Source organism: Meriones unguiculatus, chromosome 9 (genome assembly GCF_030254825.1).
Source record: "Meriones unguiculatus strain TT.TT164.6M chromosome 9, Bangor_MerUng_6.1, whole genome shotgun sequence".
NCBI classification, from domain to species: Eukaryota; Metazoa; Chordata; class Mammalia; order Rodentia; family Muridae; genus Meriones; species Meriones unguiculatus.
In genome coordinates, this window is record NC_083357.1 from 12,536,564 (window position 1) to 12,680,742 (window position 144,179).

General features: G+C 42.1%; 2 protein-coding genes across 5 annotated transcripts in view; both read left to right on the top strand.

The window, feature by feature from the left end:
- The first annotated feature begins 260 nt into the window (after positions 1-260).
- Wapl (WAPL cohesin release factor) lies at positions 261-73,212 on the top strand. Of its 3 annotated transcripts, XM_021635969.2 has the most exons (20): positions 261-683; positions 952-1,115; positions 3,501-4,021; positions 16,384-17,424; positions 20,708-20,826; positions 45,092-45,187; positions 47,221-47,373; positions 47,638-47,774; positions 48,443-48,554; positions 51,460-51,687; positions 55,171-55,282; positions 55,975-56,072; positions 58,335-58,411; positions 61,172-61,347; positions 61,860-61,975; positions 62,451-62,615; positions 63,609-63,816; positions 65,720-65,808; positions 70,294-70,389; positions 70,858-73,212. In XM_021635969.2, exons 3-20 carry the CDS (start codon positions 3,523-3,525, stop codon positions 70,921-70,923), a joined length of 3,588 nt encoding a protein of 1,195 aa, XP_021491644.2. In that variant the 5' UTR covers positions 261-683; positions 952-1,115; positions 3,501-3,522; the 3' UTR covers positions 70,924-73,212. The 3 variants fall into 3 exon arrangements, with proteins under 3 accessions (XP_021491644.2, XP_021491643.2, XP_021491647.2); XM_021635968.2 differs by lacking the exon at positions 952-1,115; XM_021635972.2 differs by lacking the exons at positions 261-683; positions 952-1,115 and having other exon boundaries at positions 20,726-20,826.
- A 52,488-nt stretch (positions 73,213-125,700) lies between these two features.
- Positions 125,701-144,179, top strand: part of Grid1 (glutamate ionotropic receptor delta type subunit 1) — a 734,712-nt gene continuing 716,233 nt past the window's right edge. For both annotated transcript variants that reach the window (XM_060390904.1, XM_060390905.1), the window contains exons 1-2: positions 125,701-125,925; positions 128,109-128,264. In XM_060390904.1, the coding sequence (XP_060246887.1) occupies positions 125,847-125,925; positions 128,109-128,264 (235 nt within the window). In that variant the 5' untranslated portion in view covers positions 125,701-125,846. The remainder of the gene's footprint in view (positions 125,926-128,108; positions 128,265-144,179) is intronic.

Below are 144,179 nucleotides of genomic sequence, written 5' to 3' on the forward strand. Positions count from 1 at the left end.
GGCTCCCGAGCCGGTGAGGTCCAGCAGGCCCGCAGCCAGAACCCAGATCGTTTGTCTGCTCGGGAACCGGGATTTGGACCCCAGGACCTCGCAGAAGAGAACTACAACTCCCGTCGAGTCTCGCGGCCCGACCAATGGGAGCAGCCGGCGCGTGCGGGGCGCGGCGCCTGCGCGGCGGTTTGAGTAAGCGGCCTTACGATTGGCTGCGGGGTCGGGCGGCCGCGCGGGGACTGTGGGAAGCGGAGTGACGGAGCGAGCGGCTGTTGGAGGAAGGAGGTGGGGGCCGGGAGCGCAAATGGCGTTGAGATGGTTCAGGGCCCTGTTCAAACTCCAGCGCTGACCATTCACCGGCGGAGGCGGCGGCGCAGGAGGCGGCGGCGGCCCAGCGGGGGCACGTAGCGGGTTCGGTACCGGCGGCGGCCGCCAGGGAGGCCTAGGCCCTGCCCGGCCGGGGCGCCTGAGGTGGGGAGGGAAGTTGCGGGGCCGCCGCTCCCCCCCCTCGCCCGGGCTTCCTATTTACCGAAGCGGAGCCGCGGTCTGTGACGGCCGCCGAGCCCCCGGCGTCTCTCGGCGCACCGGTCGTCACTGTTCTCCCGCGCGGGGCTCCTGCGCCCGCCCGTGGGCCGTTGGGAGCGGGAGAGGCGGAGGCGGCCCGAGGCCAAAGCACCCGCCAGGCGCCTAGGGTAAGTGAGGTCTCGGGCGGCCGCCTAGGCCGGGAGCTAGCTGGGGCGGGTGGAGGAGACCGGGGCGCTGCGAGTCTCGTTGCTCACCTGGCTTCTAAGGAAGTTGGGCGCTGAGGGGTTTGAAGAACTCTCTCCCTCCCCACCACCTCCTATTTCCCTTTTGAGTTCTTTTCCGGGTGGCTACTTGATTGACTTCTCTCTTCCAAACCCGGTCCGGCTGACTTCAGTCCTGAATTCTTTCCCCCGTCGTTTCCTCCTCCTCCTCTAGCAGTCACCGAGGCCTTGCTTTGGGGACTCGGTGGCAGAAGCTTCCGGGGCGTCCAAAGCGACGTCCCTTTCCTGGGCGTTGGGGGTTGGGAGGAGAAAAGTTGCCTGAGTGTCCAGCGCGAGGGGTGTCTCGCCCACTGCCTCCTGGCGCACTCGCAGCCTCAGGTGAGGATCTCTACTTGCCTCTGTTTGCCCCTTTCACTTTCCCCAGTGCCCTTGGTGGGTGGGGGTGGGGGTTCCTGGAAGAGGCTGGGTTTCTGTGCAGCTTAAGTGTAAGGAGTGCCCCCCCCACCCCAGGTTTCACTAATTTAAATCCCTATGCACTTCCCTCAAAAGTAAGCTGGGCTTTAGGGTGAGGCCAAGTCCCCAAAGGTTTAAAAAAACAAAAACAACACTTAGTTGTGAGTCCTCATTTTCTTTTTAGTCTGGAGTGTTGGTGAAGTTTGAAGCCTGAACAAGATAGTGTCTGAAATGTATGTAAAATGTCATGCCAAACATAAATGCCTACTTTTGAATTTGTATATATGCTTAGATATGCTAAGATTGCAGCAGTCTGGTAACTTTTTTTTTTTTAAATGGACGTTATGGAAAACAAAAACAATCACATAATGAGCTCTTGTATTCATATCCACTGGATTCAGTAGATAATAACTCAGCCATATTTGTCTTAGCTACAAGCCTCCCATTCCTTAATATTAAGAAAATCACTGATATTTCATCAGCATTTAATGATGTTACTACACAGTGTATATTTGAGACATGATCTCTTAAAAATACACATTTAACTCAGTATCAAATATACATTTGCAGACCTTAATCTTGCAACAGTCAGTGCTTTATGTTTTTAGGACTGTTTTTACGGTGAGTTTTTCAATTGTTGCCATAAAGGAAATCAAGTCTAGATTTTTGGTTTGGTCTTTAGTCGTCATTTTTTAGATGATTGCCATGTGTATGTGTTCAAAACATTCCAGTTTTGTTGTAATATATATAAATGAATTTCTGCATATCACACTTAAAGAAATGACTTTATTTTCTTGTCTTTGTTAGCTGCCCAATTATACTTTGTTGTGTTAAATAGGCAGTATTTAACAAGAAGGACAATAAAAGCTTGTTAAGTGTTCAAAACTACAAAATGGAAACTCTGAGGGAAGCCAAATTTTCTCTTAGTACAGATGTATATGATGACTAAATTATTAGTTTGTCCAGTCAGGATTGATTTCCTTTCAAACTTTAGGGGGGTGGTGAATCTACTGAATATTTGCTGAACTAAATTAGATAGTGATTCATTAAATTGTAAGGACTTAATGAAAATATTAAAAGTGTAGCTCAAAAACATTTGAATTATATATAAGTTAAATATTAGTCCTATTGTAAGTTTCAGAGTAATGAAGTTTTTTTTCCAAGTTCTTAAGCAATTGCTCACCTTCCCCCTAGAAGTGATAAATTGGTATTTAAATTGCAGAAGGTCCAAGTGTTTAAAAATGGATAAGGATTGACTATGTTGTAAAAGTATTGTAACTTGTATTTTTAAAATGTTTGATTTTTTTTTTTTTAACTTCCCCTGGAAAAAATTTACCAGTATATTTATTTTTAGGTACATCAGTTAAATAGGTTTGTTTGTAAATTGGAAAGAAAAAATAAGGGTTATGTATTTCTACATTTATATAATAAATTACCTTTGTACAGTGGAGTTCTCCAACTTCAGAAATGTCACTCAGCAAATGAACACAGCAGTATAGAAATAAAGAAGATAGAAGAATAGTTTCATCAATTTAGGCAGATGACCACCGAAGGACTTTTGTTTGTTTTGTTTTTCAAGGCAGGGTTTCTTGTGTAGTCCTGGTTATCTTGGAACTCACTTTGTAGACCAGGCTAGCTTCAAACTCAGAGATTCACCTGTATCTGCCTCCCAAGTGCTGGGACTAAAGGTGTGTGTCACTAGGCCCAGTGAAGGAATTTTTCTTTTTAAATCAGTTAAAATTACTTTAGACCAAGAAGAAGAATCTTTACGGTTGGGTAGAAGCTATAGGTTGTACTATATAAGAAAATATAAACTATATAAGAGTTTTTCTGACTCTATCTTTGTATGAAGAGCTGTAAAAATTTCAAAGAACTAAATTTAGTCAACTGACATTGTTTAGATCCTGGAAAAAATAATATAATTTGGTTAGAAATATTATATTTGGGTATTTACTCTATTTAGATTATTTTTCTGGTTAAATTGTGTATGAGAACAGTCAATTTGGAACTTGAAAAATGTTTTAAGTTAGATTTGTAGGGTTACTTCCTTATAACTTGGTTAGTAGACAGCTTTTTTTAATTTTGCAAGTTTCATATGAATATGTACTTACTGTAAAACAATAGCACTACCAAATGTGATATATGGAAGTAAAGGATACGTTGAGCCTCTTCAACTTATTTATTTAAACTAGTTTAATAGTTTGTATACTGAATGATGAAAACTATATAAGAAGTCATAGGATCTTTTATAGAATGCTTAAAACTTGTTAAAAGGTTGTTAATTATATTTTCTTAAATTTCTTTACACAGGGAATATGAAACAGGTGTCAAAATGACATCCCGATTTGGAAAAACTTACAGTAGGAAAGGAGGAAATGGCAGTTCAAAATTTGATGAAGTTTTTTCCAACAAACGGACTACTCTTAGTACAAAATGGGGAGAGACCACATTTATGGCTAAATTAGGGCAGAAGAGGCCCAATTTCAAGCCAGATATCCAAGAAATTCCGAAGAAACCTAAAGTAGAAGAAGAAGATACTGGAGATCCTTTTGGTTTTGATAGTGATGATGAGTCTCTACCTGTTTCTTCAAAAAATTTAGCCCAGGGTAAGGGTTCATCTTACTCAGAATCCAGTGAAGCTGCTCAGCTGGAAGAAGTCACTTCTGTACTTGAAGCTAATAGCAAATTTAGTCATGTGGTGGGTGAAGACAGTACTGCTTCTGATAGATGCTTACTTGTGGAGGATACTTTGATCGGGAAAGAAAAGAGCACAAATAGAGTCCCAGAAGACAATGCAAACAAAAGTAGTTGCACTAAATTAATAACTTCAGGTAAGTTTTGATTTTTTTTTTTTATAAGCCAAGAGAGCTTTCTGTAAACCATTTGTGTGAAATGAAATTTTAATTTATTATTTGTGTGTGCATGCATATGTTTGGGAATTACGGGACAGTATTAAGTTGTTTCTTTCCATGTTTATGTGGGTCTCAGAGATCAAACTCAGGTCGCCAGGCTTGCATTGCAAGCACCCCTGCTGAGCTTATTGGCACCTTAAAAGGTGTGCATGCTCAAATGTCTGCATGTGTTTGTCACATTTGTGTATTATTAATACTTTTTTTTTCTCCCTGCATTTGCGATTATTTGGGGCTATTGATAAGTTTATATTTTATATATGGGTGTTTTGCCTGCATATATGTTTGTGCACTGTGTATACAGGGTGCCCTCAGAGGCTAAAAGAGGAGCTTCTGGAGTTTCTGAACTCCAGTGAATTTTTACTCAGCTCTCCTCCCTTTATAGATTAAAGCTCAGAGAGGTTAGGTGACTTTCTGAGATCAGCTAGTGGTAAAATTGAAATGAGATTTAAAAAAATTTAATAGATTTATTATTTTATACCTGTTTTTGCCTGTATTTATGTATGCATACCACATGCATGCTTGCTGCCTGCCAAAGTCAGAAGAGGTCATGTGATTCCCTGGAACTAGAGTTACAGATAGTTGGGAACCACCAGGTGGGTGCTGGGAACTGAACCCAGGTCCTCTGTAAGAGCAACCAGTACCTTAACCACTGAATGAGATTATTGATTGTTTAGATGTTGTTGAGCCTGTTTGTTCAGCTCTGGGCTAGGCTCTTGAGAATACTGTTCACTTTGAATTGGGTAGTATTCTTAGTGTCATTTCTAGCTGATTGCAAATAGTTGTTTTACATATGAGGCAGGTGGCCAGGAGAAGAAAGAAACTGGCGAGTTCTTAAAGTTATCATGGAGGATCAAGGGTACTGTCTTGGAGTATGGGACACCGTTGTCAGGAAGAGTGCCCTGGTAGCAGAGGGTTGAGAAAAAGATAAATGTTTAATAAGAGGAATACGAGCATTTGTAGGAGGTAATTAATTCCTTAAGTCCCTTTGGTGATGATGTGTCTTTACATATGTCCAAATTGCTGTTGGAAATTGCCAGAAACTGAAAAACACAGTTTTCTATTGCATGAAATAGGTTCCCACTCCAGTGTAGTTCTGTTGCCAGTAGTTGGATTGACTCTGAAGTCAGATTCCATTATAATGAATTTTGAGGAGAAAAATATATACTAAAATACAGATAAACAGCTCTTCAAGAAAAAAAATCATTTTGATTCCATTTGTCATGGAGGCACACTAGTAGGAAGGGAATAATATAGCAGCATGGGTTTTTTTCTCTTTTCATTGACTTTCTGAAGCTGCCAACTCTGGTGACTATAGGGTAGAAAGCAAACTTTGAAGAAGCGTTTTTAATTTTTGTAATAGTCTTAGCCTATTCTAATTGTGCATAATTTGGTTATTTTTATAAATCATGTATAAGTTCACGTATTTAAAAGTTTCTGAAAGAGACTTTTGAGCTTTGTAGATTTTCTTTTGATAGCCTCTTCATCTAAACTTTTTGTTAGGATTTTCTGTTTTTTTTTTGTTTTTTTTTTTTTTTTTTTTTTTTGCATGTTTGTCATAGCATCAGTGCCTTTACTTTCACTCAGAAAGCTATTAAAAGTTTTATCAACAACTTGTTCCAAGTGCACAGACTAAAAAGTTTCATAGTGTCTTATCAGTCAGGTAACTGTTCAATCTCACCAGCTTATCCAAGCTTCAATTTTATTTTTTCAATAGTACATGTTAAGTGCATCTTTTTCTCTGTAGAGAACTATGTGATTAAGTGTTTGATGATATTACAGTTCTTTGTTTTAAATACTTTTTAATGCGTAGTACTTTTGAAAATTATGGTTAATTTGGAGAGGAATTCACGACAAAGTCATGATAAAACAGAAAGGTTTAGCTAGTAAGATAGCCTAATAGGTAAAGCCTAAAAACTTGTTTGACTTTGGGAACCATGTAGTGGAAGGAGAGAACCAACTCCTGCAAGTTGTCTCTGACCTCTCTACACTCATGCATACCATGACTTGTGTGCCCCCACACATGTGCACATACTCATATACAAAAATAAAGGAGTAAATGTAATAATTTTTTAAAACATAAGTGGTTGCCATTTTAGAAACAAATACTTAATAGATAAGGTAAAAGAGCAGAAAGAATTACAAACTATGCCTAAGAACTTTCAAGACATTATAAAATTTCCAGTTACAAAAAAATAGAATATTGAAAGAACTTTGGGTATTCAATAGTTGGTATATGGAAGGCATCTCTTCTCTCCTTGTGATACTGGGAATTGAACCTAGGGCTTTATGCATGCTAGGCAGTCATCTACCACTGAGTACCCACTACCTCAGTGTATGGCAAATTGTGTATTATCTGTTCTACCTACTACTCGACCTACCTTCGATTATGCACTACTCATCCTGCCTTCCATTAGGTATTCATTTTCAAGTGAATTCAGTAGTTCTTGTTGTTATCTGCAGATTTTTCCTCTTAAATTTTCTAAACAAAACATTCTGATTTCATTGGCTTTATAAACTAGTCAATTAGATAGACACTAAAAAGACTGAGCAGGAGTTGGCGTTCATCTTTCTAAGACATCTATAGTATTATATTAATAGATTTACTTGACCTTTTATTTATTAATTTTCAAAGACACATTTTCACTATGTAGCCCTGGTTGTCCTGGAACTCACCATATAGATGAGGGTGGCCTCTGCCTTCTGAGTGTTGGGGCTAAAGGCATGCACCTCTATGCCTTGCTTAAGATTAATTTTATGTTTATGTGTCTGTGTTATGTGAGCATGAGTGCAGGTGCCAGAGGTATTGGATTCCTTGGAGCTTGAGTTATAGGCAGTTGTGAGCGATCTGACATGGATACTGAGAACTGAACTCAGTTTCTCTGGGAGAGAAATATTTACTCTAAACCAATGAATCCCCTTCAGACCCTTCTTCCCTTCCTTCTTTCTTATTAAAGAAATTGTGTGTATATGTGTGTGCATGAGCATGGTTAGAATGTGGAAGTTAGAGGACAGTATTTTGGAGTCAGTTCTGTCTTTCTACCATGGGTTACAGCAAATGAATTCACTATCAGGCTTGTGTGATAAGTACTTTTACCAGCTAGCTAACCCACCTCATCCACTCTGTGGGGGTTTGGTTTGTTGAGACAGGATCTTGTGTATCCTAAGCTTGTCTTGAGCTTACTGTGTGAACAAGGATGACTTTGAACTTCGGAGCCTCCAGCCTCCACTTCCTGAATGTGAGGATTCAAGGCAATTTGCCAGAATACCTGGTATATTTGGTATTGGTGATTGAACCAGACAGGCACTCTACCAATACTTGGCAAGTAGTCTCTAAAGTTTGAAGTCCAGGACTGTGCATTAAAACATTTATACTGGGTGGTGGCTGTACACAGCTTTAATCCCAGCACTTGGGACACAGAGGCAGGTGAATTTCTGAGTGAGGCCAGTCTGGTCTATAGAGTGAGTTCCAGGACAGCCAGAGCTACACAAAGAAACCCTGTCTTGAAAAACAAAAGCTACCAAACAACAACAAACCTATGCACCATGTGTGTGCAGTGTCTGTAGAGGCCGAAATAGAGTGTTGGGACTGGAGTTACAGTCAGTTGTGAGCCACCAAGTGTACTGGGGCCCCTGGAAGAGCAGCCAGTAACTCTGAAACATTTCTTAGCCTAGGAGTTTTTAAAAAGGTTGCTTTCGATTTTTATTGAGGTTGCATCCAGTTCTCCTTTGTTAGTCTGGACTCGTGAAAAAAGTATGTAGAGACTTATATTTCTGCTTGGCACACTTTTCATGCCAGCCAGCTGGGATTCAGTCTACGTATCCTGCCAAATATTGAGATAACTATAGCATAGGCTCTTAATTTGCATGGTTGGTTTTGTAGCCAATAAATTCCCATTTGCTTAAAGCTGTAATAAGTGTGTGAACTTGTTGGGGGTTATTGTCAGGACATTATAAGCTTTGATTTTTAGAACCAAAGTTGGTTTTCAGAAATTCTACTTTTTAACAGTTTTTTAAAAAGATTTATTTATTATTTTATATATGTGAGTGCTCTATCTGCATGTACTCCTGCATGCCTGAACAGGGCATGAGATCCTAGTATAGATGGTTATGAGCCACCAGGTGGTTGTTGGTAATTAAACTCAGGGCCTCTGGAAGGGCAGACAGTGCTCTTAACTGCTGAGTCGTCTCCCCAGCCCCTACTTCTTACAGTAAAGTGAGCTAGAAATGGGCTGGAGAAGTGGCTTAGTGGTTAAGAATGCATATGGCTCTTGCAGAATACCTTAATGGCTCCAGGACCTACTGGCAATTCCAGTTCCAGGGGGATCCAACGAACACCTCTGGCCTTCATGAGCACCTGCACTCTGTATATTTATCTATATACAGGCATAGAACATGCATATATTTAAAAAACTTTTTTAAAAGGTGGCCTACAAACTTATCTGAGATACTGTTTTCTACTTTTATTGGACATAGATTATTAGTGAGGATTGTTAGAGAATCCTAACAATAGCAGGAAGTTACTTCCCTTTAGATAGTGACTATTATTTTTTTTTTATAAAATATATTTGTCATATCTCAAGTTCAAGAAAATTTGGTAATCTTTTTTTAACTTTTTTTTTTTCAGTTACAGCTTTGTGCTAAGCCTTTCATATATCAGTCAATTTTTTTTTTTTTTTTTTTTTTTTTTTTTTTTTTGAGATAGGGTTTCTCTATATAGTCTTGGCTGTCCTGGACTTTGTAGACCAGGCTGGCCTCAAACTTAGCCATTCACCTGCTTCTGTCTCCGGAGTGCTGGGATTCAAGGCGTGAGCCGCCCTGTCAGGCTTATCAGTCAATTCTTAATCATAGCCTTGTAAAGCTGGCCTAATTTCTATTATGTTAAGGGCAAAGCATCATTCAGAAGTTGGATAGCTGTGAAACATCCAGATTGTGCTTTCATATGGTGTATAGTATTTGTTGTATTCTAGTAGGAATGAACTTAATAATAAATAAGGCATGGTTTTAGGATTAAAACAGCTGCCATAACATACATTTTATCTTGATGTTGAAGCAAATTAAAAATTCCCCTTTGTTTCAGTGTAAATAATTTTTTAAAAGGTTTATCTCATTTACATGGGTATTTTGCCTGCATCCGTACACATGCACACCACGTACATGCCTGGCGCCGTGTATCACATGGACTTGGACTTACGGACATTTGTAAGCTACCATGCTAGGAATTGAACCTGGGTCCTCTAGAGGAATATCTAATGTTCCTAACCTGAACCATCTCTTCCAGCCCTTGAGACAGATTAAGTGCTTTTTTTGTTAGAATTTGCAGTTTCTGGGGATTGTACGCAGGACCTTGTACATCTACCATATCCCCAGCCTTCATTTATTAAGTAGATTTTGATCTCTGTCTGGAGACTATATAGCACAGGCTGTCCTCACACTCAAGATATAGCTGAAAATGTTCCTACTGCCTCCACTTCCCAAGTGCAAGGGTTACAGCGTGTACATCACACTTTTTTTTTTTTTGTTGTTGTTGTTGTTTTTTTTTTTTTGCGACAGGGTTTCTCTGTGTAACCTTGGGTACCCTGGACTCATTTGTAGACCAGGCTAGCCTGGAACTCACAGTGATCCACCTGCCTCTGCTTCCCCGAGTGCTGGGATTAAAGCATGTGCCATCTACACTTTTATTTCTTATCCTTCACCCCTACCCCAAAAAAGCAATGTTGCTCTCAAAATTAATAATTAACAAGAGTAAAGGGTTCAGGATGCCACTAACATGTTTTCCCTCAGCTCCAGGAGAATACTAGCTATGTGATAAGAAATGAAAACTGTAAGCATACTGTCCTCATGTATGTTGATTCAGGAGGCATGCCATTGAGGTGTGCTGAACATGGTGACATAAATTTTTATAATATTTCACAGAATATTTTTCCTGCACACATATTCTGTACCCTTAGAACTTAGAGCCAGTTTAAAGCATGAACCACCACACCTGATTATATTGGGTTTTGAGAGGGGAGATCAAGGATGGAGCTTAAATAAGCCCTGATTTCCTGGGTGTGGTGGCACAAGCCTATAATCCCAGCACTCAGGCAGAGGCAGGTGGATGGATCTCTGGGTTTGAGGCTAGCCTGCCTTGTCTACAAAGCAAGTCCAGGACAGCCAGGGCTACACACAGAAACCCTGTCTCAAAAACAAAAAACCTTGATTATATTATTATATTAAGTATATAAATATTTGAAAATGTAGAAATACACAAAGTCATTAAGTATTTGAATTGAGTTGTGAAGAAATTTCTGTACTTAAAGGGTAGAGAAAAGAGGAAGAAACTAAAAAAGAAAGCTAATATGAAACAGCCAGAGTTATTGAAGAAAATGTGCCCCAGAAGCCAGCAGAAAGTTTCATGAATGGCTCAACTGAATTGAATTGGATTGCTGATACAAAAGTTAACTAAATGAAGATTTCACAGGAAGGTTGTAGTGACCTAAGGATTTAAAAAATTCACGTATGTAAATGTACATGTTTTAAAGAGAAAAGAACTATGACAGTTGGAAATAGGTGTCATGCCCAAATTCGGTAATATGAGGAGGGGTTATTTTATTTACAAAGGTATAGGAGGGATGTAGGAAAATCACGGGGATGAGGCCCAACCTTGCTTCTTTACAGTGGCACTATTATAACCCAGACCCAAATGGATTAGGAGTTACCTAAGCCATGGTGAAGAGGCCTGCTTCAAGAGGAGCAGTAGCCCTCTTTTGAGGATGTGGACACAGGAAGAAGTTCAACTTTACCCTAATTCTGTTGTCCTCCTGAGGGCATCAGCTTCTTATGGGTAGAACCCTGTAAAAACCTAAGGATAAAGGCTGTTTTGTTGATGAATGATAGGGAGTTGATTTGATTTTGATTGTTTTGTGTAGTGGGCATGCTAAGTGGTGGTACTGGAAGTGCTGCTGGTGGTTGTTGTTGCTCACAGTGGTGATAATGGTAATGCTGCTGCTGCTGTTGATCATGATCATCATCGTCATCATAATCATTATCATCATCATTATTCAAGGTCTTGTTGATCAGCTCCATCTCCCGAGTATTGAGATTTTAGGTACACCACTATGCCCAGTTTTTGAGTAGTGTTTTTGAAATGGTTTTCAAAATGAACCTTTTTTTTCCCTCGGTGCTAAATATTGAGCCTAGAGCAGGTAGGCAAGCACCGTATATTGAGCTACATTCCCAGTCCTCATTTACTTACTGTCTTATCTTTAAAATGACATAACCTTGTGTTTATTAGTATATTTTATATTCCAGTTGAAAGAGAATTTACCTTTCAAATTTTGATATAAAGTCTATTCACTGAGGAAGTTGGGAGCTTATTTATCTTTTAGACAGTTTCTAACCCAGAGTGGCCTCAAAATCCTTCTGTAAAAGAAAATGACCTTGAATTTCTGATTCTCCTATCCCCCTCCTGAGTGCTAACATTACATTCATGCACCACTCTTCCTGAATTCAGTGCTTGAAATTGAACCCAGGGCCTAGTACATGCTTGGTAAGCTGTCTATCAATCAAGCTATATTCCCAGCTCCTTGTTCACTAATAATGGTTCATTCTGTGGCTTTTTAGGTAACTGATATCTACATGTTTCTTGACAGTGAAAAGTAACTTTCCTTCACTTCAGAATCTATGAATACTTTCTCTTTTGGTTCTAGAACCCAAGACCTTGAATATATGTATGCACATTCCATCATTGAACTATAGCCCTAATCTGCCCTTCCCCCCATCAACTTCTACACTGTTTATGTCTCTAAAAACTCATACTTGTTGAGTGTAGTAGCATGATTATAATCCCAGGATTTAGGGCAGTAAGGCAGGATAATCTCTTAATCTGAAACTAGCCCAGATTACATAGTTCCAGGTCAGCCTTGGTTACACATTGAGGTCTTGTTTCAAAACATACACACATTGTGAGATAAAATATTGCTGTGTAATTATGATATATTATGCCTTTATTGCATTTAAAGAATAATTTTAGGATGTACATCAAACAGTATTGGTAGATAAACCTTGTCCTTTTTAGCAGCCTCATTATTTTCCCATTGTGTAGGTGGGATGACCATGACTCCTAATCTTCTTGCCTTTACCTTTCAAGTGCTTGGGTGCCACCATCCCCAGCAACTATTTTCTTCTAATGGACAATTTGTTCAGAGACAGGGCTTCTGGTATAAAATTAAGAATCTGTCAAGGGCAAGGGTCATTTAATCTTCCTAGAGGAAATGAGAGTTGAGATAGAGTCACTGTAACATGCTGGTTTTGAATTCACAAGCCTGATTCACAATCTTGGTATTACCAGGCTTGTGTCCTTACACCTGATACCATTTAACTGCCCGTTTGTTTAGTTTTTTGAGACAGGGTTTCTCTGTATAGCCTTAGCTGTCCTTTGTAGACCTTGAACTTACAGAGAATCTGCCTGTCTCTGCCTCTTCCAAGTGCTGAGATTACATGTGTATGCCAGTTGCGCCCAGCAAACTGACCCTTTGATAAGGCAGAAGGATTTAAAAATTGTGTGTGTGCACGCGTGTATATTCATGGAGGTCAAAAGGATAACTTGGAGTTAATTCTATCACAGAGGTCCCAGGGATCAAACTTAAGTCTTCAAACTTGGCAATAAGTGCTCTTAACCACTGAGCAATCTTGCTGACTTATGTCTTTTGATTTGTTTTGTTTTCCTGTGTAACAGCCCTGGTTGTCTTGGAACTTTCTGTGTAGAACAGATGGACCTGGAGCTCACAGATTCATCAGCCTCTGCCTCCCAAGGGCTGGGATTAAAGGTGTGCACTACCATGCCTGGCTGCTGGCCTGTGTGTTTTATTTAAGTTGCTTACTGGTTTATTTTTTGGGACAGGTCTGTCTGGGAATTAATCACTGACTAAATGTTCTATAGGCTTGCTTAACAGTCCAGCCTTATGGAGATATTTTCTTACTTGAGCTTCCTTCCTTTCAGATAATTCTAGCTTGTATCAAGTCCACATAAAAAATAGCCATCCAAAGAGAGAGCCCAGGTTGGACCCGCTTCATTGGGTCCATAGGGAACTCCACAGAAGGTAGGGAGAATTGTGGGAGCCAGAGAGGTCCAGGATACCAGGAGAGCACAGCCTACAGAAACAACTAAGCAGGGCTCACACAGGCAATTGCCAAATGGGTCTGTGCTATGTTCCTGCATGTATGTAATAGTTGGGTTTTGGGGGACTCCTGACAGTGGAAGTGGGGTTGTCTCTGACCTTTTTTTTGTCTGCTTTTGGGACCCTTTTCTTACTACTAGACTACTTCGTCCCGCCTTAATGTAAGGGTTTGTGCTTAGTTTTATTGGATCTTGTGCCATGTTTGGTTGAATCCTTCTATTTTCTGGAGGGATGATCTTAAGTGGATCTGGAGGAATGGAGGGTGGGGAAGCTGCAGTGGTATGTATTGTATTAAAGAAGATTTAAAAACAAACAAAAAACTAGTCATCATACTGCCCCCTTGCTCCTCCACTGGAACTTGTGTACAAATGACTTTACCTGTTAGGAAACTGGTTTTGATGTGGGAGGACAGTTAAAAGTAGTTGCGATCTGCAGTTTTGGATAAGATGGTCATAACCTTTCAAAAGCAAGTCAAGATTTTTTTGTTGTTGGGAAGTTAGATAATAGAGAAGTACAGCACATATTTTACATGCTAAAATACTGCTGTGGAGAACTTGGGCAGGTTTTCTTATGTGCAAGTCTGTTGGTTAGCTTTTACCTACTGTGTAACATTTTAGAAGTTTAAAAATGTACTAAAGTAATAATTCATTTTTTTCTTTAGCTATAACATGGGTTGTTTGCTAGTAACTTACTGTATACTATTTCCTTACTGAACAATGAATGCTGAAACTTCCTTACAGAACTATCACTGTTCCTTACATGTTTACATGCTAGCAGCAGTTACTCTTTAAATCACATAAAGGCAACTTCTGAAGTGCATAAACACAATACATACTCTGAGTATAGGAGAAATGAGGCCAATAAAATAATGTTTTTAAAATTACAATAAAGCTTATTTTTAGATTTGTCTTTTTTCCGAGACAGGGTTTCTCTTTGTAGCCTTGGCTGTCCTGTCCTTGGCTTTGTAGACCAGACTGGCCTCAGAGATCTGCCTGCCTCTGCCTCCCTGAGTGTTGGTATTGCAGGCATGTATCACCACGCCCAGCTAGATCTGTCTTTAAATCAGAAGAATGTTTATATCTAAAATAGAAAGTATTCATTTTTGAGATAGTAAGATAGTAGAAGCAGGTATTGTGCACATGAAGCAGGAAGATCACTAGTTTGAGGCCATCTTGGGCTCCACAGGGAAACCCTGTCTCAAAAAACAAAAACAAGCTGAGTGAGGTAGCATATAATTTCAGCAGAGGCAGGTAGATGTACATGATTTTAAGGCCTGTTTGTTTTACATAGCAAGTTCTAGGCCAGCCAGTAATACATAATGAGAATTTAACACCAAAACCAAAACATAATACAACACATTACCCCCATGAAGTCCCAATAGTGGAATACTATACAACTATAAAAATGAGTTGATGGTTAGAGAGATGGTTCACTGCATCGTGGCACATGTGTTCCCACACATGCCCAAATCAGTAAAAATGAGGTAGTTTAACTTAGTTACATCTTGTAGACAGGTATATAGTTTAAGCATATCAGATGTTTACTAAACAGAGGCTTTTATTCCAGTAATTCATTCTGGCACTTTGAAGTAGATAAGCTTAAAGGTTCTCTGCTGAACACAGGAGGAAATTGAAGTTCTCAGGAAAACTTCAGAAGAAAGAACTCTTGGCAGGAGATCTGTAGAACTAGCTTAACCTTGGTATCACACTCCTAGACTCAGTTACCAGTACCCTTTTCGTTTATAGAAAGAGTAGGTTTACTTTTAGACTTGACTTTGCTTATTATGGCTCTCCAAAGTGTTTCATGTTATGGTTTTTAGCTTTTTAGGATTGCTGATTGATATTTTTAGTTCATTGTCCATAGTGAGGAAAGTATGTAAGAATAAAATGTGTACCTTTGTTATATATTAGGTGTCTCCTAAAGGTAAGCAAGTATGGATTTTAGGTAAATGATTGATGGATTGTTAGTGATTGAACTTAGGGCTTCATGCATGTTAGGCAGATGCTCTACCACTGAATTCAATTAGTTTACTTCTTTTTACTTTTTGAATAAGTGTCTTAAGTTTCCCAGGCTTGCCATGAACTTGGAATCCTCTTGCTAGGATTACAGGCCCGTGACATAGTCAAATTACATTTAAACTCACTGAGTTCCATCAAAAATTATATAGTGAATCCATCCATGTAAAACATTCTTTTCGACTGTATTTGAAACTGTTCATTAAGGTATGTAAATAAGCTGAGTGTTACGACACATACCTTTAATCCCAGCACTTGGAAGGCAGGGGCAGGTAGATCTCTGAGTTTGAGGCTAGTCTGGTCTACATAGTGAGTTCCAGGACAGCCAGGGGTGCATCATGAGACTCTGTTTCAGAACAAAACAAAAGATTTGTAAATAGCTTTTCTTAAGGCAATTTTATTATTTGACATAGAATAAATATTTGTTGGTGATATTTCCTTGAATCATATTGCCATTTTTTACTTGGAAGGTAAAAAATGTAATTGCTTCTGATGATAAAAGTATAAAGCAACAAAATGAATTCCTTACATAAAAAATAGTCATGTTAAGTTTCCAATACTGGTTGATATTCATAAATAGGCACTATAGGCTATATAGGTACCAGAGCCATTGTTAAAAATCATGTGGTAGTGGTGGCTTTTGGGATTAGAAGAAATGCAGAAATAGCCAGAGAAGCTTCCTATAGGCAGGTTTCTAGACAAAACTAATATACTATATAAACAGCCCTATTTTTAGGTTAGTACAAAAACCCCCGAAAGGTCTTCATTCATTGTTACATGGGTTTCAATTCTACTAAATACTTCCTAATTTAAGCATAGTTACTTGAAAGTAAAAGTGTCATCTAAGTTTCTTAATAATGCTAGCATCTCTTCTTAGTTCAGCGTAACAGTTTTAAGAGGATTGGGTGCCCATGGGCATGGCAGCTGTACATACTGACAAAGGTAGGAAAGCAAATAAAAAAATACCTGTAAACTTTTTAAATATATAATTTGAAGTTATTGCAGCTATTTCAAGATTATTCTGCACTACTGTTCAGATAGCTCTGCTGTTTGTTTATTTGCATACTGATGACATTCATGTTTTTAACCTGACATTTTCATTTTATAGATAAAGTGGAGAATCTTAGTGAAGAACCTGAAAAAAATAGTCACCATTTTCACAAAAATGCTGAAGATAGTACTAAGAAACCCAATGCAGAAACCATAGTGGCTTCGGAATATAAAGCTGATGAAATTAAGGAAACAAATGATACTTGGAACTCCCAATCTGGAAAAAGATCAGAATCTCCATCCGAAAGTTGTCCAGTCAAAGGATCTGTAAAAACTGGTTTATATGAATGGGATAATGATTTTGAAGACGTCAAATCAGAAGACTGTATTTTAAGGTTGGATAATGATTCTCTTTTGGAGATGAAGGATGAAGATTTAAAAAATCGATTGGAAAATCTAAATGAAGCCTTTGAAGAAGATATTATACAAAGTGTTCTTAGGCCAAACAACTGTAGGACGTACTGTAGGGCCAATAAAGCGAAATCTTCACAGGGAGCATCAAATTTCGATAAGCTAATGGATGGCACCAGTCAGGCCTTAGCCAAAGCAAACAGTGAATCAAGTAAAGATGGCCTGAATCAGGCAAAGAAAGGTGGTGTAAGTTGTGGGACCAGTTTTAGAGGAACAGTTGGACGGACTAGAGATTACACTGTTTTACATCCATCTTGCTTGTCAGTTTGTAATGTTACCATCCAGGATACTATGGAACGGAGTATGGATGAGTTCACGGCATCCACTCCTGCAGATTTAGGAGAGGCTGGCCGGCTCAGAAAAAAGGCAGATATTGCAACTTCTAAGACCACTACTAGATTTCGACCTAGTAATACTAAATCCAAAAAGGATGTTAAACTTGAATTTTTTGGTTTTGAAGATCATGATGATACAGGAGGTGATGAAGGGGGTTCTGGAAGTTCTAATTACAAAATTAAATATTTTGGTTTTGACGATCTCAGTGAAAGTGAAGATGACGATGACGACTGTCAAGTGGAAAGAAAAAAAGACAAAAAAAGAACTAAAACAGCTCCAACACCTTCCCTACAACCTCCTCCTGAAAGCAGCGACAATTTGCCGGATAGTCAGTCTAGTACTAATAATGCAGGTAAGAACTGTAAGATATGTGTGTATATAATATTATAATGTATATTTAGTATTATAATTTGTTTTTCAGATTTTAATCAAAGGCTAGCCTCTCCCTAGATACTAAGCTTTTTGTGTTATACACATATAAAATGGAATTTATTTTTAATTCTATGTAGGTGTATGCGTGTGGTTATGTGCGTATGAGTGTAAGTACTCTGTGAGGCCAGAGGCATTGGATCCCTTAGAACTTTGGCTTGGATGCCAAGAACTGAACTCAGATCCTTGGGAAGAGCAGCAAATGAGCCATCTCTCAAGCCTTAATTTGTTATATTACACTTAAGTAGAAGCATCTATTTAGAACCCATAAATTGTCTTATGCACAGGTATAGCACTTTACATGTAAATGATTAAGTCTTAAATTGTAAGGTAGACTAGGGAGTCTTACATGTATTAAGTCGGTGACTATCATTTAAAATTTTTGGTTTTGAATTGGGCTTCCATCTGGGACCTCACACATAATAAGCAAGCTCTCTCACTGAAATACAACCCTTGGCCAGCGCATGTTAATTTATGATTTTAAGCTGTCAAGTTTTTGGGATAGAGGTACCAAACATCTTGTTTTAGTTTTGAAAATCCAAAATTCTGGACATTTAGAACTGTACTGATAACAGATGGTTTTAATGGGGGGAAATATTCAAAAGAAATTAATAAAACCTTTTGTAAGTAACACAAAGCTATAAAAAACATTTAAAACATTCTCAGCTTCTTAAATTGTGGTTTATAAGATTAAAAAATACTAGTAGGTAAGTATTCTCTTTTAATAATGAAAATTTGTCTCAGGATTGTAGGCTCTGGGGCTAGAGAGATGGCTCAGCAGCACTGGCTGCTCTTCCAGAGGTTCTGAGTTCAATTCTTAGCAGCTGCTTGGTGGCTCACAACCATCTATAATGGGATCTGGTGCCCTCTTCTGGCATGCATCATATATGCATACGTATATAAAGATTGTAGGCTCAATGATAAGGTGCTCTTAGGAGCTGAGTCTAGTGAGAACTAGGTATAGACAAATAAAATAGGTTAGCTCTGCTGTAATTAAGCCTTTACTTGACCAGGGCTATGTGTAGAGGATTCACTGTTGAGGGAGCAAGAATTTGTGGAAGCTTCTGGAGTAAAGGGTCTTGTCAACTAAATACAGCTTTTCTAGATTGGTTTGTTTAAAAAAAGCTTTTGTCCTGCTAAGGTTATAGAAGTTTTTAATTATGATGAATTGAGTTTTCATAGTATTTGTGAATTAAGAGTCTCAAATAGATACAGCATACTTGACATTACCTGCTGCTTAGTTTTATTGGACCTAAAAATAGTTTACTTGATTAGAATTACAATTTTTGGTTTTGGAGGTTGATTTGTACAGGAAAGACATATTCTACCATTGAGTACACCCTCAACCCCAGGTGAGATTCATCTTTTGTTTTAAAATGGAATTGAAACAGGAGCTTTTTGAGCCTTTTTCACCCCCTTCCACCTCAAAAAAAAAGTATATCCAAAATTTATTCAGTGCTGTTATCAACCTCTTCTAGAAGATCGCAGTTTGCAGCAGCCTCACAAGACACTTGCAATTTGTCATGCAGTGCTGTGCAGTACCTGCACTGTTGTCCTGCTGCAGTTTATTTGACTTTTTTTGAGACAGTGTTTCTCTGTAGCATTGGCTGTCCTGGAACTTGCACTGTAGACCAAGCTGGCCTCGAACTCACAGAAATCTGCCTGCCTCTTGTCTCCTGAGTGCTGGGATTAAAGGCATGTGCCAGACCTTTATTTGACTTTTAAGGCTCACTTATATAGCAAGTTATTATTCTCATCTGCAATTTAACATCTCGTTTTTACATCTTGGAATAATTTAAATTCTGAAATGTTAAAAAAAAAATACTCACTTTGAGAAGTGAAGTTGTTGGGCTGGAGAGATGGCTCAGCTGTTAAAGGCTAGGCTCACAACCATAAATACAAGAGAAAGGAAGTTGACAATGAATAACATTTGCAAACTAGAGAACTCTTGGATGAGAAACACCAAGTTGCAATTGAGTCTTAAGTAATGTGTGAACCAGTAATCATTTTTAAAAGTTGAGGTAGAGAAATGTCTTCCTTACGTTAGAAGAAAGTGTTTATAATCATTTGGGAAGTAGTCTAATCCTTCAGTAGTTTTTATGTGAATACTTACAAGTCATTGAACTGCATTCTACTAGCCAAGGATAGCTATCTTTGTTGTTTTATATTCCTCCTAACTCAGCCTCCCAAGCTAGGAGTATTGGAATGTGCCATTATACCCAGATATTTGGCTTTTTAACTGAGCCATGGAGAGATGGCTCAGTGGTTAAGCATGTTTGTTGTTGCTCTTGCATAGAGCCTGGGTTTACATCATGGGAACCACATCATGGTTCGCAACCATTCATAATTTCAGTTCCAGAGGATATGATGCCTTATCATCTCTGCAGGCTCACAGGCAGACATGTGGTTCACGTACATACATACATGTAGGCAAAACACTCATGTACATAAATAAATCTTTTTAACAGTGGTTGTTTTTGTAGAAGTCAGCAGCCTTTTATATACCTTGAATTATGTCTAGAGTACTTAAAACTTTGACTTTTGAGATCACACCAAAAGTTACTTGTCTTGGAACAAAGCACTCTATAGTCCCAGCCAGCACAAACACATGCAGTGGGTACTAGAAGCATACATCACTGACCCTAGACACCTGGTTTGGATTCTGACTCTGCCACATTAGCTCTGCAAGTATTTTTTTAAGGCATCATGATGTCATGAACTTAAAAATCTAGAAAAAATGTGAAATTTAGATAAATTTGATGTTTTTAAGAGTTCATATAAATTACTTACCAGAGTCAGTATCTGTAGATATCTGGCAGTTACACGATCTATGAAGTTTAAATTTTGTTTTGGAAAAAATTTTAAGCCAGGCATAGTGATACCTGACTATAATTTTAGTATTTGGGAGGCTGAAGCCAGAGGATTGCCATGAGTTTGAGCCCACTTTGGAATATATAATGAAGTCCAGGCCATTCTCACTAAGAGAAAATGTTTGATATTGCTGTTAACACAAAATAAAATTAGAGCACACATGTAACAGCCAGGTTTTGAAGTCGAGGGTGAGAGGGTTAGGGTACTTTATCAGTCATTACTGCTTTTAATGCTTTATTTATTTTTTTTCTCCAACAATACGTTTTTAAAAAGGCCTTAAGTTTTCTGATAACTTGAAATATTGGAAAGCTAGCTAGTTTTGGTTACCATTTCAGAAAACTTGGATTTTACAGAGGACTTGCCTGGTGTGCCTGAGAGTGTGAAGAAGCCCATAAGTAAACAAGGAGATAAATCCAAGGAAAATACCAGAAAGATTTTTAGTGGCCCCAAACGGGTAAGTAAAGCACTACTATTGGTGATTTTTTTTTTTAATTACTTATTTATCATTAGAGGGTTCAACCTTTAATTTTTTATTGGGAAGACCAGCAAGCCATTGTGGCAGTGTTTCTCACAGGTTATCTGTTAATTTTTTAAAAAACCAATATATACTGTAAAAAAATGTGGTTTTATATCTATCTGTTTAGTTTTGTATATCATTAAAAGTAATTTTTACATGCTCTAAAATATTGGTTGTTTGAACTGACATCAAGAAGCTAGTTGGGAGCTGAGTCTTACTGCTGTTCTGTCTTATAATAGTGTTCTGCCACATACTGCTAGTCCAGAAAAAGACCAAAATTCAAAATAGTTTCTACTGAATTCCAGTTGCTTTCATGTAATCCTTAGATTGAACATATATAAGTCAGGGATCTTCTGGGTGTTTTGCCAACATTTACTATTAGATAAAAGCTACTAGCTGGTTGTGGCTCATGCCTTTAATTCCAGTAGCTCAGAGGCAGAGGCTGACACATTTCTGTGAATTTGACACAAGCTAACCTGGTCTCCATAGTGAGTAGAAGGCCAGCCAATGATACATAGTGAGATCCTGTTACAAAAATAAATAAATACATTAAATAATAGCCACCATAATAGGTATAGACTAGTACTTTGATTTTCATTTCTATAGTGACTACTGAATTAGAAACTTACTAGTCATTTTGTGTGTATATATGTCGTGTTTGTATGCTTTCATATGTTTGTGTGTCCAGGCCTGCAGATGCCTGAAAACCGTATTAGCTATCTTCCTCTGTTGTTCCTACCTTATTTCTTTGAGAGAGAAGCTGACTCAACCTGCAATTCACTGATTCAGCTAGATTGCTACTGGCCAGCAAAGCCCAGGGATACTCCTGTTTCCACCTTTTCAGTGCTGGGATTATAACGTGTTGCTGTGCCCAGCTTTTATATGGAAGTAGGAATTGAACTCTACTTGGTCGCACTTGTATGGCAAGTGCTTTACTGACTGAGCTATCTCCCTAGCCCATTTGTCTGTATTTTGAGAAATTTCTAATTGAGTCTTTTTAGCCCTTTTTAAAATTAAGGATTTTTTTTTTCTTAGCTAAGATAAGTTCAGTAGATTTTGCAAAACAAACATAACACAAAAATTAAGAATAGAACTGCCCTATGACCCTGCTGTCTCATTCCTGGGCATATACCCAAAGACCTCCATACCCTGCTATGGAGATATTTGTACCCCCGTGTTTATTGCTGCTTTATTCACTGCAGCAAAGAATTGGAATTAGCCTAGTTGTCCATCAGAGATGAATGGACATTTGTTATCTATAAAAAACAGAATACTATTCAGCTGTAAAGAAAACTATAATAAGCTGTGTGGTGTGATGCATGCCTGAAATCTCAGCACTCAGGGAGGCAGAGGCAAGTGGATTTCTGTGATTTCAAGGCCAGGCTGGTCTATAAAGGGAATCCAGGCTACACAGAGAACCCTGTCTTGTGGGGATATGTAATTGTAGGGAACAGGTGGACGCAGATAGAATGTGTATAACTCCAGAAAGAAAGCCCTATTTTTCTGCTATTTGAAGATGAGCTAGTCATATATGCATATATGCAAACATGTTCATGTGGACACAGTATAACATGTAGGAAAGAGAAAAATAATTGCCAAAGGTTAGGTGATTAGAAAGCACTGAATTTCTATTCTAATCTATTCTGTATAAGAGAAACTCACTGAGTTATATACTCTTGGCTAGTTTTTTTGTTTTTTGTTTTGTTGTATTTTTTTGATTTGCAGTGTTTTGTGAAATTTAATTAAAAAGGAATTCCTTATCAGATACATAATTTGTAAATATTTTGTCCAGTTCTTCATGTTGCTCCCCCTTTGTCAAGTTTTTGATGAAGCCCAATTGTTTTTGTTGTTGTTGTTAATTGTTGTTGTTTGTGGTTTTGATGTCATAGCTAAGAATTCATTGCCAAATTTGGTGTAGGTTTTCAAAATATTTCCCTCTTAAGTGTTTTATAGTTGGTTTTTTTTTTTTTTTTTTTTTTTTTTTTTTTTAGTTTTTGATCTATTTTGAGTGATTGTTTTTGAGACAGGTTTTCTCTGTGTAACAGTCTAGTCCTGGAATTTGATTTGTATAAGACTGGGCTAGTTTTGAACTTACAGAGATCCACCTGCTTCTGCCTCCCCAGTGCTGGGATTAAAGATTAAAGGTGCGCACTACCACTTCCTGCCTTGAGTGGATTTTCATGTATGCTATAAGGTTGTGATTGTGGTCCACTTTCATTTTCAGTCATTGTGGCATGTAATTTATTATGGCCTAGCTCAGTTACTGAGAATATTTCTTATATTTAAAAAGCTTGCTGTGTTTTGTTCTTATAAATCTGAGTTAAAGTTGTCTGCCCCTTTGTTCTTGCCAGTTGAATTAATTTTATATAGCTAGAATGTAAATATATTTTTATAGTCTTTTTTCTTTTACTTTTGTAAAAAGCCCATTTGTTATCTTCAAAGTAATTATAGCTGCTTAGATGCACTTCTAGTTCTTATAAAATTCTTTATGAAATATGTTAGTTTTCAGAGCAGTATTTATCAGTGGGCAGGGGAGGTCTCAATCACTACATTTTTTTAAACATTTATTTTGGGGGTAGAGGATTCTGTATATAAGTACTGTATTTACATAATTTCTACCTATCCCTTTCCCTCTCTTCCTTTGTACTATCCCACTCCTCTACATCATGACTTCTTTTAAATGTCTTGCTGAGTCCTTTAGATTTGCTCATATGTATGTGTATTTAGGGATGATCACTTTACATTATTAACAAATTATTGAGGACCCCAAAGAGCTTTTAATTACATGGCTACTATCAGTATGTATCAGGTTAGAGCCAAGTGTGATGGCATACATCTGTGTTCTTAGCAACTGGGGGACTGGTGCAGGAGCATTACAAATTCTAGACCAACTTGGGCCACATAGCAAGACCCTGTGTCAAATAAGCATGGTAAAAGAGGAAAAAAAAAAAACCCCACAGATTAGAAATGTTAAACAAACCCCAAATTATTTATTTATTTATCTACTAAAGTAATGAGCCAGTGAAAGGGTAACATAGTTTATTTGAAAACTTAATTTCAAACAAAAAAATGTAGAAAGAATAACATTGTTTTACTTTTATTTTTGTGAATCCCTGTAAAGGCAAGCTCTTTAAAAGAAAAAAAAAAAGACACTTCAAACCTTGGTGTGGTGGCTCCTGCCTTTAATCCCAGCACTGGGGAGGCAAAGGTGGAGAAATACGAGTTTGAGGCCAGCCAGGACTATCTATGTGAGACCCTGGGTTGGCAGGTAGAGAAGCAGAGAACAGTTGAATTCTCTTGTCTTTGCATTCAGTGTATTTTGTTGTGCTAAATTGTTTGAAATACTTGAAGAAAATCAAAGGTAGACATACAATATGGTTGTGTTTTAGATAACCTTTTCAAATGATTTTCAAATATTTGCTGTACTACACCAAAACTTAAATTTGAATCTTTTTTGTCTCTGTCTTTTCTTTTGAGTAAAGGTTTTCCTGTGTAGACTTGGCTATCTTAGAACTTGCTTTGTAGATCAGGATAGCCACAAACTCAAAGATCCACGTCTGCCTCCCAAGTGCTAGTAGGATCAAAGTCATGTGCCGCCACCGCCTGGCTAAATTTGAGTTTCTTAAAGATTAACCCATGTATGTCAGCCTTTCATACTGTTACATTAGAATCTGTTACTCTCCCTTATGTTTTGTTTTTTGTTTGTTTGTTTGTTTGTTTGTTTGTTTTCTAGACAGGGTTTTTCAATGTTGCCTTGGCTGTCCTGGAAATGGTTCTGTAGACCGGGCCGCTTTGAATTCAGAGAGGTCCACATGCCTCTACCTCCCAAGTGCTGGGATTAAAGGTGTGTCCCACCACCACTTGGCTTCCCTTGTATGTTTTGAACAGGCATTTTACCCATAACTTTATATGTTGGCCGTTTGGAAAATATACTAGTCACTCTTGTTATGCAGGTATTTCTAATGTGACACAATTCATTGTGCTCAATCAAAAATCTTGTTAATAACATCATCAAACCAAAAAGTTTTGATAGTACTAGAAAGCAGTCATGTTCACAGTAATAAATCAAGATCTCCAGAATTTTAATTTTTGCTAGAGTTGATTTTGTTTTTCTCATTGGCACCAAATGCCGTAAGGAAATTAGCTGAAAGTGACAGTCTCACTTTATTCCTTTACACAAATATTTTTGCCAGGTACCCAAGTTTGAATAAGAATGTTGTCAGTCTTTGAAGTAAACAATGATTTGTCTGCCATGTGTGATGGTGCATGTCTGTAATCCTAGCCCTCTGGGAGGTAGAGGCAGGCAGATCTGTGTGAGTTCAAGGCCAGTCTGGTCAACAAAGTGAGTCCAGCACAAACAAGGCTACACAAGAAACCCTGTCTCAAAAAAAAAAAAAAAAAAACAACAGTGATTTTTTTTTTTCCCTGAAAAAAGTAGTTTAGGTATACAAAAAAGTTGTATATGGAAGTGTTTTATGCACATTTGTTTTGTCACACAGAACATTGAGTTTTAATAAAGATGGTAATTCTTAGGCTTTATATTTGAAAGTTTTATAGATTCTTGCCAGGACACCATCAAACTGTGGCTTCAGTACCATCCATAGGAATTTTAATACACTGAGAAAGATAAATAACATAATACTGTAATTATGAAAATAGTTTTGAATTTGTAGTCTCTTGAAAGAGTTTGAAATATCACTAGTGTCCATGGCCTATACTTTGAGACCTGATAATCAGGTAGTATTCTGCATTTATTCTGTGTTCCAAAATTTTTATTCTGAAAAATTTCAGGTATATAAAAAGATGAAGTAGCAACGAAAACCCGTATATCTCTGCATGTATTTATTTCTAGCTAGCATTTTTTCCTCTACTTATAAGACTAAAACATATTAAAAAATCCTTTTAAAAAATAATTAACACCTAATTCATATTCTGTCTTCATCGGAGGTTCACAGAATGTCCTATGTTCCCCTCCTTACCTCTTCCAACTAGAATCTTGTAGCAATTTGGTATATTTTGTTCTTATGTAGACCTTATTTAAATAGATTCTTATTTAAAAAGAATTTCCTTTCAATTATTTTTATATTTGACTTTAGGACTGTTCCACATTTAGAAGCTATCTATTTCCTTGATGTTATTTAACTTACTCTCCCCTGTTGGTTTAGGAAGCTGTAAATTAGTAAATCTGCATCCTGGACTAGAATTAGATTAAACTTTTTTCAGAGCACCACTGGTGATAACTGCATATATTCCTTTTTTTTCCCCCAGTTTTATTTTATTTTTATTAATTAAGTTTATTCACTTTGTATCCCAGCTGTAGCCCTTTCCCTCATCCCCTCCCAATCCTACCCACCCTCCCTCATCTTCTCCTATGCCCCTCCCCCAGTCCAGTGATGGGGAGGAGGTCCTCCTCCCCTTCCATCTGACCATAGTCTATCAGGTCTCAAAAGGACTGGCTTCTTTATCTTCCTCTGTGGACTGGTTAAGGCTGTTCCCTCCTCAGGTGGAGGTAATCAAAGAGCTAGCCCATGAGTTTATGTCAGGGATGGTTCCTGTTCCTATAATTGGGGAACCCTCTTGGACACTGAGCTGCCATGGGCTATGTCTGTGCAGGGGATCTAAGTTATTTCCATGCGTGGTCCTTTTTTGGAGCATCAGTCTCAGAAAAGACCCCTGTGCCCAGATGTTTTGGTTCTGGTGCTCTCCTTGTGGAGCTCCTGTTCCCTCCAGGTCTTTCTAGGTCCCCCTTCTTTTATAAGATTTCCTGCACTCTGCAAAATGTTTGGCTGTGAATCTCAGCATGTTTTGATAACCCTACTGGGTAGAGCTTTCAGAGGCCCTCTGTGATAGGCTCCTGTCCTGTTCCCTGTTTTCTCCCTCTTCCGATGTCCATCTTGTTTGCCTTTCTGAGTGAAGATTGAGCATCTTACCAGGATCCTCCTTCTAGATTCACTTCCTTAACTGTACAGATTTTAGTATGTTTATCCTGTATTATATGTCTGATATTCACTTATAAGTGAGTATATACCATGTGTGTCTTTCTGCTTCTGGGATACCTCACTCAAGATGATCATTTCTAGTTTCCACCATTTGACTGAAATTTCCATGATTTCCTTGTTTTTAATTGCTGAGTAGTATTCCATTATGTAAATGTACCACATTTCTGTATCCATTCCTCATCTGAGGGACATCTGGTTTGTTTCCAGCTTCTGGCTATTACAGATAAAGCTGCCATGAACATGGTTGAGCAAATGTCCTTGTTGTATACTTGAGCATCTTTTGGATATATGCCTAGGAGTGGTATAGCTGGATCTTGAGGAAGCGCTATTCCTCGTCTGAGAAAGCACCAGATTGATTTCCAAAGTGTTTGTACAAGTTTACATTCCCACCAGCAATGGAATAGGGTTCCTCTTCCTCCACATCCTGTCCAGCATGTGTTATCACTTGAGTTTTTGATCTTAGCCATTCTGGTGGGTTTAAAGTAAAATCTCAGGGTCATTTTGATTTTTGGCTTGCTTTCTTATTTTTAATCAGGTAAACACTCCAACTGATGCAGTGGTCCATGTTGGGTCTTCCACCTCTTACAACCATCTCTGGAAAATCCTTATGTATACACTTGGAAGTTGGTGGGTTATATTGACAGATTTTCATTCACTGAACCACACCTGCATGCCTGGGATAAAGGCTGCTTGGTCATGGTGGATGATATTTTTTATGCATTCTTGGATTTAGTTTGTATTTTATTGAGTATTTTTCTATCAATGTTCATAAGAGAGATTGGCCTGAAATTTTTTTTTTCTTTGTTGGGTCTTTGTGAGGTTTAGGTATCAAGGTGACTGTGGCTTCATAGAATGAGTTCGGCAATGTTCCTTCTGTTTCTATTTTGTGGAATAATTTGAAGAGTATTGAAACCATCTGGTCCAAGGTTTTTTTTTGGGTGGGAGACTTTTGATGACAGCTTCTATTTCATTCGGTGATATAGGACTATTTAATTGATTTACCTGTTCTTGATTCAGTGTTGGCAAGTGGAATTGATCAAGAAAATTGTCCATTTCTTTTACCTTTTCAAATTTTGTGGCATATAGACTTTTGAAGTAAAACCTAATGATTGTTTGGATTTCCTCACTGTCTGTTATGTTCCCCTTTTCATTTCTGATTTTGCTCATTTGGACAGTTTCTCTTTGCCTTTTAGTTATTTTGGCTTAAGGTTTATCTATCTTGTTGATTTTTCTCAAAGAACCAGCTCTTGGTTTCATTGATTCTTTGAATTGTTTTATTTGTTTCTAATTTATTGATTTTAGCTCTGAGTTTGATATATTCCAGCCATTTACTCCTCTTGAGTATGCCTGCTTCTTTTTTTTTTGTAGGGCTTTCAGGTTAGCCTTTAAGTTGCTTGTATGAGGTATTTCAAATTTCTTCTTGAAGGCACTTAGTGCTCTGAATTTTCCTCTTAGCACTGCTTTCATTGTGTCCCATTAGTTTGTGTATGTTGTGCCTACATTTTCATTGAATTCTAAGAAGTCTTTGATTATTTCTCCCCTGACTCAGCTGTGTGGGTTGCTCAGTTTCCATGTGTTGTAGGCTTTTTGCTGTTTATGTTCTCGTACAGGTCCAGCTTTAGTCCATGGTGGTCAGATAGGATACAAGGGATTATTTGAATCTTCTTGTATCTGTTGAGGCTTGCTTTGTGACCAACTATGTGGTCTATTTTGGAGAAGGTTCCATGAGGTGCTGAGAAGAAGGTAAATTCTTTTGTGTTTGGGTGAAAGGTTCTGTAGATGTCTGTTAGGTCCGTTTGATTCATGACCTCTGTCAGAGTCATTGTTTGTTTAATTTCTGTTTAGATGGCCTGTCCTTTGTTGAGAGTGGGGTGTTGAAATCTCCCACTATTAATGTGTGGGGATCCATCTGTAGTTTAAGTTTTATTGATGTTTCTCTTACAAATGTGGGTGCTGTTGTATTTGGAGCATAGATGTTCAGAATTGTGATGTCTTCTTGGTGGAATTTTCCTATGATGAGTATGAAATGACCTTCCCCATCTCTTTTGATTAATTTTGGTTGAAAGTCCATTTTATTAGACATTACAATGGCTACTCCTGCTTGCTTCTTGGGTCCATTTGCTCAGAAAACTGTCTTTCAGCCCTTTACTCTCAGGTAATGTCTATCTTTCTGACTTAGGTGTGTTTTTTTGTATGCAACAGATTTTTGGATCTTGTTTACATATCCATTCTGTTAGTCTGTGTCTTTTTATTGGAGAGTAGAGTCCAAAAATGTTGAGGGAGATGAATGACTGAGGGAGATGAATGACCAGTGGCTCTTAGATGCTTTGATTTTGCTGTTGGTTGTGGTAGTGTGTTTGTGTCTTGACTACTTTTAGTTTTTTTTGTAGTGAGGTTGTTTCCTGTGTTTTCCTGAATGTAGTTAGCTTTCCTGGGTTGTATTTTACTTCTAGTCTCTTCTGTAACACTGGGTTTGTGGGTAGGTATTGTTTGAATTTGTTTTTTGTTGTTTACTGTATTGTTTTCTCCATCTATGATGACTGAGAATTTTGCTGGGTATAGTAGCCTGAGCTGACATCTGTGTTCTCTTACGGTCTGCAGTATATCTGTCCAGTCCCTTTTAGCTTTCATAGTCTCTGTTGAGAAGTCAGGTGTGATTCTGATGGGTTTCCCATTATATGTTCCTTGGCCTTTTTCACTTGCAGCTTTTAGTATTTTTTCTTAGTTTTGTATACTTACTGTTTTGATTATTATGTGGCAGAAGGATTTTCTTTTATGATCTAATTTATTAGGTGTTCTGTAGGCCTCTCCTTTAAGTTGGGGAAATTTTCTTCTATGATTTTGTTGAAAATATTTTCTGGGCCTTGGAGGAAGGAATCTTCTTTTTCCTCTATTCCTATCATTCTTAGGTTTTGTCTTTTTATATTGTCTTAGATTTCTTGGACCGTCTGTGTCAAGAATTTTTTGGATCTAACATTTTCTTTGACGGATACATCGATTTCTTCCATTGTATCTTCCACACCTGAAATTCTTTTTTCCATCTTTTGTATTCTATTTATTATGCTTACCTCTGTAGTTCCTGTTTTCTTCCCTAAGTTCTTCCTCTCCATGATTTCCTCCATTTGTGTTTACTTTAATTTTTCTAATTCTATCTTCAGATCTTGAGCTGTTTTTTTCTTTTTTTCTTTCCCTCACCTGTCTAAGTGTATTTTCTCATTTTTCCTTCAATTCCTTCAGCTGTTTGTTTGAACATTCCTCTGTTTCTTTATTTCTTTCAGTGATTTAATAATTTCCTCTCTAAAGGCCACAAACTGTTTGGCTGCGTCTTCCCGTATTTCTTTAAGGATGTCCATAATCTTTTTGTTTTTAGCTTCCTCCATTTCTTTATGGATGGCCATAATCTGTTTGACTTTATCTTCTGTTTCTTTACCCATTTTATTTGTTTCCTCTATTATCCTCTTCATAAGCATAGATTTAAGGTCATCTTCTTGAATTTCAATTATGCTGGGGTGTCCAGGGCTGCTTGACCCTGGGTACTGGGTTCTGGAGATGCCATATTGCTCTGTCTTGTTGGTTGAGCTTTTACACTGGCCTCTACCAATTGGCCTATCTTAGGTATGGGTTGTTAGTTTCTGGTTAGCTTCCTTGAATACTGGGCCAGGGAGAATCCCCTTGGCAGGAAATGATTTTTCCTGAAGGAAGCCTCCTCAGCTTTTTGGGTATGGTCACTGAATGGCCTGTGTTTCTCAGGAATTGCCACAGCTCACCTCAGGCGTATAGACCTGAGTGGTAACTGTGGTCTTTCTTATTAAGGGGGGGTCTCCTCTCACCGTAGAATTCCTAGAGACAGCTGCCCTGCTGCTGGGTTTCTTGCTCTGAATTTAGTGAGCTGCTGCTGTTGTTCTTACTCTGTTTTCTAGGTACAGCTCTTTTGAAGAACCTGGGAGCCTGCGGTTTGGTCAGTTTAGCTATGGAAAACTGATTGCCCCTTGGAGCAGCATCTGGGGGCTGATCTTGGGGGTCCCAGGCTTCTTGTAGGTCTGAGGTTAGAGTTCTGTGCCCCAGTACCCAAGTGCTAATCAGTGGCAAGTGAGCACAGCTTTCAGGCGTGTAGCAGGAGGCTAGAGCCTGGAGCCTTCGGGAACCCAGAAACTAAACTTTTTCTGAGCTGGGTGTTTACCCCCTACTGTGGGGTGTACTCCCAACAGGGAGGCCCTGTCTGTGGTGTTTTGGGTCCACAGTTTCGTCTGGAGTGGAGTGTAGAGTAAGCAGGTGAGTAATGACTCCAAGCTGGTGACTGAGCTCTGCTGCAGGAACCCGGGAACTTTTCCCAAGAACTTCTCCGTGTTTGTGTGTGTGTGTGTGGGGGGGGGTCGAATGAAAGCTCTAAGCTCGGACCTGCTGATTCCCTCGTTGTAGGGTTTTCTCCCAACAGGGAAACTCAGTCTCTGTTGTCCTGGGGCCCATAGTTTTGTCTGGTACGGTGATTCAGGCGAACAGCAGGTCCCGCTCTGGGCTGGTGGCTGTATACCTGCCAGTCCCTGGGACCTTTTCCAGGGATAGACTGGGTGACCTGAGGTCAGTTCTGATTGATTCCTACAGTTGGATTTCCTCTCATCCAAGAATCACAATCGCTGGTGTTTTAGGGCCCAGAGTTCAGTCTCCTACGCTGTGCAGAAACTTCTGTCCTGTGCCTCAGACACAGTGTTCTCCCAGCGCCGCTATCTTGGATCTCCTTGCATATATTTCTTTACATTTGAAGTTCTGTAATTTTTGGTTATTCCACTCTTAATATATTTTCATTTATATCGTCACCTAATTTCCATAGTATGGGAGGACTCTTGGGCCTTATGTGTATTCTTGGCCTTTACTATGTTTGAATAACTAACAAGGTTATGATCATGAGCTTTGCGCAAAACAAAGGCACCACATTTTCCTTTTATAATTTAATTAGAACTATTCTGGCACCATGTGAAATCCTATTCTGCATTATGTCTTTTAACTCATTATTGTTTGCATCTAGTATTAAACCTTGTCTTAATTACTGTTTATTGCTTTGAAGAGACACCATGACCAAGACAATTTATAGAACAAATTTGGGGGCTTGCTTACAGTGTCAAGGGTTAGTTCATTATCATGACAGAGAGAGTAGCAGCAAGCATAGGAGTGGTGCTAAAGAAGTAGCCAAGAGCTCATCTCTTATCACAAGTTGCAGGCTGAGAGAGAAACACAGACACACATATACACTCAGTTCCTCTCTTCCTTTGAAACTTCAGAGCCCACTCCCAGTGGCAGCCTTTTGTAAGGCCACAGTACTCCAGCAAGGCCATACCTTCTAATCCTTTTCAAACTGTTCTCAAACTGTAACTTAAGTATTCAGATATGAACCTATGGGGACCGTTCTTACCCAGACAATCAAAACCTCTATTGCCCTCATTTGTTACACTGACAGTTGCAGACTGGTAAAAATTTTCCAATTGTTTCTTCTATATTTAGTAAATAGAATACTAAATAGTCTCTTCCCCATCATTGACAGAGTAAATAATTATTATTTTTTAGCATTGTGCATAGTAAAATAAGCCATGCATGACATTGCTTTTATGGCAAATCTAAAAGAAGTAAAATGTCAAAATAGAATAATGACACCATGCCTGGCTTTGTTATTCCTTTGCATAGAAACAAAGGAAATGGGGAGCTGTTGGTAAAAGGTACAGTGAAACAGAATTAGTAAATCTAAAGTCTAATATGTAACAGAAATACAGTTAATATTCTATATTGAAAATTTCCTAAAAGTAGGTTTTAGACTCTAGGTCATACTGCAAAAAATAATAGTTGTATATACATTAATTTATTAACTTGTACTAGTCATTTCACTGTGTACATGTTTATTAGAACATTATTTGTATTCTTTAAATATATATGTATATTAAACTTTAAAAATATATTAAATGTACTATGATAAGTTTTGACTTTTCTTGTGTGCCATAGGTGCTTTAGATATGACTAGTGGAAACTATTTCTAGCTTTTGTTTCTCTTTTATATAACCACAACATCTTTGCATACTTCTATGCTTTCTGCACAATAAAGTGACTGAGATTCATCATGTACTTTTTTTTGTTGTTTTTTGATTAAAGGATTTATTTTTCTTGGGACTCTTGGTTCTTTTTGAGGAGGCTAAATACTTAAAATACCTGAGGGCTAACTCTATTCATTGCTGATAAGCTCTGTCATCAGACAGGTAGGAAATACATTGAAAAATAAGCTGTAAGTTTATATTGATAGCTTTACCTTAAATTTAGCATAGCAGAGTTGGAAAAAATGTTTTTAGTGTATTGGGGGAGAAGCCATTCAAATGTAATATCCTTCAGAGGACAAAACTCTCGTGTTAGTTCTCTTATTTTGGGATCCAGGAATTGAAATCCTTATCAGGTGTGCATAGCAAAGTGCTTCTACCTGCTGAGCCATTTTGTGAACCCTGCCTGATGTGATGAAATTTTGTATTTGACAACCACCTTGTAGTGTTACTAATGATTGTTACTGGCAGTAGCAAATAGTGAGATTGTATTTTACTAAGGGTACTGGTCAGAAACTGGGCAAGGTGCCACTCACCTGTAATATTTAGCACTCATGGGGCTGAGACAGGAGACTGGCTATGAGTTTGAAGCAGACCTGGCTACATAGCAGAGACCCTGTGTGAGTGTAAAACAAAACAAAGGCATGGTGGCACAGGCCTTTAATTCCAGCAAGGGCATGTGGATCTCTGAGTGCAAGGCCAGTCAATCTGCAAAGAAAATTGTAGGCCATTCAGGGCCATAAAAGTGAAATCCTATCTCAAAACAAAACAACTCCTTGATAATTTTGTTTTTTCCTTATGTTACTTCAGTATTTAATTGACTCATGTGTGCTTATTTGTATTTAATTTTTTGTTATTGTTTTGTTTTTATAGTATAAGTGATCTAACCCAAGGCCTCATGTGTCCGAGATAAACACTCTACCACTGTAGCCCTGTGTTCGGTTTTTAAATTTAGTTTTAAACTTAATCTTGAGAGCTTTTACTTTGCTCTTGCAGCTTAAGAAGGTAATACTGTACATGTACTTGACCTGATTTTAAAGTAATTCATCTGGCCTAAAGTAAATCAGGTCATGGAAAACAAATCAGCAGAAGACCTATTTGCTCCTGTATTGACGGACATGATATTATAGTGTCAGGAAAATTAAGGAAATTATGCTGAATTTTTTTTTTTTAAGCTTAAAAAGCAATGGATTGCACACACTTGAAAGACAGTGTGAATAAAGCATTCTGGTAACAATAACTCTAGTATTTTATTTCCTGAAGAGAAATAAATCCTCCCTCTCTTTTATATGAGTAATTAGGATTCACAGAAAATGAAATTCTCCAAGATTTTTATATAAATTATCTTTCAGCTACCCTAGGAGAGAAGTGGGTGTGAGTGGATGTAGGAAATGTTCTCAGCAGTTGTAGAGTGGCCTCAACCTGTATTTATTTGTCTAATGCTTTCTCTGTTTCAGTTTAGTTGCCATGTTTTTGGTAGGAACACTAGAGAAAATACTGTGTTCTCCTCTAGAGAAAACTTTGGTATATGTAAAAAATATACACACACCTGTTGTTGTTTTATTGTTAGCTATGGACTTTAACACCTTGTACTTAGGGCCTTGCTTATCTTCTACTTATGATCAATATATTTTTACACACACACACCCCCATTGTGTTTTTATGTATGATTGCACATGTAGTTTTTTATAGAACCTAGAGTTTACACTGGTACTTGTGGTTTCACTTCTGGTTCAATACCAGTTTTATTCTGTCCTTAATGCTTTTGTATGTCTGGTTGTTATTATCTTCAGTATGTTTGACCATTTATTCAGTCTTTAATATTTGTCAGTGGCTTCTCACTTTAGAGATAGTTTCCTTTTCTCTACCTCGTATTAGAAATATAAACTTTCTTTAAAATGTTTTAAAAATATTTACTTTATGTATATGAGTGTCTTACCTGAATGTATGAATGTGCAAACCATTCATATGCTCGGTTGCCCAAAGAGGGCAGACGAGTCTGTCAGATTCCTTGAAACTGGAATTAGAGATGGCTGTGAACCACCACATGGTTGCTGGGAACCAAACCTGGGTCCTGTTCAAGTGCTCTCAACTACTGACCCATCTTTTCCAGCTTTGCATTAACTTTATTAGACATGTCATCTATACAGTTTTTGCCTTACCATATATGCAGTTGTTTTTATTAGGATTGAGGGCTGTCCGGGAGGTTACATGCTATAGAAAAACAAGAAGGGTGAAGAAAACTGGTTTAAAACATCTGTTGAAATAATGGCCGTCATTTGTGCTAGAGGTGGCACACGCCTTTAACCCCAGCACTTGGGAGGCAGAGGCAAGTGGATATCTGTGAGTTAGAGGCCAGTCTGGTCTGCGAAGGGAGGAGATTTGAGAAAGCCAAGGCTACACAGAGAAACCCTGTTGCAAAAAAAAAAAAACAAAAAAACAAAAAACCACCAACAAAAACAAAAGTCATTAGTGTTGGAGGCAGGTGGTTCTCTGTAAGTTTGGGGCCAGTGTAGTCTACAAGTTCCAAGACAGCTAGGGCTACACAAAGAAAACCCTATGTTGGGGAGTAGAGGAGTCATTTGCTGGACTTGAGAATGTGGCTCAGAGTTTAAGAGCATTATTGTTCTTCCAGAGAACCAGGTTTGATTCCCAGCACCCACATGGTGATTCTTATCATTAGTTCAGGGATCTGACACCCTCATCTGACCGCTGCAGGTTCTAGGCATGCATGTGGTGCATATGTATAAATGGATGCAAAACAGTTATTAATACATATGTTTAAAAAAAGTTACTTGCTAGTTAGAAAAATGAAAGGATTTTAGGAATCAGACTTGAACATAAATGGATTTAAGTAAACTTGGTTAGGTTTTAGTGATCATTTGGAAATTTTGGTGCTTTTGTTCATGAAATGTTAACCAGTTTCTGGTTTTTGGCTACTATTTCCCTACCTCCCATATTTTTAGCTGTCATACATGTGCTGATTTACAGAGATGATTTCTTCTGCTTGCTCTGCCCATTTTACATTCAGTTCCTCCTTACCCCTGTTTGCTTCTAAGGCAATGTTTTCATAATCAGTCAGAATTACCTTCAGTGCTTTGAAGGTTACATTTTTCCTGGGATGTTGGCTATTCTTGTTTTGCAAGTAAGACTGCTTCTCGGTCTTTGAAGAAACTAATATAAGATCAGTTGTGGTTTCAATTCTCAAATTTCAACCACTACTTTTCAGTGTTTTTCTGTAGTTTAATACTGGGCCCATCTGGGCCTATCTTTTGTCTGTTTAAGGAACATTTTGGACTTAAATTTTTTTCTCTCCTTCTGTCATTCAATATGACACTTGATAGTAACCTTTAGGCAATTGGATTTAAAATTTACTTCTCATTATAAATCAAGAGTATATACTAATTTGCATTATAAAATTGTAATTGTATGAGCCTATAATTTTAAAGTTGTATAGCTTTATATTTTGTAAATTATTTTTACTATCTGAAATTAATTTAGGTTCTCCATTTTAAAACAGAATCTTGTAACTGAAGAGACTTTAAAGGACAAGCACTTCTACCTCTTACACAAGAACAAATGTTCTTCCACGCAGTGCTTGTTTTAGCAGTTAGAATTCACTCTCCCCCAAACAGCTTATTTTTGTCTAATGTATTTACTGAGTACTGCTTTTTTCCTGTATTTGATGATTTATTTACCATTTTAGGATTCAGACATCTAGGTGGTGGTGATTTCTAATAATCACACAACTAAGATGTTAATGCACATGAAGCCTAAATAAAAGAAAAAACTGGAACTGGTGTGATGATGAGGAATGCTTGCAGAGTATAAAAATTAAATCATGGCTGTCTATTTGCCGTTGGTAGATTGATGATCCAGAGTAGTTTAATAAGACATCTGGCTGACCCTGGGTGTGGGAGAAAGTCAGTTTGATTGGCTTTTTGTCCTTGTATGATCTCTGTGCTATCTGATCAGGAATACCCGAAGAAATAAAGAGAATATTTTTTTAAAGCTTGCTAGAATGATGTTTTTCCAAACTAGAATTTTAAATAGTTTTAGCATTATCTTTCTCTTAGAGCAATAGTATTTGAATACCCAAGTGGGTATTCTAAATTGTTGATCTATGCAAGTAATAAGGTAAAAATACTTTGGAAAGTTAAAATATTTTTCTATGTAATTCCCTTTCTCATTAATGTCTCATTTAAAATACTATAAAGTACTGCTCTTAGTTTTCATCAGTTTAGGTGCTCTTTTGTTTAAGTGTGTGTTAGTGTTTGCCTGCGTACATATAAAGGCATTTTGTGCGTTCCCGGTATCCATAGGTGCAGAAGGGATCCTCTGGAACTGGAGTTACAGATGATGGCTGAGTCACCATATGGGTGCTGGGAATGGAATACAGGTCCTCAGAAAGAGCAGCCGGTGCTCTTAACTGCTGAAGCATCTCTCCAGCCTCAGTTTAGGTGGTTTTAAAATTAGAAAATAGGGCCTGGAGTGATGGCTCAGCAATTAAGAGTACTGGCTGCTTTTGTAGAGGGACCTGGGTTTGATTTCTAGTACCCACATAGATGTTCACAGTCACCTGTAACTCTAGCTCCATGTCCCTCTTCTGACCTTTTGGGAAACAGGCATGCAGATACTGGCTGTTTGGTCCCTCTGACATGACTATCATTCTGGAAAAACTTCTCACACTCTGAATAACAGGTTCATCTTGTACTTTCTGCTAAGTCCAGTCCTGGGAAGTAGTTGGTGATGTTCCATGGGACCAAGTTTTGTGCACTAGCTATGTTCTCGTTAGTTTTTGACTCCTTTAACAGAGTTGGGGAACATACATGTATATAGTCATATACGTATAAAATACACACTCATATAGATTGAAACATGTGCACATGCCTTGATTTCATACAGATATCTTCAGTATCTCTATCCCCCAATTTTTTATGCCTTTTGTTGACTGAGCTTTAGCATCATACTTACTCAAAGCTGTAACATTTTTAAAGTATTTGCTTATTCACTGCAGTAAAACAATTAAGATATTCAGGATATGGGGCCGAGGAAGATGGCTTAATGGTTAAATACTTTCTGGGCAACTATAAAGATCAGACCCAGCACGTATAGGGAGAGGTTTGGGGAAGCCATGCAAGGTAGTGCCTATAACCCTTGCACTGTGGAGTTAGTAGGTTAAAGGTGTGAAGTCAAATACTGTGTTTACAAATTAAATGAGATTAGTTTTGTGTGCCTGCTTCTTGTTCAGTTGGTTTGTCCTTTATTTATCTGAAATATAAATAGCTTTCTAGGTTCTAGTTTGCTTTAAATTTTACCTTTTTATCCCTTCTGTTTTTATTTTTAGTGAATGGTATGTACAATATTAACATCTTTCTAAAAGTAAAATCTATAAAAAGGTAAAATGTAGTTAAAGATCATTTCATTGAGATCTGAACCGTCCTATTTCCCACCACTTATAGGTTATTAGCTTTATTGTCCGTTTTTCTTTTTGTAAAAATAACCAAATGCTTTCTTATTAGCTGCTGTTATAAAGAATATTCCAATCATTCAATTTTTATCAATAAAGACTCAGGAGCCAGATGCTGGGGTGAAAACTTGATAGCTCAGAGAGGCAGAGAAAGCACCCAGATAGTCCTCCTACTGAACCCACAAGGAAAATCCAAAAGTCCCTTCTCCACAGTACTAAATAACCTCAACTCATTGTCCTTCCTTTCTGTTTAACCCCTGTCAGTTGGCTTTTTGCTCCACCTCTTGACCTAGGGTTAATTTTATTTAGCTCTGAATTAAAGGTCTATGATAGGGCCAAAACTACAAGTATTTGTTTACAGTAAACAGAAAGCTCTTGGGTTAAAGGTGTGTGTTAGGCTGAGCCACATCAAACTGAAACGTTTTTACAGTTCACAATCTCAAGGTTCACAATGGGATCAAATATCCTGCAACACTTGGGTTTTTCTGTGTAGCCTTGGCCTCAAAGCTAAAATTGCACCAAGCTAAAATTGCTTTGTTTTTCAAGACAGGGTTTTTCTATGTTGCCTTGGCTGTCCTAGAAATCACTGTAGAATAGCCTGATCTCAAGAGATCCACCTGCCTCTGCTTCTCAAGTGCTGGGATTAAAGGTGTGAACCACTAACATAACCTGTTTGAACCTTTTTTAAAGAAAGGGTCTCAGCCAGCCAGTGGTGGCCCATGCCTTTGATCCCAGCTGGGGAGTGGGTGGGTGGATGCGGGTAGAGGCAGACAGATCTCTGTGAGTTTGGGGAGTCTGTGAGCCTGGTCTACAAAGCTAGCTCGAGGACAGCCAGGACTACTCAGGAGATCCTATCTTGGGGGAGAGGGGCGTGATAGGCTGGAGAGGTGGATTATGGATTAAGAGTATGGGCTGTTCTTCTAGAGGACCAGAGTTCAAGTCCTAGTACCCACATGTTAGCTGACAACTCTCTAACTCCAAAGGATCTGATACCCTCATATAGACATACATGCAGCCAGAACACCAATTCACATGAAATGAAAAAGAAAGAAAAGAAAGGGTCTTATTCACTGTATCCTAGGCTGACCTGAAACTACTGTGTATCCCAAAATCATCCTGAGTGCAAACATAGGCTCTTCTTAGATGGGCTTTTTGTTTTGTTTTTGAGACATGGTCTTAACTAGGTAGCCTTGGTTGCCCTGGAGCTTTCTATGTAGACTATAATAGAAAGCTGCCTGCCTTGTCCTCTGGGTGCTGGGATTAAAGGGTGGGTGCCGCCATGACTGGCTTATGAGATTTTTGTACTTTGCTTAGTAATATATCTTGGAAATCACTTTATTGGCTCATATACTTTTGAAAGTATTAATATGTAAGAAGTTGACTTAAGATTTCTATTTTACTTTAGTCTCATTCTCTCACATGCTGATTGTTTATGTTCTTTAAATTGCTTCCTTTAAAACATTTTTTTAAAAAATTACACTTGTATGTTGGTGTTTTGCCTGCATATGTATCTGTGCACTGTGTACATGCATAGTTTCTGTTGAAGCCAGACCACTGTGAGTGGTTTCATGGAATTAAATCTGGTTCTTCAGAAAGAGCACCCAGTGTGTTCTTTACCCTTGAGCCATCTCTCCAGCCCTGACCCTTTTAAAAGTATGGATATGTAGTATTTCCATACACAGTGTTGACAAATAATTGTCTATTCAGCATAATCCTAGCCTCAAGGGAATGTTGTTTAAAATTGTTGTCTTGGGTTTGATATAGCTGCCATCAAATAGATCCTAAAGTAATTTTAAGTTGGTAGCATTTTTGTCTTTGACTCCCCAGTTTATCTAGATATCCCCCATCTTGTTGACTTTTTTTTTTCCTTTCCCCTTTCTTTTTTTGCACATTGCTACTAAGGCACTATACCTAAAGGCGCACAGTTATATATTGCAGCACTTTGAATGTTCATCTAGATGTGCTTATGCTGATAGAATTACTTGCTCTGTTTATGAAATTTTTGTAGATAAAACTTGGCCAAAATATAGCCAGCTTACTGTTTTTGTCTTTACTATAGTCTTATTTAAAACTTAAGAATTTGATTTTGCTAAAAAAAAAAAAGAGAGAGAGAGAGAAATCATGATATAAAAATGGTGCAACTCTCCCTGTCCTCAACACACATGCTTTTAAAAGCCAACTCAATGGAGAAATAGCAAAATGCCCTTACTCTTTGTTCTTCATGAAGGAACTCTACTTTAAAAAAAAATTTTTTTTTTTATTTTCTGTGCATTGATGTTTTGTCTGAATGTATGTCTGTTAGATCCATTGGAACTGCAATTACAGACAGTTGAGAGCTGCCATGTGGGTGTTGTGAATTGATCCCAGGTCCTCTGGAAGAACAGCCAATACTCTCTACTGCTGAGCTATCTCTCTAGCCCCAGAACTCTTTCTTATCATTTATAATTGTAACTCAGTGAAACAGTCTGCTAAATCACTCTTGACTTTGTCCTTATAAATAAACACTTTTTTACATTTTCATTGAAACTTCACTCATATATAAGTGACTCTTGTCGGTTGATCATTGGCTTATTTTTTTCTTTAACTGTAGTAAATTACTGCATGTAAAATTGTTATTTGTCATTTATATTCCTGGAGAAATAAATAAAAACAAACATAAGAATGTTGTAAGATGGCTCTTCTGAAACATGCCTACATGGTTCTAAATCTTTAGAATGTTATCATGTTCATAAAAGCTCCCTACCATTTCCATTTGTTCTAAGTATTTTTTTTTAGATTGAAGAGCAAACAGAAGGCATAAATTGTCGAACAGAGTAAAATTAAGAAATTTGGTTACTGTGCTATGTATCTGCTTCTAAACTTAAAAAAATTTTTTTAAGATAACCCTGGTGGTATAGTATGAATGACCTAGACTTAGCCAGATTCCTTCATGGTGTTCATGATTTTTATTTTTCAGGAAAAGTTGATGGCTCTGTAGTTACTCTTTCTTTAACCCATTTTTTGTTAATTTACAAAATCACATTTACTATGTAAAATTAGAATATGACATATCAGATGTTGTAGTGTTTACTTACACAGTTCACATTTGAAGCCTGTGGAATTCTTGTACAGAATGCTGCTTTGAGTTCAGGACAGTGTGGTGTTCTTTCCCATTCTCCCTCCCTATTTAATACTCATATGTTATTTATTTAGTTAGGTGTATCTTTTAGTAGTTCTATTCCCCTATAATAAGCCCTGCAACTGGTCAGAGAGATGATGGTTCAGTGATTTCGTGGTGACATACAACTATGCATAGCACGAGTTCCAGGGCATCTAATACCCACTTCTGTCCTCTCTGGGCACTAGGCATGTACATCTACAGACACATACATGTAAACAAAACATTAACATAATTCTAAAAAATGTTAAAGTCCTATGTAAAATTTGGAATTTTTTTTTTTACAGGCATGATAGCACATGCCTGTAATCCCAGCACTCAAAGAGTTAGAGACAGAGAGACATTTAAGGCCAGCCTGATCGACAAAGCTAGTCCAGAAAGGCTACACAGAGAAACCCTGTCTCAAACAACAACAAAAAGGAAATAAAAGTCAAGGAAAATTCCTGTCAGATCTATTTTTTACACTGCTCTACATTAGCATTAAAATGGTAAGCATCAGAAACTTTAAAATTACAGGTTCATTGAATTACATGCTGAATAATATTAACTTTTCTTATTCTGACATAATACCCAACAAGAAGGGAAGGTTTTGGCTTTCATTTTGAAGGTATAATTTGTCATGGTGGGGTAGTTCTAGCGGCAGGACTTTGAAGCAGATGGCCACATTGCATTCCCATTCAGGAAGCAGAGATGGATGCTAATGCTCAGGTCACTTTCTCCTTTTTTGTGCAGTCCTAGTGCCCAGCCCTTGGAATTGTGCCCCTCATTTTCAAGGTGGGTTTTTTTACCTCGAATTAGATAAGTCTTCACGGACGTGCCCAGCAGCTTGTTTCCTAGGTGGTTCTAGGTTGCATCAAGTTGATGGTATCAGCCAACACACAGAATAAGAAATGGTTTGTTTTCTTTTGTTTTTTTCTTGAGATGGGATTTCTCTGTGTAGCCTTGGCTGCCTTGAACTTGCTTTGCAGACCAGGCTGCCATTGAACTCACAGAGAACTGCCTGCCTCTGCCTCCCAGAGTGCTGGGATTACAGGCGTATGTGCTACTGTGCCTGTTTTGTTTTGATTTTTGTTTTTTGGTTTTTTTTTTTTGTTTGTTTTTTGTTTTTTGTTTTTTGCTTTGTTTTTATGTGAGAAAAAGTTCTTGTAGCTCAGACTGGCCTTGAACTCTCTATGTAGGAAAGACTGGCCTGGAACTCCTTAATCCTGTTTCTCCTGGGTGCTAAGATTACAGGCATACAATACCATGCTAACTAAAAAAAAATTCTAAATCTAGTATGACCTAGTTAGTGTAAGTTACTCAGTATATTATGCTTCAGTCCATTTTGAGATGTGCAATCTGCCTTTTTTCCTAACTCTTCATTATAGAATGTTTCAATGCCAGCTTTCTTTTTGTTGGTCCGAGCCCCTATATGTTGCATAAACTACACATTCCTTTTTTTTTTTTTAAATGAAAGTGCTGGCCCAGCATTAAATAGCTGTTAGTAGTATTTAATACTTAAAATAGTAATTAGTGTTTTGCTTGCTCTTAACAATGTTTTAGTTAAGAACCTTGCATTGTCCTGCTATTTTGTTTTGTGGAGAATTAGCCTTTTTCTTAACCCAAAGATTATTACCGAGAGTCAGTGCACTCTTAAAAGAAATAGAATGGGGGACTGGAGATATGGCTTAGTGATTAAGAGCACTGAGTGCTCTTCAGAGGGTCTGGGTTCAATTCCCAGCACCTACTTGGCAGCTCACAACTGTCTGTAACTGACACACGTGGTACACAGATCTCTTTGTAGGCAAAGTACCAATGCTCATTTTTTAAAAATTAATAAATAAATAAAAATCAGCAAAATATTTGCACTTTGAAGCACATCTGTCTCTGACTTTATTACAATGCTGGGGGTGGAACCAAGGGCCTTGTGCATGCTGGGTAGGTGTACTGTGAGCCACACCTCTAACCTAGGATACAGGTCTATACCGACAGTGTGCAATCATAACCTGGGTGCAGAATGTACTTGAGGTACTAGAGGTTGTTTAAATCAAGGATTTAGTAACTAACAGACATACAGCTTGTATAGTGGTTGTCTACGATGACCGTGAACAGAGATAGTTTTTAGAATTTATGTGAAATCTACTGTGTATACGTGTGACCCAGAAAACCTGATCAAGTCATTGCATGAGTTCATACATTATTTAAGAATGACTCATTACTTATTGCAAATCTAGTTTATAAGAGTAATAGGAACAGGAATATTTGGCCATTCTTGAAGTAGGATTTTATACAAATTCTTTTTAAATAAAAGTTTTATATCTTTTATACATTGGGGAGTCAGAGGTAGGCGAGGCCAGCCTGGTCTGCAAAGTGACTCCAGGACAGCCAAGGCTACACAGAGAAACCCTGTCTTGAAAAAAACCAAAAGAAAATTATGGTGCAGAAATGACTAGTATGAGGAATAAAGTTTTGCACATGAGCATGTTGAATCAAATACATTAAATGCTAGACTTCCTTATTCTTTTCTTCTTCTTCTTCTTCTTCTTCTTATTATTATTATTATTTGTTTTTTCTAGATAGGGTTTCTCTGTGTAGCCCTGGCTATCTGGAATTTGCTTAGTAGACCAAGCTGGCCCCGAACTAACTCACAGAGGTCCACCTGCTCCTACCTGCTGAGTGCTGGAATTAAAAATGTCTCCCCACCACACGCAGCATGTAATAGACTTTCAAGATATTTATTACAAATTTATCTTTTGTGCATGTGAATGTGTGTGAATGTGGAGGTTGTAGAGGTCAGGGGACAACTCTTAGGAGATGGCTCTTGACTTTCAAATTGTTGAGGCAGGCTCTTTCTTATTTCTGCTACTGCTGTGCCACATACTCTAGGCTAACTGGTCCCCAAGCTTCTGGCCAGTTCTTCTGTCTCATTGTAGAAGTGCTAGGACTCCAGGTACATATTTGCCACATGCAGCGTTTTCTGTGGGTTTCAGATACTTAACGCCAGTCATCAGGCTAGCACTGCTAGAATGTGTACTCATTAGGACATTTCTTTATCTCCAAGAAAGTACTTTATACAACAAATATTTTATAATGCCAAATCTTCTGTCTCTATTACTTTTAAGGAAGTAGATTTGCATTAAATGATTATTTGTTATTATATCTAAGTAATTTATGAACTCATGGAATGACTATATTAGGTTTTCTGGGTAACATGTATACAGAATAGGTGGAACACAAATTAGCTCTCTGTTTTTTATGTTCCTCTTAGACGACTGCTATATAATCTGTGTGTGTGTGTGTGTGTGTGTTAGCAATTTCAAGTGCTTTCTTCTGGTTGCTTGTTTACACAGAAGTGTAGTTGCCAATTCTGCGATAAATACCAAAGTGATTTAGATATGGCAGTAACATCTATTTTGGTCTAAGATGTATGTTTATGCATTTCAGTTATTCTATATAAATGAAACCTTTTTGTAAGGGATACAAAGTGAGATGGAAGTAGTTGATCTTTTTCTCATTTCACTAGTCACCTACAAAAGCTGTATATAATGCCAGGCATTGGAACCATCCAGACTCAGAAGAACTTCCTGGACCACCAGTAGTAAAATCTCAGAGTGTCACAGTAAGTAAAGTTTTACTCTTCTCTCTAAAAATAAGTTATAAATTGATCTAGATAGTTACTATCTTAATTTTTGTTCTTACAAGATTATAATTGAAAGCTTTACAAATTAAAACGTTTTAGGAGTTCAAGGTCAACCTAGGTTTCATACTGAGACCCTATCTCAGAACAAAACAACAAATAAAAGAAAGCTTTTAATCATGATTCACTTTTCATAGAATTTATAGTATTTAGGGTTTAAGAAAATTTATTCCTCAGAGGAAGTGTTAGTATTGATTCTTTGTGTGTGGTAGTATGTGTGTGTGTGTTTTTGTGCTAGTGCGGATAGGTGTGTATGCACCCAGTAAAGGACAACTTTTAAGAGTGATTTCTTACGTCATATGGGTTCTGGAAATCAAACTCAGGCTGTCAGGCTTGTGTGGCAAGCATCCCTTCCTGCTAAACAATCTCATCTCTGCCTAATTTTTTGAGAAAGGGTTTCATGAAATTTGGCTAGTTCAGCTAGACAATGAGCTCCAAGGATCCATCATTCTTCACTCCAAACTGCTGGGGTGCTGATTTTTATTTTGCCCACACCCTTTTTTTAAGTATAGATATCCAAACTCAGGTCCTCATGCTTACAGGACAGACACTTTACCAACTGAACATTCTCCCTAACCTATTGATCCTAAGAACTTACAATAAAGCTAGGCATGGTGCCTCATACCTGTAATCCCAGTAAGTACTGGGGTAGAAGAATCGCTACCAGTTCATTGTTAATGAGGGCTGTGTAGCAAGACCCAGTCTCCTGGTCCAAAGCTATATTGTAGCCTACATTTTGCAATATGGATTTTTTTTTTTTAAGGTTGGGCCCTCTGCCTTTTTAAGAATTTTTTAAGAATGTGTATAAGAGCATTTTGCCTGAATATTTATCTTTGTATATCTTTTTTTTCCAGCCAACAATTATTTTATTTTATTAATTTTTTTTACACTTTATTCACTTTGTATCTCCCCATAAGCCCCTCCCTCCTCCCCTCCCAGTACTACCCTCCCTCCCTCTTCTTCATGCATGCCCCTCCCCAAGTCCACTGATAGGGGAGGTCCTCCTCTCCTTCCTTCTGATCTTAGTCTTATCTTTGTATATCTTAAAGTGACTTTCATTTCTTAATTTAGTTTACATAGAGCTGAAATTACATTCCATTAATACTTTCCAAAACAAAACTTCCATACAATATTCTTGCTAGGTATGGTGCCGACAATCCAGGCAACCAGGAGGCTCAGATCTTAAATTGAAAGCCTGCATGCTACATAGTGAGGACCTCTTTGCCCCTATAAAAGTGTATTTTCTACAGAAGTATTAGTAGTATCATAGGTTAAAACTCTTAGCTTAAAAGCAACGCTTCAGTCATTGCAGCTACCAAAGGAATGAGTTCTTAGAGAACATTAACAAAAATTTGAGGATTGAGGAGGATGTGTTTGTGTTGTCAGAGATTGAATCCAGGGCCTTGTACGTTGGCAAAAGCTCATCCTCAGCTCCAAGAGTAGAATTCTTTCTAAACACAGTATAGTGTTTTCCTTAAATTGATTACGAAGTCGCCATTATATATACTTATAATTGTGATGCTGAAACATGCCTTGTTCTTATTACAGCTTAATATTTTGTGTTCTATATTGCTTTAGTTTCCTATACTTCTGTGATTTCTTTGCTACAGTTTTTCTGAAGCCCTGTCTAATTTGCTTATCATTGCTACTTAATGCATGCAATTGTGGATTTTTTTATTATTATGTTAACAGTCCTGGAAGCAAAGAAATGATATGAAATGCGAAGTTTAAATAAGCTAGAAGTACTTCTCAAGTGGTTCTTTTGTGTGTAAAACATTTAAGTCTTAGTAGTGCATGGAATTTAAATTATCTCTTAGGACCTTTCAGCAGCCTCCCTCTTCCCCTTAAAATTTTTTTTTATTTACTCTTTAAAAGCTAAATTTGTCACATAGACAAGATGTTACCTTTTAAAATATATTTGCTTAGAACAACTAATTTAATACCTTTATTAATAGGTGAGGCTGTCTTCAAAGGAACCAAATCAAAAAGATGATGGAGTTTTTAAGGCTCCTGCACCACCACTCAAAGTGATAAAAACTGTGACAATACCTACTCAGCCCTACCAAGATATAGTTACTGCACTGAAATGCAGAAAAGAAGACAAAGAAGTAAGCAGCCATATACAGTTTTACTGCACGTGGATAGATTTCTATGTGTAACATTTAGCCTTTTGTCTTAAACAAGTATCACTACATTGATAGCCACAGTTTTGAACCACAAACGTACCTTGTCCTAGCAGTACTAGTGATTTAAAAACATTTTTCTTGCCATCTAATGAATGATTGTATAGGCTTTTTATTAAGTACAGTGAGCCTATAAATATTCTAGTTCATAGTTAACAAAAGAGGCGGGCTTATTTTTTTTCTTGGCAGTTATATACTGTTGTTCAGCATGTGAAGCACTTCAATGATGTGGTGGAATTTGGTGAAAATCAGGAGTTCACTGATGACATTGAATACTTGTTAAGTGGCTTAAAGAGTACTCAGCCTCTAAACACACGTTGCCTTAGGTAAGACCTTAAGTTTACATTTTATAATGTTGTGTATACTATATCATTAATTTTTTTTAACTAGATGGGTTTATATTTGTTAATAAAGTCAGACATTTAAAAATTTTGTTGTTGATAATCAGTGATAAGTTAAAATGTTTCCTTTTTGGTATAGTGTAGTCTTCAGTTTCCAAATGCTAAAAGAATAAGTAGTAAACTAAAGAATCTGAGTTGAGGTTTTTTGTTTTGCTTTTAATCTTGGAATGTCTGACACCAAGTGACAGAATGATTGAGTGACATTGGTCATCTTTTACATATGGCAATTGAATACCTTGACTTGGTTGTATATCTATTGTTAGTTGGAATATATCCAATCAAATATAACTACTTCCAGTTTTTATATAATAGCAGCATTACAAAAGATAAGTAGAATTTTATAATTTTAGTGGCAGTGATGATTTGAGGAATACACTACAGACATGCTTTTCATTTTTGTAAATGTAGTGTGCCCAGTCTCACTCGGAAGCCTTGGTACATGTTTTAAAATTTTGATTTGCCCATGGTTTTTATGTTTTTGGCAGTACCTGAAGCCTTCTATTTTCTTCTTAGTTGCTCCTTTGGAATTATGCAAACTACAGCTCATATCCTAGCAATATTTAGCTGTCCTAACCTAGTCTGTTTCCTTCTAGTGTTATCAGCTTGGCTACTAAATGTGCCATGCCCAGTTTTCGAATGCACCTGAGAGCACATGGAATGGTTGCAATGGTCTTTAAAACCTTGGATGATTCCCAGCACCATCAGGTATTTTTAAGTTTCTGAGGTTGAGGGTTATTATCGAAAAATTACAATGTTTGACTATATCAGAAAATACTTCTTTGGCTATTCATATAAGTGCATTAAAAGCTGAGTTTATGTGCTTGAGCAGAAATAATAGCCATATAATTTTGCTTTATAAATAGCATTACCTTAAGACATTTTTCTTAAGAATAGTTTGTTTATATTACTAAAATACTAATTCATTTGTCAGTTAACATACTATACTGAATATTTTATACTATAAAATTATTTTCTCTATTCAGAAGCATCTTTTGATATTGTTTGATGTTAATGGCATAGAAAAGCATTTTGAAATACAGCCATGATTTTAAAATATTTGTTTTATTACTGGATCTGGAAGATAGCTGAATTATGAAAAGGAATATATAATAAACAGTAAAGGTTACCTAACCAAAGTTAATATTAATGTCATTAAAAGTTAGGACAAAAATAGTCAATACCTAACCTACCAGTGATATGTTGAGGTGGCCTTGTAGTAAAGAAAATTATATTCTAAATTCAAATTGAGTTGTACAAAATTAATAGCAATTTTTCTAAAACTAAAAGTAATGGAATTAAAGTGACTGAGCATTCCTCTGTACTCAAGTTGTGTTAGACACAGAATAATGAGGACAGAAAGACAAGAAATGCTTACTTTGTTTCATTGACCAGTTAGCCATAGTCTTGACTTATTTTTCTCGTAGTTAGTTTGTCCCTTAGGTCTTTACTGTGGCATCCTAATTTAAAAAAAAAAAAAAAATAGAAAGAAAAAGATGGTTCATAAAAATTTAATTAAGAAGATTGAATGTGGATGAAGAGATGATTTAGTAGTAAAAGACCTGAGTTTAGTTTTCACCCATGTGAGTGGCTCACAACCACCTGTAACTCTAGCTGCAATGTTGAGCAAGTACACTCACATGCACAGGCATGCATGCTTGTGTGCGTACTCACGTGCCCGTGCCCACACATGCATCACAGCCACATATACACATCTATTGCCTGCTCAAGTATCTAGAGAGTCTGTACTTGGGGCATTTCGAAGTTATATTCTTTTAAGTAGTTAATTACACATTGTGTTGCTGAACATAATAAATATAAACTCATCTCAAATGTTGACATATCCCAAATGCACCGAATTACACAGCTCTCCCTTGGTATCTGTGGGAGACTGATTCTAGGACAATAAGGCTGAATATTTATATATTGATACATATATTCTCCCTTACACTATCATTTCTGGATTACTTAAGAGTCTGTAATAAAATTTAAATGTTATATAAGGAGTTACTGTATTATTTAGGTTATGTTAATGAGGGAAAGGTTTATATATATTTGTAATTCTTATATTTTTGAATATAGAATGCATTCATAGGCTACCAAAAGGCTAACTGTTTAAATATTAAAACATGCCACCTAAAAAGGTATTTTAAGCACATTTTGTTAATATTTTATTGAAAAAGCAGTTACTAGGGGCTACAAATGTCGCTCAGCTGCTAATGTGCTTGACTAGGAAGCATGAAGCCCTGAGTCTGTTCGCTTGCATGACATATACCAGCTATTATGCAGGCCTGTAATCCTAGTGTTTATGGAAGGAGAGACAGGAGCTACAGAAGTTGAAGGCCAGCCTGGGTTATATGATACCCTGTCAAAAAATAAAAAGCCTGTTGCACACTTTTAATCACAACACTTGGGAGGCAGAAGCAGGCTTAACTCTATGTGTTCAAGGCTACCCCGATCTTACCTGGTCTACATAGTGAGTTCCAGTGCTACATAGTGAGTAGGTGTCTCAAAAACCCAACAAAGAAGTGTCAGGTCTTGTGGTGCTTGCCTTTGGCTCCAGGACTCAGGAGGCAAAAGCAAGTAGATCTCTAGGCTAATTTGGTCTCCATAGTAAGTTCCAGGCCAACCAGGACTTACATAGTGAGACCCTGTCTCCAAATAATAATAATTGCTGGATTAAAACATTAAGAAGAAAATCCAGCTGGAGGTAGTGGTAAATGCCTTTAATCCCAGCATTTGTGAGGCAGGGGCAGGTGAATCTGTGAGTTTGAGGCCAGCCTGGTCTACATAGTGAGTTCTAGGACAGCCAGAGCTATATAGTGAGAGCCTGTCTCAAAAAAAACAAAATAATTCAATCTAGTTATGTTTCTTTCCTTTTAAATATTTTATTAGTTTTTGAGTGCTTTGCTTGTTTGTATGTCTGTGCACTAGGTGCTTATAGAAGCCAGAAGATGGCATTGGAGCCCCTGGAACTAGTTATAGACAGTTTTGAGCAAGTATCTTGTAGGTGCTGGGACTAGAAACAGAGTCCCCTGGAAGAGCAACTCATTTCCACTATTACTACTGAGTCATCTTGTTAGCCCCTAGTTAACTTTATTTCAGTCCCCTGTATACTGGTGCATGCTCAGTTGTCTATATTTTACAGAGGAAAAAATGTGTTTTGATACAAATTATAAACCATTTTGAACCAAAATATTGACTTATCTTTGTTATCATGAACATTAAAGGTATATTGTAGAAGGAGATAGTTACATGCTATATATAATATTATATAGTTATATATAATTATATATTAATAATATATAATATATATTATACATACAAAATTTTCTAGAAACACCTCATTTAGGAAAAGTTTCCAAAGAAATGAGTAGTTAAGTTTATATTCTAGTTGAACATTCATTAGAGGAAAAAACAATTTTCAATCAGGGTTTTATTTATCAAATAGGATATTTTGGAAGAACAGTCAGTCAAGCATTTTTATGCTCTCCATAAAAACCAGCAATAGGAATTTTAGACATTTTAGCTTATAAATGTCAGTAATGTCCTTGTTTTTTGAAGTTGTTAGTAATTGCTTTCATGAATATTTCTCTTTTGGGATCTGTTGAAGAATCTGTCCCTCTGTACAGCTGCTCTCATGTACATATTGAGTAGAGATCGTTTGAACATGGATCTTGATAGGGCCAGCCTAGATCTCATGATTCGACTTTTGGAACTGGAACAAGATGCTTCTTCAGCTAAGCTACTGAATGAAAAAGACATGAACAAAATCAAAGAAAAAATCCGAAGACTGTGTGAAACTGTGCACAATAAGCATCTTGATCTAGAAAATATAACGGTGAGTTGTTTGCTTCTATAATAAATGAGATTATGTTCAGAAAGTCTGATTAGTCACAGTGGCTGTGTGGCTTTTGGCAAACCATTTAACCTTTAATAATTAGTCTTGTTTATAGTTTTTATTGACAAAGTATTCTATTAACGTTTAGCTCTGAAGGCCATTTTCTGTTCTAGTTAGGGTTACTGTTTTTGTGATGAACCAACATGACCAAAGCAACTTGGGGAGGAAAGGATTTATTTCAGCTTACACTTCCAGGTAACAGTCCATTGCTAAGGGAAATCAGGGTAAGAACCTAGAGGCAGGAGCTGCTGCAGAGGCCATAGAAGAGTGCTTACCGCCTTGTTCCTAATGGCTTACTCAGTTTGCTCTCTTATAGAACCCAGGACCACCACAATGGACTGTGCCCTCTCGTATTAGTCCTTAATTAGGAAAATACCCTACAGCCACGGTCCCTCCTTTCAGATAACTCTAGCTTGTGTCGCGTTTACATAACATTTGCCAACATACTCCTGAAACCATTAAATTTGATCATCTTTATTTGAGTCTTTCTTTGTTTTGGTTTTGCTAGTGAGCTGCTTTTCTTGTTAAATTTTGCTTATTGTTTTTCTTTGTCTTATCTTCCCTCTACGTTTCAGCTCTTAGCAACTAGAATTTTTATTCTCTCAATTTCCAAAATCAGAAATTTTAAAGGATTTGTAAAGGATTTGTGAACAGTATTTTTTTATTCTAAACTATCTCAGGGTATCTGGAGGCTGAAAAGGGAAATCCTTAGTCACTTGTCATTTTGGAGCAATGTAGGATTATGGCCTTTATTCTGAGCACAATTTCCCTGTGAATGATAGTAATCCAAATGGCCTCTTACGAGGTCAGTAAGATGATTGACCTGTGGTTTTTGAGGAGAAGAAAAAAAAGATGATTGTTGTATAACTTGTCCTGTTGCCTGCTTAACTGAGAGGACTCTTAACATTTGCCACAAAAATTTACAGACTGTTGATAGTCACAATGACTGGGGCCTCTCACCCTGTTTAATTACTAGACTTACTAAGGGATTCATGGATTCTGAAAAAAGATAACATGTGGGAGTAAAGCCAGCTACCTTTAAAACACAGGCTAGAACTGGGAAATAATATCCTCAGAGAGTACATGAATTATCCTCCATGTCACCACGGTCTGTATTTTAGCTTTAGGTTGACTTGGGAGTGGGACAGTGCTGATACTACTATTAAAACCTGTCATTTTCATTCAGTCAGCATTTTTATATCTAATTCAAAAAGTGATTGTTAAATTTACAGTCAAAGTGTAGGTTTCATTATGGCATTTTCTTCCATTCTTTGTTTTTATTGGCTTATCTGTCCCATTACTCTTCCCCTGTCCAGTACCTCAGTTACCACTGTTAGCCCACCACAGAGATACTTGAATGTCTGTGTTTATTGCTGCACTATTGATGATAGCTAAGGAGTAGACCTAGCCTAGATCTCCAACAGTTGAATAGCTAAAATGCCATCTATATGTATTTTATTCGGCCATAAGGAAAAATTAGTCTTAATGCTATAAAAGAATTAATTTGAACTTAAAATTTTTACTCATTTGCATATTGATTTCAAATGTTTGCTGTTGAATGATAACATTTTAAAAAATGAGTTTGACTTATGTTGAATTTGTTAGGGTAAATAAATCTCAGCATGAAAAGTTATGATAGTATGGTAAATAATTGACTTGATTGAAACCAGAGCACTGGACTATTTTAGGGTGCCTTTTTTTCCTTCAACTCAATGTCAGCTGTTCTTAAATATGATTTTTAAATTGTATAGTAGTAAGCTTACTAAGTTGCCTTGTTTAAAGAATAGCTGCACACAGTTTTTTTTTTATTGCTTGGGTCTGGTTAATTTTTTGTGTGTTTTTATATTAAAGGGCTTTTTTGTTTGTTTGTTTTGTTTTAAATAAAGTATATAGCCAGGTGTGGTCGTGCATTCTTTTAACCACAGCACTTGGGAGTTCGAAGCCACTCTGGTCTGTAAAGTGAGTTCTAGGGCAGCAGGGTTACACAGAGAAACCCTATCTCAAAAGAAAAAGTTTATGAAATTAAAAATTAACTTCTTTTAATATATTTGTGCTGTTGATAACACATGAAGAAATAACAGTACTAGAGTTTTAAGCAATGGATAACTGTATGCCAACAGTTAACAATAGTCTTATTAGTGATTTTGCTCTAGATGATTGTTTTAGTTTTCAAGTAAAAAAATGCTTAAAATAATAGGCTATTTTTGTATAGTAGCTTATGCTATGCTGAATATAGCCTAAAATATAAAAGACAAGTTTTTACTAATAAAAATTTTTATACCCTTCTTAAAGATTATAGCATTAGGCCTCAGCTTCACTGTAAAGACTCATGAGCTGATAAATTTGGTCATTAAACTACCCTTCTCAGGACCTAGAATGAGAAATGAACCCAGTTGAATGATTTTGTTGTGTTGCATACTAATTTGTATTTGTCTTAACAAAAATTTTCTTTGGTTTCGAAGGACTTACTAAAATATTTAGGTTCTTGTAAAATAAGATTTTTATTGGTTAACCTAGTTTCATTTATAAATAATATATATTCAGTTTCAAATGTAATACATGCCAAGGTGAAAAATTTTCCCTTTTGAAGTGTTAAGTTTGGGTTAGGGTCAGTGTCGGGGATAGACAAAAATTCTTTTCAGTCTTTGCTAATTATTCCCTCCATTCCTGTTTTTAAATGACTAGTTTATTGGTACCTTGCAAGGGCTTAGCAGGCGAACTAGATAACTAGATCAAAAAATGTGGTTCACTGGTAAATATTTGAAAAAATGTTCATATTTACTGTTTCCAGGAAAAAAACAAAAAACAAAAAACGCCCAAGCCATTGTTACTACTTTGTACCTTCAGTCTGTTTAAATTAATGACCATTGAATGTGAACATTTAGGGCCACTGACATTCTTACACTTTCTTCCTTGAAATGTATCTAATTATATTCCTTTTGGTATATTAATCCAATATATTGGTTTATAGTAAAATAATACATCATTTGATTCAATAATGCCATCTGAGCCTCTATACTGCCATTATGTATTATATGAAACTAACAGATTACTTTTAACTTTTTTCATAAAAACAAGTCTTATATACGTAAACCACAGTTTCTTTAGTATAGACTACTCTGATAAAATTATAAGTTAATTCACCTATAAAAGCATTTACTGTTCTATTGACTACATCTTAGTAAAGAAAAAAAATTCCTAAAATTAATGCTTCAGAATTACTATAGCTGGGTGGTGGTGGCACTTGTTTTTAATCTCAGTATTGTGGAAGCAGAGGTGGCTGGAGCTCTTGAGTTCGAGGCCATCTGGTCCACAGAGCAAGTTCCAGGACAGCCAGGGCTTTACAGAGAAATCCTGTTTAAAAACCAGGAAAAAAAATTATTCTACACCTCAGTATTCATTAATGTTATTTCTGATTTTTAGACTGGTCATTTAGCTATGGAGACATTGCTGTCCCTCACTTCCAAACGAGCGGGAGACTGGTTTAAAGAAGAGCTTCGGCTTCTGGGTGGTCTCGATCATATTGTAGATAAAGGTCTGTATACATACATAGAAACATACACACAAGGTCATATTGTAGATAAAAGATTGTATACATACACACACACTCACACATGGCGGCAGATACCTTTAGTCCTAGCACTCCAGGGTCAGGGGTAGGTGGATCTCTTGAGTTCAAGGCCAGCCTGATCTACAAAGCCTGGTCTAGGACAGCCAGGACTCCACAGAGGAGAAACCCTGTCTTGTAAAAACAACAATAAAAAGAGGACATTGTGACCAAGGCCATTCATAGAAAAAGTTTATTGAGGGCTTACAGTTTGAGAGGGTGAGTCTGTTACTGTTAGGGTAGGGCACGTGGCAGCAGGCAGGCATGGTGCTGGAGCAGCGGCCAAGAGTTCACATCTTGGTATGAACACGAAGTAGAGAAGGGGAGAGGAAGAGAGGAGGTAAGTGGGAATGTCCTAAGTTTTTTGAAACCTCAAAGCCCATCTACAGTACAGACCTCCAGACCTCCTAATGCTTCCTAAACAGCCACACAACACTTGACCAAGCATCCAGGCACATGATTGTACGAGGGCCATTTTCATTCAAACCATTGTCCTTAGTATCAGACATAAAATAATGTTCACATTTCAGCATAGTCATGTGTGTGGGTTTCTTGATGTTAGCTAAGGAATAATTACTGAAGTTTTATATACTAACTTTTGTCCATTTCTTTTTGCCTAGTAAAAGAGTGTGTGGATCATTTAAGTAGAGATGAGGATGAAGAGAAACTAGTAGCCTCATTATGGGGAGCAGAGAGATGTTTACGAGTTTTAGAGAGTGTAAGTATGAGCAACTGCATGGGGACTTATTTCTAATTGTGATTGCATATGCTTATAACCACCTGATGTTTTATATACCGTGGAGTTTTACCTTTGTTGATCTAAATTAAAAAGGATTCTTTCCATAACCGTCACTAAATGAGCATTTTATCATTTTAAGAATGTATTATTTTGTTGGACATGCTTGCGATCCTAAAATTGGGAGGGAAGATTGTGAATTCAAGGCCAGCGTGGGCTACATAAATAAGACCCTGTCTCAAAATAAAAAGCTTCTATTCGTGTATTATTGCTTCAAATGAAAGGTAGATACAGGTTTGCTCATATGTACCTGACTTTATAGTTTTCTTAAATCAGCAGTTAAGTTTTAAGTTTTCTGCGGAATTAAGTTAATATAGTTTTCTGCGGAATTCTGTTACTGGTTTTTGTTTTAGTATGCTTTTCTTTTTAAAATTTAAAATTTATTTATTATGTATACAGTGTTCTGTTTGCATGTATACCTGCACACCAGAAGAGCACACTAGATTTCATTATAGGTGGTTGTGAGCCACCATGTGGTTCCTGGGAATTGAACTCCAGCCATTTAAAATACTTTTTAAAAAAGAAATAATGTGTTACCTAGAAGACAACACCGTAGAAGAAAGAAGGAACAATTTTATTTATGTATGCAATAAATTAAATAGCAGCCAGTGCTCTTAACCTCTGAGACATCTCTCCAGCCCCCTAGTTAGTATGCTTTTGTTTATTTAGCTTTTGAGTCAGATTGTAAGCAGTAGTGAAAATATTTGACTTTGGAAAATAAACTGTTGAGTGACAGTGAGTATATTTTGTTCCTTGGTGGTTATGTATGACTTAACCTAGTTTAGTGTAGGCTGCAGTTTTACTTTTTACTGCCAGTCAGTTTTAGAATGTATAATTGCTGATTAAGTGGATTGGTTAGGTACTTTTAAAACATAAAATACATAAATGAAAATTGTTCCTTCTTTCTTTCTTCTGTGTTACTGGGTAACACGTTATTTTTTTAAAAATATTTTAAATGGCTGTGTGTGATAGCATATACCTTCAATCCCAATGCTCAAGAAGCAGAGGCAGGCAGATTGCTGTGAGTTCAAGACCAACCAGAGCTACATAGCGAGATCCAGGACAGCTAGGGCTATATAGAGAGGCCCTATCTCAAAACAAACAAACAAATAAATAGACATTAAATTTAAAAGTAAAATATTTTACTTTAATAAATATTAAAATTTAAAAGTAAAATATTTTATATTTATGAGTTTTAAAGTACCAAGTTTGTACGTTGGATATTTTTCTGTCTGTTTCAAAGTACTTGACAATTATAGCAAATCTGATGACTAAGTTTAGAGTGAATAATTAGAGTCATATCTTAATTTTATGTAAATCGATAGTTTTTAGTTGGGATCTCACTGTGTAACTTTATTTGATCTGGAGCTGACTATGAAAACCAGGATAGCCTGACTTCAGACTTAAAGAGATCCACCTGTCTCTGCCTGCTAAGTGCTAGGATTAAAGGCACGTACCACCATACCCAGCTATTAAACAGCAATTAAAATTTTATTTTTTATTATTTATTTTATTTGTTTTTCAAGGCAGGGTTTCTCTGTGTCGCCCTGACTGTCTTAGAAAATCACTCTGTAGACCAAGCTGTCCTTAAACTCACAGAGCTCCGCCTTCCTGTGCCTCCTGAGCACCACCACTCCCTGGCTTAAGCAACAGTGTTAGTCATTCTAACACAATATAAAATCAAAAAGTATACTAGCTGGATACACACTGAGGAAACCGTAAAAAGTCTTTGTTATATTTAGTCAAAGACTATAAGACAAGAAAATTTTATGTATATTATAATATATAGCATGTAACAGACTTGTTTCTTAGCTGTTTGAGAAATTTTTTTTTTTTGGTGTGTGGCATGACAACAGGCATGATGCAAAATGCTCATGTTGTGTGGCAGAACCAAGTGAATACATGAAATGAGCCACCGGTAAGCATTTCTAAAAATGCTTTGGATTCATTATGCATTTGATTTTTAATAAATTTTTGATCATTGAGAAATTTTCTATGTTGCTAGGTTTTGCAGCCCCCACCATTAAATTAGAATTCTGTGCATCACAGCTAGAGAGTTTAAGAAGTTGTGTTCTTAGATGCCAAGATCTATTCCATCTTTTATATTTTAAGGTAAAATGTGGTATTATTTATATTAAAGAAAATTATGGATTGTCAAAGTTATTTTATATTCATTCCTTTTAGGTAACAGTGCATAATCCAGAGAATCAAAGCTACTTGATAGCCTATAAAGATTCACAACTCATTATTTCATCTGCTAAGTAAGTTTTATTAACTCATTACTCATTTAAAACTCAGGAAATAAAGTTTTATTCTGTTTCTTCTTAAAATGTGTAGTCTGTTTTGTTCGTGAATAAGTACACTATAGAGCAAAAGTTCAGATTCTTAAGCTAAAATGCTTTAAGAACTGCAGCTCCTTTTTGTTAGCTGTAACCCTGGACAAGTCACTTCATGGTTGCAAGTTCTTTATGGGGAGGGGGCGGGGCACAAGAATTGTGCCTAGCCCCTAGAATAATTTTCACAGCCAAACAAGTAGGTATATCTTAACATATATCATAGATAATTTTTTTTACAATGTATAGCTAGATTAAGTAGGTAGGTAGGTAGGTAGGTAGATAGATAGATAGATAGATAGATAGATAGATAGATAATGTTTTAAGATATTTTAAGTGGTTTTAAGGTTTAAGTACAATATATATGAATAAGTCAAATTCTTCTTACATGTAAGCCCTAGTAGAACATTGCTTAGTATACAGTGAATGGCAAATATTTTCATCTTTTTGTTTATATCTCATTTTTCTGATTTTTGTGTATCTTGCTGTCTAGCCTTTATCACAATTAGGTTAATGCTGTCACTTCAGTGTTCTGTGTCTTCAGTCCTGGTTCTGTCTTATCACAACGGCGGCTTCTTGGTATTGCTGTCCTAGTTTTTGCTATCTCTGCCCTAGTTCTCTGGCCTTTATCTTAGCTAGCATTATGCCACAGGGATTTAACTTTCTCTGGGTCTCTGCTTTGAAAAACTAATCTTAAATTGCAATTCTATGTGACCCTTTATTGTCTTTGTAAATTTCCTTATGAAAGGAACAACTATTGTAGTGTGAATGGTCTAGCTTATCTGTGTTTTAACCTCTAGCTGGAGAATTTCAAACTTAGAGAACTGTAGGTAGAATAGTATGATAAACTCTTAATACTCAGCTTGAATAATATCTGGGTGAGCCTTGTTTCTGTCTGTAATCCCATTCTTTTTTGTGTGTTATTTTGAAGAAAATCTAAATGCTATTTCATCTCTTATTTCCTGTTTTATGTTGCTTTTGTAAATTTTATAGGACATTATTTCCATAACGCATGCAATTCTTTTTTACCAAGGAATTTTTCTTGAAGATTAAATGTTTCTGATTTCTTTTTATTTGACGAGTGGTAGTTATGGTTGGTTGGTTGGATTGTTGTTATTTTGTTGTTTATAGCAGCAAAATGTACCAGACAAGTGCTCTATCATTCAGTCCTAGTACATATTTAAAAAATTTTAAAGAGTATGTTATTTCTGATTTTAAAAATTATTTTCCTATACTTTTTAATCCCTGAGAATTACCTTAGTAAGGAAGTGTTTAGTGTGATAGATTTTATCTCTTGCATAGTGTTTTCTGGTGAAATGTTTTTAAAAGTGTTGATAAAAGTTAGCGTTGGATGGTTGAGAAATAGCACTCACCTGGGATTTTTCAAGAAAACCTTCATATATCAGTAATACTTAGGACAGATAGCTCAGTTACTAATAACAGTAGGGGAATTCTGTCAATATCCTCAAACATCAAATGATCAAATTATTTGGATTTGATCTTATAAGAACATCTTCCTAACCAAAGAATTGTAAAAGATTAGGAACCTTACAGAATTTCCTCATTATGTATTGAAAATAAGCTAGTAATAGATTAAATATACTAGATTTTTAAAAGGGTTTTGTATGGTATTCAATTCATGAAAAATAAACTGACAAGGTCAGCTTACTGTGTCAGCTTGTCTTTGTCAGACTTGAAAATAAATATAATGGATTTAATGGTTTAAAGTTGCCTTTGGGAACTGGAGAGATGACTGAGCAGTAAAGACATTTGGAGCGTAGACTTGAGCCTTCCTTAAGCCCAGAACCCATGCAAAGATGGAAGGAGTGAATCAGCTCCACAAAGTTCTCACCCCACATGGGTGATGGGATACCTTCATCCACACACAAGTCATACTCACATATTAATAATAAGCAAAAGTTAGATAGTCTTCAGAAGTGGACCTGTACATATCCTGTTCCTTGTTAGTATGTGTCAGATCTTAGGAACCCTTGGGTATAGCTGCCAGAAGACTTGTTAATTTGAATGATCCACAATTAAAAATAATGATTTGCCTTAATATATGTCAGGCATTTAATACTCTTTATTGAGTGATTTCTTTTGTATGTGATACTTTACCTGCTAAGAAAACATTTTCTTATTTGCTAAGTGAAAAACAACTAAACGAAACTGAAAAGGGGTCATTATATCTTAAAGGCTTATGGGGCGGTGCATGGTGGTGACATATTTTGTGTTTGAAGTATCTGTAAAATGTGACATCCCACAAGTAACAGAAGTTTGTTTGTTTCGTGGAGGTTTTTTGGTTTTGTTTTTGTGGTTGTTGTGACGGTAGTTGTTTGGTTTGAGACAGGATCTCACTCTTGTCCCAGCTAGTAAACTCCTGGGCTAAAGCAATCCTTTTGCCTCAGCCTCCTCTGTAGTGGGGACTATAGATGTGAACCACCATGCTCAACATAGAATGAACTTATAACTTTAACTTTCTTTAGAGAGAAAACTAAATGGTGAAGTTTATCAAAATTTAATAGTTAGTGAGATTATCGGACATACACAGTAAATTATTAGACATTAAACATTATAACCTTCAAATAGGGAAACAAAACCTGATTTTTCTTTTTCAGGCCCCAGTAAATAGAAATTTTGTATAACTTTTATTATACCATAATAGTATACATTTTATTTTCTCTTAAGAGCATTACAGCATTGTGAAGAACTGATTCAGCAGTATAACCGTGCTGAGAACAGCATATGCATAGCAGACAGTAAACCTCTGCCTTACCAGAATGTAACTAACCATGTGGGCAAAGCAGTGGAGGACTGCATGAGGGCTATCATTGGGGTATTGCTCAATTTAACTAATGATAATGGTAAGTAATGTTTTCTAATTGAAAAATTAATGTTTACAATATAATTATATGTTACACATGGAAATAAGCTATTCTGTTTTTGATATAGTAATTTACTATAGTAAACTTACTATAGTAAATTTGATATAGTAATTTATATAGTAATAATATAATTGACTTACTCTGTAGTCATAAACTACTTTTAGAACTGCCTAGTAGATTAGCCTTGAAATAGCAAAACCACATATTTCAGTAAAGGAAGTTAGGTGATTTAAATTAATACTTATTTTAGTAGTTGGTTATGGTGGACATACATATAATCCTAGCACTTGGGGAGGCTAAGGCAAGAGGAATGCCATGAGGTTGAAGCCAGTTTAGGTACATAGCAAGATTACAGTGTAAAACCAGGACTAGGGGAAAAAAAAAAAAAAGAAAGAACGAAAAAAGGGAAACAAAACCCAGCTACAAAAAAATAATTTTAAATATGGTTATTAGTGTCATCAGGAAGATTTTTGTTTCCATTTTTACTTCAGAGTGGGGCAGCACAAAGACAGGAGAACAAGATGGACTCATAGGCACAGCAATGAACTGTGTCCTTCAGGTTCCAAAGTACCTACCTCAGGAGCAGAGATTTGATATTCGAGTGCTGGTGAGTGAAGTGGTCACTTTATAATTGTATTTTATCTTATCTTTAAATGATTAAACTTTGTTTTAGTTTGGATTTAAGAATCGGTTGTTTAATATACTCTATGGTTTTGATGAATCCTTACAAACATTCTCATTTTCCTGTACTTATAAAACATCCTTCATAAAAAGTCTGAAATGGTGGTAGATAATAACTGAAAGAGCTAAGTATGGCTGTAACCCTAGCACTTTGGAGGATGGGGTAAGAGGATGACCATTAGTGAAGGCCAGGCTAGACTCCAGAAAGCAACAAAATAGTTCCTCTGCTGCCCACTCAAGCCACTTAAAAGAAAGAGCAGTAACTTACATAGTGGTCTTTAACAGTGTTGCAGATGGAAAAATTAACATTTTATTTGCTTAACATTTTATTTAATAAAGTTACATATATTACATTCATTAAGTTCTTCTTTGTGATAATTATATTTTTAAATGTTTTATAGGGATTGGGTCTACTGATAAATCTGGTGGAGTATAGTGCCCGGAATCGACACTGCCTTGTCAACATGGAAACATCCTGTTCCTTTGATTCCTCCTTCTCTGTTGGAGAAGGAGATCATAGTTTAAGGCTAGCTGGACAAGTTCATGCTGTTCAGGCTTTAGTACAGGTGAGCAGCAGTGACATAATTGCATATTTAATTGCATATTACGTAAATTCTACAAGGTCCACTGTGCACTCAGAAAATGGAAAAAAGTCAAGTGACCGCTTTAGCCTTACCTTCCAGGGTACCTAGGACCTCTGACAGTCTTGGATTGATTTTGAGAACTGCTCGTTTGTGTTTTCAGGGTTATTATCTTATACATACTATCTTCAAAGTCTGTATATTTAGCACATCTTCTAAGGTCTGCTTAGCATTTGATATTTAGGTAATTCTCATTAGTAACTTGATGCATTTACTAAAAAGTGTGAATGACTGTAGTAAGTGCTTTTGGTGTTGAACGCCATAGCAACAAAAGGGTAAAGTAATTGAAGGTGAGGAATTTGGTATGTTCTCTTGACTGTATGGAATACATAATAGATAGGAAACTTACCAGTAGTATTCCTTACATACTTCTTTTTCCATGATTAGTGCAGTTTAGGCATTGTTTTTCCTTTTGATTAATTTATCCAATTATGTGTTGGTTAGTTTTCTTTTGTTTGCTTTTTAATTTTAAAGTTGGTACAATTTTGTTTTATTTTGTCTCTTAGGTAATATTACCTGGATTAAGAACAATCTTTCAATCTTTGAAACACTATATAAACTGTTAACTAGATTACTTAAATCTCAGCTGCATTTATGCTTCAGTTTTGGTTTTCAATAAAATGTACAAGAGCTTTTTAAAAATCAGATATTCTAATTTAAAGCAAAATATTAGACTGTGTACATGTTGGTATTTGATGTCTTCAAAAAAATTTTTTTTAGAATTTATGTCCCTCTCTAGTGCCTCCTGTGTCCCTCCCACTTCTTTAATTATAAAATGTGTGTGTGTTCAATTATAATTGTGTGTGTTTGTGTAAATTTATAAATGCAATCATTTAGTTTTGCTCATGTGTTGAGTGCTGACCTCAGGGACTAACCTATTGATCTCTTTGATGATTTTTCAAAAATAATTTTTATCAGCTATTTCTTGAACGAGAGAGAGCAGCCCAGTTGGCAGAAAGTAAAACAGATGAGTTGATCAAAGATGCTCCCACCACTCAGCATGATAAGAGTGGAGAGTGGCAAGAAACAAGTGGAGAAATACAGTGGGTGTCAACTGAAAAGACTGATGGCACAGAGGAGAAACATAAGAAAGAGGAGGAGGATGAAGAACTTGACCTCAATAAAGGCATGTTTATCTTGAGTAGTAATATATTCAGAGTGAAAATAATTTTTTTTTTCCTTCAAAACGTTTGATTAACATATTGTTATAAAGATGTTACTTAACAACATCTTTATAGTTTTATCTAGTTAAGCTTTGGAATTACAGTAATTCTTCCTAGCAGTGAGCATGGTGTGTGTCAGTGGAAGGTCACTTTTCTTTCTTGGTACTTCCTCTCTTTTACTCTGTAAAGAGTAACAGTTAAGCTGAGTGTGAGAGTACGCATCTATAATTCTAGCACTTGATATAGGCTGAGGCCAAAGAAATGTGAGTTGGAGGCCAACCTGGGTTATATAATGAGACCATGTTTCTAAGTGGGAGGGGATGAATTTCTCAGATTTCTTTTACCTGCCTCACCTTAAACTGAAGTATTTTGTCGAAATTGACAGTAGTAGTTCTTGGATACAGTAGTTCTAGGTAAAGAACAATACAGACTAGAGGCACTATGTTTACTACTGAATTAACGACTACCTACTATTTCCAGTAATTAAGATACTTGCTTTATATGTAAATTCTGTAAAATAGCTATTTGTTACTATACTCTTGAGGTTTTGGGGTTTTCTGGTTTGGCTTATCAAGACTAGGTCTCTCCATACCTCTGGCTGTCCTGGAACTCACTCTGTAGACCCGGCTCTCCTCAAACTTCAATATCTGCCTGCCTCCCTCCTGAGTGCTGAGATTAAAGGTCTGTGCCACCACTGCCTTACTAAGGTTTTGAAAATTAATATGTTCAACATTTTTCACTTAGGAAACTGCTGTTGAGCCTCTTCTCTTTCTATTAAGCTACTCCTTCCCTAAGTTCTGATACTCTTAAGAAAATTTTGTTTCTAAGAAACTTAGCTACTAAGTTTTGTCATAGTCTCTTACTTGAAGGCCATAGGTTCAGTCCAGGTAAACTTTGGTAGTTTAGTACATACTATAATCATAGTTTTGTTTTAGCAGTCCAAAGTAATTGATTATTGAGCTATAATTCATAGACTATAAAATTATCTTTAAGTGAGTAATGAAATAGCTTACTGTAGTCATAGAATTGTGTATTCATTCCTATTATCTAATGTTGAACATCTTATCTTTAGCCCTAAAGCAACTTTATATCTATTGGCAGCCAGCTTCTCCATTTCCTTTTCTCCCAGCCACTGGCAACAGATGATATACCACTTGTTCTCTCAACCCACGGATTTACCTTTTCTACACATTTCATAATATGCTCTCCCCCCGCCCCCCAAGGAACTTATTTCAATTAGTTGCATTTGGGGGCATTTGTTAGAATGATATTCCTTACTTTTATGGTCAAATATATATGTGTATATGCATATGACTGCATATAGTCATTGCACAGTCTTATTACATTTTGTTAGTCCATTGATGCACATTTGAATTGTTTCTACTTCCTCTAGGACAGTGATGTTAGTTGTTTTCCGGTGGGGTATTGCTAGCCAATAAACAGTATATGAGGGTTCCAGTCAGACCTTCAGGATTACCCTAAAGGTTTTTGGTTTTTGGTTTTCCCTTAGTCATTGGTGACATTTTTAAAATTTCATTTGAAGAAATATGTATCCGAGTCTCTTACCCACTTTTTATTCTGGTTATTTGTCTTTTGTTGTTAAATTGAAATAATTATGTATTCTGAACATCTTATCAGATAATGGTTGTGTCTTTCACTTTCTTAGTGGTGTCCTTTTAAAAACCAATCTTTTATGTTGCAATTCTTTTATTTAGACCCCTATTTATTTTGAGTTAATTTTTATTAATTTGGGATACTGAATTATTCATTTATCACATATAGTAGCTTTTAAGGTGAGAAGAAAATAATTGAAATTACAGAGTTTTTATCAGTTGTACATTATTATAACTCTTTAACTGTTTTCAGCCCTTCAACATGCTGGCAAACACATGGAGGATTGCATCGTGGCCTCCTACACAGCTCTGCTTCTTGGGTGTCTCTGCCAGGAAAGTCCAGTAAGTGACTAGTTCAAAAATGCTTATGTGTCTTTAAAAGATTGTTGTACAACAACTTCATGTCATTACATGATGCATTTAATTACTTAAAATTTTTTCCTCATTCATACATGCCTTTTATTTCAAAAGAGATTTTGGCTGATCACAGAGTTATTTAAATAGTAATTTATTTCTCTGTGATAGAAAAATGTCTGATTTTGTAAGCACTTTTTTCTTTAAAAAAATTTTTTTTAATGCAGTGAATATCTTTGTTTTCTTTCTAATAGAGGCTTTCATAGTAAGATTTGAGATAGAGTGAATTGTTGTTCTTCATAGCTTTTTTGAGAAGTGATATACCTATCAGAGTCAAGCTGTTTAAGATATTAAAAAGCAAGCTAGTGGGCCTCAGGATGTAGCTCAGTTACTAAAGTGCTTGCTTAGTTATGCATGAACCTCTGGGTTTAGTTCCTAGTACTGTTTAAATGGTTATGGCAGTTAATGCCTGGAATTCCAGAACTTGGGTGATGAAGGAGGTGGATCAGAAGTTGAAGATTATTCTTGGCTAAATAGAGAATTTAAGCCTAGCCTGGCCTTAGTGACCTGGTCTTACAAAAAAAACAAACTAATGAGAATGTTTTTAATGTCATAAAAAGGATGTACGTGTAGGAAGTTAAAATATTGTGGAATGTTAAAGACCTTAAAATATTTGTTGGTTTTTCCAGGATACATTCTAAAGTAAGAATGTAATAGGTGTAACAAGAAAGTTCTTGGTGTGGATGATTGAGTCTCTGCTGGTCCTGTAGTTGATCTTTTTAGAAAAAGGCGGGGGAGGGGGGAGTATAAAACCTGTGTTCTGCTGGCCAAGTCAAATTTGGCCAATTTTAGTGGCTCAAAAGGGTAACTTTTGCACACATTTTGTTGTCCTTTTCCTTGGTTAAAAGCACTCTTCATGGGCTGGAGAGATGGCTCAACTGTTAAGAGCGCTTGCTGCTTTTCAGAAGACTGGAGTTCAGTTCCTAGCACCCATTTCAAGTGGCTCACAACCATTTTTAAGTACAGCCCCAAGGTATACAATGCCTCTGGCCTCTACCATCGTCTGCAGTCTGTACAAACCCACATGCACATGCTGACATAATTAAAAATTATCAAAGTGAAGTATTTTTAAGTATCTACACTTGTCATGGTTATTAGATGACAAATACCTAAGGTCCCATCTAGTCAAATAATGTCTCACAGGACCTCTGCCCTGTTTTTTTTGAAGACATCATTCTTGGATTTCTTATCTGTCTGGCTGAGCATTGGACGACATGTTTCCCTCTGAACCAATTTCAGGCTAGGAAAATTAGATTATTGTTAGTGACTTAAGATCGTCAGGAATTATCTCTGAGAAGTATAATGATACAATTAAGACTATAATTATGTCTGTATAATTATGCTGTCACACAGAAGTGGAGATTATAGGTATTGGACAGTCAGTTGACTTTGGAAAAACAAATATGAACATTAAAAATACAATGTGACTACGACTTGGAGTTACTGTGAATGCTCTCTTTGGAATATGTGGCACAGGTAGATAAAGTGAAAGGTCAATGGTTGCCTTAATTTCTAATTGCTGTGATAAAACACATTGGGACACATTAACTGTACTAAGAAAAGTTGTGTTAGTTTGATATATAGCCATTATTATGGGTGTCTATAGCTTTATATATATATATATAAATACTGTATATATATATATATATATATATAAATACTGTATATATATATACAGTATTCTGCCTGCATGTGTGTTTGCATGCCAGAAGAGGACACTATATCTCACTATAGATGGTTGTGAGCCACCACATGATTGCTGGGAATTGAACTGAGGACCTTTGGAAGAACATTCAGTGCTCTTAACCTCTGAACCATCTCTCCAGCCCTGTCTATAGCTTTTGTGTTCCTAAAACAAGGGGTTCTGAATTTGTAGAAAATATTGTGGATTCTTAAATCCACAAATACGATATATTAGTTGCCTTGTCGATCCTTATAATTAGAAAACTAGCTGCTACCACAAATATACAATTAATTGACTTTCCCATTAAGGGGATGTGGAAGAGGTAAAGCAGCCTATAGTCATGTGCAGTAAGAGCTGCCAGTGCTCTGTGGCCCCATGCTTAGGAAGTCCAAACAAGTCTGTTCTCACTTTCTGTTGCCCACTCTGACTGGTGAGCATTTGTCATGGTCGGTCTCCTCACTAGCTTTCTTCAGACCTCTTGCTAATCATGTAACTTTTCTGTCTTTGGCTTGTCAACAGCAATGGAGTGATTTAGTTACTACTTTAAGAACCTACAGTTAAGCCTGCTTCTCTAGTTACCAAAGCCAGCATGCCTCTTGGATAGCTATTAAGTTTCTCAAATAGTCTATGCTGTATTATTCCTTTTGAACCTTCTATATTATAAATGTTTTAAGTGCCCTTCCCACAGCTACTGTAAATGTTTAGTTTGCCTACAGGTCAATCTGATGGAAGCAGTTCCTCAGTAGGTGTTCTCTCTTTCAAGATGGCTCTAGTGTATGGCAAGTTGACAGAAACCTACCAGCATAGTCTGCATGTATTTCTGTGCATCAAATATGTGACTGGTGGCTAGAGGCCAGAGAGTATCAGATTCACTGGAGCTGGAGTTAGAGACAATTATGAGTTACTGTGTAGGAGCTGGGAATCGAATGCAGGTTCTCTGGGAAAACAGCCAGTGTTCTCAACTGCTGAGCCTTTTCTTTAGCCCCTATTTTAGGAGTTTATTACATCTTTTCTGGGGTGTTTCATCCCATTATTTCACTCTCTAATTATGTAGGTATTCTTGGGGAGGAATTTTAGAAAGGGAACTGAGGCTTATATCTTTAAATTAGAGTAATAAGTAGTTTCTTCCTTGTACCCATCAACAGAAGCCAAATCGCAGGCTTTCTTTTTATCCTTTATGTCATCTCTTTAAACTGTTGTTTTCTTTATTTAGATGACCTGGCCCAGAAGGTCGTTTTCATTTATTCTTTCAGAGGCTTTAAATTAAGCTTCTTCTTGATGCTGGTTGTTTGTTTTGTTTTGTTTTGTTTTTTGTTTGTTTGTTTTGAGACAGGGTTTCTCTGTGTAGTATCTGGCTATCTGTAGACCAGGCTGCCCTTGAACTCACAAAGATCCACCTGCCTCAACCTCCCAAGTTTTGGATCAAAAGTGTGTACCACCATTGCCCAGCTAAATTAAGCATTTCTTTTTTTAATTTTTATTTTTTTAATATTAGTTACAGTTAACTTTGTATCCTTGCTGTATCCTACTCCCACTTTCCCATCTCCTCTCTGTCCCTTTCCAAGTCCACTGATAAGGGAGAACCTTCTCCCCTTCCATCTGTTACTGGTTTATCAGGTGTCTTCAGGACTGGCTGCAAAGCCCTCCTCTGTGGCCTAGCAGGGCTGCTCTTCCCTGGGTGGGGAGGGGGGTCAAAGAGCCCGCCATTGAGTTCATGTCAGAAACAGTCCCTGTTCCCCTTATTAGGGTACCCACTTGGATACTGAGCCCAAGGGCTACATCTGAGCAGAGGCTCTAGGTTTCATCCATACATGGTCCTTGTTTGGAGAAACAGTCGCATAAAAGACCCCTGTGGTCCTTGTGAAACTCCTGTCCTTTCCAGGTCATATTAACTCCCACCCCCTCACCCCCTTTTTTTTTTTTTATTCCCTGCACTCTTAATATCTGCTTTGATACACTGCTAGGTAGTCTTTCAGAGGCCCTCTGTGGTAGGCTGTCCTGTTACTTGTTTGCTCCTACATCAGTGTCCATCCCATTTGTCTTTCTAAGTGAGGATTGATCATCGTACCCCTGGTCCTCTTTCTTGTTTATCTTCTTTAGGTGTATAGATTTCAGTATGTTTATCCTATCTTATAGGTCTATATAAGTGAATATAAATTAAGCATTTCTAAACATAATGAAATAGAAGCTTTGAGTCAAGTCCTATAATTGTTTCTTCTTACAGCAGTTGTTTGTATAAATAAATGCCTGCTTTTGCTAATTATCACAATAAAATATAATTATCTCTTCTGGGATAATTGATAAATGATATATTTAAATGGTGTATTAAAGATTTGTCTTTGTAGCATGGAGATTTTTCTTTAATCCCTCTGTTTTACAAGCAGCTCTATGAGTATAGTCTGTCTACATAGTTAACAGTGTAGTTTATATTTCAGACCTTTCTCTTTGCATTTCCAAAAACAAATATTCACAGATATATATTTCTTTGTAGCTCTTGCTAGCCTTGCCTTTTCCCTTTCCTGTGGGTAGGGTGGTATGGAGTGGGGAATGAACCTGAACATGCTTATACATAGGTAAGTGAATGTGGAATGGAAATAACTTAGGTGTTGTAGGGCCCTTTTAGATGCTTACCATAGGATATGTACCATAGGATATGTAGCAGGGTCAACAGCATTGCCTGAGTTACAGTATCGTTTTCTGCCAACTAACTTTTTAATCTGTTTCTTCAGATCAATGTAACTACAGTGAGGGAATATCTTCCAGAAGGAGATTTCTCTATAATGACAGAGATGCTTAAAAAATTCTTAAGCTTCATGAATCTCACTGTAAGTAACTTTTATTGCATATTGCAGTTTATATGATTTTTTTATATATGATTTTCCAGACAAAATCTTATACTGTAGCCCAGCCTGGCAATTCTCCTGCTTCAGCCTTTCAGTGCTGGAATTAGGTGTGAATGGTAGGATCTGGCTAATTTGTGTGTTTTTAAATTTAAATGTAACACATTGACAATGAAAATAATAATGGCCATAGTGTCAGGCTCTTCCTCACTGTGGCAAACTGTCTAATATAAGCACCTTATAGAAAGGTACATTCTGGTTTATAGGTCCAAAATTTAATCCACTGTGGCAAGGAAAATGGGGTGGAATGGAAGAACCACCCTATGTTGGCCAGAACATTGTGACAAATGCTCTATTACTAATGGGATGGTTTCTACTGTTTAGAAAGTAGACTTGGTTTAATACATGTAAAATGTCAAGTGTTAACCATCATTTCCTTTTTTCCCTTTTTAGTGTGCTGTTGGAACAACAGGCCAGAAGTCTATTTCTAGAGTGATTGAATATTTGGAACATTGCTAGCTGCTTTACCTTTGCTTCAGGTGCTTGGTAATGCTGGAGCTATCCGTAGACAAAGAAAAGACATGAAAGAAGTCCTTGAAGATATACCAAGAACATTCATCAGTATCATTCGTGTTTGGATTTTTATGATCACCCGATTTCTTCGTCATGCATTCTGCATTTGCTAAATGACAGTTACTACATCAATCTGCAGCTATCAAAAATGAGGGAAAAGGTTCAGGCTGTTAACAATCCCATGCAGTATTTAAATACACATAACTTGGCAGAGTCTATACCCTCTCCTTGTTTCCTTGCTTTATTTTGGGCAAGGTTTAAAGGGGAAAGTTTGTGCTGCTGTTAGTGCAACTGCTGTGTATGTTGAGCCACTGTTGTCATGCCAGTCAGGTGCAAAGGCAGCTTAGCTACTGAGGTATTGAATGTTCTGAGGACATTCTAGACAACAGCTTAGTTCCTTTTTCAGGCTCATTTGCTTTTGCTTTTTGTTGAATGATTCCAATCGTAAATAAAGCTTTTAATAATTTTGTGAATTTTTTTGGTTGTTGTTCCCTGAACTACTGTCTATATTTAAAATTAGATGGAATCCAAAGACACAAGGGATTAATAGTATATTTTTTTATTCTTGATTAGGTTTGGGTGTTGAACTATTTTTCACTTCTGAGACCATGACCATATTCAATATCATACCATTACATGTCATAGCTATAGGCACAAGAAAACAAATAGCAGTTTGAGGGAATATTATATTATATAAGATAATGTGCCCTGTTAAAGGATTAAGCAAAAATAGACAAACCCAGGGTAGTTTACACTTAATGCTAGGGAGACTCTTGAAACATTGTTAAGTTTTGAGGGAAGTTCTCTAGATATATTTTCTAATGTTCAGTACAGTAAATATAAGGAAGCTAAAACACCAATGTGGAATCCGTTTTTCCAGATAGCGTGTATATTCTTCTATAGAGTGACAGGATCAATTGCATAAGCGCAAAGCCTTAAAATTGCTGGTGTAGAGAAGACACTTTTTATTCAGATTCTTTGTTCATAGAGCAGTTGTTTAGAAAACAGTTGTGGAACACACAGAACATGGTTTATAGGTTAAATTTTGTAGGTTTTTTTTTTTTTTTTTTTTTTTTTTTTGTATTGTTCCGACCACTGGTTGTACATTTTCCCCTCTATTAATTGGCCTGAGGACAGGCTTTCCAGAGATGTTTCATTAATACTTTTAGTTACCTTTCAGATAGTTACATTATGTTTCTTCATTGGATTTGTAAAACTTGAAGCCATAATAAATATTAGTTTGGTGTGTACTGGGGAAAATAGCTAAAAGTCTAATTTTGACTCATTTTAGACTTTGTTATTTCCTTGTATAAAGTAACAAACCGGGGCTCTTGTATCAGTGCCAGCTGTAATGTTTTTAAATGCAGTGGCTGCCTTCTATTGTCTTCCTATTTTTGATAATGCAGATTGTTGGGAAATCTATAAGGAAGTAACTGAATCTAGGCAAATTGTTTTCTTCCTTCTACCAACCCAGACCCCTACCCATCACCTTTTAAGAACACAGTAATGCCAGTGTAATGTGGTAAAGATTGAGATTGTATCTGCCCTGAGTACCAAACTAATTTAGCAACTTTTTAAAAACATACTGGTAAATTATATCCACAAATTTCCTTAGATATATTTTAATTAATTATTTTAAAATACATTGATATTTATTAATCATTGGATTTGGGGAACAGATTCTTGATTGTGGCAGATGGTAAGGAACAGTAAGCAGTTGGATGAGAGCAATCAGGGCGAATTACATTTTTTTTTTTTTTCTGTTACACTGGTAATCATTTGATAATTGATTTACCTCAGTGTTTAACAGTTTTTTGTTTTGTTTTGCTTTAAAAATAATAACTAATTGTCAAGCACTGATAAGAGATGCAGGTTTTGGTGGGGTGGTTTGTGAGGAAGGTACCACCTTACCAATTGCAGTGCATTTGTGTGTTTTTAACCCTCAGAGAACTCTCATTTTAGGGTACTTGAGGCTGACTTGCAAATTAACTAAAGTTTTAAGGTAACCTTTTTTCCATTGTAAATATTTCTGTAAATACTACCAGTTGGATATTAGAACAGTAGGATACTTTTCTGAATCCAATCCTATTTTTATTTTATACAGTATTTCTCAGCTGTGATCTTTGGAGCAAAAGCCAACGGCAGGAAAAAAATAGTTTGTACCAGTTTCATGAAGTATGTCTTTGGGTTTTTGTAAATAATTTTAACTCAAATAAAATTGCTACTTTAAATACACATGTTGTCTCTAACATAAGTCTATTGACCTGTTTTGGAGGAAGAAGTCTCAGAAACTTGATAAGGCCAACACACTGTGTCACTTGAGCATAAGTGTCCAATTTTTCTTAAATATTTTATGTACTTCTAAGTACTTGTCTGAATGGGTGTAAATGCTTAGCACTTTGGGCTAGGGATGGTGGTTTTCTGAGTGTATAGTTAAATTCTTGGAGTACTTGACCATATTTTAAATCTTTGACTGCAAATTTATTTGCTTCTGAGATTTTACAGCCACTTTTTAGCTCTTTAAATTTTTGTCAGCCCTTAAGATTTTCACATTTACAAGTGGATTCCTCAACCTTGCCTTGCTTGTTTTAGTCACAAAAGTAGATGTCAGGATTTCCTCCTGAATTTCCCATCTACTCTCCCTAATTACACACATATCCAAGTGTAAAATCACATATAAGAATGGACAGAAGATGCAGGTTCTAGACTTGGAAAGACCTAAATTATGCATGTGGAATTTGATTCCCAGCTTTGGTACTTGCTGCTGACTTGGAGCAAATCCTTGAAACCTACCATTTATTTACCCAGTTTCCTTAAATGAAAAATGGGAGATAGTACTACCTCATGCTTGTGAACATTAAATGTATGTGAAACATTATTGTTCTAAATTTCATGTTTAGTAAGTGGTAGTTTTTTATAATTATTTTCTTTTTACTATTTCACTGTCAGATAGTAAAAATATTCTGAAGATGAAAGAGTACTTGTGACTATTATGGGCATTTGTAATGCTGGTACCTCATCACTGGAGTCGATTTGTGCTTTTGACACCATATTCTCCAGGTTACTGTTCCAAACTTGGTTTTGTTAATCTCTTCCTTAATAACTCATAAAGCAGGAAGAAATTGAACAAACTTCAGTGATTTCTAAAATGTTTGAGGTTCTTTTTCTTAAACTAGAATGATCCAAAGAGGTTTGGACAACTCACTGTTGATAGTGTTCTGATGGTTGTATAGTTAAGTAACTTCATGTAGAATGTCTTTGAACACAGAATTTGAATAAATTCTCGTTAGTGTTTTGGTCAAACCTCTATTTCTCTGTCTAACTTCTGTGTATGTACAGTTTGAAAACTCAAAACGCCATGTGCTGGATTAAGGAACAAGTAGAATGTTTTTCATTCTATCTAGATTGTACATTAAGAATCTGCTTGCTGACTGCAGTCATACTATAGAGAATGGATATACCAAAGATGTCCAAAAAATCAATTGGTAATCCTAATTCTATTGAATGTAGACACACTAAACACTCACTCCAGTTGAAGGCAGAGATTGTGAGACTGAACAATCAGGATATACTAAGTGACACTGCACAAGCTTTGTTGATTTAGTATACAAAGTGGATTGTGATAAAGGTGTATATTATAATTCTTCGAGCAACCAGCCCCCCAAAACCCTGTACATACAGCTTGCCTTTCTAGAGCAATTAAAGTGGAACATAAGGAAGGCCAAGAAGAAAAACCTAACAAAGCAAGAAATATAGATATAGATGCTTGTCTTCCTGCCCTACAACATGAGTTCAATCCCTAGGACACACCTGGTGGAAGGAGTAAATTGGCTCATGCAAGTTGTCCTCTGGCTCACACAAAAGTAAATGAAAACAGAAAACATACAAAGCAAAAACAAATAGTTCTATCTGTATAAGAGGGATATGCTAATGATATCCATTAAAAGTAATGGTATCATTAATTAACTGTAGACTCAAAGTTCTAGTTAAAGGAAACTGAGCAAGAGCTACTGAATTTAAAAATAAAAAAGATGCAAATGCTAATGAAGTATTGGTGTAAGACATACTTTAAGTGGTGTATGTTTCCCAGAGCATACTGTAATCATGAGGCAAGAGATGTATACAAAAGAAAGCAATGTTCTCATACTATGGAACATTTATGTGTTAATAAAAACAAGCATAGTTTCATATTATAATCGTGCTACTCAGGAGGCTATGTCAGGCCAATGTAATGTAATCCCAGAAAGGCCTGCTTGTACAATAACGTTTCAATAAGTAATTAAATGTGAAGCTACAGAAACTCTGAGTGGATGAACTACTTTAATCTAAAATTCATACATTACATTGAACATTTTTTTTATTGCACATGAAAATTTCAGCAAAACAAGTTTTGATGTGTTTCAGATGACTGAAATCTTTCAAAGGATATACCTGTGAATCAGCAGTCAAACATTTTAATAAACTGTACTTCAGTGTGAAATGGATCATTCTGAAAAAAATCATAAGCAGAGTAAGAAAAGATCTGGCAATAAAAATACAACCCATCGGAGGATTTATTTTTCAACATTTAAGGGAGTGTTTAAAATTAAGGCTATCACCTAATGTTAACCTGAAATTAAAATCAGGTCAAAAGTTAGTATAGTAAAAATAAACTGAAAAGCCTTTAGGACTAAAGAACTGTCAACATCAGGGACGAACAATGAGATACTACAAAGCCTATGGATGTTCAAAAGTATAAATTTTACAAATAAAAAGCTTTACAACTTAAATTTCAAATTTAATTGAGAAACTTAAAAAACTGAAAGGGGAGGCCAGGGTTTGTGGTATGTATGTGTAATTAGAACATTTGGGTGTGAAGGCAGAGGAATCAAGTGGCAAGTGTTGAGGGAGATGGCTATATGAGACTCTGTCCAAAACTTCGTGTGTATGCATATGTATGTATAAAGGCAAAAACAAACATGAAAAAACAAAAAACAAGGCAACATGACCCCAGAATTACTAGTCCCACAGAAATGGCTTCTAATGAGAGATGAATTCCCAGACAAAGAATGATTATAAGGATGTTCAATGAAATCAAAAGAAGGCACAAATAACTCTTAAGAAAATACAGTCAGCTGACTGAAATAACGTTGATAGTTATAAATGTAGAAGGTAAAATAAAATTAGACTGAAAAGTTACTGGAAATGGAAAGCAGTAAATTAAAAGGTCTTATAAAGTCACTGGTAGAATGGATCAAAGATAGGACTAAGAGCTGGAGACAAGAGTAGATAAAATGTTTAAATGATTAAGTACAAATAAGATACACGGGACACTATAAAAAGACCAAATATACAAATTCTGGACCTAGAAAAATGAGAAAACATTTTTAATATGATTTTATTGGAGTTTTCTTAAATATAAAGTGTTGCCTATTCAGGTACAGGGAACATAACACCAAATAGATAAGAACAGAAGAAACTCCCATGTCAGAGTTATAACACTGAATATACAAAACAAAGTATTGAAAACTTAGAGAAAAGCACCAAGTCAAATATAAATATAAACCCATCAGAATAACACCCATTCTCTCAGCAGAAACTCTGAAAGCCAGAAAGGCTTGGAATCATGTGTTTCAAGCTCTAGAGCACAGTAACTGTCAACCCAGACTACTATACCTAGCAAAACTATTGTAACTGAAGAGCTTTTCATGATAAAAGCAAGCTAAAGGAATTCATGACTATTAAGCCAGCTCTACAGAAGATTCTTTAATCCTTCAGACTGAAGAGAAAGATAAATACATTATTGGAGCTACAGAAAAAAAAAAACAAAAATCCAAGAACAATAAGTAGTTAAGCAAATGAGTATAAGAAAATACTAAATGGTAAAAAACAAATGAACAACAAAACAAACAAAAAAAGACTGCTAGATTGGATTAAACAGAAGTCATGTATTTTGTTAGAAATGTACCCGACATAAGACACAGGTGCAACTTTGGCATAAGAGGAAAGAAAAAGATACTCTAAGCAAATGTTCTAACATCTAACACAAACTGACTTCAAAATTAGAACATCAACAGGGTCACTTCATAATAAGTATCTATCTAGTCATTTTGATGCACCATGTCCTTTGGACTTGCTGACCTGGTATTCTATTTCTGCCTCATCTCACAGGAGTGCTGGGATTACAGATGTGTGTCACTGCGTCTGACTTTTCTACACGGGTTCTTGGAATCAAACTTTGGCTTTAAGGCTTGAGCAGCAAGCACCTTTACTCTGTGAGCTATCTTTTTGGCTGTAAAGACATGTTAAAAAAATACATTGGTGGAAACAACAGGGAGGTGGAATACAGGCAAAAGGAGGGGAGTCTTTGCTGTAGGTCTCGGTGTTATGACAGTGTTATCATTTGCTATGGCGGAAGCTAGGGGGCTGTACATTACACGGGACTTTACCCAATGGTCACAAGGATGTTAGGTCACATGGATAGACTTTAAATAGCTATTTTGGGGAACTAAGATCTCAGGATAATTTGGCTCCAATCTGTAACATTCCAACTCTCCACAAGCATGGATGTTCTAATTAGTCAATCAACCTTACACAATGTTGAATACATACAGTCACTGTTCTCCACCCCTCCTTCCAGTCCAAGGAACTTCAGCTCACAAATGTCATACTAGACGAAGAAGGCTAAAGCCAGAGAAGAAACTATCCTCCTAGGAAGAGAAGACTTCACACAGTTCTGACAACATATATGTATATCTCCAGGCCTTTGCTTCATCCTGTGTATGAGCCTGTATTAACCTGAATGAATTTAACCTAATTGGGTGGAAAAATCCAGTTTTCATTATTAGTTTCCTAGTTTCTTATAAGATGTAGTGAGCTTATGAATCTAAATGTCCCGGAGAATAAATGCCTTCTTGAACTTAACTTGAACCAAGTGCCCAACAGTGTATGTAGCTGGCACTCTCTTCTGATCTAATAAGCACCGGAAAGGATAGACAGTGTATGTGCTTTAGGTTGGTAGCTGCCAGCAGGTCTTTGGGTTGAGCACTGGTGCTTATAGGGGAAGCAGCTGATTCCCTTAAAACGACTGCTAACATCATCTTGGGGTCTTTCTTATGAGTTTAGATATGAGGGTGGAGCTGATCCCTAGGAGCCGGAACGGGGTGGATCTTACCCTGATTGACAATTGGATTGCTATCTAACTTTGGATGTTCTGCTCTGGCTTGGATTTTACAAGTTGTAATTTTTAACTTTTGCACACCCTAAGGTGGTAAATAGGAGAGTTCCCCTGACTGGTTGTTTCAAAGACTCCTCACTGTGCTTATACCGTAGCCTTCCCATCTCTTCTACAAAGGCCAAAAACTACAGATGGAGAGTGGTTAGGTGTTGTCCTACCAGGAAGGGAGAACACATTCTTCCAGTGGGGGTTTTCCTGGGTCACTGGTACCTGACAGTTGCTGCCACCCGATGTCAAATCAGGTGCTTCTGACTTTACTGCAATCTTTGTTCTGAACACACAACATGCATTCCTTGCACATGTCATGCTTCATGCATGCAATGCCCACCTCCAAAATAAAACAAAACAAACCCCCCAAACGACAAAAAGCCCTGCCTGATGGACCTCAGCTCATTTTAGAGTCTATTGTAAGATATGAATTGCAGTGCTTCTGTTGTATTTTTTCCGCTACAAAACAATTACACCAAACAAAGACTTTTGTTATTTTCTTCCCATCATTCTCAGCACATCATTATCAAGTTAGTGTGTCTGTGGATTATAAGATGTTAGAATGTTTGATTTTAAACATTGTGGTTTGAGGGCTGGGGCTGGGGCTCAGTTGGGAGAGTGTTTAAAAGAATGGCCTGGATTCAGTTCCCAGCACCACACAGAACTGCGCACATGTTACATTCGCCATTTTATACTGTGTATTTATGCAAAGAGACATCATTGGCACAGATAGTCATAAAACAGACATTGGAGTCTGTAGATGCTCTGCATCCTTCAGTATTATGGACTCAGCCTTTTTTCTTTCTTTTTTCTTTTTTTTTTTTTTGAGAGAGTTTCTCTGTGTAGCCCTGGCTGTCTGGGAACTCTCTCCGTAGACCAGGCTGGCATTGAACTCACAGATATCCACCTGCTTCCGCCTCCAAATACTGGGATTAGAGGCGTATGCTACCACCACCCAGCCTCAGCCAAAATTTAATCCTTTATGCAAAATAAAACAGGCACATCTACCTCATTAGGATAAGGTTTTCTTTTGTCTTTATTAGGTGGTAAAACTATACATGTACCATGGAATTAAAAAACCTTTATGAGCTATTACCAGCAAATGATTTGTATACATACTTTATATAGCTGTGCATCTAAGGTCAAATGAAGCCTAAATCTCAAGTGTTTTGGGCTCATGAGATGGTGCAGAGGGGGTAAAGTGCCAAGCTCAAGAACCTTAGTATTATCCCTGACCCACAAGACAGAAGAGAACTGATACCAAATTCTCATCTGATCTCCACATGCATGCCATGCTATGTGCATCACATGTACATATACACAATAAATAAAGGCAGTAAAAATAATTTCTCAGGTGAGAAATTATGAGAGCATGAGTGGAGAAAACTTGAGAAGCCCTCAGCAGCTGAGATCATTATAATATCATCATAATGTGAATTCTCCTGTACACCATCTGTTGTGAGAGATGCTATGTGGAAATGAGCCCTACGTGGTCCTCAGCTGCTGCAGGTAAATCTCTTCTCTGCTTGCTCTTACCAGCTTTGCCTTTGTGATTGGGCGAGCCTATTGTGTTCAGTTAGAGTCACACAGGGGCAGAAAGAAGCAGGGTAAAATCCATCTACCTAATGCCCAGGCCAGGTAGGGTTCCAGCGCCCTAAGCCACCCTCCTCTGACGGTATTATTCCTTCTTGTGTATGTGTTGCTCCACGCAGAGTTTGTTGATGGCGGGAAACTGGTTTTGTTCACGTTAATACTCAGCATCTTATAAGAGTAGCTTAAAATCATTTTTTCTTTATCTTGACCAGTTACTAAAATATGTTCTAACTCATCCTAACAAAGAATCTCATTTAGGGTTCTAGACAGCTGGGTGTGATGGCATAGGCCCAGAATCTCAGCACTGGGGAGACTGATCCTGCAGGATTATGAATTCATGGTCAGATTGGGTGAATCAGTAAGATACTGACATACATACATAAAATAAAATGAAGTCCTAAGGAAGTAGCAATTTGAAGCATTAACACAAAATTAGTCTGAGAAGATACCTCAGGGGTGTGAGTAATTGACAAGAAATTTTCATGTGAGGCAGACTTTCCTGATTAGTTAAAGATAGTTAGAAAACTAAGCAGATTATTAACTTATAGGTAGCAAAACTGCACAAGAAAATCAATATGACTTACCAGATGATATTTATACAGCTGAAAGAGTGAGCACCGAACAGTGGTGCCATTAAAAACAGTCAATGGAAATTCTAGAAAAATCAGGATAAGCATCATGTTTAGAAACAGGAGAAAAGACCTGATAGGTTTAGGGTCAAACAGTAGGGGAGGAGGACTTCCCCTATCAGTGGATTAGGGAAGAGGGTAGGGGAGGAAGAAGAAGGGGGGGGATGGAACCAGGAGGAAATAAGGAAGGGGGCTACAACTGGGATACAAAGTGAATAAATTGTAAATAATAATGATAATGATAATAATAATAATAATAATAAAAGAAATATAGAAGAAATACCTTGAAGACCTAGGTGGACACTGCTTAGGACCTTTGCTTTTCATGAAAATCTTTTTCTTTCTTTCTTTCTTTCTTTCTTTCTTTCTTTCTTTCTTTCTTTCTTTCTTTCTTTCTTTCTTTCTTTCTCTCTCTCTCTCTCTCTCTCTCTCTCTCTTTCTTTCTTTCTTTCTTTCTTTCTTTCCTTGCTTCCTTTCTTTTTTCCTTCCTCGCTGCCTCTCTCTCTCTTCCTCCCTCCCTTTTTCTTTCTTCTTCACAGAGGGTTTTAGTTAGCCTAGAATAGCCTCAAGCTTGTTTTATAGCAGAGGCTGACCTTGAACTTCTGATCCTCCTCCTCCTACTTCCCAATTGCTGGAATTACAAACGAGCGCCACTATGCCTGTCTTCATTGTAAATTTTTTTTGCTTTTGAAGATTAATAATTGTTGAGACAGAGTCTTGTTATGTAGTCCAGACTGGCCCAAAACTCTTGACATTCCCTCTTTAGCCCCCTAGCACTGGGGTTCATTAGACTTGAGCCACTATCCCTGACACAGTGACGCGCATAGGTTTACAGCCATGCTTGGTGACATACAACTGCAATCCCAGCTACCCAGGAGGCTGAGGCAAGCTCATACCAACCTACGTAAGTTATTGAGACTGATTCAAAATTAAAAGAAAAAAAAAAGTAAAAGGGTATATAGTCAGCTGAATTTTGCCTAACACGCATGAGGCTCTGGGGTCCATACCAGTACTCTCCCACCACCATCAAAATGAAGAAACAAACAGCAAACAAACCCTCTGAAATTTAGGTTTAGACATTTGGTATTGTCAGTGGCTAGGCCTGGCTTTGGGGGGGAACCCACATCCTGAGTTGAACCCTTAGACCGTGAACAGGTTCCTGAGCTATTTGAGCTTGAACTTTTGCATGACTGGCCATGTGAGGCTTCTGGTGATATTTGGTGACTGAACTGAGACAGGAGATGATAAATGTAGGAGGCTGCAATTGTTGGAACACCACAGATCTTCCATGGCATCCTGTGGAAAATTGCAACAGCCTGAACCAAATCCTGCAGGAGTGCACACTACTTTTCATCTGCTTTACGCTGCTGTCATCTCGGATGAAAACTTAAGCACAGTTTTTATAAAAATAGCTCACTTGTCCCGATCGCTTGCTATATATACACTAGACTTGGTCAAACCACATCCTGCATGCAGCCTCTGGCTCACTGAGCAGGACTCGAATGGCAAGCATGAGCTACTGCATGTCCAGACAGAAATAGCATACCCAGATTCATAGTAAAGACGTTTATTTTTAGGTGTTACGAGTGACATACTGAAACTACGCAGAAGAAAAACTAGAATGGAGGAGAATTAAGTTTGCAACTGAAGCCCCAGCCATTTTCCGCTGCTGCGTGGTGCTGCCTCTCATCTGTCCACATTGCAAGAGCTGGTTTCAGGTGGATGGCTAACGTTACATTAGCTCTTGAATGTACCTGGCACAACTTTCACTTTTCTTCTCGCTCTCTCCCCTCCCCCCCCTCTTCCACTGCCCCCTGGCCCCTTGCTTCTTGATACATGATCTCTCCAAATAACCTACATCAGCCTTGAACTGAACTTACTATGGAGACCAGGCTTGCTTTGAAGGCATAATCCTCCAGCCTTAATATCCCAAGTGTTGGGATTACAGATAAGCACCCCTGAGCCTGGTCCAGGGTTTGGTTTTTAGATGCTTCTGGAAGAGCTTAGGTATCAGTTCTGGGGATCCAGGTCCATGCTTGAGAGTCCATAAAGTGGGAACAAGCTACCTCTTACCTCTTCTTCCTCAAGGCTGTTGTGGGACATTTACCATGAAAGAGTGCTCAGACATGGATTTAAGCCCATAGAAAGTCTTTATTAGCAGGTGGGCAACTACAGTCATGTGGGGAATGCTGAGGTCAGCATTTTGGAGGCCCATAGGGAATGGCGAGTGAAGCGTCAGCGACTCCTACAACTCCTGACCCACTGCACAGTGTTGGTCTACTAGGGACTCCTAGCACACTGGTCTCAAAATGGATCCCAGGCTAGGACGGCCTCCTGAGGTGACCTTGCCTTGCCACATCTCCCGCATTTCCTCACAGCAGCACCAACCTGATTGTTAGTGGTACCTGAGACTAGCGTGGGATGGGCTGACTGACCTTTCACTCATTAAAGGCTGTTACACTGGACAATTAGGTTAGAGCTGCACCTTTGAATCTAGTCTCTGGAGTCTGATTCCCAGGGTTCTGCGTGGGCTCCATTGCCACTCACCCCTCGGCTCTTGATCCCAGCATACTCAGTGTTCAGGATCCCAGTGTAGCACCAAGCCTTTCTCAGGGTCAACTCTGAAGCACAAAAAAACATGTCCTGGGGTGACAAACTTCAGTTAACAGGAACAGTTAGCCAAAAGGAACTACAGAAGCTGAAAAGCAAGGTCAGTACATTTTGAGACTTTCCCCTAATTGTGGACTTTGATGGATTAAGTCTTTGTTTTCATTTTTTGGCAGGTGGTGCTGTATACATGCTGAGTTTTACAGCCTGAACGGCACTTCCACTCTGCAGTCAGTTGTGCTAAGGTCTAGGGCCTACGAAGGCCTGAGGCCTTGTTACACAGCAACATGGAGTAAAAGCACACAGAGGTTTACTGTGGGCCTTCCGTGGAGGTGAGAGATCTTTGTAATGTAGTGCATTGGGCTTTAAGGCGCAGGAGATTAATATGATGTCATTTATGCTGATGCATTTGTGCCCCTGGCAAAAATGACTCATCAGTGGTGTAATTGACTTGAGGTGAGTCACAGCTGTGCAGTCTCTCCAAGGACAACTCTAGCAGAGGGCAGTTCACAGGGGCTTGGTTCCAGCTGATGAAGAGGGGCTTGGCATTGATTGTCTGCAGGGCCATCCCTCTACCTCCAGCCCAGTTCAACAGTTATGGGAGTTGAAGTCCTGAGAGGTCAAGGGACACAGCTAATTTATCCCATGCCCTTCCCCAGGTCTCCAAGCCTGGGCTGTAAGCATGCTGCTCCTGCTGTCTGCCAGCTGCCAATTCTAAGGCACACGGAATTGCCCCCTGTGAGTATTATGGGTATTTCCAAAACAGTCTGCCAGTACAGAGACTGATGTGTGCTGCCTGCACAGGCTTTGACCTTCATTTATGTTTGGCTTTACCTGTGTTGGAATGGAAGTCTTAGATTGTTGAAGATAAACCAGAAAGATCCAGGAAGAAATTAGCATGGGGGGGGGTGAAGAAAGAGTCAAGAAAAGCACGTGATTAATTCTTCTTCTTTGGGTTCTCCCAAGGTGACTTATCTTCTTCCCCTGCCTTCTGTCTCCTCTTCTACCCTTCCCTCCTTTCTAGGATGGAACCCTGGGCCTCACAGTGCTAAGTATACGCTCTACTTCTGAGCGACGTTCATGGTCTCCTTGCTTACTAGAAAGAAAATAAACTCCTTTTAGATCAATTTCAGTTCCCTGACCGAAGAATGGACAGACTTTTTACAGACATAAAGGACCTTAATGTCAAGCAAAACTCTACGTGAGTGCACACATACATACATACATCATCATCATCATCATCATCTTTCCTCTTAATAATCTGAAAGCTGAGGTGTCTAGCAGGCATCACAGGACCCACATAAAGAAGGAGGCCTGTTGGATCCAGCAGCCTTATTGAGCCAAACCAGACGATCTCACATGTCGGACAATCCATGCCCACGGAGCCCCACCCAGACTTCCAACCCACATAATCACAAGGGACTAAAGGACTATTGTTTTAAGCCACCAAGTTTTGGTGTGCTTTGTTACACAGCTGTAACTGGGCCAGAGAGATGCCGCGCTGGAATGATTTACAGACAAACAGGATTGATTGAATCCAAGTGTTCTTCTATACTTCGGAGTCAGAAGAGATCCTCAGAGAAGCTGAGGCAAGCGCAGTAGGAAACTGAGTCAATATGAAGAGGAAAGTCAGTTTCGAGGCGGAAGGGTCATTTGCACGTGGTACAAATTCAAAAAGCATTTGTCACATAAACAAATGAACTCAGGAGGCAGCCACCTTCCTGTTTGATTTATCTCCTTCCCAGCTCTGTCAGCTGGGCTCTTGTTTACCTGGTGAATCCTTTTAAGCTGTTTGTTCACTGTGTTTCAAGAGGCTTTCCCTGGGTGGAATGTGGAGGTGAGACAGGCTGGCCCACCTCTCTCTAAGTACCCTTCAAGCGCTGCTAGAATCTGCCAAAGTCAACATGTCAATGTAATTCCTTCCTCTTAGATTTTAAGCATTCCTAATGTTTATTTATTTTTTGTAAATAGGCGAAGACATTGGAGGATGGGTTAACTTAACTCCCCAGTTGGCAGCTGTGGACTCTTCTCTCTTGTTACCTTGGCTGTCCCTGAGGTAACAATTGTTTCAATTGTCAAACAAAGTTACTCTAAAGCTGATAGTCATTCTGGATTCTTTTTATTTTTTTTTTTAAGTTTTTAAAATTTTTTATTTTTATTTTTTGAGATAGCTTTCTGTGTGTAGCCTTGGCTGTCCTGCACTCACTTTGTAGACGGCCTGGCCTCGAACTCACAGAGATCCGCCTGCCTCTGCCTCCAGCAGAGCTCGGATCACAGGCCACCGCACCTGGCTCTGCCGGTCATTCTGCATCCTGCACGGATCCCCTGGGGAAAGCACACAGTAACTGCAGCTGTTTGCTCTGGGTGCCGCCCCAGCCAGGACTGAGTCGCATTTTATCCACTCTTCTGTAATAACAAGCCTCAGTGAGTGCTAAGAAGGCCCTTCAACCGTTCCCACCCAGGTGAGAGGCGAGGCACTTCCCTGGGTAGACCAACAGGGGCACTGCTGAGACTGGTCCTCAGGGGAGGGACTGCGTTGGTCCCGTACAAACCCAACCTTCATTTGCAGGTGAGGTTTGTGATTGGTGGAAACAACCTTCTCTCTGGCTCTATATTCAGGCTGTTGCATTCCCTTGATGAGTCCTCTAGGAGACTCGCCCCCCCCCCCCCCATGCTGTCTTTTGCAAAAAACACTTCTCTAGAGTGGTCCTCTCCATTCTTGCACACTTGCAGACGTGTGCGATGAGCCGGTAACAGGAAAAAAAGAAAAAAGAAAAAAGCAGAGTGGCAGTGATGCAGAGGTGAAGCAGCAGAAGCAGAAACAGTTGGTTGGCAGGGCAAGCTGCAAAGAGCAGCAAGGCAGCCAGCCCTCTGCTTGAAGAAGAGGTGGCTGAACAGTTCAAGAGAGTGGCCAAGGTACAAGCCACTCTCTTTAGGATAGAGGCCCTCAGCCTCTGCAGGAGCTATCATGTGGCCAGCCAAAAGCCAAGGAATCCCGTCTGCTTCTGCCAAGGGCTAAGGAATCCCACTGTAGTCTTCCACACGGAAGTAGGGATGCTACTAAGGGAGGCTGGCTTCTGGTCCACAGGGTACTGCCTGCTGCCGCCTCCTACGGCTGCTGCTCGTTCCTTACTGTCAAACCCAGAGGGATATGGCAGATGTCAAAGACCTGCACTTGAAGAGTTTCTTGCGTATGCATAAGCTAGGTGGAGGAAACACGTCCCCCTAATCTGATAGGTTGTACAAGGACCTTTAGAATATTTTTTTTTTCCAGGCAGCATTTCTCTGTGTAACCTTGGCTATCCTGAAACTCTTTCTGTAGATCAAGCTGGCCTCCAATTCGGACCACTACACTTGGCTAAAACTTTTCAATTAAAAAAATGTTTTTATAGTTTTCAGTGTGTGTGTGTGTGTGTGTGTGTGTGTGTGTTTACTGACTTCTATTAGCCAACTTATGAACTTGCTTTTGACCATTACATATATGGATCATAACATGTCTGCATCTGACTTCTTTTGCCGAACATGCTGAAGATGCAGCCACATCCAGTCAGGAATTTGTTCCTTAAAATCACATCACAATTTATTTACCTGGTTGGTGACATTTAGGTAGATTGCTACAATTTCACTCCCATTTGCCCAGGAGAAATAAGTTCACATATTCATAAAGTTGAGTAGAGGAGTGCACTTATTTCTCCTGGGTAAATAGCAGTGAAATTGTAGCTCACAGAGTTGAGCCTATGTTTAAATAGAAGTTTTCCAGAGTAGATAAACCAGCTCTCTCTTTGGAAATTCATAATAATGTTTGGCTGCTCCATAGCATTGTTACCACTTAATATTTTTAGATATAATATTATTTTTATTTTATAAAAATATTTATGTATTTTAATATATTTTATTTTTTTATATTTTAGCCATTCTTTTTGGAGTGCAGTAGCATTTTGCTGTTTTTTTTAATTTTTAAATTTTATTTTCTTCATATGATTGTCTGTCTGTCTATATGTCTATGCAGCAGGTGTGTGCCTGGTGTTTGAGGATGTCCAAAGAGGGCTTCAGATCACCTGAAACTAGAGTAATGGATAGTTGTGAGCCACCATCTGGGTACTGAACTGAATTTAGGTCTCTTGCAGGAGCAACTTGTGTGCTTAACTGCTGAACCATCTCTCCAGCCCCTGTATTTTACTGTACGTCTGTATTAGTCAGGGTTTCTATTGCTGTGAAGAGACTCCATGGTCACAGCGGTTCTTAGTGAGGAAAACACTTAATTGGGTTTGGCTTACAGTTTCAGAGGTAGTCCAGTATCATCCAGTGGGAGCATGGTGCTGAGCAGGCAGATGTGATGCTGGAGAAGCAGCCCAGAGTTCTACATCTGGATTGGCAAGCAGCAGGAAGAAACACTGAGCCACTGGGCCTGGCCTGAGATTCTGACACCTCAAAGCTCACCCCCAGTGACACACTACCTCCTATAAGGCCACTTCTTATGAGCCTATGGTGGCCATTTTCATTCAAGCCACCACAACATCTTTGCCCGTGAGTGATGCTCTGGACGGGAAGGCTATATGCTCTGGCAGGTGTTGCAGGTCTCAGTGATTCCCATCCAGGATCCTTTTCCTGTCTCAGTTTTCCTATGTGTTTATATACATACGTGCACACATGCATACACACATAAAATTCACTTCCTTTTGATGTGTTGGGATAGCCCAATACCTTGCACATGTTAACCCCATCCCCAGCCCTGCAACATTTCTGATTTTCTTTCATACATGTGCGTAGCATATATTGGTCATATTCACCTCCAGGACCCTCTCTTGTCCCTCTCCTGCCCCTGATTCTCCTCCCCTTCCAACTAGTTTCCCTTCTACTTTCAGGAATCCCTGTAGGTGTTGGAGCTCTGAAGGGAAAGGCTTCTCCTACAGCTCAGCTCCTCTGGGCACCCGGGCAATCAGGAGCCAAGAAATACCACAGTCACGCTGCACAGCAAATGAGAGATTTATTGGGAGGGAAACCCCAAGAGGGTGGCTGCCTCTGTTGGGCAAGCGGCAGCAGGGAATGAAGCAGAAGGCAGGGCTTATACGAGATTTCTTGGGGTAAGGGGGTGGGGGCCGAGGCTGGCGCTTTTCAGTACGAGGACTGATGGGATTTTCGTTCCTGAGCTTGGGCGAGGTCAGGGATTGCAGGGTTTCTGCTGTAAACTCAGGGACTGGTGGGTTTTCCTGTTCAGGGCTCGGTGGCTTTGCCCCTTTATCCTACCGTTCCCCCTGTTTTCGTTTTGTTCCATGAGTTTAATTTGGGTTGTTTACATGAACATGGGTGGGGGCTTATTACCAGGCGCACGGGCACCTCACTAGTGGCTTTACCGCGGAAAAATATCCCTCCTCCGGTGGCCATTAATTGCCTATACCTCCTCAGAGAGGCAGGGAGGCTTTGAGTCCTATGCACCCACCATGCAAGTCTTCGTGCGAGTGTTCCCAGCTTCTCTCAATGACAAGACAGCCGGCCACAACAGTTACAAGTCCCCTCGACTGTCCCCTCTGGCACACTACCTTTCGGCTTGTGTCTTTCGGCTTGTGATCACAGAAAGGAAGTTTTACCAACTTTTATTTTGTGACAGGGAACCGAACGTAGCCTTCCTGAGCGTTAGGCTTGTGTACCCAGCACTTCTGCTCTTACAAAATGTTTCACGTTACTCCCATCTCAAGGCTTAGGCCTGCTTATTTTTTGGAATACTTTTTTTCATTCGAAATAGGGAGATACGGCCATGATACTCAAGGTGAAAACGAAAACAAAAAAAATGAAAAAGCCTTCATTTTCCTCCTGTGACTGAGGTTTTTCCGGCCCTTCGCTTGTTCTCAAGGGCCCTTGCCAAACGCTAGTTCCTGCTTGGACCTTTCTGAAGGAGGCGGCTGGAGGTGTGTCCTCCAGCAGCCCGCGCGCAGCGCCCCCTCGCGGCGGCGGGGAGTGTCTTAAGACCGGAGGACGCGAAACAGAGGAGACGGAGGTCCCAGGGCTGGAGGGGGCGTTGGAGCGGGTGAGCTGCGGATTCCCTGGGGGCTCTGAGGGCACCAGGATGCTGTGCCCGCCGAACTCCGGCCGCCGTGCGTCTTCAGCGGCTGGGTGGGTGGCGGGACCCACGTGGGTCCAGCAGGCAGGGCGCCGGACCCCACCCGGCGCACAAGCGACCGGTCCCGGGTCCGTGTCCTCCCCCCACCCTCCACTCCAGGAGCGCCACTGTGTGGCGGGCCCAGGCCCGCGGGTGTCCCTGGACGGAGCAGGTGCCTGGATGCCTCCTCCCCAGTCCCCCTCCCCCCGGTGGGGCCCCCCGTTACGCTGGCGGCCTCAGTTTCCCCACAGAGTGGGTGGGCACCGGAGAGGAGCGGGGCAGAGCATTCACCACCACTCGCCGCGGGCGCCCAGGGAAGTGCGTCCACCCTAGTCCCGCCTCCGCCTCCCAGGTGCAGCCTGCCCCCACTCCCACGACCTTGACCTCGTGTTCCTGGAGGCCGACCCCGAGGAAGCTCCACCAACCTTATGGCCCGGAGCCTGCCGCGTGCGGGCTCGGCTGAGGCCTTCCGGACCCCAGCGGGCATTGTGCCTGGAGGACACGCGGGGCGCGTGGGCCAGCCAGGAGCGCGAGGCAGCCTACGCCCAGATGGCCGCCCGGGTCATCCCCCTTCTCTACCCCTTTCTTAGCGAGTGTCAGTGAGGGAAGCTGACCTGTAGCGGTTTCTAGTCTTGCTTTCATTGCGCAGTGGGTCCTGGCTGGGGCGATGGCTTGCTTGAATGGAGATGGCTTGGCTCCTCTAGAGGACCTGGGTTCGGTTCCCAGCACCGACAGCCTCTCAACCATCTATACCTGCGGTTCCAGGGGATGCCACGCTCCCTTTTCTGATCCCTGCAGGCACCAGGCTTACACACATGAAAGTACACACACACACACACACACACACACCAGGCTTACACACATGAAAGTACACACACACACACACACACACACACACGCACGCACGCACACTTACGACTGCACATCTAGGTGGATTGTGCCTTAATAGAAAGTGGATTACAGGGGCCTTGATCTAGACAGCTTGCCTAACTGAAACAATCCAGTAACCCCCTTTCCCCAAAGTGGGTTAGAAAGCTTTGCCCCCCCCCCCCCCCATAGGGTTTCTTCTTGTCCTGGCTGTCTTGGACTAGCTTTGTAGATCACGCTGGTCTCAAACTCAGAGATCTTCCTGTCCCTGCCTCCTGAGTGCTGGGAATAAAGGCTTGCACCGCCACTCCCGGTGTTCTGCCCAGTTCACGAACCCCAAAAGACCAGGAATAAACAGACTCCGCTGTAAATACATGAGGTTCTTTTTATTGTAAATTACAACTTGCAGCTTGGGCCCGCACACCCCCACCACCAAAGCCGTGGGAGCCGAGTGCCCAGGTTAGTTGGGTGATTCAAAGATTCTGGTCCCTCCCAGCATGCCCAAGGCAGGGGCGATTCCTGCCTGGCAAGCATCTATTGGTCAAAATGCTGCATTTTGAATTGATTGGCTATAGGAAGGTTCCCGGACCATAATGACCTGGTGTCCCTCCCTAGGGATGGTCCAGTTTCCTAGCAATTGTATCTCTAGTGGGTGGGGAAAGAATGCTGTGAGGCAGCCCTTCCCCTCAGGGTATTACTAGACTTTATGTACCTACTTCAGGTCCTAGTAATAGCTGCTAATATATCTTTTGGTCTCTCACTGGCTGCATTTTATTACTATTATTATTATTATTGGTAACTTTCATTGTTCCGACTCTGGGGGAGGGTGAGTTTGGGTTCAACGTTTGCATTCTAAAACAGAGATTCACGTCTGTTGTTGTTAAGGCAGTGTTCCCGCGGCAGCCCACAGACACAAATTTCACTTGGGCGACACCAAGAATGCTCCAGCCAAGGGACAGTGCAGGCTCCCACAAAGCTTGGAGTCTTCCTGGTTTATGGAGAGGTAAGATTACCTCTCTCTAGTCTCAAAAGCTCCTAAAATCAACGAGGGAACAAAAACAGACACGCAAAGTCCACTTTTGACTAAACAAGGAAGGACTGACGCACTGAACTGCGGAACTTGGTGGGAGATTGGTGAAGGAAGCGAGGATCTGGTGAGAAAGAGAAAGCCTGCGGTACGGAACTGCTGGAGAAGCTCGAATAAAGAACTCAGGCAGGTGCCTCCGGACCGCCCGATGTGTTTCTGAATGGAGAGAATTCAAGTCAAACAAAGAACTACACAGAACAATGAAACGAAACCAAACCAAATAAAAACCCTGAGCGTAACTATGCTGAGACACTGTCTTGTAGAGAGAGGAAAGACTTGCGGCTTTCTGGGAAGCGGTTTCCTCCTGAAATCTATTTCCTCTCTGAGGAATGGGTGTCTTATACTCTTTTCCTGCCACTGTGATTCAACGACTTAAGAAGGGGTTGGAGAGGTGGCTCAGTGGTTGAGTACCTCCTCCGGGGTGCCTAGGTTCTTCCCAGCACCCACATAGTGGTTCCGGGGACCCGGTGCCCTCTTCTGTCCGCTGCGGGGACTGCACCCACATGGTGACCAGACATGCGTACAAACACCACACACATAAAAATGCTTACACTTTTCAAAAATGCCTAACAAAGGCAAGTTGAGGAAGAAGGGGGTCCATGTGGACTTACAGTTCCAGCTTACAGTTTATCACTAAGGGGAAGTCACAGTGGCGGCATCTCCAGGGAGCTGGACGCAGGGTATCCAGAAGAGAGCCACAGACACTGGCCTATAGAGGGACCTAGCCAGAGCCTGCTTCTACACAGAGCGGGTGGGGCTCAGTTAATGCAAACAAGATAATCTCCCATAGTCATGCCCAGAGGATTCTAGATTCTGCCAAGTTGAAAACTAACACCATCACAGGGAGGTAAAAGCTAAAAGTATTCACAGACAAAACTCTTGGTCTTAGAAGTCATTTTGCCAATCATAAGCATGGCCTTCTCCCTTCCACTATTCCAAAGGAGGCCAGTCTTCTCTGGAAAAGGTGTAATAAAGTCTAAATAAAATACAAGAGAATGTTTCAGTCACCAAGGAGACAGTAGTTAAAAAAAGAAACACAGCAAACCAGAAATCTTAAGAATTCTCGTTATTATCAGACGGTAATAATTGCAATGAAGAAGATAAAGGAGAGAAGTGTGGTGGGTATCAGGGTACTTTATTTTGATTAAGGTGATAATTGAAGTCTCTTTTCCTGGGGGACAAGGAAGGAAATTACATTTAAGAGAATTTTGTATGATTATCTCTATGGGACTTGCCTGAAAATGCATGTGAATAAAGTTAATGTTCTTTTCTGATTAAAAACAAAAACAGCACACCCATGGGAAGAGGCAGGTAGTTTTTCTTTTATGGTGGGTGTCTCAATGACAAACAGTGATTCTTATGTTTTCAGCCCTCTGGGTAGCTGATCCCACAGATGAGGGTCCTATTAAATATAATAACAGAAGGATAAAACAGCAACCATTGCTCTATAACAGAAGCTGGTGCCAACGCCCTTCAGAAGACGCGGTTTGTTAGGGCTTAGGGCTTTGGGGTGGGAGGAAGAGCATTACACAGGAACAGTAAGTGTTTGGTATGTAGACATGACTGCACTTTAAAGAGAGGGCGTCCTTTAATGCCTGCATAGGGACTTCATCACGAATAAGAAGGCCATAGGGAGAGAAACAGGTATTCCCACTGACAGGGATGCTGGGGAGTTGGGGGAAAGGCTGGGGGAGGGGGAGAGAGAGGCCAGAGGAGCCTCTTCCATGGAACACGAAGCAAATCCTCTGGCCATATGCCCAGAGCACAGGAGAAGCCGGGCTTTTGTAAATTTTGGAGGGGTACTAGGAAGTTTCACACCATGTGATCTAGTTCAACACAGTATTTGTGTTAAAGACCGTGGAGGAGGCAGGCGCTGGCCGTTAAGAGCCTAACATCAGGGGCTGCTCTTAGAGTGCTAAGCCTGACTTCTTCCAGTTGTGGGATCTGACCTAAGGGTGTATGTGTTCTAAAAGATCCTTGGTGCAGAAATTTCCTTAGCACTAAAAATACACACTTTCATCCCAAGGCCAACATGAATCCACTCTAGCATGGCATGGCATGACATGGCACAGCATATGTAAAAAATGCACCACATATAAAAAAAAAATGCCCCCAAACAAGGCTTAGCAAACAATTCAGATACGAGGCCTAGAAACCCCAAATCAAAAAAAAAAAAAATAAAAAAAAAAAATCTGATGAAACTTGGAAATCAACTCCCCTTATGAGTTTATTTAAATCTCTTTAGATTTTATCAAATCCATAAGAGAATAAGATACTACCTGTATTTTAAAAACAAAATAAAACAGGGTAGGCTGGAAAATTTAGCTTAGCTGGTAGCATACGGAAAGTGATGGCTTCAATTCTTAGCACTGTAACCGTCCCTGAGACCTTGACACAACTGATGCTGTCAGAGGTACCATTCTGACCCTAGATCCCAACATGTAGGCTCCGACCCTGGCAGGAATGGGAACAAAGACCTAATCCATCAAAGACCTACTTCATATTTCCAGGACCTGGGAAAGTCCCTAAACGTACTAACCTTGCTTTTTGGCTTCTGCAGTTTGGTTTCTCACTAACTGTTCTTCCTGACTGAAGTGTGTCAACCAGGATGTAGACTTTGCACGTAATGGTGAGGCTCAGGGCTGCACGATTTGGGCAAGCTTCCCATACAGTTGATGGCTGGCAATACAGACTTTTCTCTGGGCTTGGTGGCCTACGCCCTTAAGCCCAGCACTGGGGAGGCAGAGTCAGAGGGATGTCTGTGAGTTCAAGGCCAGTCTGGTCTACAAAGCCAGGGCAGCCAAGACTACACAGAGAAACCTTGTCTCAAAAAAGAAAAAAAAAGAAAAAGAAAGAAAGAAAGAAAGTGTTTGTGTGTGGGGCTGGAGAGATGGCTCAGAGGTTAAGAGCTCTGGCTGCCTTTCCAAAGGTTCTGAGTTCAATTCCTAGCAACCACATGGTGGCTTACAACCATCTATAATAAGGTCTGGTGCCTTCTTTTGGCCTGCAGGCACACATGTAGACAGAATACTGTATAAATAAATAAATCTTAAAAAACAAAGAGTGTCTATGTGTTCTCTGGCAGAACTACTTTAAAGCATATGGATGCACTAGAGAGGTCTTCAGACCTAGATGCCTAGACATGGGGAACCTCAGACACCTCTCTGGGGTGACAGCATAATGAACAAATTATTTTTTGGGGGTGTGTGCACCCTGAGATGTTCCAGGGCCTGAAAAACTTCTGCCTCTGCTCTTGCCACCGGTGCCAGAGGCCTCCAATGCCTCTACCCTAAACAGGAGATTGCAGAAAGTCACCTGGATCTGTGTTCACCAGAGGCGAGTCTCTTTGTGGTGACATCCTGAATAGGATTTATAAGAAAAGCAAGATGCAACCCAAATTCCACTGTCCAGGATCCATGTGAGAAGTCACTGGAATCCCTTGTTTAAATCTGTATTGTAGCCACCCTTGGTTGTCTTCGTTGTTGCCTGCCTGTGTGTCTCCCTGTGCATTTTTTGTCAATTTTGTTGGCTGGAGGAGAGGGAGTGTTAATCCAAAGATGGGAAGAGGAAGACCACTGACCCAAATCTTCATGGCCAAATTAATTAAAACAAGCAATTAATTAAAGCAAGCTTTTCTTTTTTTTCTTTTCTTTCTTTCTTTCGTGTGTGTGTGTGTGTGTGTGTGTGTGTGTGTGTGTATGTGTAAAGGCTGCATCCCCCTAAGGCGGGGTTTAAGAGGTCAGCATTGAACATGGCAAAGATAAGGTTTTTATAGCTCAGGTGTAGGGTGTTTTCGTGTGTGGGGGGGGAGGGGTTGGCAAGCAAATAGGCAGGGTTCCAGAAGTGGCACATAAGCATAACAAGCTGGTCGTAGCAACTTTTTGTAAAACAAAGACAAGGTTGCAAGGTGGTCATGACAAGGTAGTCATAACAACAGGCAGTGGTCATAATAATCCCTTGAAACAAAGGCCTGGTCACTGTTTTCTGAAACAGGCAGCACAGAACCGTTTATAGTTAAGGTTACAGGTGGGACATAGCCCAATTCTTGAGAAACAGAGATTTACTCATAAAGATGAATGAACCTAGTTCGTCTTTCTTATAAGATGGCTTTCAAGCCCATGATGGAGTCAGGTTAGTTCATCAGGAGCTGTTCTTGGGTGGGAGGGGCGCAGAGACTTGGATATCCAATGCTCAAATAGCCCATTATCAAACACTTTTCCTAGACCAGCCCCATGTCCGAGTCTGTAGCTGTGAGCCTGGCCAGCCTGTTGTCAGGTGATAACCCTCCTATGATTGCCTGAGGTGGCTGATGAGGTTCAGTCCATCAGACCTCATCTAACAGATGTCCTGCTATGAGAAGTGGAAGAGGTACTGCACATGGATGGGAAGAGTTTTGTTCAAGATGGATGGAATTAGATATGCTGAGGCCATAGATGTCACCTTGGACAGAACAGTATGGTCCTAGCCCCTCACCCGAGAAATGTCAGCACAAAAGACTGAGTTTCTCGTGTTAACCCAGGTACTGTGCTGGGGAACAAAGCCAACACTGTGAAAACAGACAGTTGGTTTGTATTTGCCACAGTCTACGCCCTAAGCTTCCACTTTAGGGAGAAGGGGCTCCTCACCTGAGCTGAAAGGAAAATAAAAATCAGAACAAAAATCCTGGCCCTACTAGAGATCATATGGTTGCCAAAAGAGGTAGCCATTCTTCACGGCAGAGGTGGTTCTTCAGAGCTGAAGCAGACTGGACCTCCTCTTCATGAAACAAGGTGGTCTCTGTATGGTACTGTGAGAAACTTGCTGCTTCTATGACAGCAAGTCATGGGTAATAATAATAATAAAAATGATTAGCCAAAAAATAACCTTAAAATGGGAGGGGTTGGTGGTGTAAAAATCTGTTAACTGGACCAATCCCTTGTTCTGGCCCCCTGGTTAACTACTCTGCCTACAGACATTACTGGGCTACTAATCCCTTTGCTCTTAGCCCTCACTGTAAGGCATTGCCTGTGTAACTTATGTAAAACAAAAATAAACCTATTACGTTATTACTGCTGAGGGTATGCTATAATGCCCTGCCCCAAGATGAGTTCATGATTTGACTCATGCTCATTGAACCAGGGAGGAATATAACAGGCCCCGAGACCTTGACACAACTGATGCCATGTTAGAGGCAGCATACTGACCCTAGATCCCAGCAGAAACAGGAACAAAGACCCAACCCACCAAAGACCTGGTTCACATGTAGCTCCAGGATATGGGTAAGTCCTGACATGTACTAACCTTAGTTTTTTGGCTTCTATAGTTTGTGGAGTGCCTAGGTTTAATCCAAGAAATGACCCAGGTTAATTTCACCCTAAATCACCATTCAGCGATAAGGGTAAAGTGAAAGGAATGATGGCTGAGGGTTTGCTCCTCGAAGTTCTCCCTGAGAACATGAAGGGTAGACTTAAGAAGGAAGAGAGTTAAACCCAGGAAGGAAGAGTATATTAGTTAGGGTTTCTATTGCTGTGAAGAGACACCATGGCTACGGCAACTCTTTTAAAGGAAAACATTTCATAGGGGCTGGCTTAGTCCACCGAGGCATGGAGCATGGCAGCGTGCAGGCAGACACGTGCTGAGAAGGAGCTGAGACTTCTGTGTCTTCATCCACAGGCAACAGGAAGAGACCGAGACACATTCCTCCAGCAAGGCCACACCTCCTAATAGTGCCTCTCCCTTTGGTCCTATGGGGGCATTTTTATTCAAACTACCATAAAGAGTGAGTTGAAAGAAAATGAGATGGGAAGAAATGAGTGGGATGCCTTGAAGCCCAAACAGCCAAACAATGAGAGCAGTGATTCAAACGGCAGTGATGGATTGGGGAGGTGTGGAATGAAGTGAACGGGCTGGCTTGTAGGTATGGGAGATGACTATGCGGACTGAAGTGAAGTCTCTCTTCAATCTTGGTACTGTGTGGCAGAAAGAAATCCTGAGCATAATGAAATTTTGCTAAGTGAGCGTGTTAAAAATTTGAGGATGATTTACAAAATCAAAATATAATCTATAACTCACTTGAAACACAAAGATTCGTCACGTTACCAGGTAGCCAGGGCTGACAAATCCCACCTAAAGAGTTGGTAGCATGGCACCATGTAATTATTAATAAAAACTAAAAAGCATGTTTCAAACCAACATAGGCACCAAGAAGAAACTACAATGGGCATCAGAAAGTGTGTCAAACTGAACTTGAGGGTAATGCTGTAAATTAGAGCCTTTAGCATGTAGCCCAAGCAGCGGCTTTGAGAACATTTTTCAAAAGGATTAAATAATAATTTCCAGATGGAAAGCAAAGCTGCAAAATATTTAATAGGAAACTATCAGGAAGTAAGTAGAAATTATTATTATTTTTTTCTGGGAAATGCCTCTTGTAACCTACCTTTGCAAATTGAGCTTTTACCTGACCTTGTAACCAAGTTAATTATATGCTTTGAGATGATTTAGGACTGTGTACTCAATCTGTTTACATGCCCTATTCTCAGCTTGTTTAAATCTAACTCGCCTTTAAGAAAACAATGTGATCAATCTTATTATGCCTTGGATTCCCCCATGTAATCAACTTTTTACAAGCTAAGAGGAATTATAGTTCTGATTTTAAATAGTTTCCCCATTTCTTCTTCATGCCCTTAATGTGTGTGGTGTGTGTGCATGTGTGTATGTGTGTGTGTGCTTATGCATGTGTAGAGTGTCAGTGCATATGGGGTGTATGTGTGTGTGTACATGGGTGGTGTATGTGTATGTGTGGGTTGTGTGTGCATGTGAGGTGTGTGTGTGTGTTGACATTAGCTCTGACATTACTGCCGAAAACAGCTAAGGTGGACATAACTTACCACCTACCATGAATGCTGACAGCATCATGCGGGCTGGGTAACAGACATTTATGGATGTGTATGCTATTCCGGGTTGGTAGAGGTCAGTCAGAGAAACAGCCTCTTCTCTTGCTAAATTCCGGTAAAGATTATTTTTCTTTTATGTGCATTTTTGTTTTATGGGTGCTTTGCCTTCATCTGTGTCTGTGTACCAGTTCCGAGCAGTGTCCACGGAGGCCAGAGGAGGGCGTCAGATTCCCTGGTACTGGAGTTACAGCCAGTTGAGAGCAGTCACGGTGGGTAGGTGCTGGGAATTGAAGCTGGGTCCTCTGGAAGAGCAGGCAAGTGCTCTTAACCGCAAAGCCATCTCTCCAGCCTCAGGCAAGACTCTGTAAGACAAACTTCCCCATTCCTTGCTCATACCAGGCTATGGCTGTTCCTAAATCTTCTCTTGAGGAGAGTAGACAGCTCATTCTGGCGATTTACTGGCCTAGGTCTGGTCCCCTCCTGCCGCCCTCCGTGTGCCATTTCCTCTGCTCCCAACCTGGGCCCGCGAGTCTGTCTCTTTGATGCTTCTAATTTTTGCCTCCCAGACGATACCTACCTTTCAGGCGCTGACTCCTGCACTCCACGCTGAGGAAGGCACAAGGCCCCTGGAGCCTCTTCTCCTTCCTCCTCTGCGCTTCCTCTGGTCCTCAGTCCCGAGCTTCTTCTGTACCTTTTCTCAAAGCTTCCTCAGGATCCCGATAGGTTCGTGAAGCTTAGACCCCCAAAGGGCTCGAAACCAAGCTTCCCTCGACTCTAAATCAACTCTCTCCTTTCCACCCCAGCCTAAGTCACCTGTTGTAGTCGTCTATACTCAGTCACCTTGTAATCTCGCTGGGCGCCTCTACAGTGTAGATTTGGCACTCTTCTCTGCCTGGCGGCCAGCGGGAACCCGAATCGGCACCCCAGGCCCTGACTTGGCCATGCTTCCTGGCCTCGCCCTTTTTGTAACACGCTGGGACCCGCTTAGCACTCTGCTCCGGTTGCAGGGCTGTGGGTTTCCGCTCTTCTTCCTCAGCCAGGCCTCTAACAGTTCATCCCCATCCTTCTCCCCAGGGCTTAGCTCTTGCCCTTCTTTCTCTCTTCTAACTTCCCTGGACCAGAAAGTGTACGTTTGTAGCCAGAACCACCAGGGAAGCCGGAAATGCTGATGCAGAGGCCCATCGAATCTTGATGCAATGGTATGTTGTCAAAGCTCCAGGGGATTTTAGTGGACCCGAGGGCTCTAAGCCAGACCTCAAAGCTGCGACTTGTCTTCGCAGAAACGAACACTTCACTCCCACAAGGATGCGCTTCTGCTGCCAGTGCTACAGCGCCACCTGGCGTAAGAAAAGGGAGTTACTTTAAAAGAGAACGGAGCCGTTCAAAGGGAAGGAAAGCAGAGAGACCACCAGCCTGGTTACAAAGTGGTCTCAAAAAACCAAGGGCTGGATTTTTATCTCATACCCAAGCTTCAGTGCCCAGCGCCTAAAAATAAAATAAAATAAAATAAAATAAACAGCTTAAACAAAAGCTAGTTTATTAATCAAACTGCGACTGCCTGCAGTTTGCAGCTTTTCCCAATCAGATACCGAATGGCTGAAGATAGGTAAGGGCCTATTGAAAGCATGTGGCATCTGTAGTAGTAGTCCCAATTTTACCGACGAGGAAGCGTGAGAGATGTGTGTGCCCCTGCTTCCCCAGCGCTGTGATTAAAGGCCTGTGCCACCACACCCCGCTGCCTCAGAATGGAGGCTGGCAGAGACAATTGCCAGGCATCTCTTAAAGTCTGGTTGGAGGAGGTTAATAAGTGGTCTAAGGCAGTAGCATAGGGGCTGGGAATGTATCTCCGTAGTGGAGTGCTTTCCTAGCTCGTGTGAGGCCCTGGGTTCCAGCCCCAGCGTTGGAAAACCAAATTCTCCGACAAGTTCCTCTCCCTGCTGCTGTAGTCACACTCAGGGGACAGGCGTGGAACCCTGGGGCCAGCTAGGGGTTATTACAAGTCGTATGGGTGTGAGAAGCGAAGACGGGCTGGGTCCTGGGTCTATGCTCAATCTAGAGAAGAGGATTTTCTGTTTTGGTTGGACTTGGTATTTGAGGGAAGAAAGGATCAAAAATGTGTCTTAGCTTTTCTTTTGTAAGGAGGCAGGACCTCGGTCCCACAGGATCTCAGCTCCACAGAATGTCAACCCTGTAGTCATACAGGACCTCAATAACACAGGACCAGAGTCACACAGGAATCAATAACACAGGACTAGACAGAGTCAATACACACAGGACTAGAATCACACAGGACCTCAGTTCCTCAGAATCACAGTCACACAGGACCACCATCACAGAGGATCACAGCCACACAGGGCCACAGCCACAGAGGGTAGCCTGAAACCCACCAGGCTGTCCTACACTTCACAGTTTGCTAGGATTACAGGCACATGCTATCAGCCAGTGAAGCGCTCAGGTGTTTGACACCCAGGAAAGGCCGGAATGGCCTGAACGGGGGAAGTCAGGGAAGTGGGTTTAGAAGTATTTGAGCTCCATGTTGGTGGCCCTGGGTGGACACTGATTGGATAGATGAGACCGGTGCTTGCTGAGGGCCAGGCTGGAAATTAAGATTGGAGAGTCATGGAGGTAGTGATGGCATCTTAACTGTCAGAATGGAAGAGAGAAGATGGTTGAGGAGTTAGGGTTCAGGAGGGCACTAAGCCTGGGCAGGCAGGGAGCCAGCTTAGGTAGCATACCCAAAGTCAACCAAAGAGGTTTTTATTTTGTTTTGAGAGAGGGTCTCCGTTTGTAGTTCAGGCTGTAGTCCATTGCGATCCTCCTGCCTCAGTCTTTTTACTGCTAGGGTTATGGGACTGCACCACTACACTGGGCTAGCAGAGAGGAGTGGATGTCTAGCTGCCTTCCTCTGGCTGGAGAGTAAGAGGAAGACTGACAGGTAGCCTGGCTTAGTCCTGTGGAGGTTGTTGGTGAACCGGATGGAGCAGTGAAGGGAGGTGAGAAACCTTATCAGAGTTGTGGGCCTGATGGTGGAACTCAGGGAACAGAGCTCATCTCACGGCTGCTGGCAGTGCCTCAGGGGGACCCAGCAGGAAGGGGTGTTCAGGGATTGTAATGGTGTAGTGGCTGGAATGGAAAATGTTTCCTACAGCCTCAATCACCATAGATTGGAAATAAAAACCCAAGTTATTCCATAACAAAACCAAATTTAAATAATATCTATGCAGGAATCCAGCCTGTCAGAAGATATTTAGAAGAGAAACTCCAACCTCAGGAAGTTAACTACACCCCTGAAAACATGAGAAATAAATAACCCCACACCAGCAAAACCAAAAGAAGGGGCACACACACACACACACACACCACCACCACCACCACCACCAGCAACAACAACAACATAAAAATAACATAAATTAACAATCATTGGTAATTAATATCTCTCAACATCAGTGGACTCAGTTCCCCAATACAAATAGACAGGCTAACAGAATAGATATGTAAACAGCACCTATAATTCTGCTGCATACAAGAAACACACCTCAGCAACAAAGATAGACATTACCCCAGAGTAAAGGGCTGAAAAGGGTTTTCCAAGCAAACAGGTCCAAGAAGCAAGCTGGAGAAGCCACTCTAATATCTAATAAAACAGACTTTCAACCAAAATTAATAAAAAGAGATGGGAAAGGACACTTCATACTCATTCATCAAAGGAAAAAAATCAACCAAGATGATGTCTCTGCTTGATTCAATAAAATGAATGAGCTAATGTCTAGATGAAACTACACTATGTAAATGAGGCTTATTGGGAGCATTGAGGGAGTGGGAAGGGGAAGAGGAGCTACCACTGGGGTGGATAGAAGGGAGAAAGAGCAGGAAGGGGGAAATGGGAAAAGGGTGAAAAGGGGGCTGGAACCAAGATGTCTGGATAGACAGTGAAGCGCCTCCGGGAGAGAGGGGGAGGGCAGGGTATGGCGGCCACGCCCTGCAGCAGGAAGGGACTTTAATATCACAGCCTTTTGTTGATAATGAATGAATAACGGGCAAAGAATCTTTTCTGGCTACTTCCGGCTGACATTGGGGACATTGATTTTGGGGTGTGGGTGGGGCAAGAAGGGGGAATGTTGGAAAAGTCCCAAGAGCAGGCTGTTCTATTTGCTGTCCAGAATCTGCAAGACCATCTTTGGCTTGGAAACTGCAGGTCCAGCTGATGCATTCTGTGGGGTTTAGGCAGAGCACCTGAGTTTTGGATGCCGCTCTCGAGGAAACAGGATGCTGGGACATATATCTGTCAAGGACAGAAGATAAGGTTAAGGATTTTAACTTTTAGGCCTATGGTCTTGGTAGTTGGGGGAGGGGAGTCCCCAAAGCAGGGGAGGAATTCCACTCTCAGCAATAGGTAGCCTGGGAAACAGGTTGTTGATTGGCAGTACTTATCTGGAGTTCGAGCTGTGGATTCTATCTCCTGAAACTTACAAGAATATTTTTTTTTCTTTCTACACAAATTTATTCAGCAGATACTGTACCATACGTGGGAGAGGCAAGGCATTAATAACTCATAAAACTGGGTACTTGGGTCCTCGCTCCCACTGCAGCTCAGTCTTACAGAGGTGGTTAACAAAACAAACAAACAAACAAACAAACAACAAACAACTCCAGCCTGGGCACAGAGGTTCATGCCTGGAGTGTGGTTACCCAGGAAAGTAAGGCATGAGGTTTCCAAGTTTGAGGCCAGGATGGGTAACTCAGTGAGATCTTGTCTCAACATAAAATAAAAAAAGGGGGGCTGCCAGTGTAGATCAGTATCTCACGTAGACCTGAGTTGAATCCTGGTCCTGTAGAAAAGAAGAAAAGGGGGACATAAAAGTAAAATAAACCACACACATCAGGGAAAGTCTGAAGCAAAGGGGGAGTGGACTGTGGGAGGTTTCCCAGAGAAGGATGCAGGACGGTAGGAAGACCCTATACAAGGTGGCACAAGCCCAGGGAAGCGGGACACTGTCAGCCTAGAGCAGACCGTGGGGTCAGGTCTCTGGTACTTTGGTCCTGGCCATAACATGGGTGCTGACTGGGGAAAGGATAGCCTAGCAGGGGCTGCTACAGGGATCAGGCCAAAGATAGCATCCATCTTCCAGAACAAGGGCCTACTTACAGTATGGTGTTCTGTAGATACCTTCGTACAAGAATCTTTTTAAGTTTCCAAAAAAAAAAAAAAAAAAAAAAAGACAAATTGGCTTGGGGGACAATTTAAAATCTGATTGATGTTAAAGCACTGAACAGTCTTAATACAAAAACAGTAGCATAGTGGGTGGAAGAGTTTTTATATACCTGAAATTACTGTCTTATCACCAACCTTAAAACACCTTCTCAGACCCTCAAATACTTTATCAGAAGCTCAGACCTTACATAAGCTGTGCATTTTTGAGAGGGTGGGTGACACTTTGGTTTCTGCTGTTAAACTGATCTTCAAACCCATCAGAGACCCGAGAAGGATAAATTACCGCAAGAAGCATAATCTAAGTGCCTATTTATTGATTAATATGGACAGAGGCTTACCCATTACCCAGGTGGCCTTCCCATTTGGTTCCTGTGGTGTCAGTGGCTCTTGTGGACACAAGTCCTAAGGCAGCATCAGTCTTTGAGTGCTGGGCCCAGCAAATCTGAGAGGCCTTTTTTGTGGAGGAGGACTTTGGGAGAATGACTGACCTTATTTTGTCCAGGCAAAATGGGGCAGTCAGATCTTCAGGTGTCATATTTCTGGCAGTCATACTTCAGGTGTCACAGTTCTGGCCAGGCCTTAGCAGTGGACCAGTTGGGGCAGTTCTGCCCAGTATCACAGTATCCAGGTGGAGTCGGCTGTCCTTGTGCCCAAATCTTCCTGGAGGTCTTGGGTCACTGCTAGAAGCTGGGGTCTCTGTCATATTAAGTTTTTTCATTAAGCATTTAAATGTACTGTTCTGCAGATTTTCTGACAGGTTTGAGGACCATGATCTAGTCAGTATAACTGAGCCATACAAACTTTGATTGTATAAGCTTAACTTTGAAGACACAAAACAAGAGATGAGGTAAAGCTTAATCAGTTTCTATCATGACTGTAAATGTATTTCTGAGCTAGTATCAAAGGAAAACTTTCAGTCATAGATGCAATTCTTAAACTGGCGATCCTGCCAATCCTGTCACACTGCATCGTTACAGACTAAACAGCAAAAACTTAAAAGGTGACGACAAAGCCATGGCTCCACCCACTTTATCCCAAAACCAACATGGCAATCAGCCACACATGTGATTTAAATGGGCCCACAGCAGGAAGTTTAAAACTGGATCACTGGTGTCAAACCACCCGACTCAGCCTCTCCCTGCTGCTGTCTCCATGCATGGAGACCTTGCATGGGCGCAGGGCATATTCAGGATGGGCTAGGGAGAACCTGGAGTTAAGTGTGCAGACACAGCCTCAGGAAGTGGAAAAGGGAGAGGGGTAAAAGCACATTTTCCAAAAACCCTGGACAGATGTTTAGAAAATTTCCACAGACACCCAAGAGGTGTCTAGGAATCAATTTCAGACCCAGAAGCACCCATTTTCCTAGCCTTTGCCAGAATCCCAAGATTATTGAAGTGGCATCCCAAATCAATAATCTGGAATTGGCAGCTTTGGTGAGGTTAATCTATGAACAGAAGTCTCTGAAATGTGAGATCGTCTCATAACAAAGGCCTGGCCTTGTTCCGGATGGACTCCTCTTGAGTGGCCACATCTTCAAGGAAGAGTTGAGGTGTGGGGGGAGGAAGTCCTGAACCCTGGAAGGGGCACCTGGTACTGTACTCTTGGCAGCCGCTGGAGGACAAGACACCTACTGAATCCAAAGTTGCCTCAGTAGGAGAGGGAGGTGTGAGGAGAGAAGCAGTTGGTCCACACGAATCACGAATCACGGAGCTGGGAACTCAACTTCTCTTGGGTTTGCAGATGATGGGTGGAGAACTATGAGATGAAGGGACCCAGGAAGCCTGGCTTGTGGGGCTCAACTTTCCCCGAGTAACGGGCACCAGATGACTGATTAAATAAAACGGAATGAGCTGATGGCGAGACAAAGCTATATTATATAAAGGCAGGTTTATTGGGAACAGTGAGGGAGGGGGAGGGGAAGGGGAGGAGGAGAGTGTCCTGGGGTGGGGTAAGGGGGAGAGAGCAGGAAGGGGGGAAATGATAAAAGGGAGAAAAGGGAGCTGGAACCAAGATGTCTGGTTATATAGAGAAGGGTCTCTGAGAGAGAAGCCCCTCTCCTAGGTGGAGGGAAGGGTATGGCATACTGAATATCTCTGCCCCAAATGCAGGGGCACCCACATTTGTAAGAGAAATATTATTAAAGCTTAAACCACACATCATACCCACACATTAATAGTGGAAGACTTCAACACCCTACTGTCACCAATGTATACATTATCCAGATGAAAACCAAACAGAGAAATAATGGAACTAACAGATGTTATGACTTAAATAGACCTAACAGATATTTACAAAACATTTCACCCAAACACAAAAGAACATACCTTTTTCTCAGCATCTCAGGGAACCTTATCCGAAATTGACCATATAGCTGGTCAGAAAGCAAGCCTCAACAAATAAAAAAATATTAAAATAGCCCCCTGTATCTTATCAGACCACCACAGATTAAAGCTAGGCTTCAAAAACAACAGAAACAACAGAAAGCCTACAAACTCATGGAAACTGAGCAATCCTCTTCTCACTGACAACTGGGTCAGGGAAGAAATAAAACAGATTAAAGACTTTCTGGAATTCAGTGAATATGAAGGCACAACATACCCAGACTTATGGGACACAATGAAAGCAGTGCTAAGAGAAAAGTTCATAGCACTGAGGGCCTTCATAAATAAATTGGAGAGAGCTCATACTAGCAACTTAAAAGAACACCTTAAAACTCTAGAAACAAAAAGAAGTAGACACACGCTAGAGGAGTGGATGGTAGAAAATAATCAAACTTAGGGGTGAAATCAATAAATTAGAAACGAAGAGAAGAATACAAAGAACCAACAAAACCAAGAGCTGGTTTGAGAAAACCAACAAGACAGACAAACCCTTAGCCAAACTAAAAGGCAGAGAGACAGTATCCAAATTAACAAAATAAAAAAATGAAAAGGGGGACATACAGCAGACACTGAGAAAATCCCAAGGTCATAATTCAAAAACCTGTGTTAAAAAAAAAATCTTAAGGAAAAAGGCAATTTTCTTGATAGATACCACTTACCAAAGTTAAATCAAGATAGGATAAACAGCTTAAATAGACCCCTAAGGAAATAGAAACAGTCATCAAAAGTCTCCCAACCAAAATAAGCCCAGGGCCAGATGGTTTCAGGGTAGACTTCTATCATACTTTCAAAGAGGAGCTAACACCAATACTCCTCAAACTATTCCACAAAATAGGAACCAAAGAAACATTGCCAATCTCATTTCATGAGGCCACAATTACTCTGATACCTAAACCACACAAACACTCAACAAAGAAAGAGAATTTCAGACCAACTTCCCTTGTGAACATTGATGCAAAAGTACTCAAAAAAATACTTGCAAACACATCAAAAACATCATCAATCATAATCAAGTAGGCTTCATCCCAGGAGTGCAGGGATGAAAATCCAGAAAAGTAATCCACCATATAAACAAAAAGCCCCCACATGATCATCTCACTAGATGCTGAAAAAGCCTTTGACAAAATTCAATACCTCTTCATGTCTTGGAGAGATCAGGGATACAAGGCACATACCTAAACACAATAAATGCAATATACAGCAAGCTGATAGCCAACATCAAATTAAAAGGAGAGAAACTTAAAGCAATCCCACTGAAATCAGGAACAAGCAAGGCTGCCCACTCTCTCCGTATTTATTCAATACAGGGCTTGAAGTTCTAGCTAGAGCAAAACTACAACTAAAGAAGATCAAGGGTCTACAAACTGGAGAAGTTAGATGATATGATAGTATATGTAAGTGTCTCCCAAAATTCTACCAGAAAACTCCTAACAGTTGACAAACACCTTCAACAGAGTGTCTAGATACAAGATTAATAATAAAAAAAAATCAGTAGACCTTTGTTACACAAGTGATAAATCAGCTGAGAAAGAAATTAGGGAAACAGCACCCTTCACAACAGCCACAAATAATATAAAATACCTTGGTATAATTCTAATTAAGTAAAGGACCTGTATGAAAAGAACTTCAAGTCTCTGGAGAAAGAAATTGAAGAACAGAAGATGGAAAGACCACCCATGTTCATGAATTGGTAGGATTAACATAGTAAAAATGGCCATCTTATCAAAAGCAATCTACAGATTCAACACAATTGCCACACAATTCTATACAGACCTTGAAAGAGCAATACTCAGTTTCATATGGAAAAGCAAAAACCCAGGACAGCTAAGACAATCTTGTACAATAAAAGAACTTCTGTACAGAGTAATAGTAATAAAAATTGCTTGGTGATGGTATAGAAATAGACTGGTTGAACAATGGAATAAAATCAAAGACCCACAAACAAACCCACACACCTATGGACACTTGATTTTTGATAAAGAAGCCAGAACAACAGAATGGGGAAAAAAAAGCATCTTCAACAAATGGTGCTGGTCTAACTGGATGTCTGCACGTAGAAAAAAATGCAAATAGATCTATATTTATCATCCTGCATAAAACTAAGTTCAAGTTGGTCAAAATTCTTAACATAAAACTGGATACACTAAATCTAATAGAAGAGAAAGTGGAGAAGAGCCTTGAACTCATGGGTACAGGAGACAACTTCCTGAACAGAACACTAACAGCTCCGTCACTAAGATCAACAATTAGTAAATGGAACTTCATGAAAATGAAAAGTGTCTGTAAGGCAAAGGACACCGTCAATAGGACAAAACAGCAGCCAACAGAATGGGAAAAAAAAATCTTTACCAACTCTACATCTGACAGAGGGCTGATATCCAATATATATAAGGAACTTAAGAAACTAGACATCAACACACCAAATAATCTAATTAAAAAATTGGGTACAGGGCTAAGCAGAAATTCTCAACAGAGACTCTCTTATGGCTGAGAAGCTCTTAAAGAAATGTTCAATGTCCTTATTCATCAGGGAAATACAAATCAAAACTACTCTGAGATTCCATGTTACACTTGCCTGAATGGCTAAGATAAAAATCTCAAGTGACAGTATATGCTGGCAATGATATGAAACAAGGGGAACCCTCCTCCATTGCTGGCATGCGTGCAAACTTATACAACCACTTTGGAAATCAATTTAATGGTTTCTCAGAATATTGAGAATAATTCTACCTCAAAACCCAGCCATACCACTCCTGGACATATACTCAAAGGATGTTCCACCATATCACAAAGACACTTGTTCAACTATGTTCATAGCAGCTTTATTCATAATAGCCAGGAAAGCTAAATCAACCCTGTACAATAAAAGAACTTTTGGAGGTATCACCATCCCTGATTTAAGCTGTACTACAGAGCTATAGTAATAAAACTTGCATGGTATTGACATAAAATCAGACAGGTTGATTGATTAATGGAATCAAATCGAAGACCCAGACATAATCCACACACCCATGGACACTTTATTTTTTATAATGAAGCCAAAACCATACAATAGAAAAAGAAAGCATCTTCAACAAATGGTGCTGGTCTGACTGGATGTTCACATGTAGAAGAATGTAAATGATCCATATGTATCATTCTGCATAAAACTCAAGTCCAAGTGGATCAAAAACCTCAACATAAAACCAGATACACTGAACCTGATTGAAGAGAAAGTGGGGAATAATCTTGACTGTACAGGAGACAACTTCCTGAACAGAACAATAGCAAGGCACCAAGATCAACGATTAATAAATGAAACCTCATGAAACTGAAAAGCTTTCTTAAGGCAATGGACACCATAAAGAGGACAAAATGGCAACCTACAGAGTGATAAAGGATTTTTCACCAACTCCACATCTGACAGAGGGCTAATATCCAAAATATATAAGGACTCAAGAAACTAGGCATCAACAAGCCAAATACTCTAATTAAAAAACAGGGTATAGATCTAAACAGAGAATTCTCAATAGAGGAATCTCAAGTGGCCGAGAAACACTTAAAAGAAATGTTGAACATCCTTAGCCATCAGGGAAATGCAAATCAAAAAGACTCTGAGATTCAATCTTACACCTGTCAGAATGGCTAAGATAAAAAACACAAGTGACAGCTCATGCTGTCGAGGATGTGAAGAAAGGGAACACACCTCCATTGCTGGTGGGAGTGCATAGCCATTTTAGCAGTCAATATGGTGGTTTCTCAGAAAATTGGGAACCAATCTACTTAAGACCCAGCTAGTCCACTCCTAGGCATATCCAAAGGCAATCTATTCTACCACAAGGACACTTGCTAGGCTATGTTCATAGCACCTTTATTCATAATAGCTGGAAGCTGGAAACAACCTAGATGTCCCTTAACTGAAGAATGGATAAAGAAAACGTGGTACATTTACACAATGGAATATTACTCAGTTGTTAAAAAAAATACCATCATGAAATTTGCAGGCAACTGGATGGAACTAGAAAAAAAAAAGAATCATCCTGAAGGACCCAGAAAGACATGCATGGTATGTACTCACTTACTAAGCGGATATTAGCTGTTAAGTACAGGACACCCATGCTACAATCCAAAGACCCAGAGAGGCCAAGTAACAAGGAGAGCTCAAGCTGGGATGTATGGATCTCTCTAGGAGGGGGAAATAGAATAGATTTTGAGGATTGACCGGGGATCAGGAGGGATCAGGCTGGAGAAGGAAGGAGGGAGATGACTGGAATTGGGGTGCATTTTAGGGATGAAGTGGAAACCTAGAACAATGGAAACTCCCAGGAACCCATGAGGGTGACTATAGCAAAGAGCCCCAGCAATGGGGACATGGCGGCTGAACCAACCATCTCCAATAACCAGGCAAGACTTTCAGTGGAGTGATTGGGACACCAACTCAGCCTCAAGATTTTCCACCTACAATTTGCCCAGGCTGCAAATTGTGGGAGTGGTGAGCCAATGGCTGGTCTAACCTGGTACTCATGCTATGATAGGGAGCCCACTCCTGATACTGTCTGGAGGGCCAGAAACCAGAGGGTGGGTAGCCCAGATGCCTAGAATAGAACCAAACACGACTGAAAAAAAAAAAAAAACGGTCAATGAAATGATGCCTAATTATATTTGTTATACTTGTATGCTGGAGCCCAGTATAATTGTCATCAGAGATGCTTCATCAAGAAACTGATGGTAATAGATGCAGAGACCCACAGTCAAATATCAGGCAGAGCTTGGGGATCCCTGAGGAAGAAGGGGAGGAAGAATTGTAGGAGCCGGAGGGGCCAAGGACACCGTAAGAAAACCCACAGAATTAACTAACCGGGGATCACAGGGGCTCACAGAGACCAAACCAACATTCAGGAAGCCTGTATGGGACTGCCTTAGGCCCTCCACATATATCTTACAGTTGTGTAGCTTGGTCTTCTTGTGGGACTCCTAGCAGAGGGAGCAGAGTCTGTTTCTGACTTTTTTGCCTGCTTCTGGGACCCTTTTTCTCCTAGTGGGCTGCCTTCTCCAGCCTTGACATGCGGTGACGTGCCTGGTCTTATTATAACTTAGATATGCCATGTTTGATTGCTATCCCTGTGTGGCCTGCCGTTTTCTGAAGGGGAAGGGGTAGAAGTGGATCTTGGGGAGAGGGGAGGTGTGTGTGTTTGTTGGTGGTGGTGGAGGGAGAAGAAACTGCTATAATATATGAGAGAATAAATAAAACCCATACCATTTTTGTTTGTACATTTACCACTCTGGCCTATGCCTCTTTTTGTCTCAGTTCCTTGGATTTAACGCTATAGTGTCTTATCATGCAATCTCTCTTAGAAATTATTCTGCCACTCTCTGCATCTGCCTTTAATTTCTCTCAAAGTTAAAGTCTGTATACTAGCCAGATAGGGTGGTATGTGTTGGTAATTGGCAGGCAGGAATAGGATGACCTCACATTGGAGGCCAGTCTGGGCTGCATAGCAAGAGCCTGTTTTAACCCCTCTCCCTCAACAAACCTCTGCAGCCCAGTTTCTTAAACTATGCAGTTAATCAGCATTCCCCTCATATTGCTCGCCAAAGACATGCTTTGCCTTGTTTTCAGTTCTGAGCCTTTTCTCTTTCCACAGATGTTGCACTGGTCCCCTCATCTGGGATCATATCCTTTCTGCTTCAAATACCTCCTCTCGCATTTTCTTTAGTGAATATTTATTTCTAAATGGACTCTGCAAGCTTTTGTTTACCTGAGGAAAAAAAAAACTTTATTTCTTCTTTATTCTCGGAAGATATATTTCTCTCCATCTGGAGTTCTTTTGGTTCACTGAAGCTGACACCCCACTGTCTTCTGCCCCCCCCTCCCACCTCCCTCCTTCCAGCTCTCCTTCTCTCCCTTCCCCCTCTCTCTGTTGTAGAAAAGTCAGCTGTCTGTCCAAGGCACCGTTTCCTCTACATCTGCTTTTATGCCATTTCTTCAAGTCTTTGGTTTTCTTCTGTTTCACTAGGGTGTGTTCAGTTATGAATTTCCTGCTGACCAGGAGTTCCAGGGGCATAGCTAATGGGCCTCCGGTGGTAGGGTAGATTAGGGGGATGAAAAGGCAGGAAGACCTTTGAACACATGCTGAGGAGTCTGACTTCTGGTCTTCAGCACAGGGTCCAAACACAGCATAGTTTTAACTTGTGGACCATCCTTGAACTAATGATTCTTCTGCCTCGGCCTCCTGAGCTTTTGGGTTACAGGCATCATGCCCAGTTCATCTTAGGCGGTTCACAGTGATGAGTAGCACTGAAGCCGCACAAACTGTGCCTGGGAACGCCTCCATCCCTTGTTCTCTGCACGTTGATCAGTTGCGGATCTCTGTACTAGCCTCATCCTCTGCAAAAAGAAGCTTTAACAAGTGGGAGTTGCACTCATCTGCGGGTGCACGAATAAAGGTTTAGAATACAGTTACAAGCTATATTAACTTAGGGAAATGGCAGTAGTAGATTTTCCTTTAGGGCCTATGACTTCTTCACCCATGAATATTTGCTGTGTTCACAATACAGTACAGGCATGGGTTACTTCCTATTGAATGGACTTTAAGGTCAATTACACAGTTAATGGTCACCCTCAAGACATAACTGCCACTATTTCACCATTGGGGTTGCTGTGGCTGCCCATCACTGTTGTGGTTCTCAGGCTTTAGGGCCTAGTGTTTTTCCTTTATTTGTTTGTTTGTTTGTTTCTTTCTTTCCTTCCCCCCTTATTTATTTTCGTATATTACATACTGACTGCAGTTTTTCCCTCCTCCTCTCTTCCCAGCTCCCAATCCACGGCTCCATTTCCTTTCAGAAAAGAGCATGCCTTCAGGATTATCAACCAAACGTGACACATCAAGTTGCAATAAGACTAGGAACCTCCCCTCATATTAAGGCTGGAAGGGACAACCCAGTGTGAGGAGAAAAAGTCCCCAAAGTAGGCAAAAGACTCATAAGAGATAAGATAAGGAGCACGGAGAGAAACGAGGGTTGATACCAGACCTGGGGAGTGTCTGTGTGGGGGAAGACAGAGGGCTTGCAGAGAAGAGACACCTTGGGCGGGGACTTCCCGCCTCAAGCTGGACACCTGCTACAAAGTAGGCTTCCGGGAGGATATGAGGGGGACTCTAGCCGAGACTCTTAGTGCCAGCGGTCGCAGAGACTGAAGAGGACACCCTCTAACTAGACACTAGACACAACTTCTAGTGGCGGGAGAACACCCACACACCCACAAAAGCTCCACCCTGAGGAGACTGAAGCACCAACCAAGGACCGTGCACAGACTGGACCTAGGCCCCCTACACGGATGTGGCACAAGGGAATCGGTCCTCAGATAGATGCCTTAGTAAGGAGAACAGGGGCTGACTCTGACATGGACTCTGTTGCCTGCTTTTTGACCACATTCGCCTGGCAGGGATATCTTGCCAGGCCGTAGGGGAAGATGCAAGTTGAAATGCTGCGGAGTAGGGGAGAGGGGAGAGGGAAAACAGAGAGGGAGGGTGGGACCAGTAGGAGAGGAGGGAGGGGGATATGGCCAGGATGTAAAATGCTGCGTCTTAAACAAAAAGGGGGAACTGTAGAGAGCTGCGTAATGCCGCGCCTTAAAGATGGAGCTGGTTTCCGCCTTCCACCTTCCCGATGGTGAGTGCTCTCTGTCTCAAACAACTCCACATTTGGCTAAGGCTGAGGATCTGGCTTGCTTCCATGTATGTGGACCTATCTGCATTGCCCACATGGCACGCTGGGGTTGGCTACCCAGAGGCTATTTAAGCTGTGGGCTGGCTTTCCCCAGGGTCAGATGATTGTTCAAAGTTCCTGAATAAACTGCATTGAAAACAAAACAACAACAACAACAAAAAAAACCAAAAAAAATTTTTTTTCATGAAGACCAAGGCTCCTTCCTGTGTCGCCAAGATGTCATCTAATCCTTATGCGCTTCAAAGCCCTGTACTTTCAGTAATGACCAGCAGAGGGTAGTATTGCACCACGGCTTCTCTGAGAGGTACAGTTGGTCCAGCTTGGCACCTGAGGCTGCACTGTTAGAGACAGACAGACACACACAGAGAGAGAGAGAGAGAGACCTGAGGCTGAGCTGTTAGAGACGGACAGACAGACAGACAGACAGACAGACAGACAGACAGACAGAGCGAGCGAGCGAGCGAGCGAGCGAGCGAGAGAGAGAGAGAGAGAGAGAGAGAGAGAGAGAGAGAAGGGGAGGGGCAAGGGAGGAAGGGGAAGAGAGGGAGAGGGGGTGGGATGGAATGGCTTTGGTGGTGGGGTGGAGTGGAGTGGGGGGGCGGGAGGGGTGAGTGGAAGCGGGTGAGTTTGGAGCCAGAGATCACTGTCTCCACTCTGCCTGGAGCTTTTCCTTTGCCTGTTGCTCCTCAAAGGACTCCTCCACCAGTTACTGAGCCCCTGTCCTCCGAGGATACACATTTCCATTTGAGGTCACTGGCTTGCGATGAACAGCTCATCCTAGCAGGGTGCATCTTAGGCTCATGTGGTATCTTTCCCCAGGAAGTCTCCTGATCCTTTTATTTTAACTAACTAACTAACTAACTAACTAACCAACTAACTAACTAACTTTACATCCGGATTGTAGCTCCCTCCCTCCTCTCCTCCTGGTCCCACCCTCCCTCTTCTACCAGCCCCTCTCCCTTATTACTCAGATAAGGGGAGCCCCCACCCCCTCAGCTCATTAAAGTCTCATCAGGTTTGGGCAGCCAGGTCCTCTTCCTCTTATCCCATGGCCTAGGGGGACAACCTCGTCAGGGCGGGAGTGATCAGAAAGAAGGCAACTGAGTCCATGTCAGAGATAGCACCTGCTCACCTTACTAGGGAACCCACATGAAGCCTGAGCTGCCCATCTGCTACATCTTTGTAGGGGACCTAGGTCCAGTCCATGCATGGTCCTTGGTTGGTGCTTCAGTCTCCAAAAGCAGCTCTGGGCCCTGCTTAGTTGGCTCTGTTGGTCTTCTTGTGGAGCTCCTGGCACCTCCAGGTACTTCTACCCTCCCTCCCCCTTTTTCACAAGGCTCCCTATGCTTTGCCCAATGTTTGGCTATGAGTCTCAGCATCTATTTTGATGCGCTGCTGGGTGGAGCCTCTCAGAGGACAGCTATGTTCAGTTCTGTGAGCAGAGCAGAACATCATTTATCATATCAGAGGTTGCTCTCTCCCATAGGGCGGATCTCAGGTTGGGCCAGGCCCTCAATCTCTGCTTTGTCTCTATCCATGCACATCTTGTAAGCAGGGTAAATTTTGGGTCAGAGTTTGTGTGAGTGGGTTGGTGATCCCCTCCCTCCACTAGGAGTCCTGTCTAGTTAGAGGGTGTCCTCTTCAGGCTCCATGTCCCCTGCTACTATGAGTCTCAGCTAGAGTCACCCCCATATCCTCCCAGAAGCCTACCCTGTCTTAGGCCTCCAGCTTGTCATAGAGATGCCCCCGCCCACATTTCTTCTTCTCTCTGTAAGCCCTCTGTCCTTCTGCACCCATTCTCCCCAGGTCTGGCCTCAACCCTCATTTCTCTCTGTGCTTTCACTCTTACCTTGTTCCCTGTCTTCAACTACTTCCCTTGCTGGAGCATCCCAGCAGTCTGTCATAGTATTCTAGATCTCTTAGGGCCTTGTCATCAGCTCCCCCCAACCTGCTTCCAGAGGAAGGCCTTGTTTCCCTCTGTACCTACCCAAATTTACTCCCACCCCTAAGCTCTGGACCTAACATCAGAATGTGTGTCTGTCCCACCCACGACTCATAGTAGGTGACCAGGGGAATGGCACAACTTCATTGAAGGATATCTTCATTAGTGATCAGGGCCCTGAAATCTGCTGGACTCCCAGGGCTCTTGTCTGAGGCAGCCTTGCCCCACTTCCTGAGGGGGTTGAATGCTGCCAAGGCATTTCGCCGTTGGCACCCGTGGGCACATCCTATCTGTGGAAAAGGACATACCCGTAGCCCATAACACCATAGCCATGATCTTCCTTTATCCAGGTTGTCCTTGTGGGTCTTTCTGAGCCATGCCATGTTGGCCAAAGCTCTACCCAAGAGGAATAAAAGATGGATGAATGGCCACGCCCCCTGCATTCTCTCTTCTTCCTACCTGGAAAATAGAAGACAGAATACAGACCTGCCAAACTGGCAAAGAGTCCCCAGTGTTCCCAGGGAGCAGGGATTGTGCTTTGCCACAGTTCTGAGATGTACATGTTCACTTACCAGGACTGAAAAAAAAAATTAAAGGAAATGAATAAAATGAATAATGCCTAGGCTTGGGGACAGTATAGAGACAAAGCTTCCATTAATTGTGCACAGGAGTGTAAATTGGCTTAAAAAACAGCTTTGGAGGGTGCGTTTGGAATTATATGTTAAACTACTTAAATATTTCATAGCCTTTCACCTAATTACTTGAATTCTGGGCATTTATCCTAAGAAAACAATTGCGTTAAGAGCATAAAATGCATATACAAGTATCTTACAGTAGCATTGTTTATAATGCTGAAAACTGTGAAAAAATGTTCAGCAACAAGTGACAAGTGTGCTCTAGCCTACGGGACAGAACATGATCAGCTATTAAAAATCATGTTTTCAGGAAAGGTTTATTAAAATGCTAATTTAATTGATTTAACACGTATCAAAATCTCCTGGATATGAGAGCTATTGTTCTAGGTACTAGAAATAAAGGCTAAGTACAATTGCTTTCTCTATCGGGCTTACTGTCTGTTGTGGTCTTGTTTATGCTAGGCAAGTGTCTGCCATTGGGTTTACTAGGTATTGGGAGTCAGGCAATAAAGAAGTGAAAGAAATTAAACAGCCTGAAGTTCAGGATGTGGCATTTCAATTTGTTTCTATCCACGAACAGAAAAAAAAGACAGGTCACTCATCATGGTGGGGTAACCCAAAAGCCCAGTACTTGGGAGGCTGAGACAGAGCCCACTTGGCTCCTATAATTAGACTCAAACCAAAAGAAAAACCTTCAATGAAACAACGACAGTAACAGTAGCAAATACAACACAAAATCAAGACGGAGAGCATGAAATCACTGGTTGGTGGCATCAGTGGAGGCCGGTGGTCTCTTACAGTTGAAATGCCCACACAAGAGCTAGTGCATGTGGGGGTTCAGCTGGCCCTGGAGCTGGGGCTCATGAAGCAGCAGGCTGCTGAGCTCACTCAGGGTCATCCATGTGTGGCTTCTTAAGGTCTTGACATGACTGGTGCCTTCTAAGGTCTGTCTGTTTTTCAGGTAGGAAAAGAGAGAATGCAGGGGGCTTGGCCATCCATCCACAGAGTGTTCATCTTTTATTCTTCTTAGGCAGCACTTTGGCTAACATGTTATGGCTCAGAAAGACCCACGAGGCCAACTTGGATGAAGGAAGATCATGGCTATGGTGCTATGGGCTATGGGTATGTTTTTTTTCACATGTTTTAAACCAAAGCAGACGCTGTATTTCAGCATCTTTTCTGTACAGAAAACAAAAAGGGTTTTATGTCTCGAGAGAAATAGAATGGGGTGGCTTGCTACGTGGCCATGGAATCAGGGCAAAATGTCTGCAGCTCGTTTCTCTCAGGCATGTCTGCGAGCTGGTGGCTAGGCCTAGAGGTCTCTCCTGCTGATTCCCGTCTCCCTTGGCCTTGTGCCTTCACCAGCTAAGGGGAAGTGGTTTAGCTGGGGGCTACTCCCTAAGAGATGCTCTCTGCCTTGTGATCTATTTTCTGTGACCTCCATAAGAGGTCACATGTGGCCAATGTTTGGGGTGTCTTCAGCCTGGACTCATGTGGGGCTGAGCTTTCCAGGGAGCTGGGGTTTGTCCCCAGGCTTGAGCCCAATGGGCCACCCTAAGCTGCTCCAAGTCTGGGCCTCAGCTGCTTCATTTTCTTCATTCATTGTAGCTTTGTTGTTAAATCACCAAACTTGACACCCCCCCTCCCGCGCCATTGGTTGGGAAGCTAGGTAAGGTCAGCAGAGCTGCCTCCCTTCCCAAAAAGCTCTGCGCAATCAGGGTTTTGCTCTTCTTGCCTCTTTCTTGTGGCTGCTAGCATTCTTTGGTTTGTGGGTACATCATTCCATGCTCTTCCTCTATAGTGACACAGGCTACACAGCGACACCGTCATGTAGCTTTTCTTTGCCTTAAGGAGACACTATGATTGCGTGCTGGGGACATTTGGGCAATCTAGGATAATTTCCTGATGTCAAGATACTTAAGTTAAATCTGCAAGTATTTTTTTCCAAATCAGGATATAGATACATGTCCCAAGGGTTGAGACATCTTTTTTTTGGAGGGGGGGGGGCAGGACAGATGGTGGGGCTCGATGCATCCATGAACTAACTTTCCTGCTGTAAGCTACAGTGATCTTGTCTGTGGAGTTGGCGTAAGAGCCCTTTTCTGACAAGGCCTTGTGTGGATCACTGGTAGGAATTGATTCAGTATCCGCACAGTGGGTGCCTCTAGTGGTTAGGCTCCACCCCCTGACCTCTGGGATGTGGTCCCCGCTTCTCTTTATCTTTAATCTATCCTGACCCTGAAGCAGTTTAAGAGGCCCTGAGCTTGTAATCCCAACACCAGGAGGTTTAGGTCAGCTAGGGCTACAAAGGGAGACCCTGTCTTCAAAAGCAAAGTAAACAAACAAGAGACCAGACACCAGGTGTACAGCCTGAAGGCCTCTGACCCTACCTTCTCTCCATCCTGCACTGAGAGGCATGAGGACTGAAATGCACAGGCCTGGCCTATTAAGAGTTAGGCACATGGCAGAGTCTCTGCCCCGACCCAGGTTCCTTTTACCTCCTCTCCTGTGTCCTCATGCCAAAATCCTGGGCCATCTCTGTTTTCTGGATAAATCTCTGGACAGTTAGGACTTTGCTTAAGGTTGCCCAGGACATCAGTGGTGGACAAAGATGGCCATGATCTTCATACTTTACTTAAAGGAGCCCTAGGGGGCCCTTGTTTGAAGTGGAGGCACCAGGAGTGATCCTTGGAGGCAGCATCCCCTTTCCTCAGGTCTACAGGCTGCTAAATACACCCTGACCTCAAAACAGAGACAATTGCAAGTTTTATAGGACAGAGTATGCTCCTGGAAGTGGGCATGTCCACGGCCAGGGGCTCAGATTTATTGAAGGACATATAGAGTTGGAGGGCCTGGTGAGATGGCAGGGTGAGCCAGGAATCTAAGTGGATGCAGCGCCCTCTGGCAATGTTGGGTCACAGATCTGAGGAGCTGCAGCCTTGGGCTGGGGCCAATTGCTGGGCTCCATCTGACAGGCTGTGGGAGGTGGGTGCTGTAATTATTAGCCAAATCTGAGATTTACACTGTGAAGGCTGATGAATAGGAGTCCCATCATTCAGGAGTAGGGCTGGACCAAGGTCACCCGATCCCCAAGGTCCTCCCTCCCGTGTAGACACCTGCAGCTCATCTCTGGGAACAGCAGGGAACATATGATTGTCAGACAGCATCCCGTAAAGAGTCAAGGTGGGACAATTTCCCTGAGTTTTCTGGTAGTCAGGTGGACAAAGGTTTTTTCTTCTTGTTAGAACTCTTAGAAAGAAACATTGAATTTAAAAATTTAATATGTGTATATTTTTTTAAATTAATAAATTTATTTATGCACTTTACAACCCTATCTTAGCCTTCTTCCTTCTCTTCTCTGGTGCCACTCTCCCTCCATTTCCCCCCATCCTCCCTCCTCTGTTCCTCAGAAAAGGGGAGCCCTCCAACCCCCCTAGCCCATCAAGTCGCATCAGGACTGAGTGCATCCACTTTTCCTGTGGCCTGGCAAGGCAGCCCCACCATGGAGGAGTAATCAGAAAACAGGCAACAGAGTTCATGTCCCCTTACTAAGAAACCCACATGAAGTCTGAACTTCCCGTCTGCTACATCTGTGTACGGGTCCAATTCATGAATGCTCCTTGGTTGGTGTATCAGTTCCCACAAGCCCCTCTGAGATCAGGTTAGTTGTCTCTGTTGGTGTTCTTGTGGAGCTCCTGTCACCTTCAGGTTCTTAACGTATGTATGCTACATGGGTGCATGTGTGCTTGGAGGTCACAAGAGGGCACCAGATGCCTTAGAGCTGAGTTTAGCTAGCTATAAGCTGTTGAACATGGGTGCTGGCAGCAGAACTTGGGTCTTCTGGAAGAGCAGTGACCGTTCAGGTCACTGAGCCATCTCTCTAGACCTGTTCAGATTCTTTTTATAGATCGGTGGCCCACTGACTTCCCTAGGACCCCCACTGAAGATGCCATGGTTGACATGACACCCAGGGTTCCTGCTCTGTAGATATGGATCTAGGAAGGAGTCTGACAGACCTCTCCATCTTTCACCAGCACCATTCCAGCAGCTTCTATCCTAATGCCCTTCAAGTTCTACCTCGATTTTGCTGCCCCTTTCTCAGCTTTTCTTTCCTCACCTTCCTGTCTAGAACACACAGTGACATTCTAAACCTCAATTCGAATTTGCAGATCCTTTGGGCAGTTGCAAGAGGCACCCTGGGCAACAGTGGGAAGAGCTGAGCTCTGGGGCATTCTCTGTCTTGGGTTGGCTGGGCCATGCTTGATGAGAGTGTTGGGGCCTGACTTTGGCTCTTAAGTAGAAAGATGGGCCAGGGTTCAGGTCCCTGCCACTTAGTCCTGCTAAGCACCTAGGGATGGGATGGTGACTCCCAAAGCTTAAAAAGGGCAGAGCTGCAGATGCAGGGCTGTGCTAGGCATTGTGGCTGGGAAGTTGGGGAGCCAGCAAGTAAGGGAGAGGATAGGGCCAGACTTTAGGCTTAGAGTGCCTCTCAGAGCTGTGATCTCAAAGGCCTGAATGACAGCAGAAGACCAGTATTCACACATTGTTGGGCTTAGGTACCACAGCACCTGAGACTGCTCTGTAGACTCCCCAAGCTTATAGACTGCAGAGCCTGATTTGGAAGGATGTAATCACTGTTCCTGCAGAGACCTCAGGCTGAGGTGACAGCTCAGAAGGGTGTGTTGGGGGAGGCGGTACAAGCTTTACATCCCTTTGATTGCCCCTTTTAAGTTGAGACATCCTTGTACAGATTCCTTTTATTTATCTGACTTTCAGAAAGCCTCAAGGAAGGGATGGGCCTTCCTAGGGTCCAACGGACTAGGACTAGGAGGTCTCAGAGTCATTGTGTGGGAGCCCGAGGTGGCCTGAGTGATGGTTTGAACCGCCATCCTTCCTGCCCAGAGCACCCTTCCTGATCAGGGATCTGGGGCTCTAGCCTGCTTGTACAAAGGAGGCATCCCTCCCATCCCCCCACCCCCCTACAGATAACTTTTTGGACTGGTTTATTTTAATCTTATGGTGTCTCCTGTCCTGTGCTCCAAGTTGCTGACTGTATAATGGGATAAAGGGAGCATACAAAGATAAGGTGTTCCTGTCTGGGTACGATCACATGTGGAATAATCTTCTTTCTCCTCATTGGCTCATGCCATGTGGCTCCAACAAGATGAAAGCCTTCTGCATCCAGGCTGCCAGCTGTGATGCTGCCTGTATTATTGTCAGTGCCCTGGAGGTGCAGGCAGGAGGCAGGCCAGCAAGGCAGGCCCTGCCCTGGTAGCTCAGCATCCTGCTATGGGGAAGCTATCCTCAGCTGCGCTTTCTCCACCCACACTCTCCTCCATAAAATCAAAGACGAAATCAATGAAGCTTTGAATCATGGAATAAGCAAGACCAGAGATTGCTGGCCTGGGAAATTTGAAGGCAAAAAACTCAAGAGAATGACCAAGAGGAGAAGCAAACTAAAAAACACAGCCATATAAAAGAAGATCAAATAAATACAAGCACTAAAAATGAGATGAGAGAGGTTGGCAAGAAGGGCACAGGAGACAAAGCAGAGTTGGGTCATTATCACTCGACAGATGTGCCAGGAGGCTACTGAGGGAATGCAGGAAATAAGCAATAAGTAAGTATATTAACAAGAAGGAGGAGGAGGAGGAGGAGGAGGAGTCGTCGTCGTCGTCGTCTTGGGGTGTACCCCAGTAACCTGCACACACCTACAATCCCATTTTGGGGGCTGAAGTGGGAGGATCTCAGATTCAAGGGTGGTCTAACCTGCATGGTGAGACTTTGCCTCAGCAAGCATGATAAAACAAAGCAACAATGGAAAGCCGGGTAGGGAGGCAGTGGGTCTCTGGGCTCAGGTCCTATGAGGGAGCAGGTTCCTGGGAGCCTGTGGGTACTGAGTGCTCTTTCTTAGATGCGAGCTGACCCCTGCGTAGCTTGACTTGGGTTTCTGCCTAGCCTCTTCCCACATGCACACGAGGGAGCTAAGCTCGGTATCTAAGCCTGTAGACTTCCTTGGGCTGGCAGGTGTTTGTCTGTGGGCTGCACCCTTCCTACAAGTCTGGCTGGACTGCTAGAGAAATCTCCAGCCAGCTGTGCTTGGCAGGAGGAAGGAGGAAGGCACAAGCCACAGGTATTCTGGGCAGCTCTCTAAGCGAGAGCATACTCGGGAGAGCACCTGTGCTGGGGCTGGTCAGTGGTGGCTCTACTTGGTCAGGTGGCTTCCCAAACCCATGCCAGTATGCCAGGACACAGGGAGGGCCAGGATTCCATGTGTCTTTTTCTTGGTCTGGTTATTGACTGGAATGAGAGAGTGGTGATGAAGAAATGAGAGAGTTGTATTTCTAGAGTGACAGTCACAACGGTTGAGGCTTCCAGGTGGACCTCTGTGGCCTCCATTTGCCTGGACGTTTCACCTACAGCAGCAGGAGCCTGATGGCTACCACCTTCTTCTTGCATGTAAAAACCCCACCTCTTAGAGGAAGGAAGGGCTGAGCACAGGTCTTTGTGTGGTGAGTGCTAAATAAGTGTAGTTAGAATCAGCTTAACTGAAGAGCCCCATCACAAAGGCAATTCCTGGTGTTGGCTGAGCTACAACTAAAGGATTGGACTGATTGACTCACGCTTGGTTTCTATAAACACACCTTTGTGTAGTGAGGAGCCCTGGTTCTCCAAACAACTCACCCACATCTTGGGCAGATCCTTTCTTTGAGCATTAGTCTTTCCGTCTCTGCAATGGGCATGCATCCTGAGGTCTAGGCACTGGTGGCTTGCCTTCCATACCTGGGTATTATAGGGTGGTGAACTTGTGTTGCATTTCCCGAGTTTAACAAACCTGATTTTGCCAGGCCAGGTGGTTCAGCCTTTAATCTCAGCACTTGGGAGGCGGAGGTGGGCAAGTGATCCTGAGGCCTGTCTGGTCTACAAACCATGGCCCAGGACAGCCAGGACTGCAGAGATTGGAGACACTAAAGGGTGACCACAACACACTTAGCATGTTTCTACCATGAAGTCAATTCCCCACAGAAGGCAAATGTTTGGTTTGTCTCAAAAACAAAGTAAAACGAAACAAAACAATTAAAAAAACACAAGAATAAAATAAGAAGAAGAAAAAAAAGAAAGCTAATTTTGAGGAAGGAGTTTCGCAGCTCCAGAGATGGCCAGGACTTGTCAGGGCTGAGGTTAGCCAGAACAAAGGTTTGGTGAGCAAGGCTACCAGCTCCATGCCCCATGAGAGCTGCTAATCCTAATTTTAGAAGCTCACAATCATCCGTCCTAGAGATGGGGCTGTTTTGGTCTCTAGTGATCTCTGGACTTCTGTAGAAGTGAGTGTTGTGCAGATTTCCCCTAATGGCCAGGGAAGGAGTGTGCAGGACCTTCTAGTTTGGCCTGGCTGTGTGGTGTGTTCTGGGGATCAGCTCCGAGGCTCCAGTTTCCGTGGATCACCCTGGGATGGTGAATGACTCCATAGCCCCAGAGTTTGAAGGCAAGGGGTGCCCAGCTCAGGAGGGGAGGTTTCTCCAGGCCAAAAGTTTTCGGGGGGGGGGTGGGGGGCTCCAACTTGAGATGTGACCTGCAGGTCTCGAACTACGGTGACTCTATCATCCAGATTACAATTTGATGGCGTGTGCACAGGTGTGTTGAGCTGTCTTCTCCGTGTTTGGAAGGGGCCTTTGAGGCTGGCCTTACAGTTAGCTTTCTACCCCTACCTAGCAAAACACACAAGGATAACCTCCGAGTGGGTGTGCCCATTCACACCTTGCTTACACAGGGCAGTGACCAGAACAAGATGATCAGGGGTGTTCCTGACCTGGTGGCTCTTCACCTCTGACTGGAGCACACTGACCATCTTTCCACCTCCGCTTCAGTCCCCACCGGAACAAAACTGTTGGCTACGGAAACTCACAAGACCATTCCTCGCTTCCCTGCAACTTCTCAGCCAGGGAAAGCTGCCACTTTGCAGGGCTCAAGACCGGAGACGTGGGGATTTTGGATCAGTCATCTTCCCTTCTCCCTCCCACCGCACCGTCCTAAGGCTTGTGTTCTTGGGAAAGTGAGTTGTGTGGGACCACGCTTAGTCCCGCAGCCCAGCCTCCCTCCTGCAGCTGTGGACATTTCTCTCTTCTTTGCCACCATCCATGCTTCCTCATCACAGAACAGTGCTCCTCCATGTTCCGTTCCGGCAGCCCCATTTCCTCTCCGCTCAGCTGAGACATCGCCTAAGGGCTCCCAGTCCCCCCAACTCCCCAGCCCTGTCCCCCTCCCCACCCCGCCTCTAGGCACACCTTCTTCGTCAACCTTTTAAAAGCAGAAATTGCCAGTAACAACTAACTGGCTGGCAGCTCGACACTCACACAAACGCACGCTCCCCACTCAGTCCTGTTTTTTCCCTTCCTGCCTTGGCTCACTCGCAGCACTGAAGGCCAGCAAGCTTCTCCTTTAGTAGCCTTTGGCACTATCATCTCCTCCCGGAAGCCATAGCTGCCTTTCTCCCTCAGGCTAGGTCGTGGCCCAGGCCCAGGCCCAGAGCTCCTCAGTTGCCCTCTCCCCATCTTTTTATGACCTATGTGGGTGTCTGCCTTTCCCACGGTTCTGGTACGCAAGGCCGCAGCGGAGCCTATCTTGGTCCCTCGAACTCAGTGCTCATCCTGGCGCCCAGTTCTGCCAGGCTTAGCTGGACCCAGTTTCCGAGGGAATCAGAATCCCGGAGGGCCCAACTGTCCCCCTGACATCTTGGGTGTGTTAAATGGAGCCCCGTCCAACTACGACCCAGGGGAGAAGACTGTGGGCACGGACTGTCCTCCCCACAACCCTCCCTGGCTCCATTCCTCAGCAGCTTCACCCTTTGGGAGGTGAGGGTCGGCCAGAGGCAGGGCACCCGGAGGCGGCGGGGCCCCCCACTCTGCCCCTGCGGCTCGGAGCGGGCTCTCCGCCCGGGCTCGCGCCGGAAGGCTCCGTGCAGGTCGCTGTCTGAGCGCGCCGGCCGCTTGGAAGGCTCCTCACGTCCAGGCACCGCGGTCACGGCTGCGCCGGTTTCCGGCCATGAATTGGGCTTCAGAGTCTGAGCCTCCTGCCCGACTCCGGGCGCAATGCACCGCCCCGGAGGCGGGGGATGGACGCCCGCCGAAGTCCACCGGGACGGCCAGGGTTCGAGCCTTCCGCCCGCCGGCTAGCCTCCCGGTGCCTGGCTCGGTGCCCCGGGCCTGTGGTCTCTCCGCAGACTGCCCGAGTCGCGGGTCCGGTTCCGACAGCGGCGGTCCGTTCGGGCCACGCCACGGGCAGGGCTGCGGAGTCTGGGCTGAAGTCTCCCGGAGCCCCCCCTCCCGAGGGCGGTCGGAGGCTGCGTCTCCTCGCGTTCTCCAGCGATCCGGGAGACCAGGCCCCCGCGGCCAAGCCTCGGCGCGCCGCAGACAGGCCGGGGCCCCAGCGCGGTGCGGGCCTCGCGGCGTCCCCTAGGCGGGAGCTCGGAGCGCCGGGCGCCCCCTCCGAGCCACCAGCGGGGCGAGCGGCGCGCGGCGAGGCTGAGGCTCCGCAGTCACGTGGTGGAGAGGAGGGCGGAGGGGGAGGGAGGCGGGAGGGAGGGAAGGGGGAGCGCCGCCGAGGGGGAGGGGGAGGGGAGGGGGCGTCCTCCGCAGTTCGCTCCTCGCCCAGGCTCAGACGCACAGCCAGCCCGGAGCCGCCGCGCGGGCCGGGCCGCCGCCGCCGCCGCCTCTGCCGCCCCCAGAGCCGCTCGAGCCGCCGGGAGCGCCGCCGCCACAGCCGCGGGCCGCCCCCGCCGCGCCGGCCTGGGCTGGGGCTGCGAGCGCCGCGGCAACCGCAACCAGAGCCGGCGCGGGAGCCCGGGCGCGCGGGGCTGGGCTGGGCTGGGCTGGGGCGGGCGCAGGGCGCAGGGGCGGGAGCGCGGGGGAAGACGCACGGGCGGGCTCGGCTCTCCCGGGGAGCGGCCCGGGACTGCACCGGGACCGGCGCCTCCCCGCTCCGCGCTGCCCTCGGCCTCGCCCCGGGCCCGGGCGGATGAGCCGCGCGCCCGGGGGACATGGAAGCGCTGACGCTGTGGCTTCTTCCCTGGATCTGTCAGTGCGTTACGGTGCGGGCCGACTCCATCATTCACATCGGTGAGCTCGGAGGGCGGACGGGCCGAGGCTGGGCGCGGGGGCGGGGGGGGACCCCAGTAGAGCCGCTGATGCGAGGCGTCCAAACTTGGCGGCTCCCCGGGCCGAGGGGGCTCGGCAGGTGGTGTTCCCCCGAAGGCCCGCGCCGCCCCGCGGAGGAGCCGTGCCCCGGCCGTTCGGCGCTCCTGCGGGCTCCTCGCTGCTCCCCGAGGCTCCTGTCAGTGCGCGGGGCCCCGCGGCCTCTGCCGACACTTAGGGCCGCGGCTGCGGGGGATCCGGGGATGGACGCTCGCTCGTGGAGACGCTCGCGTGCCCCTGGCCGAGCCGTCGGCGGGCTGGGCCCTTCGGCACCGCCTGAGCACCGGGGCCCGGGGCGCACTGGGCTGGGGGCTAGCTAAGTTAGCGGGGCAAGATCAAAGAGGCCGAAGCGGAGCCGTGCGTGACCGTGGCTGGGTGCTGTCAGCGTGCCAGCCTGTATGCACCTGGCATGGTGTTGGTGGCACTGCGAGAGGGCGTTGGGGCGTGTGGGGCTGCCTGAGCGTGTGGTAGTGCGACTGTGGCGCCCTGTCAGCCTGTTAGAGCGGACGCTCGCTCGGTTCCCCGGTGTGTGTCTGTGTAGCTCTCGGTGTGGGTGTGTATGTGGTTGTGGCAACTGCAGCCCGATCCTGGACAGTCCTGGAGTTTCTGGCTGTCCAAGTCTTGGGGCCAGCGTGCAGTCTGGGTGGTAGGGGCGGAGGGAAGGAGCGTGGGCAGTGGGATTGGGGACGCTGAGCAGGAAGAGGCGGATGGGGAGGAAGAAGGTGAAAAGCAGAGGAAGGGGTGATGGAGGAAGACAGTGGTAGGGAGTTCGGGGCAGGAGGGCTGGGATCTGGAGAAGTTGGGCCCTGTTGGGGGACTGGCGGCGGTCGCTTTGGGGGAGCCCCTCCGCAGTCGCCTTTCCGGAAGTTGGGAAAGACCAGCAAACACTGACAAACTGGGGGTTGGGATGTGTGAAAAAACGTGGCTGATGTTACCAGCTGGGCAGGAGAAGGGGTGGCGAGGGACCGAGTCTCCGACTCCAAGGGCTGCAGCTCCCCTCCGGTGCCGGGCCGGGATCCAAACCTGCTTCCCGCCCAGGAGCCGGCTTGGGTCTCGCGGTCAGCATTGCGGCTCCAGTGTAGGGAGAAATTCGGGAGTCCTTTACCTACCTAGCTCTCAGCTCCAGGGCAGTTAGAGGGCCAAGCAATAGGACCTTGGCGACCCTTGGCATTTGACAAGGGGGCTGCGGGTGAGGACCCCGGAGCGGCGGTCTGACGGATCTCCGCTGTCAGGGCAGTGTCAGTGAAGCAGCGCAGCGCGCGAAAGCATCAGGTCAGCCAGAGTGCTGGAGGAGGGAGCTGGCCGTTCAAGAGTGGCCCCTTCTGGGACTCCCAACCTTGCTAAACCTGAATGTCTGGGGGTTTAGGATACAGCTCCACCCCCTCCATACACACAGGAAGAGGAAGTGAGGGACAAAGAGCAGAGGCACCTTGCAGCCTCTTGGCCATACAAGATGCTGGCTATGAACGAACGCCTTATGCCTAAAGGGGGGAAAAAGCCTTGGTTTTGGAGAGCCAGCTGTGGGCTGATGTCTCACTTCTGCGTTGAGCAGGGAATGCAGAGGAAAAGGGGAGGCACCGCTCCGTCCAGGGACTGGGATAGGGGACATTACCCTTTTGGAGAATTAGCTCTGGCTCCTGGGATGGGATTTATGGGACCCGGCCTTTGAGCTGGAGGCCACCTCAGCTTCTCCCTTCTTCTGTTTGGGGCGTAGCCGGGACTTGTGGCTCTTTGATTATGAAGCCCACGTGACCTGAAGGTAGCATGTGGGATATGCATGTGTCCCTCCAGGCAGCTGTGTACGTGTGCGTGTGGGGAGGGGAGCGTATCCTGTTTGGGTTATGGTGGGAGAGGTTTCAACTACCCCGTCAACACAGAGTCCTGGACTGAGGCTGTTGGCTCATGCCTGCAGTCTGGGGAAGGCTGAGGCAGGAGGAATCACCGTGAATTCAAGGCTAGCTAAGGCTACAGAAGGACAAAACCAAAACAAAAATCCTAGCTCAACCCACTTAGCATCTAGTGGTCCAGACAGTGACCTGACCCTGGGGCCCAGTGAAGGTGGGAAGATCTCCTCTCCAGGTCTGGTCTTGACCCCTCTTCCTCCTCAGGTGCCATCTTCGAGGAGAACGCAGCCAAGGACGACAGGGTGTTCCAGCTGGCTGTATCGGACCTGAGCCTCAATGATGACATCCTGCAGAGTGAGAAGATCACTTACTCCATCAAGGTCATCGAGGCCAATAACCCGTTCCAGGCTGTGCAGGAAGGTGAGTGTGCCACGGAGCCCATGCATGAGTCACTGGGCTGCAGGCAGTGAGGCCGCGCAGCGATGGGTCCAGGCAGAGGGTTGCTACCCAGTTGGTTGTGCAGTCACCCAGTCGGCTGCTGTGCCAGGCGTGGTGGCCTGCCCTCCCAGGCAGGCCTAGCAAGGTAGGGCCGCTTTCGCTAGGTCCTGTCTGGGCAAGCGGAAAGTCTCTGTGCACCGCCAGCCAGCGGGTCTCCTGGCAGGACCGCGCGGCTTCTTTCTGGCCAGGTGAACGCGCCTCTGCGCTCCATGCCGCGGAGCAGGCGTTTGGCTCAGGGCGGTCTTTGTTTCTCGCGTGTTTGTGGGTGGGTGTGTCTTCGTGTCGGGTTCTCATTGTCGCGTGCACCTCTCTAGAAGCCTCTTGTGGCCTGCTGCTCAGGGCTCGGGGCTCGGGCTCGGGACTCGGGGCTCGGGGCTCGTTCTATGCGCCGCGTCTGTCGCGCAGCCTGACTGGTGCCCGGTTGCACACCCGGTGGGTCCTTGCTGCTTCTGCCCCGTGAGTCCTCCTCGGCTTCTCTCTGCCTTTCTTCACTGTGTTTGGAGTAGCCGGTTTCTTTGCTGGTGCCGGGAGCGGACAACCTAGCAGGCGTTGTCGCCTGGACCGGAGGTGGGCGCTGTTTGCTCAAGAAAAGAGACTAGCTGGACTCTAATGGAAGGAAAATTCTAGCCGGCCAGGGCCGCGGTCTTTCCCCCGGCAGCTGTCTCGCTTAGGGCTCGCAGATGCAGGGACAACAGGTGGGCAGCCACCGAGGCTACCATCCTTTGCTGGCTTCCTATGGCGCCTGCCTGGGGACTGTACTTACATAAGTGCAGGCAGCAAAACACATATCCGTAAAATAACGGGACCTGCCGCTTTCAGCGTTGGCAGATGTCTGTGTCAGCTCTCCCCGCCTTTCCTCCTGTGCGTTCCCTGCACTCCCACTTGGCTGGCTACTCTTGAGGTGTCCCCTCTCCCATGTTGCTGATTCCTGGTCAAGGCCCTGACAGCTCAACCACGTTCCTTTCCTCCTCCCCTTTATCTTGTTTACCACAAGCAAGGCTCCATTGTGGTGCTTCGTGCCCCAGAGTGCTGGAGTGCCAAGGATACAGGGGTACAACTGGAAGCATGGCATCTAGGGACTTCTCAGAAGTGCCAGGGCCACGGGGCAGGGAGGAAGCGAGCTGACTGGGAGCTCTGCGGCCAGTTTCTTTCTGGGCTTGCTGGGCCTAGGGTCTTCTACCTGTGGCTTTGGGTTATATGCTGCCTACCAGTGTACCTGTAAGGATGAGGCAAGTCAGTGATGGGTGTCATGGCCAGCACTGCAATCTTCATGCTTCTCAGAGGGCCTGTGAAGGCCTTCTGGTTTTAGGTACAGCGAAGGATGGAAAGGCAGCCAGCCGTTGGGGAATGTCTGCCCGGTGTAAGGCTCAAAGGGTGAAGGATGTCTTAACGGCCCCCAAACTTCAGTCCCAAGTGCTGATTTATGGCGGTGGTGGTAAATGGGGTGAGGCTGGTGTTGTTTGAGAACTGCCTTGGCTGGTGAGGTGGCTCAGTAGTTAGTGACGCTTTCCACTCTTGAGGAGGACCCCCGTTTGATTCCCGATACCCATACGGCGTCTCATAGCTGCCTGTAACTTCAGTTCCAGAAGTGTACGACACCGCCTTCTGGCCTTCACTGGTACCTGCACAAATATGATGCACTTTCGTATCATTCACATAAAATATTGGGAACTGCTGCCTCCAGCATTGGCAGGTGTCTGATGTCTTACGTCCTCGGAAATAGAGTCATGGGGGAGTACCTGTCCTTCTTGTGTGGCCACATCCCACCATCTGCCTCCAGATGCCCTCTGCCCCCAGACGGCTGCTTGTTTTTGTTCTTCTTGTTCTCATCATGGTTCCTTGGGGCCTCCACCTGTCGCCCATATGACACTGGCTCGGCTCTCTTATGGTTGTGGCGCTGACAACTCTCTGCATAGTGTAAGGTGTCCTTTGCTCATTGATTTTGCTCCTGAATGAAGCAAAGCTATCTCCACCAGAAGTACCCCAGGGACTGACGGTGACGATCTTACACAGGGTTATAACCTGAGGCAGGATGCACACACAGATGAAATGTGCAGCTGGGTCTCTGGAGGAGGCAGCTCTGTTAAAAGGAGCAGCTGTCACACAGCCCTGGTTGATTCCTGCCTTTTTGGTGGGAAAAGTCCTAGTATTAGAGAGGTACCTTTAAAAAAAAAGAGAGAGAGGGAGAGAGAGAAGCCCCAGGTCTGTGCTTTAGTGTAACACTTAACTTTTGGGGGCATTTTGAGGCAGGGTTATAGCTTAGGCCACTCTCTTGCTTTAGCCTCCCGAATGCTAGGATTATGGGCCTTACTTCATCATCACACTTGGCTTTCATATCTGGTTTTTAACTTGTCAACCAAGGAACAACTTAAACAACAAACGACGTATAGCTGTGTGCCATTTGGCCTTCAAGCCTTAAATGCAGCTTTGTCCTGGCAATAGTGGCTCAATCCAGGACTGTTAAAAAACTTTTTTTTAATGGTGGTTAGTTTCTTTATTTGTGTAACTGGAAAAATGTGCCAGTCTCCAAGCATGGCAAGTTGACAATCTTTGGAGGGTATGGGAGCATTTCTGCACAACTGGAATGAGGAATTAGATGCTGAGGGTTGGTGTTTCTAGGTAAAAGAAGCACTGGCCCGGTGCTGTTGCTGGTCTGGTATGTGCTGGTTAGAGCTGGCACTTCAGCCTTGGGAGTGGCATGGGCTAGAATCCACCTTGTTATCCATCCATGACTTTGCACAGCTCCTGGTGCCTAGAAGGGAAGGGAGGAGCTATCCCTGGAGGCCCTGGAAAAGCAGAGCATTGCTTAGCAGCCTCCTTCCCTTTGCTTTGTGCTTGTGGAGCAAAGTATTCAGCTCACTGGATCTCCTTTCTTGGCTGTGTTCTATGGGGTGCTTGTCTGCCCAGTAGCTGGCTCTAACTGGATGACTAGCCCAGCCTTTTCTCCTGCGCTTGGATATTTACTGCAGAGGACATTTTGGGGGATGGAGAACAAGGGCATCCTGGAACTCAGTCTTTACCATAGAGAGGACAAGTGACCAGTGTGTCCCAAGCAAGGGGTCTGGGTTGGAGTGATGCCTTGTTTTAGTTTGAGAGGCAGCACCGTGACCCAGGGATGAGGGCCTGATTGCTGGGTCCAAAGAAGTCAAGCAGAGAGCCGGCCCCACTTGCTGAATAACCTGGGGGAGTCTTGGCCTTGTGCTGAGCTTCTGCTTCTAGATCTGTTAAAAGGGAATAATTGTAGTAGCTGCCTCCTGGGACTATTGGGAGGATTAAATGAGATGAGACGTGTGTAAATCGCCCGCATAAGGCCTGAGGTTGGTGTTCGGCAAACACTAATTCCCCCTTATTCTCTGACCCAGCTATGACTTTTTCTCGTCTCTTAAGGCTGTTGATATTTTCAGCTACAGAGTTTCTTAAGCTAGTGACTTCCTTGAGAGAGGACCCTAAATGACCTTTTCATTTTCAGCTTTTACTCCCCCCCATTATAAATGGAATGCATGGCTACAATGAACACGTGTTACTTTGAAAATGTTAAGAAAGAAAGAGGCCAATGCATGCTCATTATATAAAACGTGGAAGGTGTGGAAAGCAGCAAGAAGCAGAACAAAATCCCCCTGAATCCTGCTGCATTACTGCATTATTTCCTTCTAGTCTTTTTTCTCCCATTGTATTTTATAAACGAAGAGGGCTCTCATTCTGTTCCATGCGCTATGTGATTGGCTCTATTTTGAAACCTCCATGAACTAATTGTAAACATTGCTTCTAGGGCCTGCATGTGTTTTCCAATATACACGGGTTTCCTTCCTTCCTTCCTTCTTTCTTTTTTTAAAAAAGAAATGGCATCATTTATGGTAAGATATACATACTTAAGTATTTCTGAAGAAAACAAGAAACTCTGCTTGAACGTGCTGGCCTTAAAAACTGTGATTTTTCTCAGGCTGGTCGTACAAACACCTTACAAACACTGTCTTTTAGGATACTATGTAGAATATGTACTTTCTGAGGGTCTAAAATGACAAAAACAATAGCAACAGGACAGTTCAGGTTCTGAAATGTTGCATCTTTGATTGTTAAAGTTTGCATTAACAAGTATGAAAATGAGACAAATATGTTCTACGAGACAAATATGAGAAAAGATACTAATTTGTTGAAAAAGTCATACTGTTTTTCAGTGCCTGCTCAAGCAGAAGATTATGTAAATGCATAAAAGAACTGGCTGAACATGAGTCTCCTTTCACGAAATTATCTTTTACTGTGAGCAAAAGATGCAAGTTGTTGGATATGCTGTAGCTGTGTCTGTCACATCAAGAAAGTAGAACGGCTCAAGGAAAAGGCAGAGGAAGGTACATGAGACAGTATTCTTTGGTTACCAGAAAGCACAGGAGCATTTTAAAAAGATGAGGTAAGAGGGGTTGGGGATGGAGCTCAGTTGGTCAAGTGCTTGTCTCCCATGCACGGAGGCCTGGGCTTATCCCTCAGACCACACAAACCGCGTGTGGTGATGTACGCCTGTAATGTGGGCGCTTCGTAGGTAGGGGCAGGAGGAGAAGTTCAAGCTTATGCTCAGCTACAAAGTGAGTTCAATACCCGCCTGGGCTAAATGAGACCTTGTTTCAGAAAAGATGAGGTGTGTGTGTGGGGAGAAAAAGCAAAGAGTGGGGGTGTGGCAGAGTGCGCACCCACTATGTGTGAAGCCCTGAGCCCGGCACTTAACACCACATAAAAACCCGAAAAAGCTAAAATTCTCCAAGTATAGTTTAATGTTGACAGAATACTGAATGTGATTAAAAAAAAAAACATGTCAGAGACAGCCCCTGCTCCCCTTATTAGAGAGCCCATTTGGAGACTGAGCTGCCTTGGGCTAACTCTGTGCCAGGGGTCCAGGTTATCTCCTTGAATGGTCCTTGGTTAGAATATCAGTCTCAGAAAAGACTCCTAGGCCCAGATTTTTTGTTCTGTTGCTCTCCTTGTGGAGCTCCAGACCCTTCCAGATCTTTCTATCTCCCCCTTCTTTCATAACATTCTTTCCACTTTTCTCAAAGTTTGGCTATGAGCCTCAGCATCTGCCTTGATACACTGCTGGGTAGAGTCTTTTAGAGGCCCTCTGTGGTAGGCTCCTGTCCTGTTCCTTATTTTCATCTTCTTCTGATGTCTATCCCATTTGTCTTTCTGAATGAATATTGATCGTCTTACCCAGGGTCCTCCTTCTTCCTTCGCTTCTTTAGGTGTACAGATTTTAGTATGATTACCCTATATTATGTCTAATATCCACTTATAAATGGGTATATACCATGTGTGTCTTTCTGCTTCTGGGATTCCTCTCTCAGGATGATCTTTTCTAGATCCCATCATTTGCCTGCAAATTTCATGATTTCCTTGTTTTTAATTGCTGAGTAGTATTCCATTTTGTAAATGTACCGCAATTTTTGTATCCATTCCTCATCTGAGGGAGCAGCCTGATGAGGCCACAGAGGAAGACTATGAAAGACAGTCCTGATGAGACCTGATAGGCTAGGGTCAGATGGAAGGGGAGGAGGACCTCCACTATCAGTGGACTGGGGAAGGGGCATGGAAGGAGATGAGGGAGGGAGAGAGTGGGATTGGGAGGGAACAAGGGTGAGGCTACAGCTGGGATACAAAGTGAATAAATTGTAATAAATAAAAGTTATATTAAAAAACAACAAGACAGGAAGCTTGTAGATAGCTGCTTCTGAAGGCTTGGCAAGCTTACCATCCTCATCTCCCTGGTGGGCCCCTTGTCCCTCACTTGCCATACTGGTGCTGAGTTCTGCTGGAGAATCTATTTCCCTGACCACAGGGTCCTCTTTTACTTCCACGTCTGACATCCCTGAAGGCATCTTCCTCAAGAGACTGGAGACATTGCCAGGGGCTCCGAGTGAGCGTGACATTCATACCGTCAAGAAGGCCTCTCTAGGCTCACTGCCACCATTGCATCACTTAGCTGTATCAGTTTTCTCTTGGGACAGAAACAGATTTTACCCCAAGTTTAGTTGGTTAAAACAGCATACTTTATCGTTTGACAACTCTGCAGGTCCCAAGCCTGATGTGGACTCAGCAGGCTATGCACAGGGGTTGGCATGGATGGTACCTTATAGTGGCCCTAGGACAGAATTGTGTCCTTGCCTTTTGACTTCCCCAAGGCTACTTCTTCCTCAGCTCCGGGTCCCATGATTCTTCTCCAAAACTCACAGCAGTGAGCTGGGTCCTTTTCCCATACTATTATCTGACCCCAGCTCACTCTAATAATCAAGAGTAAGATCGCTATTTTAAGGTAAGCTGACTTGAAAACTCAATTCTATCATTAGCCTCTATTCTCCAGTGCCACATAGCCAGCATAGTCCCAGTTCTGGAGACCAGGGCATGAGTGACTTTGTGGGCCGCTATTATGCAGCCTCCGTGTGCCCACTGTGTCCAGAGCATGTTGACGGCCTCTATTTCCTTTCCTGGTCATTAGGCTTCCGCACTGCTTGCTGACTTCTCGGCATGTCTCTAGTCTCATCCAGAGTGGCTGGGATAGTTTGGGATGCATGGCTGGGTTCTCATTCCACAGAGATGTTCTGCAGGTATCACGCTGTAGGCCTGTGGGGCCTCCACATCCTCACCTGTGCTCTGGGATGGCATGTGGTTCCTCGTCTGGGCCGCAAGGGCTGCCTGCGCACACGGAAGTGCATAGCAGAAACCTCTGTTGGACTAGCCACACCCTAAGTGTGGGCTGCCACGCATGTCCCAGCCTCTCCTTCTGCCCAGGAAGGCTCAGCCTCAGACTCTCATCTTCCCTATGTCTACCTAAAGTCCCCGCTGTGGTCAGTCTTGCTTTTGTTCCCTGGGCCTAGAGCAAGAGACACTTTTCCTGGCCTCTCAGCACTGTTGCCAGTGATACTTCAACTCCGAAGGGGTGTGCCAAGTCTGCAGGTGCACACCATTCCTTGTTAGAGTCTGGCTGGGTACCAGGAACCGTGTCATCCCCTCTCTGGATTCCCCACAGACTTTCCTTCCAGGCGCCAGGCTTCTTCTGCAGTGATCACTGGGAGCACTTCAGTGCATGGGCGCACACATACGTGCCAACGTACATGTGAACTCAACGGCAAAATGCATACATGTGAGCCCATACCCTTTCTCATTTTTATAGGCTGTGTGCCCACCCCATCCATTTCCTCGTGTTTTGGGGGTTTCTATCTTTTCCTGTTCTGCCCTCCACATTGGCACGTGGGGCTTACAGAATAGCCAGCCAGAGGGTGTCTTATGCAGGATGTGGAAGGAGTCTAGTGAGGTTCTCCATGCTGCCTCTGAACTGGTGTGTCTGTGTGTATGTGGATATCCTCCAACTCCCACAGTGACACTGGGGCTATTGCTCCAGGATCTTCTTGAGGCCTTCATGACCATCCCTCAGTACTTGCAGCCATGTCCTGTAGGTCCAGGCAGGGCAGAGAGAGAGAGACTGTTAAAAATCTTGTAGTTGCGGAGTCAAGACCTTGTTCCTTCAGCTCTGTTGTCTTTTTTCTGAGTAGTCATGTACCACTGTCATGGTTTGCCTGGCGCTTTTGAGGCCTGTGGGAGTCTGTAAGAAGTGGGGTCAAGCGGAAAATCTTCAGTGCTCGAGAGTGTACTCCCAAAGAGAAAACTGCTTCCTCTTTTCTTTCTCTCCCTTCCACTTCCCAGCCGGGAGGTGAGCAGTGTAGCTCCACCGTGTGTTCCTACCATGATGCACTGTGTCACCCCAGCCCAGAAAGCAACAGGGCCAACTGCAGGCCCTCGTGAACCCCTATGAGTCCTTACAAGCTGGTACGCCAGGCTTTTTGTCACAGTAACGAAGCTGGCCACCCAGTTCTCTAGAAAGTAGCATTGACTTCAAAGTTGAAATGTTGGATCTGGACTGCTTCTCAAACACTTCTCGTCCAATTTAATCCAACACTTGGATGTGACTTCTTCTGGATTTTATACCTCCGGCCATGCCTATGAGAGGCTGGGCTGTAGGAGGAGACAGGGAGATGGTGGCGGGAAGAGACATAATTACAGCTGAATAAGAGGAGTGAGTTCAAGAGATCTGCTACACAGGATGGGGAGTGTAGTTAGTGGTGGCCCATTGTGTTCTTGGGAAAGGCCAAAGGTAGGTAATGAGTGTTCTCATAATAATGCTTTTGGGTTATGCATTGTGTGATTAGCTATATTTAAACATTCCTCAGTGTATATGAAGACAACGACTACAGAGCCCATGTATCAATAAAATAAAACCCAAACAGTCGTGCTCCAGGCGTGGCCACCAATGGGGCTACCAGCAGTACCACCTGTTCCTGGACTTCCTGTGACCTCATCTCTCTGGGCTGCCTCCTTTTCAAACCCTGTTGCGATGTAATATTGAAACAATCAGTTTTAAGGGGGAAAAGATTGTTCTGGCTCACAGTTCACAGTCTGCTGTGGTGGTGAAGTCACAGTGTCAGGAGCTTGAGGGAGCTGGTCACATGGCATGTGCCAGCGGGAGGGGGCAGTGGATGCATGCCTGCTCTCACACTCAGCCAGCTCTCGCACTCCTAAGCACAACTCCCACCCACAGCTAAAAGGGATTTCCCCACATCAATTAGCAAAACCAATTCAACCCCTCACAGGCTTGCCCCAGGCCCATCTCCTGAGTGATTCTAGATTCTGTCAATTTGACAACAACGCTAACGTGCTGCTGGCTGGTGACAGCCCTTCCTCTGGGGTGCCGGCCTCTCTGACAGCTTGTCAGTGTCCCATTCTCTGGGCTTTCCCTTTTCCATCTCTACACACTTTCCCATCTCAGAGGCTGTGGAAGGATCCAGGGCTCTCCCTGTGTCCTGAAGCCCAGGCTGCTGGCTCTGAATGATCAGCAGGCCCTTTTCTACCTGTTTGTGGGCTGCTAGGTTCCTAGGGAGTGGAAGCCCAGGATTGCCTGCCGCTGGCCTTCTTGTCTTTAGCTACATTAAGGACACTGGCTCTGGCCAATCCTGCCTTTTCAGTTTTCTGCCTTCACATTGTCTTTGCCAGAGCCCATCTAGGCAGCAGCAGGGCCACATGGCCTGCACCTGTGCACAGCTGTGCTCTGCCTGTCCCTTCTACTTTACCTGAGAACAGATAGTAGCCTGGGACACGGCAGGAGTCTCATGTGCTGTCCGGTGGGCTGAGGCTGCCATCGCGGCTCAGCTGTGAAACTGGCTGTTTACCTCAGTTTTCTTCATTGTCAACGAGGGGATGATGCAGAGGCCAGCTGTAGGGTGTTTAGGAAATGCACCAAAAGCCTTAGCTAGGGGCCAGGTGCTGGCTAGCTGCTGGCTAGAGAAAGGCAGTGTTACAGTTAGTGGTCCCTAAGGCAGCTCTAGGTCTTACTCAGTACTGTCCCTGTGGGCTGGTGCCCCTGCTTCATATCTGGTGGCTGAGGCCTGCATCTTGAAGTTTGAACTTCAGCCTCCTTGGGTGTCCCAGGAGAATAGGGAAGGAGGTTAGTGCTGACAGCATGGCTCCTATTGGAGGCTCCTATCTGTGCAGGCCTGGGCTCTGGGCGCTATGGCCTGTCATTGCATGGTGTTTCAATCTTGCTGCAGCCATGTTTGTCCAGAGAGCAGAGTGGCTGGTATGGGCCTGGCTGTCTCATCCCCGTAGGAGCCAGCTTGTAGACAGATAACACCTTGCTCTGTGTGGTGATTGGAAGTAGGTCTGGATTTGAATCTTGAATATTATGTGTTGTATCTGAAAAGTACACTCCCACCCCATATATGGGGCTTGGTTGTCAGTGTGTAGTCTTTTGGGAAGTGACTGAATCCTGAGAGCTGTGATCCTAAAGTGTGGGTGGAGCCAGTTTAGCATGGTGCTCGTGGGAGGTGGTGAGAGGTGGATGAGACTGAGTTGGATGAGATAGGTCATTGCCCATGTGCCCTGGAGAGCATAGTTCATCCGGAGTCTCTTTCTCTGCTTCCTGCCTGCCTTGAGATGAGCCACTTAGATATTCTACACAGTGCCTTCCAGGATGATCTTCCTTACCCTGGGAGAAACAGCCAAGTGACCATGGACTGAAACCTCTGAAATAATGACCTGAAGAAAATCTTTCTTCCCTCATCTTATTTATGGCAAGTGTTTGTCACAGCAATTAAAGGCCGAAACATGAACTCAGACCAGTTGGCTTCCTGTTCTTGGAAAGGTCACTGCCCTCTCTAGGCCTCACATTCAGCATCTGGGAAGAAGGATCCCTCTCCCTGGCCTGTCTTCTGTTCTCAGCTTTCTGTGATGGCCTCCTGCTCATTGCAAAGGGTGATCCTTGGGATCTTACCGGATTGGGACCACACACTTTATTTCATCTAGCTGGAAAAGGCTATATGCTGATGCCTCTCTGAGCTCTGGACTGAAAACTCTTAGAGACCAGGCCTGGGCCCTGGGCCTGGTATGTCTCAATGGTGCCTTGAATGAAGAGACACTAGAGTCTTTCTCTTTTGTAAGAATACAGTAGGAGTTGCCTGTTGACTAGCCAGGAGAAGGGCGCTTTCAGAACCCATTATGTTGACACCTTGATCTTGGGCTTTAAGCCTCTTGAGTTGCGAGGGAACATTTGTGCTGCTTAAGACATATAGCCTGTTGCATTTTGTGATAGCAGTAACATCCATCCCTGCCCTCCCATGGCCTTGGTGCCTGAACCTCTCAAATGAGCTGTTTGGTGCAGAATGGGTGATCTGTGTCCCTTAGGGTTAGGTGATGCACATTTCTGACCCAAGGTTGTGCTGAGGTTGTTTCCTTAGCACAGCCTTTCTAAAGACCGTTACTACGATTCTTGCAGGGTTTCTAGCTCGTATTATGTGCATATCTTTTGCTGACATACTTACTTGTCACTGTCCCTCTTAGTACATAGTGGTCCTGATGTGCCTTGTCAAGGGACTTAAAAAGCCTCAGCTTTTTTCCTGAGAAATGGGGATAGAGGTACCTTTGTTAGTAGGTTGTCTTAGTAACCAAATGAAGAACTAACCACAGAGATCTAGTCTGTTCCTGTCACCGAGGAAAGACTAGCCATGTATCGTCCTCCTGATGTCATCTGACCACAGGAGAGCGATGGGATGACTCCTGTTTTTTGTATACTCAACTGACACTGATGAAGCATGACCATTCCTGTTGTCATCTCTTGCTGTGCTGTGGCTGTGGTATCTCTAAGTTTTCACGCCTTGGGACCTTTCCACAGGAAGGGAGATACACTGGACACTTTCATTTGGGGTGTTTGCAGTTGGTCACTTATCACTAAGTGTGGACTGTCCACTCACTACTCTAGGGCCCAATTAGTTTCAACCTTGGCTAACCCCATTCTTACCTTCCAGAGCATTGGTTTTCCTTCCTTCCCAACCTCAAGCTAGCCCTCAAGGGACCCTCTGTTGCCTTCACTGGCCAAGGAAATGGAAATGCTCAGCAGGCTGTGTCTAGGCCCTGCTTCTGTGGTTTGACACTGAGCCACTGACCACAGCACCCACAGAACACAAGGTTGACCGGTAAGAGTTGGGAATATACCAAAAGCCAAGTCACACTGCAGGGTAGGGGTCTCTGCTGCTTCTGTTCTGTATGAGACACACATGGAATCACAGGGTGTGATTCTGCAGGGCCTGGGGCTTCAATCACTTTTCCTGGACTGCAGACCCTCATTGACGTTTCTAGGTAGCACTTAGAGCCTATCCAAAATCTTACCAAAAAAGGGATGTAGTGGGCAGTGGACTAGTGTAGTGGTTTGAATGAGAATGGCTCCCATAGGCTCATATGTTTGATTACTTGGTCCCCAGCTAGTGGAACTGTTTGGGAAGGATTAGGGGGTGTGGTCTTGTTGGAGGAGGTGTGACACTGGGAATGGGCTTTGAGATTTCAAAAGCTTTTGCCGGTTCTAGTGAGCTTTCTCTGTCTCCTGATTTTGGATCAAGATGTAAGCTCTCAAGTATGGCTCTAGTGCCATACCTCCCTGCCATGACTGTCATGGAATCTAACCTCTGGGACTATAAGCCCCAAATTAAATGCTTTCTTGTCTAAGTTGCCTTGGTTATGGTGTTTTATTACATCGATAGGAAAGTAACTGAGGCAGCTAGGCAGCAGTTGCTCCACCACAGGCTCTTGCTGAGTGCTGTGGAAGGGTGGAGGTGTCTATTTACATATTGCATCCAGAGCTGCATGTACAGTGAGTGTCTCAGGACAACTCCAGGCAGCGCAGGACATTGCCCAAAGAGCAAAGGCTTGCTTAGGAAAAGGGGGGAACCGCTGGCCTGGCCTACGCAGCTCTGCTATTCCTTGCTTAGCATCCCCTGCTCATGTCTCTCTCCAGTCCCTGCCATTGCCCTAGTCTCCTGTTTTCATCCCACCTCTCCAGACCTAGTCTGGATTCCTGAGGTCATTTCTGTAGTGCTCTCTCTCTCTCTCTATCTGTCCTTCCTGGCAGCCCACTGCCTATGCCACAACTAGACTTTCTGGAAAAAAAAATCAGTGTAATCTCCTCTCCTGCTGAAACTTTTAAATGATTTCTCACTGCAATAATAATAAAATACAGACCCCTAACTAGGGCTAGTAAGTCCTTAAATACCCTGGCCAAGGCTGGCCTTGCTACCTTCTTCTTCTTTGTCACACCTCTTGACCAAGGCCACATTGGCCTTTTCCTATCCTTCTAATGGGCCAAGCAAGCATGCATCTACCATAGGATCTTTGCACGTGCAGTGACTACTATGTAAAGGGTTTCTTGAATGATGGACTCCTCATCAGACTTTAGCTATGCCTCAACTCTTATCTCTTTGAAGAGGTTTCTTTTCACTCCAAGTGTGGTATAGGAATTTTCTGTCAAAGCATTCTTTTCATCTTTTGCATGCTCTTCCACCTGAGTTAAACAATTAATTTAATTCTGCAGGGTACCAGAGAAGTGTCTATCTCTTAGGAAATACTGCTAAGTCTCCTAAGACTCTTGGTTAGGCTCTCAACAAAGGTCCCTGGATGGATGACGGGTCATACAGACATGTGGGACTATGCTCACTGCATCCTTGGCGAGCTGCTGCTTGTGGTCCTGCCTTGATGTTCAGAAACACTTGGGGTCCGGTGGGTTGTACAGCCTGGAAGCTTGCTGTTACAGACATCTGCCATCAAAGCTCCATTTGTATAGGCCCTTCCTAACATGTCTGAGGAATGGAGAGAAAATGTGGGAGCTGGTTTTGTCTTTCCTAGCCCTGGCAGCAGATGATTGCTAATCCGGGACCTTCTCAAGGCCTCACAGAAAGAACAAAGCACCATGGCGATGTCTCTGACCTTCATGGACTAGAGTGAGAAAGTTCCTGGCCTGGACACAATTCACACTGCATTGATCTTGTATAGACAGAGAGGGTTGTGTGCCAGAATGTGGGTTTCATTCTCCTCTCTAACCTAGTAATCTTTTGGTGGGCTTAGCCAAGAAGCTTCAGCCTTCATGTGTGAAATGTGGCCAACACTGTCCTGTCCACTTCTCTTCTAGGTTAGGATAGGAGGCAGAGCTTGAGCTGGGGGAGGGAAAAGCAACAGCACATCTGGGTCCAGCCAGCTTGGCAGCTGGGAGTATGGTGGGTCACTGGCCACAAGATTCCCACCAGAGGCTCCCTCCCTGGGCACTCCAGGAGCTGATGAGCTGTGCTCCCATTCAAAGGCAAAGTCAGCTGCTGGTGCTGCCTCCCCTCAGCCTCTAGCAAGGCAGGTGCTGGGATCTCCTCATAAACAGGAGCAGAGGTGTCAGAGTGGTTCATGATCAAAACTCCCCCAGGAGAAGCCTGCCTAAGCATAGCTGTGGCTGCGGTCTGACGTGCTTATCTGCTTAGCTCCTGGCAAGGATACTTACACCATTAAAGAGAAGATGGTGGGGTCTGTGATATGCTGGACATCCACTGATGGGCGCCATCAAGTGTTCTTAGGAGCTCTGGGGGCAGTGTGTCCTCTTCCCTAGGACACCCTGTGTCCCACACACATGCTGTTGACCTGGTCATGCCCATACTCTGAGGCATATTCCTGAAACTATATCTGACTAGGCCCTTGTGGCTCCTGTATTTTCATTATGGCACCTGTGCTTGGCATTCAAGGCCAAATGGTCTATTCCTAGTTGAATGTCCAGCTTGTTTCTTGCTGTTCTCTGGCTCTAACAACATACTCTGGACCTTGGACCTCATATCTTCTATAATCAAACCAGAACACTTTTCAGGAGGCTTTATTGACAGTGCTTTTCCTTTGCTAGGGCTGTGGCTGCCTCACTGCCACTATACTATGCTCTCTGTCATATTTACCTAGTGACTGTCAACTCCTCCAGAGTGCCTTAAGCACCAGCAAGAACTTGATGCCTCAGGACTCACAGAGCTCTGCCAGCCTGGCATCTGCAGAGATGGACCAAGTGTCTGTTGAGTCGTTATATGACTGTGCCTCTAATGCATACACACATGGGCCTGAACACACAGATTTGTGCATTTGTATGACCTGGTGAGCTTACCGAGCCTGCCTGCGCATGTGCTGGGAACATAGTAATGACTGAGTATAGGGGTCATTGCCCCATAAACACTAATTGGTTGGCATGCTGCTGAGGATCCATCAGGATTGTGAGGCAGGAAAGTAAGCCATGGCATCCTGGCTGGATGCCCAGGAGTGTGAGGCCTGTGAGGAAGTTCCACATGTGTGTTCTCTGGAAGGACAGAGCAGCCCATCTGAGGACCCTCCTCTACTCCCCTCTTTAGTCTGTGAACTCTGACATGGGTCTGAAAACACTCTCTTGGTCATCTTTGTTTTGCAGGTGTCGGATACTCTCAGTCTAGCTAGGTAAAGAGGGATGTTTTTAGGCTATGCGTCTGAAGAGGCCAGAGGCTGTGATCTACAGAATTTCGGGGCTAAATGGATTCTGGCTCTTGCCTCTGCTGTCCTGTGGGTGGGCTTTCATCCTAGACATCATCCTGGCTGCTGGTCTGTCCTCATGAGAGGAAGGGTATTCTGGGTGGAATTATTTACCGTAAGCCTCCTCAGGGTCTTATGATTGCTGGAGACATGTCATGAATGCTCTTCTTATTGGTTAGACTTGGGCACCACTCTAGTCCCTGAGCATAAGAGGGATACGGCAGAACAGGGTGGGGCATCCAAGGGAAAGAAGTGTTGGTGGGCCTACAATCAACAGTGGCCTCACCTGGAGTGGTATGTATCATTACATCACTGACTGTGGGCATTGGGCAGAGGCTGTGTCAAGGTAAAGGTGAACAGGTGAGGAGTTCTAGAATGCACCTGTGTTGCACCAACAGCAGGATATCCTTCTCAGTGGGCTCTAGGGGAGCTAGATGTGCTGCTATGAACCTTCTTTTGGGCCAGGCAAGGCTGGCAGTTTGGGAAACACAATCGCTTGGAGGCTGGAGGTGGGCAGATAAAAGATGGCCTTTGGAGCAGTGATACGGTGCTTGGGTGTGGGCCAGGAGGCATTGTGAACAACGGGAGCATTGGGGGTACAGTCATTTGAACAATGGAGTCAGAGTAGGAGCAGGGAGGAAAGTGTAGGGTTAGGGAGGGAAAGGCCACCTAAGAGCCGCGATTCTGAAGGGCCCTGAGTGGGTGGGACCACCTACTCTCTTGGAACCCCAGTTCTAACAGCAGATGAGCCAAATGCTTGCTACTCTCTGGGATCCTTTAAGAATTCCAATCTTCTGGGCCCTGCCTTGTGTCATGAAGCCCATTTTCAGGCCGGGGCACTGGGTCTTGGCTTCATATACTTCTTTCTCCATTCATATTGCAGCTGCAACCTTTTGGTTTTTGGCCCTGATCTCAGCCTCCTCATCAGAGTGACTCTTTCCTATCTCTGCTCTCTTCTACTGA

Coding starts and splice junctions, on each gene's coding strand:
- Wapl (XM_021635969.2), top strand. CDS start 3,523: ATGACATCCCGATTTGGAAAAACTTACAGTAGGAAAGGAGGAAATGGC. Junction 4,022..16,383: donor CACTAAATTAATAACTTCAG/GTAAGTTTTGAT, acceptor TTCATTTTATAG/ATAAAGTGGAGAATCTTAGT. Junction 48,555..51,459: donor ATGATTCCCAGCACCATCAG/GTATTTTTAAGT, acceptor GATCTGTTGAAG/AATCTGTCCCTCTGTACAGC.